At 36.7% G+C, this 129,205-nt stretch overlaps 2 protein-coding genes across 6 annotated transcripts; both read right to left on the bottom strand.

The window, feature by feature from the left end:
• Positions 1-9,320: 9,320 nt before the first annotated feature.
• LOC128089481 (uncharacterized) lies at positions 9,321-50,116 on the bottom strand. Its single transcript, XM_052700958.1, has 12 exons — positions 48,902-50,116; positions 45,399-47,867; positions 42,628-42,810; positions 37,535-37,702; positions 35,328-35,429; positions 32,384-32,494; positions 30,756-30,934; positions 17,023-17,180; positions 15,682-15,724; positions 12,441-12,627; positions 10,275-10,410; positions 9,321-9,543 (listed from the first exon to the last, which is right to left on the bottom strand). The coding sequence occupies exons 1-12, from the start codon at positions 48,957-48,959 to the stop codon at positions 9,444-9,446; spliced, it is 3,894 nt and encodes a 1,297-aa protein (XP_052556918.1). The 5' UTR covers positions 48,960-50,116; the 3' UTR covers positions 9,321-9,443.
• A 5,211-nt stretch (positions 50,117-55,327) lies between these two features.
• On the bottom strand, positions 55,328-69,233 carry NUDT12 (nudix hydrolase 12). 5 transcript variants are annotated; one of them, XM_052701020.1, is made up of 7 exons: positions 69,024-69,233; positions 68,238-68,473; positions 64,722-65,317; positions 63,637-63,804; positions 62,036-62,149; positions 59,895-60,094; positions 55,328-58,576 (listed from the first exon to the last, which is right to left on the bottom strand). In XM_052701020.1, exons 2-7 carry the CDS (start codon positions 68,441-68,443, stop codon positions 58,466-58,468), a joined length of 1,395 nt encoding a protein of 464 aa, XP_052556980.1. In that variant the 5' UTR covers positions 68,444-68,473; positions 69,024-69,233; the 3' UTR covers positions 55,328-58,465. The 5 variants fall into 5 exon arrangements, with proteins under 5 accessions (XP_052556980.1, XP_052556979.1, XP_052556981.1 ...); XM_052701019.1 differs by having other exon boundaries at positions 69,038-69,233; XM_052701021.1 differs by having other exon boundaries at positions 69,125-69,233.
• Positions 69,234-129,205: the final 59,972 nt, after the last annotated feature.

Genomic DNA, 129,205 nt, shown 5'->3' with positions numbered 1-129,205 from the left:
ATTTCTGGTGAGCCTTTGTTCTTCCCCCGACACAGCAATTAGATGGAGGCTGCAAAGGGGAAGGAGAAGAAAAGGTCTCCCTCTTTGATTCCCTCTATCAAGCTGCACATCCCTGAACTGAAATTTCTGGGTTCGTTGCTCTTGTAAGAATGCTAGTTTGGCACTCTAAGCTAACAAATGAGCAAATAAACGAAACCAAACAAATTCACACTTTCAATTAAATGAGGTCTGGTGTTCTGTTATTATATATTCTTATCCTCTCAGCAGAGATCTCGCAGCTGTTCCCTTGGGGGTTTCTTGGTAGAGAGTTTCCATTCTGTCTAAAGGCTGTTTCTGGGCAGCCACCTCCAGAGAAATTCATGTCTGAGCTACCAGACAGTAAACAACAGTACAGTCCCACAGGGTCTAGGCTGACCTGAATAAGGTTCAAGCTAAAGGTAGTGACAGCAGTACAATCCTTGCAGAATGTCTGTGCACACGTGCATGTGTAATTTAGGCCATGAATATTTTAAATAGCCTTGGTCAAACCTCAAGTGAAAAACCAGCAAGACAATGAAATGGAAGATATTTTTGCTAACAGTTTTTTTTTGTCTGCAGAAAATAATGTGTAGTTACAAGTGTATCACACTATGTTCTTATCACTCATTCTAAGCCTTTGTATCTTCTATTCTCTTCACCTTTTCTCTCATTGTATGCAGATTCTTGCATACACCATATTTTCAGCTAACCCATTTCTCTCAGAGGGAGGCAGAGTTGATCAGTTCTCTCCACAGTGTTGTTGTGATGAATGTGATGAGATAGCTTTATGTACCTGGTATTAAATTTTACATTGACTTACACTGTTTCCTGTTGCTCTTCATATCTCCTTCCTCCTGTGAGCCAAATGACACGAGAGTTTCGCCTGTACTGTATGAATTTACAGATCAAGCAACTTTCCTCTTGCTTTTTCCTGGAGTGGCCTTATGCTATTGCGTCTCTTGATTGCCTAACAATTCGTTTTTACTATCAAATTCTCATTTTACTGTCTGTCAGTTATATCTGTATCTCTCCATAATAGGCTTACTACCCCTGCTGTGTCCAATTTTTCTTTCAAAAGAATCTCATATATTTCATTTCCCAGTGCAGCCTCTCAGGTTTATTTTAAAGGGTACCACGTTATTTTTGTTAGCAGAAAACATTTTGCATCTGTTTATAGTGGGTTGTAATCTACTGCACATGGTAATTTCTTTTTTTTTTTGCAAATTTTCATTTTATATTAACACTTTTCTCCTAGCTTTCTCTCAGTCTTTCAATTTTCAGCTTCATGTCTCTTGTCTGAGTGTCAGAACATGTATTTAAAGGTCTCCAAGACAAGACCTTTATATTCACTGCTTCTGCTGATTAATCATCAACCGAACAAAACAGATCTTGCAGCATATTCCATCTTTTTTTTTCTTAAAGTGCAGATAATTTAGATTATCAAAAGTGTGAAATCTTTCTTCTCTCCATAAATGTCTTCAGGAACAAGCAATATTTACTCCTCATCATCTTCAGATCACTGGCAATAAGGCATTTTTGATCCTTGAAGAGTGTTGATACAGGAGTATTTTAGTTAATTAGCAGGATTTTTATTTTTATTTTTTAATTTTTTTTTTTTTAATTTTTTTGGCAACTTGTGGAGATACTCTCCATGATATTTTTTAGTATCTCTTTTCCTTTTTGTTATCTTATGTATTTATGTTATGGTAACATCATCTTTCATACTAGATTCTCAGTGTATGAATAATAAGTAGAATCAGTGCTCCAAATAGTAAAAAATACAAATGGATCAGGTGGACAAAATGCTTGAAAGATGGGTGAGAATACCTTTCTTCACTCTTTCTGAGAGATATTTTGGACTGACATGCTCTGTGTGCTGCTATTGCAGTCTTTCTAATACACATCCTAATGCATTCTCTGTGCATTCCATATGCATATTCTCAGTTGCTCTTTCATATTTTACTAGTAAATACTTTACCTTTCTTGCTGCAAGCAGGATTCAGTACCCCTCTGGGAAGCACAGTTGCCTTGAGATATATGCTTTTAATATGCCAGGAGAATTTCATGTTCGCTTTTTATGTAAACTGTTGCCTTTAATACAACTCTTCATTTCTTGGTGCTAAGAAATAAGTTTTACGGATTTTGACATTTAATTGTCACGTGGCTGACTGTGGATTTTTTCCTGCCTTGGCATCCTGTCGTTTTGGTAATTTGTTGGCTTGCCTTTCATAGTTTTTTAAACTGCACTTGTAAAACTCTATCTCATTTTGAACAATGGAGAATACATGAGATCCATGCACCCGCTACTATCTGTAATTATTCTCCCAAGTTCTCTATATGCAGTCTTTTTCACCGTGTTTCCCAATGGCTGCCTGTGCACTTTCTATTCAATGGTAAGCTGATTGTTTCTTTCAGAACTTAACTGGCAGCCTCCTCTTGGCCTGCACCTTGCCCTTGTATTCATCATGACTCTGCTGCCAAAGGCTGGATGCTCTGGCTGTGTCCTACTGCTTGGATTTGTCGTAACTGTGCTTCTAATAGCAGGCCTAACTTCTGTTCAGGCTTGCAAGGAGGTTAGGACATCAAGTTTCTTCACTTTTTCAAAGTGCTCTGCTGAAGCTCTTTCTTCATCTTGAAAGATAACTCTATCAAAGTTTTCAGTGGGAATAAACAGAACCTAGACAAGTGCTTGGTTATCCCCATACATTGCTGATATTCCTTCATAACTTGTTTTGACTATATATTTAGCTGCCTTCAGGATCTCACTGGAATCCCACAGAAGCCAATGTCTACTAAATGTAAGGAAGCCCACCCTTAGCTTTGCATAAAGTCTCTTCAGCAATTAAGGCTTGGCTTTACCATCTGACGTCTATTGCTTTTTAGTGCTTTTCCCAGTGGAGGATTGCATCAGGGAATCTTCAGGGGCTGTTGAGGCTCCAGCACCACTGCTGCTCCCTGACAGCACTTGTTTATCTAGATCAAAAGACTGGGGCCTTTCTCAAGAGAAACAAAGAATCATTTTCTCTCGTTTCAGTGTTAATCTTCAGTCATTTGCAGCACTTACTGTCACCTCGGCTCTGGGTTTTTGGATCAGCTTTTCCTCAGACTCTCACCATGAACAGGCTCCTCATCGCCCCAGCCAGGATTTGTGATAACCCACCCCTCAGAAACTTTCATGTACAATGACTTGCTTGGAGATCCAGCATTTATTTATTAATTATTGTGAGGAGGAGGTAAGAGTCTCTGTTACTGAGTCTTACTTCCTCTTTGTGACTATATCCTTGATCTGAATCCTTTTTTTCTGCTTGACAAAGGCGTCTGCTCCCTCTTCTCCACTTGGTGTGTTCTGTGGGATTACCTTGCTTGCACTGCTCTGCTGTGGGTGAAACTCCTACACTCGTTCACTCGTTCTCATCAGCTGAAAGCCTTAGTGTTTCCTTTCACTTCTCTATCTTATTTACAGCCTACATTTCTTCCCACAGATGGCCTCTAGAACGATTTTTTAAAAGCATCTGGTCATATTTCTCTGCTCTGTTATTGCTGATGCTGTTGGGATTATGCTGTACTCAGCTTTGCAGATCAGTTAAAATTGGTTGTTATCTAATCGAACAACTGCAAATAAGCAGCCTTTGCAGCAGTGAATGCATGGGAAACAGTGGCTGTTGCAAACACATGTAAACTTTTGTGTTGCTATCACAGGTATTTACAGCCATCAAGTGCAGCAGGCTGGAATTCAGTTTTGCAGGGATTGTGTGAATTTGTTCCAATTTCCAACCTCTGCAGAGGTTGGTCTTGTGTTTAGCAATATCTAAAGTTGGACTAGGGCAGATTTTCCTACCTCTGCTAAAGTCCTACCTCTGCTAAAGTCATACTGTGGGAATACTCCTTGTAGGATGTTTATATCTCCACCAACACTATGTGTACCATTGCTCTTTGTTTAGAAAATGGCGACTATCTGACATGTACTTTTTTCTTATACCTTTGCCCTATAGTTTTTAGCCAGGATATTTTTTTTCTTCCAGCTTTCATGCTGTCTGCTTGACACTGGATTCTTATGATTGCAGCTTCAGCTGGGGCTGCTTCTGGGTTTCGGACTGAGCCTGGTATCTCTGTCCTACAAAGAATCACAAAGTAGAAGCTGGCTTGTACTTGCTGCACTACTACTTCCTCTAGTGAGATCCTGCTAGTCTTCATGTCTGCTCCCTGTGCACTACAGACACTCAAGACTTCTCCTTCCAGACCACACACTTCCCTTCAGAGACATAACGCTTAATTTCCAATTAGTGGTTCCATTTCTGTTTCAAAACCATTTTTCAACAGCAATAGCAATTTTTTATTTAGGGAGAAAATTTCAGGATATTTATTTAGTCATTTTTTATCTGTTCTAAGAGCATTTTTTTCACTGCCTGGTTCACTGGACCAGCAGTAAAATTTCCCTATATCTTTTTGGACTGTGTCACAAGACAAACACAAGTATGATGCCAAATTTCTTTGCAGAAAAGTCTCATCTTCTGATTGCAGATCAGTGAGAAATGATAATACTTCCACCATAAAATGTTAGTTATATAGAGGTGACAAAGACCTGGTGTTTCTCTTGATATGGGACAACAAGTGAAGTGCCCAGAGCCTTGGTTATTGCTTCTTATTCCCATTGGAAAGATTTTTTTTTTTTGTCTGTCAGTGGAGAGACTAGGACAGGCTTACAGGACAAGAGAAAATGATTTTAAACTAGAAGAGGGGAGGTTTAGATTACATGTTAAGAGGAAATTCTTCACTCATAGAAAGGTGTGGCCCTGGCACAGCTGCCCAGAGAGGCTGTGGTGCCCCATCTATGGCGGTGTTCAAGGCCAGGTTAGATGAGGCCCTGGGCAGCTGAGCTGGTGGGTGGCAGTACTGTTCATGGCAGGGGATTGGAACTGCTTGGGCTTTAAGATCCCTTCCACACCAGACCATTCTTTGATTCTGTGATTCTATGAAGCATCTATTTTTCCTGTATCGCATTTTCCTCTCCTGCCCTTCTAGCCTAGTGATGCACCTGAGGGCAGAGAATCACAGAGCAGAGCATCTGTTGATCTTTCTGCAGCAGATCTCTGTGAATCATGTTCTGCTGACAGACAGGAGTGAGACCTGGGAAGTCACTGCCCATTAGATATTTAGTGGTTTCCCTGAAAAAAAGTCCTTCCCAATAGCTCACTTATTTCTCCTAGTGTGAAAAAGATTTTAATTACAAGAATGCTCCCAGAGCAAGTGAGAAATAGTAAGCTATCTGGTCCATATTTGGCCTGACTACAACTATTTCTCCTCATACTACTTTAGAAGACTTTAATCTGTGGTAACTGAAGAACAATGAGCCCGTGTTCTTCTCCTGTACAAGGAAATCTTTTTATTTATGAAACTCTGGACCAAAGTAGTGAAGTGAATTTATTGAATCCAAGTGGTACACCTGCTAAAGCATTGAAGGCAACAACAAATCCAGCAGCAATCATCTACCTGTGGAATTTCAGTAGTTCATCAGGTTTTGTACTTTATTGATTGAGGTTAGATCTTAAAGAATCCTTAGCTAAAACTTCATAGTGTTGCTTTAAACATTACACAGAACCACAGAATGGCCAGGGTTGCAAAGGATCATCAAACCCCCTGCCACATGCAGGGCCGCCAACCATTTAATACTAGACCAGGCTGCCCAGAGTCCCATCCAATCTGGCCTTGAACACCTCCGGGGATGGGGCATCCACAACCTCTCTGGGCAGCCTGTTCCAGCATCTCATCACTCTCACCACTCTCTCTGTGAAGAACTTCCCCCTGACATCCAGCCTAAATCTTCCCTCCCTCAACTTAAATCCATTTACACATCTTCCTGCTTCAGAACTTGGAGCAATGATACCATTTAGAAAAACAATCCTAGTATCCAATGCAACATTAAAAATAACAGTAATTGGTTATTTTTTAATTAATGTATTTTAGTATCTCCTCAAAATTCAGAAATTTACTTCTTATTACTCAAACTGCAAATTCTGTTTTTCATTCCCATTTATGAGAAGGGCAAGTATGTCCAAAATTTATTGCAGAACATCCTTCCTTAAGATGCTGGCTTTAGATATTTTTGTAAACTGTAGAAATGTAGAATAATTTTTAAAATGTTTAAGGAGTAGGCCTACTTTTTAATCAATGTATCTCTTTTTCTACATCAAGTTGTCAGTTACTTTTTCTAAATTACAGTGACTTCAATTTGTTGCAATGAAAATGAGTGATTTCAGCTGATGCAGAGTAACGGCTGTTCTCAGCAACATAAAATTAGGAAATTACTAGCATAAATTATAAAAATAGGTACAATGTTATCTGACATCAAATTAAATAATGCAAATGCTAAAAAATATAATTTCAAGACTTCCGGATGTTCTAAAGTGTGAAGAAATCACTTTTTTATTTTTCATTATTGGGAAATCTTCACATGGTAATGACACCTATAGGTTTTCTTTCCTTTTGCAACATTTCTTTTTGCAAAAACAAAACAAAACAACAAAACATTACTTCTGACACAATGAGACTTTTTGTTATGAAGTATCTGGCTTGGCTGGCATAAACTGCCCTTGAGAAGATCATCCTGAATAAGAGATGTCACATTCTACACACTGCAGCAATCCTTCCTCTGCACTCAGATCAAATTAGCATGTCATCTTGTGAACAGGCACAATGCCAACAACGAGGAAATGGGCATAAGTGTCCTCGCCAGTAAAGTCTGGGTGTTAGGCAGTCAGACTTACTCATAGGATGCTGCAGTGTTTCAGCCTTGGCTAATGTGTATTTCATCATTGCTGTTGAAGAGTGGATTAACTCTGGAAGATTCAGAAATATTTTCTACTAAAATGACTGTCAGTTTCTAGTAAATGAGATTTGAAAGTCTGACATAAAGAAAGGGAAAAAAACAAACTCACACACCTGTGTCCTTCAGAAACACATTACAAAAAGGAATTATGCACTTCGCAATGCTTTTGTGGCCCTGGAGTATTTCCTGCTAAATAACTCATTCCTTTGTGGAAAATGCATTTGTGACCTTCTGTGGCTTTCCTTCTGTAGAGCCTTGTACATATTTTCTGCTGAACAGGGCAGAAAACGAGCTCCATTTGGAGTGCAGCTAACCATCTGAATAAATCATGCTTCAAGTACATGACCCCATTTCTTCTCAGCAGAATATCATACTCTGCTAATGGAAGTGTTCTGGTTTCAATATAGCTATCTTTTTCCTGGCAGTGAAAGGAAAGCCTTGAATGTGGGTGTATCTAGCAATAAATATAGGTGTCTTGAATGCAAACAAATGACTCATGGTGAGATACTAGGTATACAGTGATTGCATAGCTGTGCAAATCCTTTGCTGATAGGAGACAGACCAGGTTACTCCAGCTTCACATTTTGTGTTTTCTTTTGGAGAAATTGCAAAAAAAAACCCAAACCAAAACAAAAAAATGAACAAACAAAAGGTAAAATGGGACCAAAACTTGGATGCTGAAGAGGAAGAAGTTAATTCAAAGATTTAAATTCTCCAACCTCTGGAGAAATCGAGATTTGAAGATGTCGCGGTTGGATACTATTTCTTTGGTAACTAAACAAAAGTCTTCTCATTGCAAAATCTGTACCTTTGTTATCTTAAAAAGCAAAAAACAAACAAACAAAAAAAACCAAAAAACTGAGTTGTCTAATTCCTGGAGACTTTCTTTTCATGAATCTTCAGGAATATTTCTGACTATTTTCTTGAATTTCTATTTGAAATGTTGTAAATTTAAATATAATTTAATTTAAATATAATTTAAATATAATAATAATTTATTGGCTTTACTGGAATAATTTGAAGACTGGAAAAAGTAGCACTTGACTAAACGTTCTTTAAAACTATGAATGTGATTCTTTTGTCCCACGGGAAGACAAAAAAAGACTGCATGTCTCAGGATAGAAGTAGAGTTTTCCCCACAGTCACACATATATTTTCCCCATGAAGATAAAAGTAAATCCATCAGTAGTTGCTTAAGCAATACCAAATGGTTTTGCATTAGAAAAAATGAGAAATTATCACGTAGCCTTTTCTCCTGGCTTATAAAATGTGACAGTTTATTCCTTAAGTGAGGTTGGCAACAGGCACCTGAGGGTAAAAATAGCTAAGCTGCCACTGCTTTTTTTTCCAGCTTTCATTGCAACTGGAAGCAGAATGCTCCATTAATAAGTTGAAAATTGAAATAGTAAATTATGACATTGCAATATTTCTGAGGGTATGTATTTAGACACATTTTTTATAGCAAGATAAACAATGATTCTTAATCATAGAATCAGAGACTGGCTTGCATTTGAAAGGACCTTAAAGATCATTTAGTTCCAACCCCCTGCCATAGGCAGGCTTGCTACCCACCAGATCAGGCTCCCAGGGCTCCATTCAACCTGGCCTTGAGTGCATCCAGGGATAGGGCACCACAGCTTCTCTGGGGAACTCGTTTAAGGTTGCCTTGTTATGGAGTCACTTATCAAACTTGTTCAGGTTTGTTTGGATGGCATCCCTTCCTTCTTTTCTATCAACTGCACCAGTCAGCTTGGTGTCATCAGCAAAGTTGCTGAGGGTGCATTTGATGCCACTGTCATTTATAAAGATGTTAAACAGCACTGGATTCCTGAGAGACTCAACTACTCACAAACCTCTGGCTGGACACAGAGCTATCAACTCTTCGACTGAATGACCTCAATGTTAGAGAATAATGTAGAACATTACTTATATGACCAGCTGCAAAGACCACAGATATCTGTGCATTTATAGTGCTGGTTTTTTTACTAATTTTGGAGGAAATCATGTATTTAAATATTGGTTTCTCTGAGTAAACATGCTGTGTTGCAATAGCAAATAATCAAATTAAGACTATTTTAAAATTAAAATTTATGTTGACATGGAATATACAAGAAACAAAGATATTTATCTATATCATTTAAAAAAATTATTCCATTCTTCCAGGCATACTCTGGTGGTATGCATGTGTCTCAGTTAACACTGAGCCTCACACTGCCTTGAAACTTGGAGGCAAATCCATACAAGAAGCTTTGGGATGGAAAAAGCAGGAGTATTTGCAAAGGGTGCTTTTTCAACCAAAATGTGATGCAAATATAAGATATCAGGTACTACCAAATAATTACAATATGGTATTTTCTCTTTTAGTAGCATTAGATAAATACTGTTATCTGTTTAGCACTTCATTGTCAAAGTAACTTCACACATGACTTAGTGATCCAGAAATTGAGTAGAAGCATAAAATAAAGATAGCCACAAAGAAGACAAAATTGCTTTAATTTTTATTTGTTAATGATTGAATACTAATATTAAAATTTACCTACTGCTAGAACATCTTTCTAGATGAACCAAAAGACACAGCATGAAAAAAAATTCTTTCTTCTCACATCCTTGTCTCCTCCAGTGGCCTGTTCATGAAATCTTGGATTGCCTGGTGTAGGGGTAACCATTTATTAATTGAAGCCTTCAGAGCTGTAATCCATCTAAAAGAAAGACCAACAACTATATATAGTTGGGTGTAATGAATGCACTTCAACACCCTTTAGAATATTCTGTGAATGGTGTTTGTTCGAATGTGCTACTGCATATACTGCATGGAGAAGGGTAGAATGGGGAGGAGTTGACTGTACAGCTATCTATCTTAAGTCCAGTTTCCATCATACCCAATAGCTTTGTCCTCTGTTCATTAAATTAGAATCCAAATCCTGCAATTAGAAGGTTTACACAATCAGAACTCTCACAGACAGTCATGGAATTTGACTGAATTGCTATGACAGGATTCACCTTCGGAACATGATTTCGTAGGTTAATTTTCATTTTTACTACTAATGATCATTGTTGGAAGTAAACCACCCTTGGGAATGTTGGGAATGAGGAAGATATACATTCTGCTAGCTTGGGCTCCTCTAATGAGAAAGTACCATAGGTTTTCTGTTCAGTGTAATAACGCTCTGTGAAAGGCACCATATCCTGATTCCCTTCTGAAACTCTGCAATCCATAATTGCTGCAGTTCCAGCACTGACAGTAACAGAATTGATGACTCACATGGTCCAACATGTTGTGCTACAGTGTGACTAAAGCTAGAATTGAAAGGAAGTCTAGAGAAACAAGTGAAAACAGAACGAAAAGCTGTCACCAGATCTTCCCCAAGCTATAGTGTTTCCAATTTTCTTAACTCTGGCAAATAAAATAGAAACAAGAATCTTGGTTTACCTTTTGTTTTCATTTACATTTTCGGCACATAAGTAGAAAGTTTTAAATTCTTCAGATGGAGGTTTGAGTTCAATTACTGATCTCTTGGATCCCAGAGACTGTTCACTCACAATATATCCCTGAAGGTAGAGGCCACCTTGATGGAAAAAAGTTAGTATGCATCATGTATATTGAATACACTACTTAGGAAATGATTTCTTGCTAGCTGCATAGTGAAATTTTTTGAAAAAACAATTTCCGTATGACTTGTGTTGAGCTTTTCCAGTTATGCAGAATTTTCATACAGAATATGAAAAATACAAAATATCAGTTTTCTTCTGAAAATTAATATGAACAGAGCTCCTTACTTGCTCTTTCTACAGGATTTCAGATTTCTTTTTCCTTTTCCTCTCAGCTAATTAGTGCAGAACTCAGTGGGAGTTCTACCAGGTCAGCTTTCATTGCTGCCTCTTCACTGCATCAGGAAAGAACTACACTTCTTTGGATGAAAAGCAGTGTACAGGAGGTAAACATTTTTATTGTTACAGATTGAATTTTTCCTCAGGCTCCCAGGTGTTTTGGCACAAATGTGTCTGTCCAGTTACTGGAACTTTCTACTCTATTGCATTATGAAAGGTCACTCCGACTTGACAGATAAAGGGAATACAAAGGCATAATAAGCTGTGAATAGTAAGTGTGAATATGATTACACAAAGTGTAAGATTAGTACAATGATAAAAAAACCTAATATGATGAATAGACATACTCAAAACTATACTAAAATTAAACTATATCAAAAGGTAGATCTGAAAAGAAGTATGGATTTGATATTTGAGAATAGATTTGTGCTGTGGTTAGTTTCTTATACTAAACTCTTGTCTTGAAAACTTTATGAACAATCAAGATTCAGGGATTCATTTTCAGTCAATTAATCCTGGTGGCTGCTTCAAGTTAAACTTGCAAATTTTGTTTTATCTGTCTGGTGTGTTTTTTTGTTTTTGTTTTTCCTTAAAAACTAATGGGATATGAATTTGAAAATTAAAAAAAAAAATAATGCTGGAACCAGCATTTGCTCTTCTTACTTGACATGCTACCTTCAGTAATTGGAACTCCATTGCAGGCCACACCAGTTAGCTCTAAAGAAAGGAATTACACAGCATTTGCTCTTCATAATATTTTAGTTTCATTCGCTCTTTTGTTTTTACAGGGTTGCTATAATGCCATAAATACAAAATACTGCATTTTTTTTTCCTTTCTGCTAATTCATTGCTTAACTTTGGGCAAGTCTTAGGTTCAGTTTACTGTGGAACTCACTGGCCATTTCACACAGACCTTTTACAAGGTGAAAAAAGTTTTCTCTCTCAATCTGAAAGCTGGCTAGTAAGCAACGGTATAACATTTCCTTTCTGATTCTTCTGGCTGCCAGTTTCCTTAGGATAAGGAATCAACCCTTATTCCTTAAGCTCCTCTTTTTTTTTTTTTTTTTTTTTTTTAAATACAAAGTCCCAGGAAGTTGTCCTGAGTGCATGAAATTCAGCTTCCCTACCTCAAAGTCATTTGTGATGGGTGCCTGGAAACGCCACCTTGCAGCCTTCATGAAGTGGCCACTTTCCTATTTTGTTACAAGGAGAACTGCTACACAGCATCATGGATTTTTTAGCTTAGATGAAAGCACCTGGCCAGACCCTGCAGAACTCACCTCTGCTGCACCAAGGGAGTTTGGCCTGCTGCTGTTCTGCCTTTGCCAAGGCTGTATGAAAGTGCAGTAATGGTGGAGAAAACCAACTAGAGTTTATGATGTCCCTCCCTTTTAGGCTATTTATCACAGAGTAGTCTGACAGCTTTCAACAGACTTTCAGCCACCAATGGCAAGGAATCAAGCCTCTAGGAAGTGCTTTAGGAAGGTGATGTCTCTTGCTGATATGTTCTTCTGAACATCTTTATCAGCTGTGTTCCAGAAACAAAAATGCAGACCACTGGACATTAAAAAATAATGATAATAATAATATGGGGAGAATGAGGAGTATATTTTATGAAAAGAAATTGAGTTTATTCTTCGTATGTTCACCTTCACAGAACACTGAGAATTTGCCAGTAAAAGAATTTCATTAGTGGTCAAAGTTCTATTTGGAAACTGCAATTAATTGTTTAATTAATAACTGTTTGCAATCCCTCAGCCAGCTCTACCTTGGGCAGGTGTGGAGCGGAGAGTGGCATAGAAGTACAAGCAGCCATCCTTCAGAATGCAATAGTGTTGAATCCAGGCATCTTTGCTTCTGTCCAGCTGGTGGAGGAGCCCCAGACACTCTGGGTTTTTGATGGCTAAGGGTGGCAATGCAGTATTATGCAGCGTGACATCTACCCACACGTGGTTCTGCAAGGTAAGCATGAAATGAGCAGTTATGTTACGAAATTAAAGATGGCCTGCTGGTATGAAATGACACTGTCTCTAGTCATGTGCAGACTTTGGTTGTGAAAACAGTTTGTGAGGTCAATTTGGAAACGCAATTGAAAAACTTGTATTTGATGTAAAAAAAAAAAGAAAAGGTCAACTTGCACAATTGTAACTTGCATTTTCTGCAACTCTTTTGTTTTCCAAAATAGATTTTTGTCAGTAGAAACAGATTGTGCGGTTTAAGCTGACAATTCGGCACCATGCCATTGTTCATTCACTCCTTCCCCTCACAGTGGGATGGGGGGCAGAATCAGTGGGTTGAGAAAAAACTATTTAATAAGAGAAAAGGAAGTGGAAAAAAAGACAGTAGTATTAGTAGTTAGTAGACATAGAAAACCATTTTTATTTATAAGTACATACAAAACAAGTGATGCACAAGCAATTACTTACCACTTACCAAAAATGCCCAGCCTGTTCCCGAGCAGCAACTGTCCACCTGGCCAACTCCCCACTGTTTTTCAAGCTTTCCCTTTAACCAGTGTGGGTCAGCTGTCCTAGTTCTATCCCTTCCCAACTCCTTGTGCCTATACAGTTCTCCTCACTGGCAGAACAGTATGAGAAGCTGAGAAACTGAAATGTCCTTGTGTCTGTACAGAACTGCTCAACAACTGTGTTGACAATCACTGTGTTGTCAACATTGTTTTTTCCCAAAAGCCAAAACATTGCATCATACTAGACACTATGAAGGAAAAATCAACTCTGTCCCAGCTCTCCTCTCCTCTCCTCTCCTCTCCTCTCCTCTCCTCTCCTCTCCTCTCCTCTCCTCTCCTCTCCTCTCCTCTCCTCTCCTCTCCTCTCCTCTCCTCTCCTCTCCTCTCCTCTCCTCTCCTCTCCTCTCCTCTCCTCTCCTCTCCTCTCCTCTCCTCTCCTCTCCTCTCCTCTCCTCTCCTCTCCTCTCCTCTCCTCTCCTCTCCTCTCCTCTCCTCTCCTCTCCTCTCCTCTCCTCTCCTCTCCTCCTCTCCTCTCCTCTCCCCTCCCCTCCCCTCCCTTTCTTCTTTCTCTCTCTTGTACTTTTTGGCAAGTTAATGAAGGAAATAAAGACCTAACAAAAAATAGATAACTGTGTTTTGTTATGAGCAGGAAATCTGCTGGTACTTATTGCAGCACAGTGTATAATATGGCTTCAGAAATACAAAGTGTATGCATAAAATAGTTACACCTGTAGATTCATTAGGAGGACTTTATATCATTGATGTTATGATTCTTATTACAATTCAGTGGATGTTCTAAAAAGTAATAAATAGTAGAAAAAAAAAAAAAAAAAAAAAAAAAAAAAAGCCTTAAAAAAACCTCTATTCAACTGAATGAAAGTCTATTTTGAGAGAAGGAACTAGTTGGATATATAGCATTCACTGAAGTAGAAATTAGGCCATGAAAGCAACATAGTAAATCAAATATTTCTTTCAGAAAGCAATGTTGTTTCCTGAAACACAAAACTGAAAAGATATACTGATGAAAAACACAGTAGCACAGAAAGGAGCCAACTGACTGTGTTATTCATGGGGGAATGCATGAATATTTTTATGAATATCAAGTTTGATTCTCTTTTTCTCACAAATTATTTTTACTTGTTACACTGAAGAATGACATTTGTTGCATTTTCTTTAGTATATGCTTACTCTTCTCCTCACTTTTGGGTGAAGCCATGTATTGTTTCTGTTGGGTTGGGTACATTGTGTTGTGAACATTTTAATGGCATGATTTATTTCTGCTGTTTAAATTCTTTAGATCCTTTGTATTCTTTTAAGAAGCACTACTGGGTAGAATATACTTAGACACAAATTTGTATCTCAACTAGAAAATGAAGTCAAAAGAAATGCATCTTTGATTGATTTTGTTTTAGAGACACAAGGATTAAAGATAAAGGCTTCCTTTCACTGTCTGGAAACCAACCACTATAATACACTGCTGAAAGGTCACGCCTATGCCTTAGGTTAAGAGGAAAAATGAAATAAACGTTTTAAAACACTTTCATTTCTGCACTGTGTTAAGGCAGTTTAGCATTTATAACGTCACTTAATTGTGTTGAAGACTTTATTTCATTAGGGAAAAAAAAAAAAAAAAAAAAAAAAAAAAAAGAGGCTTTGGTATTTATCCTGGTTTCAGCCTCAGTTTCTTTTTGCTAAAAACCCAAATTGGTTCAGTAGCTACACTCACTTAAAAGTGATTTTACAAATTAACAGCACATTTTTATAAAAAGGGTGGAATCAAGGAGCCAGGAAAGGAGAAGCTTTAACTCCTATGCTTTTAACACTGGAATTACCAGAACTGGCTTTGCAGCTCCCGATCTGGGGCCAGTCAGGGATTATTTGTACTAAATTATATCGGACAGCACAAGATTTCCCTTTTGCAGCTCAAGATCACTTATAGCTATGTTTCTCCCAGCCGCAGAAGCCAGCATTGAGCAGAGCTAAAGAGGTGGAGAGATAAATTCAAATCCATCAGCTATCTCATCTCTCTTCATCTCTTAAAATACAGAAAAATCAAAAACACAGCAACTCTCTATTTAATATTCTGTTGGAAGTGACAGTAGATAGTCTCAAAAAACTAGCAATCAAGGCAGGCTTACAGAGAATATTTAAGAAGATAAAGCCCTTCTCTCCTTTTATTCTAAATAGTATTACATTGGGCAGAACATGCCATAGTGAGAGTCTTCTCAACCGTGCTCATTCTTCTTCCTATCTTCCCACTAGTCTCATTTTACGTTATATTTCTGTATGAGCTTAAAACTGCTGATATCTGGAGAGGGAACATTTTGATTCATAGCACCATATGGTAGCAAAACGTATTTGCTGAAACAAAATAATGTGTGTATATGACTTTCAGACTGGAGCTGATTCACAACTCAGCTGCCTTGAACGAATGTTTGCAGCTTCCATGTTACCTGCACTGGGCCATGCACAAAGTATCTATGGTCTCTCAGTCTTCTGCACAATATACTATAATGTACTTCTCACATGAATAAAGCATTACCTGATGGACAGGATGCACTGCTTTTTCCATAGCCTCCAGCCACCTATAAAATGACCAATAATGAGAATATCTTAGTTTTGTAGAGCAGAATAAGTGTGCAACACTACCTCTTTTAATTCTTGCTGCTATAGGCAGCTTTCGAAGGGATGTGCAATTTTCAGGATGCATTCAGGGCTTCAGTATAGAACACTAGTCTAAATAAATACTTCTAACTTGCAGAAAGATAATTTTCAGCTTGCTGTCCAACACCATAATAAATTAGAGTAATACTTACTATAGGATGAAGCTAAACATTTTGTACATAATTCACCGTGTCAAGCTAAATGATCACTCTTCTGTCAGTTTATAAGGTAGATAATGAACTTGTAGAAAATGTAAAACAACCTGAAACTGGAGATTACCAAATAAAGCATGAAGTTTTTTTGCATTGTTATTCTTTTTGTGCCATGAATGGTATAAAATAGAAAGTGAAAAATACTGCAATATGACAGCAGTGGATATCTAAAATACTAAGATACTATAAAAACACGGTTGGAGAAGTCAACATTAGAAAATGCCATCCTACTTCATAGCTTTAGGTTTCAAATAATGCACACTAAAACAGAAAGGGGAAAAAAAATTAGGTTTCACTATATTTTCAAACTAAGGCCTAAAAGTAATTACTTTTTAGTCTTCTGAGTGATTTAGTCTCTTTGTCTGCTATAGTATTTGGGAAATGCAGAAACAACATTTTTTGGATTCTGAAAAAAGCCCAAACTCATTAACTCATTACATCTTGTCTCATCCAACATATTTTCATGGCATATTTAGAATTTAAAATGAAAATATAATGATGTGACAGAATGACAGAAAGGGAAATGGAAGAGGGGATTATGTTTGTGATTTGCACTGTCCTTGTTGGACAGAGGAGAGATCAGTGGTGAGAAATGAACAATAAGAAAGTTTACATCCACAGGAAGATTTAAGTTTCCATTTGCAATGGTGGAGAAGGTCTGAGAATATGTGTAACTTTTTTTTTTCTGGAGATAGCTCAAATCATGGGAATTCAGGGAGATCTTGAGGAGAACATGAATGTTAAAAACTTGTAGAAAAAACTACCTTCTCATAATAACAAAAAGGTAAATTCTGAAAATGAAAAGTATCTTTGAAAATTATGCAAATAAAAACCATAAAAGCAGAAACACCAATCTTCCTATAAATATCTTCTTTTTTTTTTCATTTTTTTTTTCCCTATTGATCAAGGAAAGTCTTGTAAACATTCTCCAAATTCTCCATTCTCCAGTTGTTCTCTCTTTAAATCAGAATAACAAAATTGACTCTGTAAAATGAAAGATGTCTTACCTCTTCATTTCTTGGTTAGAAGTCGCACAGAAGTAGAAAATCCTGTTTCCACTTTGAGGTATGCACTTAAAAACAAAGGGTTTACCCAGACTCGTGTCAACACCAATTTCTGCTCCTTCCAACTTTGTTACTTCCAAGGGTCTGCACTTCCCTTCATCCTGTAATCCAAGAGAAGAAAATGCTGTGCCAAAGTTCAAAGCAGAGACGGAATCAACTCAGGGAACATTCAAAGGTGTAGAAGTTTGTGACAGGCTTTTTTGCCTTTCAAGCTATCCCAATCATCATTTGCTTTAATAATCAGTAGCCTCTGTTTGTTTATTTATTTATTTATGCTTTATCAGTTCTCGTATCTGTACAGAAACCTCATTAGCTGTAAGTATTCCGACTTTTTAGCATGGATTTTTCAAATGTACTGAACCGTTTAGGAACATCGTAGAGTCATCGTTGTAGAATCCTAGAATGCCTTGGATTGGAAGTGACCTCACAGATCATCAGTTTCCAGTCACCCTCCACAGGCAGGATTGACAGCCTCTAGATCAAGTATTAGATCACATTGATCAGGGCCCTATGCAAGTTGGCCTTAAACACCTGGAAGGATAGTGAACCATGACCTCTCCGGGCAACCTGTTTCATCACCTCATCACTCAGTAAAAAACTTTCCCCAGCATCCAATCTAAATCTCCTCTCCTCTAGTTTAGGACCATTCCCTCTTGTATTATCACTATCTACTTGTGTGAAAAGTTGATTTCCCTCATGTTCATATACTCCCTTTAAAAATTGGAAGACATAATGATGTCTCCCCACAGCCTTCTCTTTTTCTGGCTGACCAAGTCCAGTTCCTTCAACCTCCTTCACAGGAGAGGTGTTCCAGTTCTTGGATCATCTTCATGGCCCTCCTCCAGACCCTCTCTAAAAGCTCCACCTTTATCTTGTGCTGGGGGCCCCAGGCTTGGATGCAGTACTCCAGATAGGCCTCATGAGGCCAGAATAGAGGGGGATAGTCAATCACCCCTCTCACCCTGTTGGGTCCCAGGATGCCATTGGCCTGGACTATTGAAAACCTGGAAAACATGAAGCTATTCACAAAAAAGTGCTACTTGCAGTTTGGGTTTATACTGAAAACCTCACTTATATATACAAAAGAAGGAACAAAGACTTACATTCAGAAAATGTTTTTTTAAAAGTCTGGATTTCAGTTCCTTTGTAAATTTGCCCTAAATATAGAACTACAGAATCATAGAACCACCAAGGTTGGAAAAGACCTCCAAGACCACCCAGTCCAGTTTTCCACCTATCACCATTATTTCCCACTAAACCATGTCCCTAAGTACAACATCTAAAAGTTTCTTGAACACCCCCAGGGACAGTGACTCTACTGCCTCCCTGGGCAGCCAGTTCCAGCATTTGAACCTCTCTCTTGGAGAAGACGTATTTCTTAATGTCCAATCTGAATCTCACCTGGCACAACTTGAGGCCATTCCTTCTAGTCCTATTGACAGCTACATCAAAGAAGAAGGTGAACCCCACATCAACGAAACCTCACTTTAGGTAGTTGTAGAGAGCTATAAGATCTCCCCTGAGCTTCCTCTTCTCCAGACTGAACAATCCCAGCCTCTCCTCATAAGACCTGTGCTTCAGACCCCTCACCAGCTTTACTGCCCTTCTCTGGACACACTCTAAGGCCTCAATGTCTTTCTTGTAGTGAGGGGCCAAAACTGAGCACAGTACTTGAGATGAGGCCTCAACAGTGCTCATTACACAGAGATGGCCACTTCCCTGCTCCTGGTGGCAACACTATTTCTCATGCAATCCAGAATGCCATTGGCCTTCTTGGCCTCCTGGGCTGTGGTGGTCTGTTTCCTCTACACAGTTCTTCCAGTCACTCTACCCCAAGTCTGCAGCGTTGCCTAGAGTTGCCGTGGCAAAGGTGCAGGACCAAGTACCTGGCCTTGCTGAACTTCATCCCACTGGCCTCAGCCTATCAATCCAGCCTGTCCAGATTGCTCTGAAGGGCCTTCCTACTGCAGCCAGATCCACACTTTCTCACTGGTTGCTGTCTGCAAACTCACTGAGGGTGCACTCAATACCCTTATGCAGGTGATCAATAAGGGTATTGCACAGGACAGGCCCAATACCATACCCTGGGGAGTACCACTCGTGACCAATCGACAGCTGGATTTTACTCCACTCACCACCACTCTCTGGACCTGTCCATACAGCCAGTTTCTTCTCCAGAAAACTGCTGGAAACAGTGTTGAAAACTTTGCTAAAGTCTAGGCAGACTATGTCAACAGCTTTTCCCTCATCCACCAGGTGGTCACTTGATCATAGAAGGAGATCAGGTTGGTCAAGCAGTACCTGTCTTTCATGAACACATACTAGCTGGGCCTGATCCCCTGGTTCTCCTGCCCATGCCATGTGATCTCCCTCGAGATCATCTGCTCTGTAACGTTACCTGGCACCAAAGTAAGTTTATATCAGTATATTCATAACCATTCATAACCATTTCAGACAACTTTCATTGGAAAACATTTCAAAATATTTTGTACAGTATTGTTGTGGATTGATTCAGAGCTCTTAGAGACCGAAGATTATTCCTAGTCCTTCTTGTGGTTAATTATAAGAAGCCCTTTAGCTCCTTAATGCAAGTGGGTAGGTAAAACAGTTTGTTCTCCCACTCTCCCAACACAACTCTCATCAAGTACATCATAACTAAAGGCAGAGGTGCACACATTTGGACAGTGAATTCTGGCTGTGTTTTAAACAATATTCTTAACCTGCTTGATTTCCACAGCCATGACTACTGCTCTTACAGTCACATTTAGTTACTAGTGTTAGGACATACGAAGACTAGAAGAGCTCTTTCTAGAAAACACAGATGGATTCTAAACCTATGCAAATCAACTGTTTATTTGGAATAAATTTAATGCTGTCCATAGGAGCTGAATAACAAATGCACCATCTAATCTTTTTTATTAGCTTCAAAATAAACATGCATATATTTCCAAAAAAGTCAGCCACCTATTAGATTTTTACATGCTTATTTGTATTTTCAATGGTAAATGTAATTATTCCTTTGTTCTTAAAATATTCTGTACGAACAACATAACCCCTAGTACTGAAAAACTGTAAATAAACTTTCATGGACATATTTCTTAGATTCTTCTGCTTTCTTCCTTTTTTTCTTTTTTAAAATGAAAAGCTAAAGTTAATACAATAGATGAAGATGATCCAGAAATTCATCAGTGCTGTGTGACCTATTTCTCTTACAATATCTTCACACACAAAATCACACTGCAAAGACAGCATAAGCAAAATACATACTCAGGCTCCAAATCTCACTTCTAGTGCAGAGAATAATACATGCTAGGGCAATGAAGCATTACTCATCAGGATCCTTTCCATCTTCTTTTTTCTGCTGACTGTCCTAGCTTGTGGCCAGAAGGCAAAGGTATTGTAGATGCTGAAAAGGCTGTGTAACTGCTGTAATTACACATTCCTAGAAACTACTTTTCTAAATACTTTCTACGCTGTCTAGAATTAATACAACTAGATCCTGTCATATCAAGAATGATTAATGCCCACTATTTTCCAAAGTAACCATCTGGAAAAAAATTAAGAAGGATCTGAAACATTCATTGCAAAGAGGACAAAATGTCAGTTGACTGAAAGGCAAACTCTCACCTCTAATTCGGAAATGCCAGAAGTAAAGGGCATTTCTTTTCACTACTGTGTCTTTCATGAACTATATGTTGTGCATTCCTATGGCAACACTCCCATTGTTACAAGAAATGCCAGAGCTATACAGCTGAAAAAACATCATAAAAGTTATTTGGTATTACTGTGACTGTAATGTAACCTACTAATGATACTACCTCTGGGGAACTTAATATAAGTACAAGAAGCTTTCAGAATTGCTGGTATTTGCTGTAAAGATTTGAAATGAACTAGCTCAAATTGTAGCTACTACAACACTGTTTTGCACTTAAGAAAACAGATTTTTTGTTCTCTCAAGGTTGCTATGAGCTATTTCATAGATACTTGGCAGTTCACAAGACCTGACATGGATGGAGTCATTTGGGTATGGGGCAGAAAGCAAATGCTATGTTGATAAATACTAGTCTAAGAGTAACAGAAACACCTGAACTAACTCTTCCCTTGCAGCTAGTATTTCTTCAGGAGGTCTGAGTTTTAGGGGTTTTTTTTCCTGAAAAAAAAAAAAAAAGATTAATATACATGAGGCTGAACTAAAGGAGACATAATATGAAAATAGACATCTCCTTACTTTAAAGTATGAAAAGGTCATAAAGGAGTATGTAGATTGAGATGTGTGGGAGGGTGGTCACAGATTTAGTGTAAATTCTTCCAGAAAGTAAATGACATTCATAGCATTTGCCAGATAATTCACTGCAATTGAAGGATTTTTTTTGAGCAGAGTCATATTTACTATTCTAGTTAAGCTGCTTTGTCTAATAGAAAGGGAAAACTGAAAAGATATGAAGACTTCGTGCTATTTGCAGTGAAATAAATAAAAACCAACAGGAATAACTAGAAAAAGAGATTAAAATTAAGCTTAATGGTACTGCAAGTGCTAGTAAAATAGAATAGAAATAATTGTACAGAAAACAAGAGCAAGTCCTAAAAATAATATAACAAATTTAAAATATAAACTTAAAATGAACGCTGTCAGAAAGCAGAAATGGAAGATTGGATAGCCCAGGAGATTGTCAGTGGAATATGCAAGGCAGTCACTCTCAGCTCACTGGCTCAAATTGGACAGTAATGACTTGAGAATTCTTTTAGTGTCTGAACATCTTTTCTTAAAGATGACATATCTGCCAATGAGATGGGAAAACGACCTATTCTCCTTTTGCTTATTTCCCATTTCCCCAACTTTCTTCATCAAAGCTGACATGGTTACAACCCTCCCTGGCACTCAGGCTTACAGTCTGAGGTGACTATTATTTCCTGTTTTTCCCTGCCCAGCCTCGTCTTTACTCACAGTGTTGCTTACTTAGTAGTGTCTCTAAAATCTTGCCCTCCCTATCTCTTTTTTCTAATCAGTATTCTTTAAGGTAGGCTTATTTTTCCAGATATTTGTTAAATTACTGCTAGAGTCTGTCTGCATTTCTTCTTTGAGCTGAGCACACCGGATAAACTAAAGTAGAGGAATAGGCCAGAACACATCAAGGAACAGAGATCTCTGGACTCCAGATCTGCATGTGTGGCTTTTTTTTTCTTAAATAGAGCTTAATTATCTTGTTTTTCATTTTGTTTTGCTTTAAGCCTTTCGTATCTACATTAGAGAGAGTAGCAGCATACTGAGAAGCAAGACAATAGAGGAAAAAATATGCAAATGTTCCTCTGATTTGAAGGACTTAATTATTGTACACCTAACTACACTGACTGTCAGATGGCAGTCGATGTGGAGAGCTTGTTATGTGATTAATCTTCAAATTTCTTTTGCCGAGTTCTAGTCATTTACTGCAATTCATTGCACAATAGGTAATTAAGAGTTTTCAGGACCAAGTCATAGGAAGAAAATAGGAAGACTGGGTTATAGTTTTGAATAATTTGAATCAAGTCAAATAATATATCTGATTATGACTCTTTGTCTGGGGTACAGTATGCAATCTGTTAGTACTCCAAAATTAACTTATGTCATCATATCAGCCAGAAATATTTAAAAGTTATCAATAGAAAGAATATTGCAGAAGTAGTGGAAACATCGGAGTCAGCATCTAAATTGAAAAATATATCCTGGAGCCATGGGAGTCATGGAAATGACAGAGAAGAAATCAGTTTGTACACCAGCTCTAAATAACGTGACAGCTCCCAGACTGTGATGATAAAGCTCCAAGCAAGACTAAAGAACAAACAGAAGTGGTATCTTTGTGAGCAATGGCTCAGGCCTAAATCTATTTATAGCTAAGCCTTTTATATAAAGAGCTTAGGCTTAGCGATGAGCCTGTACAGCAGAACTAAGGACTGAATGTTTATCATGGATTGAAACCGTGAAGGGTCCACACATGGCAGGCATAGATTTCTTTCTTGTTATACTGATCAGACCCTGTATCTGTCTCAGAAAGAAAGACAATTTAAAAGAATCTTTTCTTCTTTCTATTCATTTCTGCTGGGGAAAGTAGAATAGAGCACCTACAAGAAACCAGCAGCATGTACTGTAGATTCTGTGTTTCGTTTTTGTTCGTAAATACACTTTCTTTAAAGTTACCCCAGTCTGAGATACAGAAACACAATTGTGGAAAGAAAAGGGAACATTTAAGTCTGCATTTAAATTTTGACTTTGTATGTAGGAAGGGCTTTCACTTGTTCTGTAAGGCATGGGTCTAAAGTGATGTGTTTTTATGTGAAATAAGTCAAAACAGAGGACTGGAATCCAGTTGATTAAACTTGTTGTGTAAAAGTTGAATGTTATTAAAGGAATGGCAAACTGTAATACACCTTCAGGTGCTCTGAATAAGAAAGAGGATGAGAAGGTAACAATTTACAGACACAAACGTATTCTACTGGTAACAACTATGGAGCACAATTTCTTTTATTGAGTCTCTACTAGTTAAAGATTACTCAATGAGAAAAGCATTCTTCCAGTGAAAAAAAGTTTGCACTCCTTTGAATGAGAACAGCACTGTGTAATTATCTGAGCAGTATTTAATTGCCACTCTGCTATCTTTGCTAAATTGTGATAAACAGAGGAGGCTATGTTCTGCTGAGATACTAATGGAACTAGGATTGCATTCTCTCCATCCTTTCCTCACCTTTTGCTTAGTTACTCACAGTATGACTGAGGACTGAGGGCTTCCTAGAGGCATTAAATTTTAAAGACTAAGAAATGCAAATTAAAGTTCGTTCTTAAACTGACAGACATTATTAGATATTATCACCACAAAGTCCAACATACAGCACATCCCTCCACTTCATTGCTTCCACTGTGATCAAGGAGAGTCCTTCTCACTGATCATGTATTCTCACAAGAGTATATATTACATTTTTCTTGCAGAAAGAAAAACCGTGATGAACTGTAATGAAGGCCATTTATCTGAGGGTTGAACTAACTTAAAGATGAATTTGCTTCTTTTTTTTGTCTCACAGTTCAGTTTGTTGCTACATCTGAAGCTCTAAAACGAGCACTTTCTTACTTTCAAGACAGCAATTTTCAGCTTAACTACTTTCAAATTAACTGCTCCTACTTGTCCTTATGATATTTCTTCTTTTTATTTCCCTACTATTAGTTTGTTCAAAATGCTGGCAGCAAAACTATGGTCTCTATATATTTGTTTTTAATCACTTTTATTCTATATTATTCTTAGCTGAGGAAATTAAAGAGTGAAATGGACTAGTTGACAAATGTAACATAAGCACCCAATAGACAACTGGTATGAATAGAATACATTAGTGCAGGATTTCTGGAAAATATGTCTACAAGGGAGATACTTTAAAACCATATTCTACTGTTTGGAACCATTCATCTTTACAGCTTTTCTTAGACCATAACATCAGTAATATTTAATTCATATTTTCCTTTTCAGGTACTAGATTGGTCCTCAATCTCATTCTCCTGTTTCCCAGGGTTTATTTATGGCATAGAGAGAGGAAATATTTCCTTGGAACATAGTAAGTCATAAAACAGAGAGGAGTTGAGACATTGTTACAGACATGATTTTTTGCTGATTCTTCTAATTTTGTCAACACTTCTTTTTTTTAAAAAAACCTTTTCCACAGTGCCACTTAATTATTATTATTATTATTTTAATCAAGCTGTTACAGAAGTATTGAAACTAGGAAATTCTGTCTTTGGATGATAGTTTTAGTGGTTTTGTAAATCCCAGCACTTAATTAACTTCTTCCATGAATGATATTTACACTGAAAAATTTGGGAAATTTGTTATTGGCTATGATACTTTCTTTGTCCTTGTGCTTCCCTATTAAAGGTAGAACACTGTTATCTCTTCAGCAGGAGCATCTTCATGACAGAGGAATGTGTGTTCCATAACCTTTGAATTCCTTATTGACCCATTTGCTCCTAGATCCCAAGAATTCTCTTCTCTATTTTTAATGAGTTTGATGTCTGAAACTTTTTATCCTGAAGTCTGTAGCATGTTGCTAATTTTTCAAGTTAGCTGTCAGGTTCTAAAAGATTCTTGATGAGGCAGCTCAGGGCTCCATGTGGAACCTATTTAACTTGTTGAGCTGATGCTATACTGCTGTGGCTAGATTGCTTTTGTTATCTTTCTGGTCTAATGTAAAGCTAATTAATGTTTTTTCGTCCTACACAGCAGTATTCACTGAATCACAGAAGTACAGAATCATAGAATCAAGTGATGGTCCAGGTTGGAAAGGAACTTTTGGAGATCAGCTAGTCTAACCTTTACTCAAGCATGTCTTTCAGGATTGTGTCCAAATGGCTTCTGAGTATCTTCTGGAAACTCTGCAAAATTTCTGGGCAACCTGCACTAGTGCCCAATAGTATTCAGCACAGACATTTTCTGGTGACTTTGCAGTTACCTTATTGTACTGTGCATGAAATGCTAGGGTTAGAGCAGGAGACATCACTATCTTTAAAGAAAGCATTAATGTTTCTATACTGGTGTGCTTCCTGTCCTTGAAGAAACATATAAGTTTAAACTGAAGATAATGGCTTATCTTTGCCTCAGAGTAGGACCAGAGTGTACATTATTTTCTCTCTCCTCACCATGTTCAGATGTCTTTCCTGTAGGTGAAAACTTTGGCACAATGAGGGAAATTTCATGCTTGAGGAGAAATACACTATGAAGTATATAGTGGATCTCCACTGCTGGTCAGTGTAGGCAAAACTGCTATAAATTGTCACAGCTTCACTGACCACAGTAATTTAGAAAAATAAGTATCTAATCTTAATGTGGTCATGCTGTAAGGTGCTAAACAAAGCTGCATCTAGTGTGGTGACATAGCTGTGTTTTACTTGTTTAAATAAGCACTTCAAGAATCAAGGCCAGTGACAGCATCACTTGAGGGAAAACAAAATGACCTTGTAGGAAAAGTGATTGAATCTATTGCAATAGCTATCACTTCACCAGTGTGTGATTGAATAGAGATGAGGCTGAAACAGCAAAAATTACATAGGTGAATCAATATGTAAAGCGCTCCAGAAACATCAGTCACTTTTTTAAATGTATGTGGGAAAAGGAAAGTTCAGGCTGGAGAATTTCTACCTGTAAATAGCAATGATGAGGAAACATATCTCTTTGTGTTTGCTGGTATGAACTAAAACAGAAGATGGACTAACCTGTGCCTTCTCAATAATGTAGAAGTATATACAAATAGATAGTTCAGGCATAAATAAAAAGTCTGGTTGTGGTCTTACATAGATGTAAATCAGGCGTGATCTTCTTGGAATCCCTGGAATTACACCACTGTAAGCTGCTGTTCTTGTCATCAGTATGAAGCCCTAGTTATACCTCAAAACAGAGGAAACTGGTTAGCTTGCTTGATACTGATCTACTGATCAGATTATACTGAACTACTATTGCCACTCTGAGTTATTCTTGCCCTCAGTTTGCACTATTTTAAAGAACACTAAGTAGAAACATTTGATCTCCTGAGGTAAGGCCTAGACCACATTGTTTCTAATATAATTGCATAGCTGACATGTTACATAAATATGTTACACCAAGAACATTATTTGTAATTTTCTTAGAAAAGCCATGGAATGAGCAGCATCTGCACATGTTGCTCTTCTTATATCCAGACAGAAATCACACCAAAAGAAAGGAAAGATGCTAAAGAATCCATTTGAGCTTCCTTGACTCATGGAGCATTGAATCTCTCAGTAGTGAAGAAATGCATTTATACATAAGCACCTTTCTTTCTCTCTTACTAAAGGCCTTTTTGGAGTCCTTTGTGAGGAAAGAAAGTCCTCATGCTTTCAGGAGCTTATTTCAGTGTATTCTGTGGCATTTGAAGAGAGAGCGAGAGCAGCTGACTAAAACAATAGCATGAAAGAATTCAAAAGGTGTTTGAATGGCACTAGTCTTTCATAATGCAAGAAAATACATGGTAATTATGATGATATATTTATCTGGTGCTTTAAACTTATTTATCCTTTCTAAGCAAAAAGCTTTTTAGCGTGCTTTCAATGTTAAAAAGCCCACTATCAAAACATGACATTGGGATTATCTAGCTATTTTTCAATGCTATTATTTCGAAGTTCAAGACAAGGATTGCTGGGTTATAAAAAAAAAAAGAAAGAAAAGTAGGCTTAGAAAGAAATGTGTTAGTTGAAAGAAATAAAATGAAAATATAATTAAATACAAATGAATATAAGATTATGAGGTACCTTATAATCCTTAATCCAATTTATATTATGTTCACTGTCTTCGGAAGTAATTAATTGATTGAGAAGTGGTGATTATTTAAAAGGCATAACTAGATTCTTTTTTACATCTCAGGAATTTCCTCAAACAAGTGTTCCTAAATGTTTGTATCCTTTTCAGTGTACAATTTTTTGTTTGTTTGTTTGTTTGTTTAATACCAGAATAGTTAATGCTGAAGTAACAATGACTGAAAGCCAGACTATGTTGTAATATAGAGCGGTTCTGCAGCACAACCTGGGTTAGATAGCTACTACTCATATTACGGCATATGAAGAAAAAAAAAAACAAACACCCTACCAGACTCTGTGCTGAAAATGTCAAGTGGATAAAGAACAGCAGAAGAAAAATCTCTTTCTGTAATTTTTAATTGCTTTTCACAAAATGATTTTTATCCACAGAAGCGACTGGTTTTGATCAAGAAGCTTAAACGTCTGAAAGCCTGTATAATTTCAGTTTGGTTCTAAAGCTGCACAGCGTCACGTGAATCCTTTTCTTCATCTTAGTGGTACTGCCCATGAAAATCTATGCTTAGAATCACTAAGAGACCAGAATTCATTAGGGGAAAGAAGGGGGTGAGCAGAGATCCTGAATAAGAGAAGGATTTTTCTCATTAAGTCTTCAAAGCACAGGCCTTCGGAAGCGTTGCATCAGCATCTTTCAGGTAAAAAATAATTTTGTGCCTAGGTTTTTACTAAGAGGGAAAATATTTCCAGTTAGAATTTTATAGGATTGGCTCTGGTAAGCATATAAAATGGACTAAAAAGACTCATATATACACAGATATATAAGCAAAATGAAATACACAGGTGACTTAGAGAAGGATGATATATGAGAAAAAAAAAAATAATGTAAAGGTAGATTTATGATCAGGAGTGAAGCATGTTGTATTATCTTCCCCATTATTATCTACTTGTTGAAGTACCCCAAAACTGTCTTACTGTCTAGAACACATTCATTTTTATTGTAAATTCTCATTGGTATTTCTACACATGTATACCTGTATGTGTAAGTCCTTCATGCATTCTAATTGGCCAAGAGGTTCTGTGGTCACATGGAAGAGCTCCAAGCTATTTTCAAGGCAAGAACCTTGGGGCCCTTCTAAGGTTCTCATATGGTTTTTGATTAAGAGTGGACATTTCAGCACAGTGCAGATGTCAGCAAGGCATTTGATACTATCTCCCACAACATCCTTATGAAAAAGCTGAGGAAGTGTGGGATAGATGAGTGGACAGTGAGGTGGGTTGAGAACTGGCTGACTGGCAGAGCACAGAGGGTTGTTGTTGGTGGTGCAGAGTCTGGTTGGAGGCCTGTAAGCAGCGGTGTTCCTCAGGGGTCTGTGCTGGGTCCGGTCTTTTTCAACATCTTCATCAATGACCTTGATGAGGGGATAGTGGCCACCCTCAGCAAGTTTGCTGATGATACGAAGTTGGGAGGATTGGCTGACATGCCTGAAGGCTGTGTTGCCATTCAGCAAGACCTGGACAGGCTGGAGAGCTGGGCAGTAAGAAGATGAGGTTTAACAAAAGCAAGTGTAGAGTCTTGCATCTGGGGAGGAATAATTGCATGCACCAGTACAGGCTGGGGGATGAGCTGCTGGAGAGGAGCACTGCAGAGAGGGACCTGGGTGTCCTGGTAGATGACAGCTTGGCCATGAGCCAGCAGTGTGCCCTTGTGGCCAAAAAGGCCAATGGTATCCTGGGGTGCATTAAAAAGAGCGTGGCCAGCAGGTCAAGGGAGGTGATCTTCCCCCTCTATTCTGCCCTGCTAAGACCTCATCTGGAGTACTGCGTCCAGTTCTGGGCTCCCAGTACAAAAAAGACAGGGATCTCTTGGAAAGAGTCCAGCGGAGGGCCACAAAGATGGTGAAGGCCTGGAGCATCTCTACTATGAGGAAAGGCTGAGTGATCTGGGTCTGTTCAGCCTTGAAAAAAGAAGACTGAGAGGGGACCTGATCCAGGTCTATAAACATCTAAGGTGTGGGGGGCAGGGTGGTGAGGCCAGACGCTTTTCAGCAGTGTGTGGCGACAGGACAAGGGGAAACGGCCAGAAACTGCAGCATAGGAAGTTCTGCACAAATGTGTGCAAGAACTTCTTTACGGTGAGGTGACGGAGCACTGGAACAGGCTGCCCAGGGAGGTGGTGGAGTCTCCTTCTCTGGAGATGTTCAAGACCTGCCTGGATGCCTACCTGTGCGACCTGCTGTAGGGAACCTGCTTTGGCAGGGGGGTTGGACTCGATGATCTCTGGAGGACCCTTCCAGCCCCTATGATTGTGTGATTGTGTGATTCTGTGTTTCTGTGATTCTGTCAGTGTGCTTTACAGATCTTTTCAAATTGTTGGAGACAATTATGTTTCTAGCAGTTTCTAATCAGGAGATGTCCTTCCATTTCAGTAGGAGATTTTCTGGATGTTACTTGGGCTTCATCTGATAATAAATTCCTTACTAGAGCAGATTTTCTCAGCTTCACCAAATTTTCTCAAAACTAATTTAGAATTAATTCCCAATAATATAATAATCTCGAACCATTTTTACAAGCTCTAAAGGGCCTTACACATGAAATCCTAAATAGAACACCGGCTTTGAAACCAATTTATTTAGTTGTATCGATGTAACTTTCTCGATGAGTAACTTCACCACAAAGCAGCACAAGGGAATGGATTAGGAACTGGAACTGTACCTACACGTGGGCCTGCCAAGCCCCTCACGAACGGCAGTACGCACTGCCGAGCAGCGCCTGTGTGCGATCCGAGCCCCCCACCTGCTGGACGCCGGCTGCAAGCGATAGCTGCAGCCCTGGAGCTGTCCAGCCGCCGCTTGAAAGCCTGGCGAAGCCCCTAGTGGTAAACACTCCTAAGGGAAACAGCTTCTTTTTTGTTGTTGTTTTGTTTTGTTCTGTGTTCTTTTGATTATTTCGTTTTTCTCTCCTCCCCTCCCCTCCTCGCCCCTCCCCTTCCTTCTCCTTTCCTTTTTCCCTCACTGATGAAAAACTAGGTAGAATGTTCAAGTGTTTGTAGATGACATAATAGGAGAAAGTGATTTAGGGCATTAAGACTCACTGTATATCTGGAAGATAGCAAATTATGCCAAAACTCAATAGTAGATTTTGAGAATCGCAGCTGTGAGACTAAATATGAATCCACAAAATCCTAAGAGTTTGTGTGTATGTCTCTAAGCAGGGTAAGAGAAGACAGAACTAGTCAAACAACCTGCTCTCTAAGCCATATACAAAAACATTGCAACTGCTGATATTAAATATTGGTAAATATTACAAGTCAAGATAACTGGCTGTAAATCTGAGTACAATGCTGATGTGCTTTATAGTTCAGAGCACAGCTTCCTCTGTCACCAGCCCATCTCCTTACCTTCTTGTGTTTGTAATAGTGGAGATAACCATTATGCTTCAGCACAAACCACCTCTTCCTCCATCCCTTCAATATTGCTGATTGTGTTCTTTTGTGCAAATATCCTCGGCAGGTAGGCCTGGGAGTGTTAGGGTAACGGCTGATATCTGATCCCACCACCATAGTTAGGATATCAGGGCCTAAAATATTACATGAAAAATGTGAAAACAAAGGTAACAGTATGTTTGAATTTCCCTATAGGATATAGAGCAGAAAGGAGTATTCTACCTCTTGCCCTTCTTCTCCTGGTGTAGCTTTTAGAAGAAGCAAAGAGTAAAGCAAACTATGAAGGAAATTAAATCATTCCAACATTTCATTTTCCTTTTGTAGAAATCCAGGAATTTAACACATTTTGTCTAGAGGACTAGTAACAGAACCAGCTATTCACAGACACTTCCAGAAATGATTTTTTACAAGTCCAGTTTAGGCACTTGCGTATTTAATTAGTTTAGAGGATTGGCTGGATTTCATTACCCAAATGTGTGGGCATAATTTGAAGTTTATTAAAAAATTACTGATGATCTGAGAATTCTTGAGTATTCTTACTCTTCATTGCCCTAGAGTCCATTTCTGCTATCTGTGCACCACTGTAAGGAGGCTAGCTGTTGGAGATTAACTTGTGCTAATCTGTCCACTTATCAGCTGGAGAAGGTAAGTGCTCAAGAGAGATGACAGGTCCAACAAAGTTGTCTGAAAATGTGGTACTGTTATCAGCAGTGTGGTACCATTTTATCATATTAGCTGATACTATCAACACAGCTATAGCTTTTACCCTAGAGGCCTGAAATTCTGACTGTATCAGATACTACTTTACAGCATGCTGCAATGTATTAAAAAACTTTGAGAACTGTGACTATGACATATTTTCATTTGCCAAATATTTGCTGGACTTATCTTTTGGGGACATTTGACTTAGGAAATGCTGCATGTGTGCCAAGATTCAGGCCAGGGGGTTTCTCTTGAAGGAGTTAAAAATGCCATGTAATTAGAGATTTATCTATAGAAAGACTTAACAGGTTCTTCTTAAATCTAACAGCATGAATGGCACTTCTAGAATTAAAGAATTTGGTATGTGTCAAGATAAATTTGTCCCTGTCTTGTAAAAGCATTTTAATGTATTGAATTTCCCAAGAGCCTTGTCAACACCATATCTGAGATAAGTAAAAGAAGTACAGTGTACTGACTTTCAGCATTCAAATGTGACTATCTCTGGGCTTTGTCAACTGAGCTTGAAGAAGAATATACAAGTTCAATATCACTGAAACTTTGTTTCTTTGATGTTCCAAAACAAAAAAATGCCTCAATTAAATAACTCCTGATTGTCTACAGGTGTAAGTTACTGAAATACCACTGAACCAAGCTGTAAGTTCTCTCCCTGAGGGAGCATAAGGCATAAATAGAGTATCAGTATCTCTGCAGTCAGGACTTTCTCAGTCACCTTCTCTTAGGCAGGAGAACTGAAAACGTTACTGCCAAATGCATTCTTTGGGGAATATTTTGTCAGTATGCCCATCTTCTGTTTTATTCTTAGCAAGGTCTAGATAAATAAGAGTCTTAGATAATGTTATTTACAATGATCCCAAACTCACCTTTCCTTGCCAGATTGGCAGCTTCTGAATGTGGCATGCTAGTGACATCGGTTCCGTTGACTGCTATCAAAATATCCCCAACTTGGAGCCCTGCTTCTTCAGCTGCACTGTCTGGAGTCAAAAAAAGTATTTTATTTAGACTGAATATATGAAGCATGCAATCAGTCTTTTATAGCAAAACAGTATCTGTGAAACCAGTCAAGAATTATGCCTAGTGGCCCTCGTGATTCAATTTGGAGGTAAGTACGTTTTCCAGAGCAACATGCTGGTGGTCTGTAAATGAAACTTCAGGATTTAGGTATGAATTCAGAACTAAAAAATGACTGATAGAGATTTCCTTTAAAAATTCCATTAGGATACAGATGCTTTTAGAGGCAAAAGGGCATTTTAATATCGGAAGGATTTGCTCTAAACTGCAAACAAAGCATTGCTCTGTGAAATCATTGGAAAAACATCCCTTATTCAAGTCAGCTTTGGATTTAAGACCAAGAAATAACCCAAGATTTCTTTCTGTGCTGAAATTCCTAAAGATTCCTAAAGATACCTAATGTTTTATGAAGAAAAAAAAAAAAAAAAAAAAAAAAAAAAGCAAAACTTCTTTGGAAAACATTGCTTATCTATGTTAGTTAATTATTACTTTTTTAAAAAGTTTATGTACCCTGTTGTGCAGTAGATGTGATTGTTCAGTGTCTTTCTGAGGATGCTTAGAAGTTGTGGGGAACAACTAGCAAAAGCTCAATAAGGAACAGTAGGCACAAAGAAGCTGTGGTTCACTCTCATATGATACAAATTATTTGCAGATCAGACATTCTGGTTTCTGCTGGCCTTGAGGATCACATGCAAGACTTTATGGTCATGAATTATCTTTAAAATATTATAAAAATATTCTTACTTCAATATAAAAACAAAAAGGAATATAGATGAAAGTTTTATGACTGTTTTAATGAAATGTATAATATATTGAGAATACACAAATGTACTAAAATTTGTCTGTAAAAATGTTTTTATTTAAATGCAACCTCATGTGAAGACAAAACATGAAAATAAACTTAATAGGAATGATACGAAACATGATTACCTGTTTTGCTATGTCTAATTTTAATTAGTAGTTTATAGGGTTAAGTTGGTAGGTATTAGAACTGAAGAATTACTTTTTCAACTCCATGGTTAATCACCTTTCATTTTTCAAGATCATGTAGTTTTAAAAGCTATAAATTAAAATAATTCAAAAAATTATACCGGAATAAAATTAAGTACTTGTTTCAGGATGAAACATAATCACTATTTAATCTCAGTATGTCTTTTGCATAGCATTCTGTAGGCAGAGATTTTTTTTTTCAGATTTATGTTTTTTGCAGGACTTACTGGTAATGGAAACTAATGATTGCATTCATACAAATAAAAAAAGAATGGTCTCTAAGATATGTTGGCAAAATCCTATTCATTTTCATGTAGGTTGCAGTAAAAGATTAAGAGATTCCTATGCAAAAAATAGACATATACAAAAAACAACCATGTAGAAAGTAAGAGAACCACTTCCTGAATTTCCTTTTTCTTTTTTCTTTCTTTCTTTTCTTTTTCTTTTTCTTTTTCTTTTCCTTTTTTTTTTACTTTTAAATTTTAATTGATTTGTCCTTGATGAGTTCTCCTCTGGACTGAAGACTGAATTTTTAGTATTTAAAAGCGGAACAGTGAAAAAGTTGGAATGACTTTTAGAACTGAGCAGGAATATCCTGCACAATACATGGTTAGGGTATAAATATAAAAATGTTCAGATCTTAAGGGAGTGCATAGGTTTCTAACACATATCTTAAAAATTGTTAAGTGTTAGTAATATAGGGGCCTTTTCAAATGTTTTTTTTTTTTTCTCTCTCTCTACATGTAGTTCCCTTGCTTAGACTTTTGACTTCTCTGATTTTCTCTACTGAAATTTAATAGCTCAGGATTAAGTTTTTGCATGTTAAGCTAGTGTATTCGTAGGCCTCTGATGTTCTTCCATCATGGCCAGGAAGCTGGACAGCATGCAAAGTAGCAGAGCTGTTAGTAGGTATCTGACTTGCTAGAGGGCATTTTTGGTTGTAGAAATTCTCAGAATCTCCTATGCTTTCTGCTCCTTCTTCAACTCTACTTTATCCATCTTGAGGTGCAGAGAGCAGCAGAGCAAACAGTACTCCAGAGTGAATCAAGGGTATAGCAGCGATACGAGGCCTTGTCTTTTATTCTCACTGTTACAGATGGGAGCAACATTCAGTTTTCTTTCTGAACTGCATTTACACACAGAGCTGAAGATTTCAGAGATTTGACTTCCACGATCTCAATCTTGAGTGTAACTGCCAATGTTATGTTCTGCATAATTCCTATCTAGGGATATTTATCTTTGTTAAAACTCATTTGCCACTTTTTTGTTCATTCACAGTTTTCTGAGCTCTTTCTGGAGTTCCTTTCCATGACCTGACAACAGTACAGAGCTTTACATGCCACCTTGTCAAGGTTTGTAGATGACTTATTAGAAATCCATCCACGCATAACTGTCCCCAGCTAATAATACTTTTGAAAGTGTTAGGAGGGTTACTGTGATTTATTCTAAAGGGTCAGTTGTCATTAAAAGATGTGAGCCCCAAAATGTTGTAGATTGGTCTTGTGGGAGGTTAGGTGCAGACACTTGTATGAGGTATAAACTGGCACTGAATATCAAGAAATAGTGTAGCCCTATTTGCCTATAGACAAACTTAGTCTCTTAAGATAGTGTGTCATGTCTTGTTCGAGTATGTTGTATTAAACACTTTACATTCACCTATTATGGAAATAATTTACATACATATGTACAATGCACTGTTATACAACAAATGCTTTCATTTATGTATACTGTAATACTATAAATATTATATCCTTAAATATAGATGTATTTTTGTAGCAGAATTTAACTGGTATAAGCACAACTTACTTGTGTCAACTTCAGTCACAAGAATAGGCTTTGAGAACTGGATCCGGAATCCCCAAGGGTAATTTCCAGTTCCTTTAGCAATCTTCACTGTTCTTTCACGAACTGCAGAAATTGGAAAAAGAGATCCCTTTTTCTCTGCAAATCAAGTTCAATTTAAATACCAGCAGCCCATTTTAAAACCTTGGGCACTGAAAGATACTGATTCTGCAGGTGACCTGGATGACTTGGCATCACTCCTAGCTGTTTGGTACTGCTTCTCTGCCAGTCTATACTTCTTCACACCATGACAAATAGAATACAATACAACTTAAGGCAAAGACACACAGATAAAATCTGCTTTCATCTGAAAGTTGAAGTCATGTGGCTGGGCTTAGTACTTAAGATGAAGAGAAGCTGTCACATGTTCCACTCCACTGACCACAACTTGGGAGAGAAAAATACTCTTGCTCTTTGTTAAATGAATGTGTCAGACTTCTAATCCGCAAACAAAAAATACAATACAGATTTTCAAATCTATTTATTGTAGGATCACTCTTTTTCCATTTGAGAAGGTCAGTATCTTTTGGTTATAAGTTGTTTACTTTTCTTTCACCTACTCTTCTTCGTTTGTACTCTACTCTCACTGCACCTTAGTACTAATCTTAATTTTTTCACTCTACCATCAATGGCTGTACACATATGAAATGAGCAAAAACGAAGACAGAATCATCTTCAATGAAAAGGGAGATCAGGGTTTAATTTTCTGCTTAATGGTTCAACTTTTTCCTGTTGTCTACTATTAGTAGTACATCTTAAATTGTTTGACTTGTTAGTAAATGTCATAGTGATAAACGCTTCTATATAAATTTCAATTCTCTTTTGATCATCTGAATGCTTTAGCGGGTTTATTTAATGGAGGAGAATTTAATAATAAGTTATGATGGTTTTGATGGCTGTCATTGTTTTGTGTCTTTTTCAGAATTTCACATTATAACATCATGTAGTGCACAGGGAGTTAAAGTGTTAGTGCTCCAATTCCAGGTACCTATACAATATGGAAATCGTGGGATCTGGCCCTTCCAGGTGGGGCGGACTCTTACTGCCTTGCAGTGGGTGCTGGAGAGTGCTTTCATAGCCGTTCCAAGCTTTTCAGGTTTGACTTGGTCTCAGGAACTCTCTCTCCTATCTAATTTGATTTATTAGTCTCAATTTCAATTATATTATATTATATTGTTCTATCTTGCATTCCGACATCATAGTTAGTAAAATAAATTTTCCTCCATAGATTGTTGCAGCTGTTTCTTTTCCTTTGTTGAACCCAGCTCCCATCTCCCTATCCCTTTCCCCTTTCCCTTCCCATTTTGTGGGGCTGGGAGGGCCCAGGGGCCTACTACCCCCTGTCATGGGCATAGATTGATCTAGTTAACTCTGTGACAGATGTTTGTTTCATCTTCAACTTGTGTAATGTTTGTAAGATATAACTACTTTGAAGGTTAATTTACTAGCTGGCCAGTTGATCTTATGTATCTGATAGAACACAGATACTTCAACATATACTTTAAGTATTGTTTTGAACTTCTGGGCTCTCCATTGGGACTAAAGGCAATCAAAATATTCTCCAGTATATTCCTAAACAATCTATGGAAATTTTTTTCATATCTGGAGATTTATAGAAGGCATTTGTTTTCTCTCATGTTGAGGATGATTTATTATTTCCAACAAAGGATTATCTCATGAAAAGACGAGTGTTGATCTCTGGATTACACTACCTTTCAGTAGTTCAATATTTGAAAAGTGAAGGAAAATGCCCTAATGCCCCACAGAATTATTCACAATATCTATTTGCATGACTGGGTTTAAATTGCAAATAGAACAAGTATGGTCCTTCACATCTGTAAAAAACTCAATACATTTCTTTCTAGGCTGTTAGAAAATTTAACGACAAACAGATTTTATGACCATTACATACTTTTATACTTACCTTGTAGCAAGAGATGATGTTTAGTTTTGCTTACTACCAGTATCAATTTTGTCAAGTAATCCTGAAATGTTGCAAGACAGTATCTAAATAAGAGCTGTTATTTAGTTTTGTGTCCCCTTCTAGCTTCTTGTGTTCCTCTAGTTTCCATCTTCCTTATAAGCATCCAGCTGTTATCCTTACATTAACCTCAGAGTGCACAAATCACATAAATTTTTACATTTATTGCCTGTTGCTTTAGACAACTTACTTGCCACTGGTCTAGGTCTTTTGCTGAGACATCTAGGGCTATTATCTGGAGACACATCATCTCCTCTGAAAACCCATGCAGCAGAATGAAAGTTTTCTGTATAGAAACCGCTGTCATCATTTTCAGAATGTAGTCCCAGATCTACTGACCGAGCATCCTCTGAATTTACTGTCACGAGTATAAAACAAATAGAAGTAATGTTAGTAGTCAAAATGCATAAAGAATAAAATATTTCAGTCAAAAAGCAATCAAGAAATATGGTGGGATTCTGTATTTCTAATGTCTTTGGTTAGTTATACAATTTCTCTGCTGTTAAAGGAGCAGCAAGCAAAGGTATTAGAATATAAAAGTATTGGATATTATTGTATATTGAACTTGATTACCAAGGGCAAATGATAATAAACAGGAGCTGCAGCTGCATTTAGCCCACTTCCTAGGCTTTCTTATTTGTTCCATTTGATTGTGAAACTAAACAAGATTTTTTTTCTGGAATTTAATGTAAGTTCAGTGCACATGGGAAGACAAGAAGCTGAAAAGTAGTTGATTTGGGTAAGAATTACTTCATTTGTTGTTTTCTTAACCTTAACTCTTCCAGATGTATTTAGCTTTATTAAAAAGGAGGTGGGGAAAGATGAGTCTTTTTTTGAACATCAATCTTCTGTCTAGTCCTAGGCTGTTAAACATTTATCTGAAGTTATGCACACTGTCATGAGTATTTTCAGTTTAATAATTTGGAGAAAAGGACTGCACATTGATATAAGGACTTCCCAAGCAACCTGGGAATTTGAACTGGAAGACCAAAACCAGTCAGTCCTTTCAGTACAAATACCTGGTATAATGCATCTAGATTTAAATGTGGTCTCTGTTGGTTTTGTTTATTCTGTATTTTATATGACAATTAAGTGAGAGGACAAGGGGGAATGGTTTTAAACTAAAAGGGGAAATTTAGATTAGATTTTAGGAAGAAATTCTTTACTCAGAGGGTGGTAAGGCATGGGAACAGAGAAGCTGTGGATTCCCCACCCCATGAGATCTTCGTGGCCAGGCTTGATGTTGCTTTGGGCAACCTAATCTAGTAGATGGCTAGGCTTTAGGGAGTTGTATTATGATCTTTAAGGTACCTTCCAAACCAAGATATTCTATAACTTTAAGATTCTATGAATAACTTATGTGTGTCCAGTTTGCTCTAATGTTCTTTGACATGATCCTCTTCCACCAAAGTTGCATCTTCATTGCTCCAACCTTTTCCCTGGCCACTGGGATCTGCAGATTTTGAAGGCCAGTCTTGCTAGTAAATACTGAGTCAGCCCCCACCTCAGCATTTTCCATGTTCCATGTAACCTTGTCACTCATTTTTCTTCAGCAGTGGACCCTTATTTTTCCCTGGTCTTTGTATGTCACCTATGTAGTTATTGAAGCCCTTCTTGTTGTCTTTAGTGTCTCTGGCCATCGTAAATTCTTTTTGGGCTTTCACTTTCCTAACTTCATCCCTGGATGCTCGGTATTCATCTCAGGTCATTTGTTGTTACTTGCATCCTCTGTATGATTTTGTGTTTGAGTTTGGCAGAGAAGATCCTTGTTCATCCACGCAGGATTCCTGCCAATTTTGTCTGACTTCCATTGCAATGCTTATTTCCTGAGCGTGGAGGTTGTTCTTGAAAACCAAAAAAGTTTTGTTGGGCTCCTTTTTGCCCCTGGGAATTTATCCCTGAGAATTCTTCCAAGAAGTTCTCTGAAGCCAAAGTCTGCTCTCCTGAAGTCCAGGGTTGTGATCTTTTCAACCTACTTCCTGCCCTCAGGATCCTGAACCACCACCAACCTCAATGTCACTGCAAAGAAGGCTCCCTTTGACCTTCACATTCCCAGCAATCCCTTCATTGTGTGGGAGTATGAGGTTCAGCAGAGCACCTCTTCTCATTGTCTTTTCTATCACTTTGAGGAGTAAGATATCTGCACTCCAAGAACCTCCTGGATTGCTTTTGTCCTGCTGTATTGCTCCTCCAACAGATATTGGAATGGTTGAAGTTCCCCATGAGAACCAGGGTCTGCAAATGTTGGATTGCTTCTATCTGTCCATCAAGGGCCTCATTCACTTGTTCTACCTGTTGATGTAGCTTGTAGCAGACACCCAGCATTTTGCCAGCTTTACTTGCAACCTCTTTAATCCTAAACCTCAAATGCTCAGCTTGATCCTCATCAGTCTCAGGGCATGGCTCCATGCACACTAGCTGCTGTCTTAAACAAATGACAACTTATCACCCTCATCTTCTGAGCATGTTGTCCTTAAAAAGCCTGAATCATTCCATTGCAGCACTTCACTCATGGGAGCCAACACACTGCATTTCTATGACCCTCAAAATATCACGGTCTTACAGATGCATACAGGTCCTATCTCATCTTATTATACATAAGTGTACAGGCATTTAGGAGAGGCACTTCAGCAAACTGAATTCCCAGACAAACTTTGGGAGATTTCTTCATAGTAGTGTCCTGTGAAAACTGTCTGAATGGCTATATTCAGTGGTTAGTGATCAGTAGAGCACTGACTAGTTGAAGGTAACTAGTAGTGGGCCTTAGGGGCCAATATTGGGTCCTCTCCTGTTCAACATCTTCACTAAATGCTCTGGATGTTTGATCAGATGACACTAAACTGGGAGAAGCTGCTGATACATCAGAGACTCATGATGCCATTCAGAGGGGCTTGGACAGTCTAGAGAAATGGGCTGATAGGAATTCAATGAAGTTCCACAAGAAGAATTTCAAAGAAGCTTTTGCAGCAAAGAAAGCTGTTGTTATCCTGGCCTGCCATGGGCCAAGTCTTGTCTGCAGGTCAGTCCTCTCTGTTCAGTACATGAGATCACATTTGGAGTACTGTGTCTAGTTCTGGACTCTTCAGAACAATAGAGACCTACACATATTGTAGTAAGTCCAGAAAAGGACCACGAAAGTGGTTAAGGGATTGGAGCATCTCTTTTGTGTAGGGAGGCCGAGACAACCAGAACTGCTTTAGCATAGTGAAGTGAAGACTTAGGGGGATCTCGTCAATGTCTATGAATATCTGAAGAGAAGTTACAGTGTTTTACTTGCTGAACTGAGTGAGGAACTGAGTGAGGCTTTCTTCAGTGGTACCCACTGGCAGGAAAAAAAGCAATAGGCACAAACTGAACCACAGAAAGTTCCCTCTCAACATTAGGAAACACTTTTTTAATGTGACAGGAACAGCACTGTCATGAGTTGCCCATAGAGGGTGTGGAGTTTCATCTCTGGAGATCTTCAAAACCTATGAGGACCTGATCCTGGACAACCTGCTCTTGGTGAACCTGTTTGAATGGGGATCTTGACCAAATGTCTCCAGGAGTCCCTGCCAACCTCAATTGTTCTGTGATTTCCTTATTAAAAGTAAACTTTCTATCATTAAGAATTTCTAGTGGAAAGTGTATTTTTTTCCATCTGCAAAAAGCACTTCTTCAATTAGCTAAAAAAGAAAAAAAGGAGGCAAACACAATGTTATGAATCAGAATAAGTTTTCTTAGAATGTGCAATGCTTTCTTGGGGACTCTTTCCACATGCAAATAAATTAAGCAGTTTATCTTCAAAATTCCTTACCACATCATTTAAAATGCTGAATTTGGTATAAGTTCAAGCATAAAGTGTATTGAGATTTTTCTTAGTGAAACAGTTGTGGGACTGTTAGTGTCCCAGTTGGTTAGTACTGTTAGTACCCAGGTTGGATGTAAAGGGACAATCTAGGAAGCAAATTTGTAGATAAAAGATGGAGTGCGTGGGTATCATAGGAAGAAGGTCTCCCAGCTCACCATGGCTTTAACACATGCAAATTAGGCAACAGGATTTTGACTTGAGTGCACCCTCAGCAAGTTTGCTGACAACACCAAGCTGAGTGGTGCGGTTGATATGGTGGAAGGAAGGGATGCCATTCAGAGGGACCTCAACAGGCTGGAGGGCTGGGCTCGGGTGAACCTAATGAGGTTCAACATGGCAAAGTGCAAGGTTTTGCATTTGGGCCGGAAGAATCCCAGGCACCCGTACAGGCTGGGAGGAGTGGTCCTTGAGAGCAGCTCGGCAGAGAAGGACCTGGGGGTCCTGATGGACGAGAGACTGAACATGAGCCAGCAGTGCGCTCTGGCAGCTCGAAAGGCAAATGGGATCCTGGGCTCCATCAGGAGAGGGGTGGTCAGCAGGGAGAGGGAGGTGATTGTCCCTCTCTACTCGGCTCTTGTGAGGCCCCATCTGGAGTACTGTGTCCAGGTGTGGAGCCCTCTGTACAAGAAAGACATAGAGATCTTGGAAAGGGTCCAGAGGAGGGCGACTGAGATGATCAGGGGGCTGGAGCACCTCCCCTATGAGGACAGGCTGAGGGAGTTGGGCTTGTTCAGCCTGGAGAAGAGAAGGCTGCGGGGTGACCTCATTGCAGCCTATCAATACCTGAAGGGAACCTACACCCAGGAGGGGAGTAAACTCTTCAAAAGGGCTGACAACAGCAGGACTAGGGGAAATGGATCCAAGTTGAAGGGGGGAAGATTTAGGTTGGATGTTAGGGGGAAGTTCTTTACAAGGAGAGTGGTTAGGCCCTGGAACGGGCTGCCCAGGGAGGTTGTGGATGCTCCATCCTTGGACGTGTTCAAGGCCAGGTTGGACGGGGTCCTGGGCAACCTGATCTGAATGTGGATGTTTGGTGGCCCTGCTAGGCAGGGGGGTTGGAACTACATGATCCTTGAGGTCCCTTCCAACCCGGGTGATTCTGTGATTCTGTGACTTTAGTTGCATTCCATAAGCAATTACTTTTTCAAGTTTAGAGCTCATCCAGTGGTTTTTGCATATGGACAAGGGATCTACTTTTTTTTTTTTTTTTTCCCCTCTCCGCCCCCAGCCAGGTTGCCCATGAAATGAAAAGGAAGGTACTAACTCCCATGATGACAAAACTTCAGCTGGGTAAAACATACTTGCTTATGAAAATAACTAAGATAGAAACTCAAGGTGAATGAGTGGAAGATAGATTTCCTTGGCTGAAAGCCCTGACACAGCATCAATCACATGAAGGAAGAGGAATACAACTGTAAGACTAAAATACTTACTTGATCCTTCAGTGATAGTGCTGTTTATGGAGCTTCCTCCAGTTGAACTGCATTTTTTGCTGTCTTTGAACTGTTTCCGTCTCCTGGCCCACTGATCTATTGCTTCTTCCTGGGAGCTATCGCTAGCTCTGGTGTCTTTCAGCACAGGTAGCTTTCTGTTTTTATTCATTTCTGATTTCAAATCTGAATTATAAGCAGACATTGTTCATTTGGAATGTATTTGACAACTTTCAGAATATACTTAAGCAACTATATTGTAAATTTTTGTATTATAGATATAAGAATAACTTCTTTGCTAACACAGGAATTAAAATAACAAATAATGCTCAAAATACTACTAAACTGTTTTTTTCAAACTTACTGAGGTATCCATGCACAGAAAAAGTGCATGTGATTACCAGATGGTCATTGTACTTGCAGTTAAGTGCCTGCACAACTTGTGTGGCATTTTTATGGAAAAGCAGGTCAATTGTTCATGGATTTTAATTACAGGTTCATGATATCTTTGAAGGTACTTGCAAGACAAATGCATATTAAAGGAGAACTTGTATTTTTATTTCAGGTATCTTTCTAAGTAGGACACTAAAGTCTTACCCTATTATTATTTCAACTATAATAATAACTATTATTTGAACTAAAATTATTATTTCAACTAAAATAACAATTGAAAAGCATCTTTGTATGGGATTTCCTTCTGAAAATGCGCTTGTGTCCACTGATAAAGGTAGATAGGGTTGCACTGGAAAAAGAGGAAATTAGCTATTACGCTTAAAAAGGCTTCCTTGGAAATGAATTTGTGAGTTCTCCCCTTGGCTTTGCATTATTCTTGTCTTTTTCGTCTCTCTTTGGCCACAGTAAGATCCATCACAGATCTGCTTTTCCTAGACAGTTGACCATTGGTGACAGTCAGGAAACAGATTTCTTGTAATGCACTTAGAATGAATCTTTGTTCCTTTGATATTAAGTTCCTACAACACCACCACAGATCTAGATTGCTGAACTCCACTCTTCCATATGGTTAACAACATTTCCATCTGTTTCATATCTCTATTCTAAATGTCACACATGAAATCTGCATTTCCTTTCCAGTGTCACTGAATTACTTGTCATAGGAAGTCCCACACTGCCCTGTGTACCCAGTGTCTTGGCTGAGCAGATTTGTATTCCTGAATTACAAGTGGCCTCTGATTCACATTAATCAGTTTTAAAACTTTACAGGATTATACTTCTTGCTGGATATATATTTACTGTGTTCACTATTGGGCCCCTGACTACAAGAAAGACGTTGAGGCTCTGGAAAGTGTTCAGAGAAGGGTATCAAAACTGGAGGGATCTGGAGCACAGGTCCTGTGAGGAATGGCTGAGGGAGCTGGGATTGTTCAGTCTGGAAAAGAGGAGGCTCAGGGGAGACCTCACTGCACTCTACATCTTCCTGAAGGGAGGTTGTGACAAAGAGGGGTTTGGCCTCTTCTCCCAGACAACAAAGAGAACTCAAGGAAATGGCCACAAGTTGTACCAGAAGAGGTTTATATTAGACATAAGGAAAAACGTTTTCTCTCGGAAGGTGGTCAGGCACTGGAATGGCTGCCCAGGGAGGTGATGGAGTCGCCGTCCCTGGCAGTGTTCAAGAGGTGTCTGGATGAGGAGATACAAGATATGGTTTAGTAGCTTGTAGTAGCAATGGTAGTGGGTGGACAGCTAGACTAGATGATCTTCTAGGTCCTTTCCAATCTTGTGACTATGATTCTATGATTCTAAAATATATTTATTCTCTTAAGTTAGCAATTCCACATCAATGCTAAGAATAACATTCACGGAAAGTCAAAAATTGACCAGACTAAAAAGGGGATGAAATTACAGGTTCTAGGTGGCACAAAACAGATAAGGTGATAGCTTACAGAGAGGAAACACTTAGATAGCTCTTAGCAAGGGGCAAAAGAAAAGAGGCAAGAAGAAAATAAAAATGCAGCAAATAACTACACCTTGAGGCAAAATGTTTTACCACTGAGGTCTTTTGAGGATGCAAGCTTTTTCAGCATCTTTCTATACCTTGTATTAAAGATATTTCCTTTTACTAAATTCTATTTATTTTACTTTTTTCCTTTTTTTTTTTTTAAAAACTCTTGAAACAAGATTTTTCCAGTGATAAGGAAGTACAGTTAAAAACTCCTAATCTGATGGAAACAATCCCTTCTATAGAGGATTATGCACACTGTATTTGCATATAACTTGATTCAAATTAAAAAGAGAAAGAAAGATTAATGGGTTAAAATGATAGTTCAAACACACACAGGCAAAACTGCGTGTATATATATTCAAGGACTTAATGTAGTGTGCAGAGTACCTATATAGCTTTATATTTTTATTATTCATAACATTCCTTCTAAATGACCAGTTATAGATATAGATGGGTGGATTACAGAAGGAAAGATGAGTAATTTTGTAAAAGTTTAATATTTTTGAAAAAAATCTTATTTTATATGCAATTTTCCTTGCTGTATAAAGATAGAAAGGAAGATGAAATGACCTACTATAGTTTTTCTATGTCACAAAAAGGCTCAGTCAGAATTAGGACCAAGATCTACTTAAAATTCAATATTTGCTTCAGTGTGATAACTACGTAGTATAACCAAATGGGAATACCAGTATTATCTTTTTTGTAAAGTAATAATATACTTTCATTTTCCCAAAACGGACATCAGCAAAGCACTAAGATAACTACACAGAAGGTATGTAAAGGACATTAGCTATAAAAGTCTTAAAGCACCTACCTTTCTGACTAATCTGTTTTACTGATGATGGGGGAGAATCTTCTTTCATTTCAATCTTTTTCTCAACTTCATCAGAGCTGGATTTGACTAACTGAGGTAGATGATGCGCTTCAGTGTCTGTTTTTATGCTATCATCAGTTGACTGTTTGCTGCAAACATCCTCTGTTCTTTCCTTGATGTATGAGTGTTCTGTGAAATTTTCTTTATTTTCTGAATATGCTGAAGAGGTAGATAACATGGCAGTCTGGGCTGAATCATTATGGCAACTGGCTTCAACAGGGGTATCCCCAGATATGTCTTGTATTTCAGAAAAGCTTTCTAATTCGTTATCTATGTTGTGCTCCTTGAGATCCAATATCAAGTGTGAAAGCATAGATTTTTCTTGCACACTACAGGAAAGATTAGGCTCTTTTCTTACCACAGAGCCAAAGTGATCAGGTACCAATTTATTATCACCTTGGACAATGATTCGTCGTTCTAGTTCTCCAGTTATTACAGTCATTACTGATCCTCTTCTTTTCCTTATCCCTTCAATCTCTGCAGGGAGTGGCTGAACATTCTGCTGTATGGCTGAAAGTTGGTTTGGAATGCACTCTGTAGAAGCATAATCAGACCTTTCCTTGTCAATAAAAAATTCTCCTGAAGGAGTTCTGGAAGGTGGAAAGACCTGTATGAGCTGAGCTTTATTCTGCAAATCTAGATTCTTTTCTGGATGGTGCTCCGGTGTTTCTTCATCTAAAGCATCTTCAGTAGACTCACTATCTTCCTCCCATATGGCTAGATTTTTCAGAGGCTCGGCATATTCAGTTTCTTTCTTCTCGCTAATGGTTTCAAGGGAGTGAAGACTCTCCATTACTGTTTCTTCTATTTCCTCACCTTGCTCCACATAGTCTGCATAGTGATTCAGTAAACAAGTGTCATCTAGACTTTCATCAGGTTCAGATGGATAAATGGTAACATTATGATCAAATGAAGTGAAAGCATACTGATATGAAGACTTAAGAGCATTCAAACTTTTTAGTGATGAGGTCAAGTCAGGGCATTTAGAAAGTTCTGTACAGCTGGTATGAACAAGTGAGTTCTTGAAACAGATATCTGCTTTTGTCTCCTTAGGCAGTACTTTTAAGGATAAGGATGGCAATGAATAAAAGCCAGAATCCCTCCTAGGATGAACTGGTGATGTCACATCAAGGGTAGTATCTGGGAAAGACTTTCTTCTTGCTGGTTTTTGACCTGTGTCATTGCGCTTGTTAATGTTATTTCTTTCTTGACCTGCTGCACTATTCCTGTTGGTGTATTCCTTCCCAACATTTGAATTATTCAAGGTATTGCTAGCTACAAGACAGTTTGCATTATTCATTTTTGAGAAAAGTATTTTATCCTTTGAGAAATCTTCCTTTTCATTGTTGTGGCCTTCATATTTGTTTTTGTTATGTTTACTGAAATAATTTTCTCCCTCCCAAATTCTCAAGGCTGTGGAGAAGCTGTCAGATTCCTTTCTGTCATTAACAGGGTATGAAGAGACACCCTCTGTGACAGTATCTAGATGCATTTTGTCACAGTCAGCAAATTCTTTAGGTGGAGGGAGAAGTATGTATCCATCCTGGAATGCAGTGTCTTCTTTTTCATGAAAGCAAAAACATGTCTCACAATCTGTATTAAGAGGTGCCTTTTTCACAGAATAATCTGTTTCACTACAGTATGTATCTTCATGTTCTCTGTTGCAAGTTTTCCTTTGCACCTGTTCTCCAGGTTTGATGTTAACTTTTAGATTTTTCTTTCTGTTAGTATACTCCATTTTAATATTCTTTCCTTCAATGTCCATTTTCAGGAAGGAATTTTTGTTGACAGTAGTTTGAATTTTGTGTGCAAAGGATTCCTTATATTCCCCAATGTCTACTACTAGGTGGTCAGCTGGTGGACTCTGGTACTTTGGACAACTTGAACACTGGCTTTTCTGGTATTGTCTTTCATGACAATGTTTACTGTTCTTCGAACATTTCTTTTTCTCAGTCACAAGGTTTGTTCCAGAATCAAACAAAGAAATATTCTTAATTTCGACTTTCACCTTAAAGGAGCCATAACTTACTTCTGCATTAATTCTTCCAGTAACCACTCTAGCAGACTCTGCAGAGTCTGGTTTGCCCCACACTGTAATTTTTCCCATGGATGAATCCTCTGATTCGCCAAAAGTTACTGTAGCTACGATTTCATTTTGCTGAGGAGAGAACACTTGAGGAGTGCAGTTCTTTTCCTTCTTTCCTTCTTTTTTGGTATCTGAGGCGTTGTCAAGTTCTCTGTCTTCAGATGCATCTGGGCTACTCCGATTCTTGATTTCATGATCTTTCCCATTTTCTTCAGAACCCTTTACTTCCAGTGGCTCAGGAAAGTAAGCCAAAGACTCATCTGCTTTATTTTCAAGATTTTGTACATTTTGTTGGCATTTACAAGTGACTGACAACTGTTCATCTAATTTAAGATGAAAATAAGAAAAAACATTTTCCCATGATTCGATAAACAGTATTACAAATGTATGAGATAGTTTTCATAGAAAATGCTTCCTTTCTTCTTAAAGTGTAGTGTATTTTCCTCAACAGCATTTTTTAAATCCACTATTTGTTCCTTTTATCTTAGCTATCTGATCATTAATATGAAGTAAAATAAACATTATAGGCCATTTTATCTGACTCTAATTTAAATAAATTAATGTATGAATACTCTTTTTTTTCATCTTTCTCAGAAAGTTTCACACGGTATTATATTATACAGGCATTCTATTTGCATTTAGAAAAATCTACCCCTTTTGTATCCCTTATTCCTTTGAGTATTTACTTAATTTCCACGGACATGGTGGGACAATCAATATCCCATTGCATGCTTGCAGTCTGGGGTAAATTACATGGAACTTGACTTTTATAATCCTTTTACAGATGAGCAAACAAAGGGATTAATGAATCCTGTCACAGTCACATAGCACATTAGTAGTACACTCCCAGGAGGTCTGAGCCACAGAGCCCTGTCTGAAGCAGAAAATACTGTTTCCCGGCAGGAGGTGTACCAGGCAAGATTTCATAGCATTCATACAATTACATGAAATTCTGCCTTTTTTCTTTTTTTTTTTTTTTTAAAGAATAGGTCATGTTCATTATCATGTGTATTAGAGGATAATACTTCATAGTAACATCTGTTTGAGAGGGATTAAATCAAGTAATTAAACTTGAACACACTGAGAAATGTACAGCAACAATAATAAAAATTTTAGGCATTTTAACTTCAGCGTCTTTGGAAAGACTATCAGAAATACATAGGATTGCAGTTCTACCAAAATAAAGCACGTAGCCTCATCAAGACATTACCTACATGTACCCACGCTTGAATGTAAGTATTCCAAATCTGAGAACCATCCTTGGGCATCCTTGGATTTCTGCCTTTCTTCTGGCTGGAGAATAACCACCCACAATTCTGAAGTTTTTACTTCAAATCAAACATTTCTGTAAACTTACATTCTCTGGAATCAGAGCTCTTTCTGCCCTTGTAGCTTTTTCTTCTTTTTCTACTCATTCCTAAGACCTGAGGGCATCTGGGTTCCACTCTTCTGTGTGGGAGGGAAAATGATGTACTGTGAGAAAGTTTCTCCAAAATATTTTTGCTCTCTAACTTTCAGGCTCTCTGACTTGGCTTTTCTCCTGCATAAAAAATAAAGAAATGCTAAAACAGATACTAATGCAGCTATTTTTTACTCTTCCTTTGGACCAAATTTTCAAAGATTTCTAAGTAATATCTTAAAATGGCTGTTAGGCATCTTTGATGAAAAGATACCTAAGACACTACATCCCTTAATTAAAATACTGCTTAAAATTATTTTCAGATGAAGAGCAATGCTGCCTATCTTACATTAGTGTTTTTCTACAGTAGTTAGTTGTACAGCTGTATGCACTACATAGATTACTATTCTTTTTCTTTAAAAAAAATGAACATATGAATTTAAAAAACGCTGAATGCATCTTACAGGGCAGGGTAATGTGTATTAATGTCCTACAAGTATTGAAGGAATTTATTTTTGAGAAGAATAAAATGCATGACAATACCCAGCTGGGAGAAGATTTCAATTATAATGGCTTTGAGGATAAGATTAGTATGCCTGAAGATTTATGGAGAAGCCAAAACACTGAATAACACTGAAAAGAAGTGAGGAAACACTGCCTGAAAGATGCTGCAATTTCAAGAAGTTATACAGAGTTGTGGACCACTTCAAGTGAAACTGCCTTTCTTGTCATAGTTGCAATTGCATATTTTGTATGTTGTTGTAATGACAGAAAATCACACAACTTTGCAGAGTATATCCTGATCTGAGATAGTCACTGGTTCTGTTACTTTTCAAAAAGCTTTTAGTGGCATGGAATAATTTGAAGGTTTTCAAGATAGATAGTGCTGGTTCTCTGCATGTCAGAACTGTGGGAAATTGTTTGGTAACTTCTGAAACTTAACAACCTGCCCATGCATCAGGGAAATCATGCATCAGAAATGGTCAGTTGCAGGCCAAGGTTTCTCCTACTGACAGGACAGCAGATTATACTGAGAGGCCAAAGATATAAGATCAAGGTAAACAAGATGACTATGCTGTGTTTTTATTTTTATTTTTGTGCTTTATATTAAATAGGTGAGAATTATAATTTAAGGTTATTTTTGGCATTGTTCATAATGAAAACTATTATGTTCTTGGGTATTAACTTCTTTATTTATATATCACTAGATGGCTTGTGCAATGTGTTGAATTGTTAGCATCTTAATACATTTTTCAAGTAAACATTGGAAAAAACCTTTAAGATGCAAATAGTATTATTGGCTCTAACACATCTCCAAAAGTATGGCTTCTTGTTAAGATCTACTGCTTCAGAAAAGGGTGAGACACCAGCATTCTTTCCCACTCATGTCTTTTCTCAATGTTTCCATTGCACTGTCTTTGTCTATTCTTGCTTCTTTCATTCTACAGCTGAGATATGCTAACAGAATTAGGAAAGCACTCTCAATCCTAGTAGTCCCATTGACCTGAGAAAGGATAAGTTAAATTCAGCACGACCGCAGAGCACAAGGGACTAAATGATAAGAGGTGTTCAGAAGTTCACTGGATGGAAGCCAGTGTTCCCTGACATAGCATTCTACGCGACAGGTTATTCTTACTACACACCAATGCAGCTTGGGTTAGATTAGAATGTTAAACCTCTGCACTTAATGTTGAATGAAAGATCACTAGCTGCTATCACAACAGATAGACCCTGTCTAGAATTTCACTACGAACAGTGTTATTAATTGTAGTTCTTTTCAGGATAATGAAAGTGATTACGTGTTCTGCGGTAATAAAAGCAACCAAATATTTTTAACGTCCCTGTGAGATCATGCGACGTAGGAAAATCTATCTTTAGAATGTTGCTTCAAATTGGAAAATATAAGGATTATTTTCTTTTTATATTTTTATTATGGTGATTTTATGTGAAAACATCTGTTTTCTTAAGTTTTCTAAAGAATCACATTCAGTGAACCTCTATGATAAAGGTGATGCACTTGCAGACAAGACAAACTGAAAAAGGAAAAAAAAAGAAGGAAATAATTATGTTGAATAAGAGTGGTGTGGTGACACAATACATTGCAAAATGTTTTGTGTACTTCCAGGACAGTATTTATTGCCCTTTTGGGGTGATAAATATTTGTCCTGTAATTTCAGTGTCTCTTGTTGTAGGTGATGTGATTATAAATGTATTTAGCAGCAGCTCACTGAATTATCTCCGGAATAAACCCTATACCTCAAATATTTCACCTTTTGCAGACCGTACAAGAATGATGCCACAAAATACTCAAACAAGCACTTCTGAAACAAGAACTTCCACTGCCTTTTCATTCTGTATTTCAAACACATTAAAACTCTGACTACTCTCTTCCCTGTCCCTTCCCACAGAATTCCATTTTTTCATTTTCATTATCCTTGATATCCTTACCTAATACAGAATCTTGTACTTACTTCCATTTGTCTCTCACTTCTTGTATTTCTCAATATTCTTTTACTCCACACTAATCTTTGTTTTCATTCTTCTCCTTTTTCTTGTCTGTCGTATTAGCAGGTGTATTTGTCCTAGACTTTCAGTGCTATGAAATTGTTCTCAAAGCTATTTTGTGTGTGTGTGTGTGTGCATGTGTCTGTGTGTAAATTCTTCCTTTTACTCTCCCAGCTGCCTGTGGTTTGTATGGCATATTATCATGATATCTTTTGCACAGATGCCTCACGACGATGCTATTATGAATTCTGTGTGATACCTAATAGTTCCATAGGCATAGAGAAGGCAAAAAGTGCTCATCCATTTACCACTTATTTACGTAATTCAAGTACCTTTTATTCAAGTACTTTCAATCTTTACCTCGTCTTTACCTCTATAAAGATGTTCTGAATCCCTTTATCAAGTTACCATTATTGCATTATTTCAATGATTTCTCAACATTCATTTCTGGAGTACTTTTGCCAAACAATGTATTTTATGCCAGACATATGCATAAGAAACATTACAGGAAATACCTTGGTGTTGCTTCTTTTTCAGCTGCTATGAATCTTAGTTTCATTTCTTAATCATTTGCTGTATTTACTTTCCAAAAACAGATTGGTCTTTAACAGTCTCTTTGCAAAATGTTTAGAGCAAAGGAAATGTTTGTATATATGGCGCTGTAATAGGATCCTAAAGCATTTCAGAAAATTAATTTTTTAACAAATGAATTCCATAGCTGCAAAGAATTAGTTTCCATTCAAATAAAACCCAGTGGTTATCTGACAGTATCCAATTAGCTATGAGACTAGTACGTTCAAATGAAATGTTTAGAAAAGCCTGAGTAATCAGAATTATTCTGCAACTATTATGGGACAAGGACCTACCAATAAAACATTTTCTTCATGAAATGTGCTCTGAGACTTTTAACAAGCACAACTAATCAAAACCTTGCATTTTCAGACAATCAAAAAATAGCAAACATCAGTCAATAATGATTGTAGTTCTGATTCTCAAGAAAAATTACTACCAAAACGTATACTTGTAAGAACATCCCTTATGCACTCACATCATATAATGAAGAATTAGCATTATTTTGGACTCACATAAGCAATAAATGACATCACAAGAGTGTTGTTTTTTTTTTTAACCACCTTTTTTAAAAGCATAGTGAGTATACTATTCTGGCTTTTATGTTGGAAGTGATGTCCCAGCGGGCAGGGAACTCTTTACCTTAGTTTTCAAGAAGACTGGTAAAGTAGCAGTCAGTCTTTTCAAGATTATTTTAACATACAACTGAGAACACAATTCAACATGGATTCATGAAAGCCAGTGAATCCATATTCAGAACTTATAACTTAGCGTTCATGAGCTTATATGCACACAGATGTTTCTGCCTCCATAGGTCCAGTTTTCCACTCCCAAATTCAGCAAAACTATGTGTAAAATTCATTTTCTTATAAAGCTAAATAAAATCTTCTATTTAATTGACTAATCTTGCTTCCTGCCTGATTTGCCATTACAAGAATAATGTATTCATAAGGATAGGCATTTATTTAATGTTTTTGAAGGCGTTCCTTTTCTCAATTAATATTGCTTGCACCTATTCTTAGTTTTCCACTGCAGTAAAACAGAAGACCAGTAGGTGTCCTCTATACTGTAAATGGTCCATGCAGAGTTCACCTGAGACTTTAAGTATGCAACCTTGAACGCTTCAGCTTACTAATCAAGTTTTCTAGCAGTAACTGTCTGTTTAGTACAATGGATGCTCACATATTTGTTATGCATTGAGTGCATAATATTCCTTTTTCTCTATTATAATGGGTGAAGTTATTTATTCTTCAGCAAAATTTCTGAAAATATATTAAAATACCAAAATTTTCCATTTCTGTTCTTCTTGCTAATCCTGTCCTGCGTCCGAAGGAAAATCTGCCAGTTTGAACACCAACTGGATCAGCCCTTTTCCTGTCAGTGCCTCTCTTATACCCTTGTTTGATATGCTGCCTTGCATGTGGCAACTTTGGATTTTTTCTTGCTCTGGCACAAAATTCATGCTTTCTCAGAGAGGTAAGTGAAATACTTTTCAGATGTGATGTGGCAAATGGTCATGAAATTCATAGAAATCTCACTATGACACTGCCATTTCTACTACAAGGAAATACAATTTCTATAGTAAAAGACAATATTATAAACAAAGTACTAGAATCCTTTGCCAAATTATCATATTTTTCAAAATTGAGAATTGCTCATCCATCACAATACAGAAATTCAAAATCTTCAATTCCACTTGAAACTCAGCTCACCAGATGAAGACATGTTATATGTTATACATTATCACAACTACCTTGTTTTTAGATAGACTGCAATTAGAAAAATTCAGCTCATCATTATATGAGAAAAATAATTAATTGTAAAATCCATTCAGGGGAAAAATATATATATATCCTGGCTTCTAGGATTCAAACAGAATTGTCTACAACAGAAAAAATTTAGATACTCTATTTTCTGACTATGCTGTTTGCAAGGTCACCTTGTCCAGATGAATTTAAATTGCATAATTAGGAGGAATTTAGCTGCAGAATGCAACAAACAAACAAAACAAAACCAAAAAACCCACTGAAAGTTTAATATTTCATGGGCTTTAATTTTTGTAGGTTTTTTGAGAAAATATCTACATATTTCACCAAACTGTGAGTCAGTACTCTATTGTTCCCTCCTACGGTTCCCGTAAACGAGGTAGAAGAAAGTACCAAAGGTAATTTAGTATGCAGGATGAGGAAACGGTAGAAAAAAACTGCTACCAAATCATACTTAAGTACTGCAAACTGACTTCGTGTTTCTACTCAGTGGTATATAGCATTCCTTGATAAATATCCCCCTAGTATTACTGTAGCATTCATCACCCTCCACAACTGAAATACTACTTGCTCAAAACGACACACACACACACACACACAGAACAAAAAGTGAAGGTAGGCTTTCAGTTTTTGAAATTATATTTTACTGAACTTTAAGCTACTGTATGTTAAAATGACCCTTTTATTAGTTATCATTCTTATTTATTCACAAAACTAAACTATCTGCTCTAGTATAATACAAATTCTTTAAACTGCATCCACTGTGTGAAAACAATTTCAGAAATCTCACATTTTATGATGAGTTTCAGCAAATAACAATCTACAGAACACTATCTGAGAGGGGTGTTATTTAAAATAAAAAAGGTATTTATACTTACTGTCACTATGAGCCAGGATTCATTTTCCTCAGATGTTTGCTTGCTAATATGGACTCTCTGTGAACAGTTTGCTTTTCTAAGCTCATGAAGGATGTGCGGGTTGCCTTACTAAGGCTTAATAGGATAACAAGTTCAATGCTTTTTTTCTTTGGACTTATCCACTTCTGTACTGTCAACCTTAGTTGGCAATGATATGCTATATATACCTACTTTTCCGATCACGGAGGCAAAAAAAGGACTGCTGGTTATTTAACATTTAACAACTAACGCAAATAAAAACAAATAGTAACTGAGCTCATTAGGGCTTTACATTTCTCAGCTTTGTCTGAAAAGTTTTAGTCAATAAAATTACCCATACTAAAATTAAAGATAAAGGAGGGAACAATGCTGTTCTTGCTCCACTTCTTTTTCTATTTCTGTCCCTTAAGCTCAGAATCTGATTAGTATATTTAATTCCGTGAAGCATCATGACCCGTCTACCTTTAATCAGCCTGCTGACATCCAGTCCTTGCCCTTCACATGTTGTAGAACTCAAGATATTATCATTTACCTGTTTGGTAACGTTATGATACAAATTACAACGCACGCTGTTCATCCACAACACTGGAAAGATTTTTCATGTTTACATGTCCATTATTGAAAAAAAGAAAAAAAGATGAGCATGCTTAGGGGGACTAAAGCAGGTTTATTAAAACTCTCACATTGCAATTTGAGCTTACAGCATTGCTATTAGCATAAATTTTCTGTTTAGACTTCTTTATTTTTAATTTGTTATTATTTATTATTATATTTATTATTTACGTTTATTATTTGTTACTTTGCTTATTTAAAAAGACAAATATTACAAACTATATACTGAATTAAGTTAATTCTGAGTAGTGCTCTAGCAAGTTGGAAGAGAGAACATTTTCAGATTTTCTTCCTAATGAAACTGTGTGTATTATAAGCACTCTTTTTGCTTTGGGATCACAGTAGAAGCAAGAGAGAAGAAACTGAGGGATCATTATCACACATCACAAACAAATAACGTCTATTTTTAGTGGCTTAAGGGATTATATTTTCTTAATATACTGCTTTATCATAGTGACAAGCACAGCTACAGTCTAAGGATACAGGATAAGGCAAACAGCTCAAATGTTATGAAGGTACTACCCTGATCCAGTGAGGAACACTACACTTTGGTCCTTCCCTAAATTGTTCCAGTTGCTAATAACTACAGCATTTGGTTCTTCAATTAGACACTTCATATGTACTCTGCAAATCACCACGCCTTCAGAATATTTCTATGCATAGGTGTTCCCAAAATAAACCTCAATCTTATTATTTACAAACATGTCAAATCATGCTCATGAACAGCTAGGAAAGCTTTCACTTAAAATTAAGACATTGAAATGATCAAATTAGTTTCCTCAAATAAATGATTTTTATCAACTTTTCTGTGAATGGTTCTTACCTTATGATGAAGATAGAAAAGAAAAAAAAAGATCTCTAGTTTAGGAGGAAGTTTTTCACTCAGAAGGCGGTGACACACTGGAACAGGTTGCCCAAGGAGGTTGTGGATGCCCCATCCCTGGAGGCATTCAAGGCCAGGCTGGATGTGGCTCTGGGCAGCCTGGTCTGGTGGTTGGCGACCCTGCACATGGCAGGGCGGGTTGAAACTCAATCATCATTGTGGTCCTTTTCAACCCAGGCCATTCTACAATTCTATGATTTAGCTTTCAAGCGTGTTAAATACATTAAAATTATATTTTCCAGCCATTACAAGTAAGAGATTAAAATCTTATTCACGATCTCAGATAAAAACATTTTCTTTTTAAACCAATTTTTTTCTGCTCTTTTCATTCTGTAAAGTATCATTTTTAAAGTTATTTATGAGCATTTTTAATAACAGACTTTATTATAGATTCTTAATTACAAAAACTGAATCTCAACATTGGTTATGGGCACCTTCTGAGTTTCACACTTACAAACTCATTGCTATAGCAACCCACCCATACATATAATTTCCTACATGAAAAACTAATATTAGAATGGAACCTTTACATATATTTTTAGTTATCTTAGTGTGATAAATGGTTTATCTTTATATAATCTATATTTGCTCTTTGCATTATTCTGCTTCTTCTACTGCTCCTCATTCCCTTCTTTTTCATCTTTCTTAACATTTTTCTCCATTACTGTCCCATGCTCTCCACTCTACCTGTACGAAGAAGCTGCAACCAGACTTCCTTGTGTTTGATACTGATTTTTCAAAGATTAATTCTGCTGACCACTTGCAGTCATGCTAGTATTGATAGTCCATGAAAACTTCTCATATTACCTCTCCTCTGTAAAAGAGATCTTAAAGCAAAGCAGTGCATTGTTTTCTTCTCAATTTCACATGGCTCAAGTGATACCCTTATTTTCTTAATTTGTAGGTATGGGTGAAACAAGGATGAGAATAAAGCAATGTATGATTCATCACCTGTTCTAACTGTCAGAAGAGTTTCTTCCTTAAAAGCTTGATGCGTACTGCCATAAAAAAAAAAAAATTGCTGCTATAATAGGAATGTTGAATAGAAAGAAGTATTAGGATCTGTAGAACATTTTTAATGATTCCAGACCTACAAAGAATTTTCAAACAAATTTTACATTGATTAAAAAAATATTCATATTATTCTGAACAAACAAAGCACTATTTAATAGTAAGCTAATTCTTATGACCCCCACTGCCTCCTGGCCATTTGTATTTCTTTTTATATGCTGCACCATTACAGAGTACTGATTCATAAAATAATGACATTAATAACTGTATACTTTTATAACCTTCCATTTCCATTTCATATAAGCTTATATTCCTTCAATAACAATAAATTAAGGCACAAATCTGAACTACAGCATTGAAAACACTTAAGTAAGTAATTAGTATATTGCCTTCTCAATCATACAGCTGGGGTTGATTATAACTCTATCAACTGTAAATTCTTAATAGCAGTAACAACCTACCATCCCAATTTCTATAGAACAGCTTTGTATATATTTTCACGTCTTTTAAATAATCTACTTTTCTCCTCCATTACTCCGCAATTCCATTTCTGTCAGTCACTAAGTACATTATCTTATATAAAGACACTTAGGATTTTTGGAAAGATTTTCCAGTGCATTTTTCATAAACAGAGTGCTGTGTTAGAAATTTAAATTCAAGTTCACACAACTGATTAAATGCTGGCCAAATCAGACTGGGGGATCTGCAGGAATAAATGTTCTGCTTAGAATGTTCTTCATGTAAGAGATAAAAGGTACTCCACTTAATGGTGCTATTAGCTCAAAAATAACTGTTACTGACAGGAGTTTCAACACTGAACATTTGTGTTTTCTGTGCCATGTAGAAATTAAAAAGAGGAGATAGGAAAAAATGAGAATACTAGTATGAGAAAACTGGAGGATATAAATGCAGAGTTCAGACTAAAGTAAAGGTTAGGCCTTCCTGTAATGCAGTAACTCCTTCCAGGGAGGGACAGAATCAACATCAAGAGCATAACAATGACAGACACAGTAATTTGATAAAAAAATCACACATGCAAAAAAAGTAGCTGGGCACAATAAAATATTCATTTTGTCTATATGTTGTCTGCTTCCTTGGGATATTCACTGAGTTTCCCTCAGTTTTCACTCAGATCTGAAAAAATATGTAAAGATTTGCGTAGTCTATCTCAGAAACCTAACGAAAGACTCAAAAATTCACGTGGTTGCAGAAACAATAGATAAGCAGTTCTTTTAAATTCACTCCTAATTTTAGAATTCATTAGAAGAAAGAATTTAATTCAAAGATTAGCATTCATTCCAATCCAATGTTTTATCAACTGGTGTGCAATAGCTTGACTCGGTGGTACAAAGAACAAACGCTGATTTCCTTTAACGAGAACATCCACAACCTGCAATAAGAATACATATTTTTTTCCTTAGAAAAATTATAAGCCATACAGAATCTAATGTTGAATTAGCATATGGAAAATGATGCAACAATTATCTATCAGTCTATTGTTACTGTAGCCATCAAAAGGTTACTACCAGAGTCTCCGAGAAAAATGCAAAAAAAAAAATGCAGAAAAAACGCAGAAAATGTTGGATTCTGACATTTTTGAGCACAAATGTCCCCCAAGGGATACTTTCTTATTCATGCAACTGTGGAGATACACTGCTAATATAATATTTAAGGTTTTTGTGAAGTTTCTGCATAGTGAAACCACCAGATGGTGCTATACACTGTTCATGAAATATTTTCTTTTTCATTTTAACATATGGTATAGGAGAAAGTATGTTTTGTTTATTTTCTGAAGCAAGAGTGAACAGCATGGGTGTATGATTTTAGATTAGCACATTTCTGAAGTGCACTTATGCCCAATTCTAGACCAATCTGCATATGATTTGCTGCATTAGAACTGATAGTCATTTAAAATAATGTTTTTAGCATTGTTAGAAATACACTGAGATTGTAGGTGGCTAATTTTGTCTTCAAGTCGATTTGCAGAGTCACAACACTTGCAACTGCTAAGCAGTTGTATAACGTTATTAGAAATTTAGCTTATAAGTAGTTTGTGGCAAAATCCAGTAAGACTATGCTGTATAAGCAATCTTCACATTTTCTACTCATGAACTCTTTCTGCCAAAGATCTTTGTTTTTTTTTTTTCTTTCTTCCTCTGTTTCACTTGATCACAGCTTAAATAATCAGGAAATCTACATACAGAATTTTACATTAATGCAAAATAAATTACACTCAGTACCAGATTATTAAAAAACTCCCTAATGAAAAAGATTTAAAATAATGACTTCAAAGAATTTTTATCTAAATCTCACCTCCAGCCCCACCAAACTTGGTAGCATACTTGTTTGCAGTAATTCAGGTGAAAAATACTACTTCTGCCAAAACACAACACTTTTTCTTTACGAAGAAAACTAGGCTACAATAACTCCTAATTTGGATGTGTCCCAAAAGAAAAAGGTGAACAGTTAAGAGACAATAATGACATAAAACGGACTTGCCTGTGACCCAGTAATTACTGTGCTCCTTATGAGTACCTGCCTTTTACTGTTCATGTAATCTACAAATACAATGTAATGCAGCTACAGTATGATAAAATGGAGAGATTACTATCTCATTCAACTTGCTGAAAAAAGCAAGTATCTATTCTGCCAGAAGTGATACGACCACAGACTAATCAATACGAGAAGGAAATTAAATTGAACTTTACTTGTTCTCTAGTGAACCAGCGGGCATCCTCTATTTCATTCTTGTCAACTCTAATTTCTGTAGACACTGCAACAGCTAAGCAGCCAATCATTAGGGAGGAGGGCATTGGCCATGGCTGACAAGAGACATACTGAACATGGCCAACTTTGACTCCAGTTTCCTCTTCTACTTCTCTTCGAACAGCATCTTCTATTGTTTCTCCTGATCAAAAAGGGCAAAGAACAAAGAGCTGATGAAAATACTCCAAGCAAGGATTACATCCTGTGCTTTGAACTGACTCAAAGGATTTTAAACTGCAATAGACAATTACGCATAGACATCTAGTTCACGGATCAGGATATAGATCTTCAGCTCAGGGCACAGAAGACCAATAAGGCTATCCACCACAGCAAAATGGAACTCTGAAAATGAAAAACTGTAATTTTTCCACTGCACCAACTATTTCCTGAATTGATAATTCATCATACATGCAACCTACCATTACCTGACACCTTAAAAATTCGGTAGGAAATACACTGTTCCTTAAATGAATTTTGAAATGCAGATCTGTTCATTTAAAAACAGCATTGCGTTAACTTTTAAGTTTTCAGCAAGAATGTAACAGCAGGTAGTCTAACTACTTAAAATGACAAAAATAGAGACTTAAGTAGACTTGTACAAAATTCTGTACAGTGTTATTCATTTTCTCTGACTCATTCTTCATTATCTTGATACATGTAGACAACTCTTCAAACTTAAACTGCAATGAAAAAAATCTTTATGTCCACATTCATGGAAGATTTACAACGCAAAGATTCTTTACTGAGACAATGGTTAGGCAACGGAACAGACTCCCAAGAAAACAGTCACAGCACCAGACCTGCCAGAGTTCAAGTGCCTGATAGCACCCCCAGAAACACGGCTTCATTTCTGATTGGTGCTGTGCAGGGGCAGCAGCTGAACTCAGTGATCCTTGCAGTTACTGATGTGAGATATTCTATGACTTCTGGATGTGTATGTGGAGTGGAAGTGGTGTTAAGCTTACATACACGCATATATAAGCATATACATGCTTTGCAGTATATGTCCACTGAAGTGGACAATCCATGCATCAGTAAGTGTTTTATTTGAAGATAAGAAACTTTTTAGATAGTTCAAACTAGTTCTGCAAGAACCAAACGTTTTTACTACAGATCACAATATACACTGATCTTCCTACATGTTCTGCTTTGTCCCGTAAGATAACTAACCACTAATAATGCAATCTTTTCAGTCTTTTAAGTCTTCTCATCCAATTAAGAATTAATTTCTGAATAAATTTCAAGATCTGTGGTTATATTCTTCATTTTCTTTACTTTACCAAGTATTATTTCAACTAGCAAGTGAATTCCTAAGAGATAAAAGTTCTAGAGGAATTAAGTTAAACTGATCAGAAACTGCTAGGATCAGTGATCTTAAATTTCAGTATATACATTTGAATCAGTATCAGAAAGTACCAAAACTGGGGGAATTAAGAAAGGAGTAAAGAAATAAACCACCTAGCTTTTTTTCAAATGACATCAGCTTATTCACGCTCTTCCCATATTTCATTTGCACGCAGCTACTGAATATAGTTCACCATATAGTTATTTACTATAAATTACACTATAGCTAGTGAGTAAGATGTATTCACAATAGAAGAATGTTTCATAAATTATTCTTCAACTACCAATAATTTTAACTAATTCTAAATATTACTGCTGAACACAGCTAGCAAAATCTCTTTGCTTTTCCTTGAATATTATGAGATCTCTGCTTATCTTCCATATAATCAATCACTTAAGCATAAAGCGGAACTCTTATTTCTCCTATATTAAAACCCCTTTGTAAAAATCACCAAAGAATCACTCTTACATGTATTTTAAAATGTTTTTTATCACTTAATACATGATTTAGAAGTGTATGATGAGAGAATGATTTGAAACCTTTATTTACTCAGTTGCTTTTTTTTTTTTTTTTTTAAAGCAGCTGTTGCAGAACACACCATTGGTATGTTTATTATTACAACTTATCTAGCATGAAACAAGAATATTTATTTGATATAACACAGAACAAATTTCTGAATTATTTACAATGTATAAAACTGGTATGTGGGAAACCATCTGATAAGGGAAAATTACTCACCAGGTTCTACAAATCCAGCAAGACAGGTAAACATTCCAGGGGGAAACCTCTTCTGTCTACCTAAAAGGCAGTGATTCCCATCCGGGTGAATGACTTGCATTATCACAACAGGATCTGTAATGGACATTAAAGGAACATATTTCAACTTTTGGAGGACTTAAAAGCAGCAAGAAAATTCAGCCTGTATTGAAGTATATACACAAATGTGTATACAAATCAGAAAATTTTAAGTGCCTTAAATCAGAATGGTGTAAATGCCCAGAGCAAACAGTTATTTTATTTTGCTTTGACTGGTCGTTTTTTGTTTGGCAACACAAATACTTTGTGTAAGCACTTTACTAGCCAAGGTTATGGCATAAATTACCTGCAACCCCAGCATAAAATCTGTTAAGAGTCCAAAGGTACTAACTTAGGTATGCATCCAGCAGATAGAAACAATTTCAGTAACAAGTACAATTTACTATCACCTCCTCTAAAAGCACAGGCCTGTAGGGTGTAGTTTCCACTTAAATACACAACACAGAGCCAGGTACTCTGAATGCAATACTGACTAACCTTTCCCCTTTCACTTGTTTGCTGTCAATTCCTTATCTGAAGCTGCATCTTTTCAGTCCTGATAATTTTATGCACCTTTTTCTTTTTTGCTAAATATTTTCTATCGATATCATTATTTTTGTCATATGTTTCTGCATATTGTTAATCTACCTTCTTCCCTTTTTATTCTCAATTATTCCAATGTTTTGTTTTAAAATGTTTCTGCCTCAGGTTAACATTTTCCTCTTGCTATTGTTTTCCAGAACTTCTCTTTTTTCTTGTCCAAACTGCTTGTATTTTCTCTGTATAAAAATGTTTACTTCAGTAATTATCATAGTCAGAGGTTTCAAAATCTGTTGTCCTACTTGGAGGTACATGCCACTGGCACAAAGAAGAATATGCAGTACTGCTGTCTGCTTATTTGCTTTTTTCAGAGAAAGGCATAAGTACACTACACCGATTTGGCAGTCTTTTCTATATTCTCTCATTCCTTCTTTAAGTCTGTTGTACCAGAACTACAAATGCAAAAGAGAAGCATAGGTAGTGGAAGGAAAGTTGATACCGTATCATGCAGGAAAAAAAGGGTTATTTTCATTCCTTATTGTCTTTGCATCAATACCATAGCAAGTATAATAATCTCCTTTGCAACATGTAAACAAAACAAGCCGCAGAATAAGCTTATTTTCCGAATAAAAGTAAACCTGGCAGTTTGCAACTGAGAATGAAAAGTCAAACCAGAGCAGATGGTTAATGGTGTCACCAACAGAAAAATATAAAATTAAATCCTCTGGATTGTTAATATAATTATATCATTTATATTGTTGGAATTTCTAACTACATTGCATTGCAGTAAATGCTGTTATTGTCACCGTCATTTTTTGTCACGCAATAAAGTTAAAGAGAGAAATCTGAATTTTGTAATCCTAAATACAGCTGAAACATGCACAGTCTGGGAAGAGACAAATACATAAGAACTGAACAGAAATTGAAATAATTTAAAAAAACACAACACCTGAGTAACATGCACTTCATAACATTTGAACAAGCTTATCTTACAATATCCTCACCAACTCTTGGATATGACGTGTTATGAACACCTTGGAGGCTGGGACAATCTTCTTTTACACAAGTTTTCTTGTAGCCACCTTCTTCAATCTTGGTTGCGCTCCCACAAGTTGGGCAGAAACGGTAGCGGCTGTGCCATGCTAGAATAGATCTAGCCTGGGCTACTACTCCTTTCAAAAAATAGATTAAGAATGCATAAAATCACTAATTCATTTAAGCTCTTCAAATTAGAGGGAAAAAAAAGAGAAGTATTAAAGCCTAACGTAAAAATTGAAGTAGGCTACAGCTTAAACTGTCATCAACTGCATCAGAAGTTGCATAATGTAAGCTTTTTACATATTTTTATTTGCAGTATAGCATATGGAGTACAATGCAGTATGATGTAGATACAGATCAATTTAGTTAAGATATTTGTCCAGATCAACATAACCTTTTCTTCATTGAAATTTCTTTGCCTGCATGAAGTGCCAGAATTGCATACCACACTTTATCTAAGGTGAAAAAGGCATTTACTACAGGTATCTTGGTATAACAAAGTATTGACTGTCTCATTTAAATTTGAGGTGCAAGTTGAGTTTGCCCTTTATCCTTCTCTAAAAGTGACCTTATTGCAACAGAGCTGTTGCAACATGTCTGTGGCATTCATTTGAACTTGGGATCCCAACCTTGCAACACTTGCTCTCAGTTTTCTCCTCTGGCAAATATTTAGCACACCGTTACAAAGGACTTGTTACTCATCTTCATTACAAAAAACTTTACAACGGATTTTTTTTTTTCTTCTTCTTCTTTTTACAGCATTAATGCACATGCATTGATATTAAAACAGTGTTATCTGTAAAATCATGATAATTAATACACTTAACAGTTTACTACTCACAGTTGCAGATGTTAGCACTTTGCAACTGCAAATTTTTACACATAGAATTCTTCATAAAACCACTAACAAGACTGTGAAAATTTTATTTTTTCTACTGTCATTGAAAATACCTGATTACTTTGTAGTAATTTGCCCTTGCAGCATACCTCAGCGAATAAAGCATATCTTTCTGCTACACATTTGATTACTGTTGCATTTTATGCATCTTACCAGCTTCGTTTTCAGGTAGCTGCAGTAGTGCTGGCATTGGTGGATGAAGAAAGTAACAGTCCTCATGCTTCTGTTTAAATCTCTCAGCAGAAGTAGGATTTATGCTAAGAGCAAACCAAGCAATGAGCCCATCATCATCACCTTCTTGTAGGACCTCCCCATTATGAGCAGTCAAAAGACTTGTGTGCAACTGCAGATCAACTCCAAGAAAAATCAAGGTGACTTCATCAGACTGGCTCATGCAGTCTTCCACATCTTTGTGGTGCAGTCTGCAAAGCCTGACTTCTGGCTGCTCCAACTTCTCTGCTCCCCCACTCAGAGTAACCAATGGACTTAGGTCTGAAAAAAGTATGTATACTGTAGCTGGATGGCTTTGTTTTTTGCTTAGCCACTTGGAATCTATTCTTTTATCACTTCTTCGGTCCAGAAGCGTTGTGCCAAAATAATTTGAATATCCTTTCATTTCAGTTGGCAGAAAATCAGGCTTCTGTCCTCCTTTTGCATTAGCCAACAAATTAGCAATGTGCTTGTACCCCCAAAATTTAGCAATGTCCAGAGCTGTCTGCCTTGATTTATTAACGAGGGACTTATCACACCTACAGAAACAGAAAAGAACAACAATTAACGGAGTGAACTTTTGCAGGAAGAGTTCCAATGTTGTACCATTGTTACAGCACATAGATCTGATACCATTGAGCTGCACCAACTTTTCAAAACTCAGAATCAAGGGCATTCTTCAGGCTATATGTTGATGGTATTAAAAAATGATTGTAGTTTTTATTTTGCTATGGTCAAATACCTCATTTATGGTGCATTTTTGACATCACTTAGCACGGTTCATGTAGTACTACAAGAGTAACCAATTAATTAAAATCCCAAACACTGCAACATGCTGTCCTGCCCTGCTAGAAGAAACAAACAAACAAAAAAAACAACAAAAAACCCATTGGCTCAAGACTTTTTACAGGGGAAGTTTTGAAAGGCAAGGAAAGAGCACTTTTCTGGCTTACCAGCAACACAAAATTGACTAGTTTAGCTAGCACAACTTTCCAGAAGCTACCAAAAAAGTAACCAAAACACTTAAAAACCAAGTTTACCATTAAGAAAGAATGAAGAATATGGCCTGTTTTTAGCGAGTAAAGCAGCACTCTGTTAAGCCTGGGACATCAGCTGGCATGTGCAGATCTCTTTGTTCCCAAAACAAAGCAGAATGAAACATCTGGTAAACCAGTGTCTCATTGTAAATATTTCAATAAATTTAAAAAACATATCTGAAATACATTGAGGCGAACTGGGGGGTGACTCAAACAAGAATAAACTACTGTTTTTATTTTTATTTTTTATCAATTTTAAACTAAGTGGCTAAGTAAAACAAAACTGTAATCTTCAAATTATACAAGAGATGCTGTGTCAGACTTACCAGTTTTTAAAACCAGAAGACACCAGTGCATTCATGCTGCTGATACACTGGTAACTTTATCACAGGCAGGAGTGCTTTTACTTGAGACTTCAATTAAACTAAATCCTGTCTGAGAGAGTTCGAACATGTTGTGGGAAAGTATTCAAAGACTAACATAAAGGCTCTTGGTGCTAAGCGAATTGATATTGCTCGTTTATCTTCAATTTTTTTTTTTCTTCTTAGGTTAAAATCTTGCCGTGTTTTCCACTTATTTTCTTATCACTGAATTTCATTCCTATTTTGTCTTCCACTTTCTGCCTGCTCACGTCCATGCAGACTGTGATGAAACTGTTATCCAGTATCTTCTGCAGTGGCCCAAAATTTTCAGACCACCAAGATCTTTCTTCCAGTCTAAATGTCTCTTATAGCTTTCCTCATGCATGGATGAATTGAAAAAAGTAACTCAGGCTTAGTTTGTGGAATGTTATACTAACGGTACCTTGCTAGTTGTACTTGACATTCATGTTCACACATCCAGCAATTGCGTTTTTCCACATGACTGCTATGGCTAAACATTACTGGTATGAAACCATTGAGGCTGCAGTAACACATCAGTAAATATGGCCTAAGAGAACGGCCATGAAAGGGGCATTTACAAGCAGAAAATTCCTTTTTTTTTTTTTTTTTTTTTTTTAAATATTAAGTAGAACTTCTGTCAATCTGACAACTTCTCCAAAATCTCAGAGGGCTCCTCAAAAACACAGAGGATTTCAATCTACAATATATGGCACAGCAACACTGCTCTACTTGCTAGAATACACTAATTATGGTACAAAAGAGCACTCCACAGTGAGCCCTAGCAGAAGAATGTACAGTACCTTAGTAGGTCTTAAAAATAAGGGTGAGAAGATCTGGGAGGACATAGACAATCATTTATAACCACAGAATGAAGCAGTCTAGTTTGGCAGTGTAATTAGGGGATATAGAAAGGAACTGGCTGGTCTTCATAGAATCACTGAGACATCTGGGTTGGAAAGGACCTTAAAGATCAAATAATTCCAAGCCTTTCTGCCTTGGGCAGAAATAACTCCCAGTAGATGAGGCTGCCCAGGGTCCCATACAGCTTGGTCTTAAATGCCTCCAAGCACTGTGCCACTCAGATTGCCATCACCCATGAACTTGCTGATGGTGCATTCAATCTACTGTATCTGTCATTGATAAAGATGTTAAAGAACACTGATATCAATACTAAAATTAGGACTAAAACTGAGGGACACTGCAGAGGTCAACTGAGCTCTTGCTCTCACTTTGGAATGTTACTCATTAGAAACATCCTAGCTTTATATGGGCTTTACAGGAACCCTGAGGCTTCAAGACCTCTGAAACATTTTCTGCTTTACTCAGTGTCTTTCAACACCAGAACTATAGGATTTGACTTGAGGACAGATAGCAAAAATTAAAGTAAATCCTTAACAAGCAAAAACATATCTCGTTTCACATTGACCAAAGGGGGTTTAAAAAAAAAAAAAAAAAAAAAAAAAAAAAGACACCTTAAAAATAAAGAAGTGTCTGAAAAATAATAAATAAATGAAATTTAGCAATCACTGACTTTGGTAAAGGCATGTCTATTATGTCCAAGATAGTGGTCAATATGCTTGCAGATATTCTGCAATATTACTGGTTCAAATGTATTACAATTAAACATGGGTTGGACTCGATGATCTCTGGAGGTCCCTTCCAACCCCTACAATTCTGTGATTCTGAGACAAAAAGTTTAATTGGAACAATTAAACGTATCAAGTTTGTACTCAGAACAGTACTTGTAATGGGATTGTATCACCATACTTTATTGTACTGTATTGGTTTTTGGGAGGAGTGACCCTGCCTTTGAAGATCAAAGCAATAACTTTAGAAATCCTCACATAGTTGAAACTGCTGTTAGCAAGTATGGAAATCATGACACAGTAGCACAATCCAGTTATAAACTGACAAAAATTTTTGAATTTTAAGCCTGAAAACTCTTCTGCTATCTACCAAGTAAATGTACTTATCTGATACTGCATTTAAATGGAAAGAAAGGGACTGAGCTCCTCAGCGGGACCTACTGAACAGCTTACCCTCCTTCCAGAAGAATCCGCACAACATCAAAGTGTCCATTTCTTGCAGCGTACATCAAGGCTGTCCAGCCGTTACCTGCAGTCGCATTGAGCAGTGATGGAGAACGGCTGAGCAATGCTTTCAGCCTGGCTGTGTCTCCAACCGCAGCAAAATTATGCAGCTGGGAAACCATTTCCTGATGGAAGTTCTTTTCAAAGTTGGTCATTGTCTCAACTGAGTTAGAAAGCAAGAACACCTAAAAATATGCTTACTATTAGCAAAATATTTTAAATAAATGAAGCAAATTGTTAACATCACACAGATAACCCTAACTCCTGTCACTAAATTATGGTAATGGCCCAATTTGTGTAATTAGAACATACTTGTTGCCCTTGAGCAAATTTTTCGCCTCTCCTATCTGCAAGCACGATAAAATTTCACCTAAACAAATCAAAGTTACTTTCAAGGAGGCTTAAGGAGAGAAGAACTTTGCTGCAAAAATGAAATTTCTTTGAATACAAATACTCCAGTTTCCGAGCAAACAAACTGCAAACCCAGACTTCTGAAAAGCACCAAACCCGAGAAACAAACCCCAGGTGCCTGGGGAACAACGGAAGACACACATAAGATGGGTCCCTTTCCAGAAGGCCAGACCACTCTCCTCTGGGGCGATCTTTCCTAAGCTCTGCTGCGCAGCCTGGTCCATTTAACTGCACCTACGGCCCCACGGCCGCTGGGTGGCCCACACGGTCAGTCCGCCCGCTCCCTGCACGGCCCAGCTCCGCGCACGCGCAGCCCACGCTTACAGCTGCGGACGCACCCGCCCCGCTTGCTGCAGCGTCACCAGGGCGCTTCGAGAACCGACACGGTGGCAGCAGTTGCGACCCCAAAGGTCGTGGCTGCGGACCAGCCGCAGGCGGGAGAGAGTCGTGCTTGAGCCGCTGTTTATCTCCCGGGCCCGCACCCGCTGCAGGGCCGAGCCGCCGGGCGCCCCGTTACCGTCAGTCGGGCTGCGTACGCACTTCCGCTGCGGAAGGGGCGCGTCTCAGGCCGTCCCGCCCCGCCCCCGGGGTCGAAAGGGCGCGCAGGGGGAAGGTTGCTCAGTACCGAGTGCTGCAGGTGACGGTTCGCGTGTTGTGTCTGGTTACTCTTTGCCAGATAAGTTATTTAGCTACAGAAAGCAGACTTTTTTTTTTTTTTTTTTTTTTTTTTTTTTTTTAGGTTGTCTTTTGCAAGGTAATAAACCGCATTAACAGTAGAATGTGCAGTAATTGCAAGAGATGTGGAACAAATGAGGTACAGCAGGGGACAGCAGTTGAAAGGGGAGCTGGAATGCTGGCTGTCCCCCCTCTGCCTTGCCCTCGTGTGGCCCCACCTGAAATACAGCATCCTGGGGCCCAGAGCGTGAGAAGGACTGCATCTGTTGGAGTGGGTCCAGAGCAGCCCGGGAGTTGGACTGTGCATCTCCTAAGAAGGAAGGTTAAGGGAGCTGGGCTTCTTCAGCATGAAAAAAGCTCCAGGGAGACCTAGTTGTGGCTTTCCAGTACTTGAGTGGAGCTTATGAACAGGAAGATAACTGACTTTATAGTCATACAGTGATAGGGTATTGTGATTTATTTATTTATTTATTTTTTTCCTGAGTATGGCACTGGAACAGGTTGGTCAAGAAGGATGCCCCATGTGGATGCCCCATCCCTGAAGGCATTTAAGGCCAGGCTGGATGTGGCTCTGGGCAGTCTGGTCTAGTGGTTGGTGATCCTGCACATAGCGGGTGGGTTGAAAGTAGGTGATCATTATGATCCTTTTCAACCCGGGCAGCTTTATTAGCAGGGTGGCAGTGCTGCTCACAGCACAGGATTGGAACTAGACGATCATTAAGGTTCCTTTCAACCTGAGCTGTTTTATGATAAAAGCCAGAAGATAGTTTCAAAAGTGTGTGCTGTTAATGTATGAAAAGCTTGGTGAAATTGTGACTATGCCAGTCCTAGGAAAATGCATGTATTTAACAAGCACTGCTTCCTAGCAGCATCAAAACATGAAAATTATTACTGAGCAAGAGTGAAGAGTGCATGCAGCCTGTGATTAGTGAGAGAAAGGGCACTCAGAACTGCTGAACATGAGCTGACTGTAAGCATCTTCGTTGCCTAACATCTGCAAAAGGGAACATCTGGGGGAACAGAGACTTACGGTAAATACTTAAATACATGTACAAAAACTCCAAAGTAAATTGTGTTTGGGAGCTCAAGAAGAATGTGCTTGTTATTTTCAGTCAGTTTTAACCCACGTGAATGAAGCAAAAATAACACTGTGCACTGCAAACCATATATCAGGGGCTGGGCCAGACTCACCAGCTGTTACACAAGCTGTTTTGTTGCTGACACACTGGTAATACTGATGGGACTGCTGCAGTTTGTCTGCCTGCAGTGAGTAGTTACCAAGCTTTGTACTTGGCTTAAAAAAATTGTGGATAAATGTTAGTCCAGCACCAGGTATTTTGAAGTCGTGATGCCAGTCTTAAGCTTTCAAAGAATAAAGGAAAAAATATTTACTTAAATCTGTTTGTTCAAAGATATTTTGGTTTCTTTTTACATGCCTTTGGAGTTATTGAGTCTGGTGGATTCATATTTTCAGGTTTCGTGAATATATTAAAACTTTAAACCCATAAGGACCAGACTGCTTTTGCTTGTGGTGCTCTAAGGAAACATGAGACGTACTCTCAACAGTGCACACTTGTAGCACTGAGTGAAAAGAATGAGAGAAATTGTGACTCGGTTCTGTCAATCCCAGTAGTGGCACAACTGCTTGTTGTGTCTTATATAGTATTGCATAGAAAAAATACAGCTTGGACTCAATTTTTAAAGCTCATAATGTTAGGTTATTAATTTTTGCAGTATGTGCAGTTCTGTAATTAGTCACTGCTAAATGATCAGCTGAAAGTACTAAATTGTTTGGATTTCACATATCTATTATATGTTTTTTATACTCTACAAGTGAGCTTGAAAATCTGTGCTGTGTGTTGTTTTGTAGTCTTGTAAAAGCTATACTCAGCAGAGGGTCAGCTCTGTGAAATTATGTGTAGAAATAATGATGGCACAAAGCAGTGAATGCACATAAGGAACTGATAAGAGCTTTCTTCCAGATAGGAACAAATGAAAAGGTAAGGAATGTGATTTTAATTTTATTTAATCAGCTGGAAACTGTCTAGCCATACCCAATACGATGTGGGTCATGTACCCATAAATAATTGTTTCCACCTGGTGAAGAGCTGCCACCAGCCCCTCAATAGCTGAGTCCCACAGGCATTCTTTCTTCCTGTGATGATTAATGGCTGAAGAAGGAAATAGCTTTTCACATTGTAATAGGCATTCAAAGGCACAAATTACTTCTTAGTAGTGTTTTAAATCTGCCATTTATGAAATTATAACAATGCAGACTTGTGTCGTGATCTGTGTAATAAAGTTACTGATCTCTTAGGTGGGCTGAAGCATTCTTTGTTCAGGCAACCAAAGCTTTTCTTGGAGCACAGCATAGAAATTTATTTATTTGAATGACTTATCTTACTCTTTTGAAGACTTAGAAATTTGCTTTGCTTGTTTTTACAAGGAAACAACTCAAAAATGAGAAAGTATTCTAAATCCAAGACAGAAGATGAGAGAGGAGATGGAGACTGGGTGTGTTGGGATTGTGAAAGAAGTGTATTGCTCAAAGTTCTATGAGATGAAATATATGCAGTCTCTTTAATGTTCGCATTCAAGTTAATGTGATATATTTAAGTTGATTATATATAATCTGTGTACACTCACATACTTACACATGGAAATCTTACTGTAACACTGGTACAAGCTATGTATGCAGCAAATGCTATAGACAGAAATATCAGATACCTTTCAAGGAGACTTCCATTATCTTCAGTGCTACTTCTGGCAGTCCTTTTATCTATGGCAGATACAATATGAAACAGTTTTAGAGGACCATTTGACTAGATTGTTTTCATATTTCAGTTTTCAATGAATTTATTAGGCTCTTTCTCCTTTTTCAGTATTCTTGTGTTTTTCAGAGATTAAAAAAAAAAAATGTGGTACAGTTCTGTGTTGCCAGAACTTTTTTTCTACCTTAGAATTCTTTTTATGTATACTTGGGTGTCTCTTTTAACATGAAGCAGCAAGATACATGAAAGATTCTTTCCTTTAAGCTCCTAGATAGAAATACATAGATCATGTATTATATCTGTGAGGCAGATTTTTTTTAGTGACATCTGAATGCTTCTGCTTCCACTTTTTTTTTTCTCCATTCAAGAATTTTCCTTCAGAAATTATGACCATAGCAGCCATGCACGTGTTAGATCTTATAAAAACTAGCTCTGTCTCCATAAATAATCACTTTGAAGGAGTTCTCCTGGGAATTTCCTTCTACGTTTCTTCCCCCAAAATTCTACAGACATGAAAGTCTTCTATTAATTTTAATACCGTTGAAGACTTCGTCAGTTTGCAAAATGGGAAGCATGGCTTTATTCTTGAACAATAAATTATTTAGATACAAGTTTTTGTTCCAAGAATCTTGTTCCTGTTCCTGAAATGCAGTGTAGTGCAGTTCTTCCACTTTGGAAGAAAAAGCTTGAAATAGGGCAAGGGTCATGTTCTTCGTAATGTAATGAGTTGCATGGGTTGTTTTTTGCTTCTTCCTTGTGCTGTTTTTCCTACGTAGAATAAGTAGTTGTTGAGGGGTCAGAATACAATGCTGATGATAATGCTACATAAAACCGTTAAACTGATTCTTGTTGCTCCAGCTGAGGCATGCAGATTAAACTGTATACAGTTCTTCCACATGTGTTCCATTTCCAGATTCCTCATTTCATGTATTAAACAATAATATGAGTTTGTATGGATCTATATTTTAGATTCATTTAAATTGTTTTAAATAATGTTTTAATTTTTTTTTTTTTTTTTTTCTTTCACATCTGGATCTCAGATAGAAGATTTAACGTGCCCACTCATAAAATTTTCATTCTATAAACATAACTTTAATGAGAGATGTATATTGCTTTTAATGCTAGTTAGAACTGTGGGTAGAAAGGCCCTCTTTTCTCCATCCGTGATTGAAATCATATGGAAGCAATTTGTGATTCTGATGTTCCTGAGCCATAAATCCTCAGAGCCAAACTATGTCTTACCCAGTTCTCTGTGTACTGATTTTTTTTATTTTTTTCACTGTTACTATTTCCTCGGAAATAGTTTTTCAGTATTAAATGTATGTAATATAGTCATTTAAAATTTGATTTGCTTATAATTTCTGTATAGTTTACTCATCTGAATATCCACAGTATTGTTTCTGACCGGAGCAACATCATCTGTGTGATGTACTAATATGGGCAGACTCTTCCTGGAAGCCCTCCAAAAGTGTATGTTATGCACAACACATACTTTAGGGCCTGGTAGCAAAGAATTCTGTTTGTTTTGTGTACTTTCTGCTCCCCAGCACCCACCATATGCCTTTTACAAATTAGTATACTTTACACTTTGTATTTAATGTATCAGGGATTTGTTGTGTTGTTCCTGTGCTGATCTGCTGTAGGCAGTGGTGTTTTTGAATCATGAGGATTATTGCAGAAACTTGGGAATATGTGGTTAGAAATAAAGAGTTTAATTTTTCTTGTTGATGGAAGGGTACAGTCTAGGTGTCTTAACATGCTGTCAGTATTACCCAGCTCTTGTGACTGTAAGTAGCTCAAGAGAAAGTTGGGGCATCTCTGAAGATATGATTATAAAAGTAATGTAATGCCATTTGTTTTCAGTATCAGTGACTATTATAAAGATCTGAATGAGAATTTAAATTGATAAAAACATGCTTACACAGGAGTTTCTATACGTTTTAGTTCTGCTAGGAGATTCAGTTATCATGCTGGATAAAATATTATGACTTCCGGTGATTATGTGGAAAGCAATTTAATGATTCTTTGAAAAAATATGCAGAGGTAACTGTCACTTTAAAAAGTTGATTCCTTTGATAGTTTTAGCATCCAATTAGAGCTAAGTTGAGCTATTCCCTGAGTGTAGGGAATAACATCTGGAAGTTGTGATGCCCTATTCCTTTTGCACTGCAGCCTGGGGGGGGGGGGGAAACAAACAAACAAACAAACAAACAAAAAAAGCCCATGCTGTAAAGAATGTAACAAATTGGCACTGGGAGCACTGCACTGCTTGGGCAAAATAGAATTGAAGCATCTGCAAGAAGCCAGACCATGCTGCTCCTGCTAGCCTGAAAGATGGCAAAGTGATAGTACAAATGGGAGTGAAAGACTCTGAAGAGAACTGCTGGTTCTCAGTTACTTCATAACCTTTTATTAGAGAAACAAGTTCTTAATGTTACTATGGAGAAAATGCAGAAGAGGCCCCTCTGAAGCAGAAACTAGCATAAGTTTAGATTGTACCAGAGCATGTAATGGTTCAGTAATTCCCCATCCTCAATGTCTAAAATAAACCCTGAAATGGGGGAACTTGAAGAATACTTTGAAATTCCTCTGTCTGAGGTGGATGGGGTACATTTAAAGAAAATAACATCAATGAGCATATATATAACTTGTGACCCTCCCTAACTGCTTCTGTTTCGAGAGCTGTGATGGGAGAGAGGGCATGGGTGAAATTATTTCATGTACTTTGTGGCTGAAACTGTAGATAATTTAGCTCTCACCAAGTTATTTCACTACTTAGTACTACTTAGTAGTTTTTTCACTACTCTGATTTGGTTTTGGAACTGGTATTTAACAGACTGTGTATGTGGAAGTTACATTTCCTGAGTATTAGGGCATTTTAATTTCTGGAGAAACTCCAGAAATTAAGCCAGGTAGTGGCTAAATCAGTGTTTCTTTTTGTTTGTTTATGTTTTGTATTATTATTATTTTTTTTGATGATGAGATATGAGATAATGATGTTAAAAATGAGTAATTCTAATTGTTTGTGTCTGGCTTAAAGGTGCTTTCTCAATGTTAGCGAAATCATTTTTGCAGCAATCTTGAGTTGCAAGAACTCTTTATTTTCTCCATTCTGTAGACTGGTAGCCAAGGCCCAGGGATAGAAATATCTTTCTCTTTTTTTAAAAATGAATTAACTGATACCTGCTGGTTTTTATTTATTCATTTATTCATGATGGTTACTGCCATAGAGTTTGTTTGAATTTATAGCATGTCTGCTCCTAAGTTAATGGGGAGTTTGAACAACAAAACTAGTTTGAGATAAAACTAATTTTTGTGGGGACAATAGATTTTCCAGGAAATGGTGGAAATAAAACAAGGATAAATATTGACTTCCTAAAGCAGCCTTCATTGATCTTCACTTGTTCTGCTTTAATTTTCTGCCTTGATCTTCTACGCTTTCTATTTCCAAAATATTAGAGGAAGCATGTAATATTTTTTTCAAAAATGCCACTTATTTAATTCTCAGAGCAAACAAAATATGTAACAAGGATTCCACCACAAAAACAACACATGACTGTGTAGTGGGTGTTCTACTGTTATTGAATATAATGAATTAAAGTGGTGTGAAGTATGCCATTTTCTAATCTTAATGTTTTAATCTACAGTCTTCATAAACTTATTAGAGGTTTCTTGTGTCTCTTGTTTGAGGTTCTTGTATCTGTATGTGCAACTCAACAGGTTCAGCTTATTCTTTCTTTAGGGTAGTATATAATTAAAATCTGTATTTTCTGGTAGAGTTGGAACGTTAAGTTCTATTATAGAGATTTCTGCTGGTGCAACTAATGACACAGGTGGAGATAATCATCACATGGACCAACATCTGAAGAAACACAGTTTTGTCACTGTGTGCTCCCTGTAAAAAAATGAAATAGTTTAACTCAGTTTTCAGAAAGCACTCTGGTGTAGCCATGAGGTAACTTCATTTTCTATCTGCCAGCTTGATGCATTTCCCCGTCTTTTGAATCTTCTTATGTTTGCAGTCTTGATTTCAGCTGCATTTTTCATGTTCGTTATACTCCTTTTCACTTTCTCTCTATTTTTCAACTTACTCCAGCTTCTTTGCACAGTTCTACAGACAGGTAACAGCATTGAAGAGTTAAGCGTGGTTTTGCAAATTGCTACTCCCTGCTAGCTGATCTTGTTACAATTGCTTGTTCTCAGTACCTTTCCCAGATAGTTCGGCTGTTTTGTTTCAGTCTGGTACGTGCACGTTTTGTCTAGTGTAAGGTGTCTGTGACTTCTCTGGCAGTGGTTAATAGCATATTTCATGATGTCAAAGAATGTAAGAACCCAGACCTGCTTCCAGTCCTTTGCAGAATATCTTTTTGCAGATATTCAAAAATATTTAATTTTTCAAAAAGGGTTGTTTAATTTTTATTTTTCATTCTAGCACCCACATTATTCTCCAGCAAGGAAACTTGCAGCTTACCTCCATGTTTGTGCAGGATTTATTCAGTTCTGTTTTTGCTTTGGGCGCACCACCTACTACTATCTTTAGATTTTTTCTTTAGATTGGAAGAAAAAGAGCAATCATTTCTCATTTATGTTTTTTATGTGGTGCACAGTACAACTATCATTTTCCCTGTCTTTTTTACAAAAGAAATATCTGAACTTCATTGTCACCATGCTATTTGTGCTACTCTTAAACATCATTTATGTTTCCGTAGTGTCTTCACAGTGTCAATTTCCTTAATCTGTCAGTCTGGTCCCCTTTGCTGTCTTTGTACAATTCTTGGTCTGTGTAGGGAATGTAGTAGGGAACTGGGAGAGAATGTACCTAAAGTACATGTTACCTGTAAAGGTAACCATAATGATTTTAAGAAAGAAGTTTGTATGTGTATGTGGGGGAGGGGGGAGCAGAGAGGAGGAGAGAGTAGAAACACATTCTCAATATGATTCCTCATGTCTACCCAAGAATCATTTTAGCAACATTAGTAATATATTAGTACTAGTACTAATTAGTACTAGTATTAGTACTAATATTAGTAATATTAGTAATATTAGTAATGAACTCAATAGAATTATTCAGCCTTAAAACAGGCACTGGAAAATGAAGATTTCTCTTCCCAGCCAAATATCCTGAGGGGCAATATAGGCGATCTGAGGGATGGAATAGCTCAGCTACTACCTCCTAAAATTTAGTAATCTGAAATTTAGTGTCTGGTCACCCATCCACTTACAAGCATTAAGTGGCACTTTAGGACCACAATATGCGTTTAAATACGTTTTTACATATATGATAAGCTAAATGTGTAAAAAAAAATTGTAAAAATAAACTCCTCTGTTGTGTTTGCCAGAACATACAATGCAAACTTGAAAACAAAAATCATCAGCGTATGTGAGTGAACTGTGAGGTGAAACTCACTTGTACAAATTAAGGGTTAAAAAACTGTACTGTTTATAGAAGTGGATTTAAAACTGCTAGAAGCACATGGTTGCAGAATAGTAATATGTGGAAAATAATTATAGTATTCTTTCATGAATGTTCTGAGTGCTTGCTTGTTCCTCATAAACAGTTGAAATTGTCTTATTACTGCTTTTAGTGTTTTTTAGTGTGCCTTTCCTGGAAAAAAAAAAAAAAAAAAAAAAAAATTGATTTATTTCTGTACTTACTTTGAAAAGAAAGCTATTTGCTGGCCTTTTGTTCCTGATCGTTAGCTTATTTGATTTCATGCTGTGGCATGATTGTCTGAAGTGTTCCTTTGCTACTGGTATTCAAATGCTCCCACTCTACACAAGTTCCTGAAATTGTTCTATGAGTAATGTTCTTAGGATGTCTTGACCTTTGGGAAGAGCATGACTGTTGTTATTGCATTCTAGTATCTCAGTTGGTTTGACTCTAACCCCACTGCAAGGATATTTCCTATGAGGATTCTAAGAGGTGAGTTGTGTAAGAGAGCAGCTTCTACCCCTGGGTAACACAGCTGATGAAAGAATTGAAGATCCTGCTCTGTAAATTTTCCTCTAGGCTAATCAGTAAAAAGCTTTAGAGTTAGTACAGTAAATGGAGTTGAGGGTGTTGCTGTTCAATTTTATTACAAAACTGTAAAAAAATGCAGATCTTGTATAGTAATACTTGAAAAACCCCTAGACTGTACATAGGGAAATTTCTTTTTAAAATGGATCTGATGGCTCTGTTGTAATTTATGTATTTTAAATTGTACTTAGGATACTATCCTTTTAGATTTTTAAGGGGAGAAGTAAGCACTCTTTTTTAACATCTGCTTTATTTCACAATCAGAGCTGTGTAGTCTGAAGACATAGACATTATTATGTTATTAGTTATTATGAGCAGACAATACTTATATAAAACAGAGGAATGTATGTGTGACAAGTTTAAATTTCAGAAATAAAATTGTTCTTTCATTGCTTGCATTTTTGTTGATACAGGAAATTGGGATAGTTCCAAAGACTATTGAGAGGGAAACTTGTAACAGTCTTCTTTTTGCTGGATAATGGCCCTCCCAGATGAAATTCTCAGCAGTCTACTGATACTATAAAGCTGAAGGCCTAGGTTAAAAAAAATAATCAAATACCATAGCACATTTTGTAGTTCTCCTTTCTGCACAATAGAAAAAGAATTACTCAATGCTCTATTTCTTTAATTTGGTTTACACTTTCATTTTTATTGTTGAAATCTATTAAGAAATGCATAAAAGTTCATAAGACACCCCCTACTAAGTAGACAGAATCTTCCCCGTGATTATTCTGTACACTTAAAAAATCGTGAGAAGGTAAATTATGCATCTGCTGCCAACAGAAGTAGTAGCAAGGAGTGGTGTTTAAAATGTTCTAAAAAAAATCAGTGTTGATGATGTGTCTTTCTTACAGACTAAGTGTAGTAAGCTGAACAAAGTTGGTGTTTCAAAACTACTGAGCAGGAAACAAAATTAGGTTCATCAGCAGGTGGCAGTGCTAGCAAGATCAGGATTTTTGAAGTGTGCAATCATCCAATGTTTATACAGTCAGCTCTTCTGCAAAAAGTTAAATGTCACAGAATAACCAGTCTTGTGACTTTTTTTTTTTTTTTTTATAATAATAAAGAGATTTTGGTCACAGCATTGTTTCAAGTGGTTTCTCCTACTGAAAATGTGGAATAGGCTTTAAGAGCTTATTTTCCTGCATAAAGTTCTATTTTGTTATATAGGATAGCAAGCTTATTTTCTGCTTGCTTTGAGATGGAATTGTGAATGATTATACATGGTTTATAGAAGAACAGACAGGAGAAAGTAAATGAAATTAAAAGAAAAAAGTGTGCAATAAATATGGCTTTAAAATGTCAGAAACTCAAATACCACAACAGCTCGTTGTAATTTTGATGCCATTATTTCAGATTTGTCATATCTCTGCTAATGCAATGGTTATTGTCAAAGCCCAAGAAGCAATTGAAATTTTAATAAGTATTTAAAAATATAACTGAAACAGTTTGTCTTAAAGAAAATGTTTTGACTTCCCCTCATTTTGTTGTACTAAATTGCCTTTATACATTTAATTAAAGGACTAATTGCTAAGCTTGTTTATTTGTTTTTGACTTTAATTGTCCTCTGCTGCAATTTACAGCTATTTATGGCCACTTTAACTTCTACCCACTGTTAGTATCTCTGGAGGAGCTGCAGAGTTTTAGATGATACTGCTGAGGTTCTGTGTTAAGTTTCTTGTGGTCGTGGCTCACCTAAAAATCATTCCTGTAAAAAATGGCAGGATCCTATGTACAGGGAACATCAGACCTCTTGATGTTCTAGTTTTATCTGGGACAGAGTTAGTTTTCTCTCTACGATGGTATGTTTTATAGTTGGGATGAGAACAGTGTTTATAATACACCAACACTTTAGTGGTTGCTGAGCAGTGTCTGGATAGAGCCAAGGACTTCTTTGCTTCTCGTGGAACACAGATGCAAAGTAGATACATGTTAATGGATTTTTAAAGTATAATCTTATGGTTAGAAGTGGATGAAGTCCTGCTACCACTTTGTTTCTGTTGTGTTTAATTATCTAACTTCTCACTGTGAACTACCATCAGGTCTGCCTTGATCCTGCTTTGTTTTGTATGGGAGAAAGGTAAAAGAAACAGAGAAAACATGATATAAAAATTTCGCATCTAAGTTGCAATCTATCAAGGTTTCTGTAAAGTTCCAGCAGATCTTTAATACTCCACTTTGAATTCAAATCATTACCAGTTTTTAGTAGACGGTAGATTAACATCATTAGCAGTAAGTAGAATTTAAGAGACTTGTAGAGGTTGCATCTTTTAGAGAAACAAAAATATTAAGTAGGTCAGTGTCTTACAGATGATTTGTCTTTCAGCAAAACTTACTGTACCTTGAAAAACAGGACTTTATCAACTCTGGTGTTTGGTAATCTATGTTTTAAATTAAAGCACAACTCTTTTCAAATCAATATAATGAATTGATTTGTACACAGTTCAAGGAGGACTGCTTTCTTTGGATTTTTCGTATTGAATTTGCAATGCAGTTAAGGCATCTTTTCTGTATAATTAAATCTATATCTGTTGGCTTCTTCACTGAGTTTAAAAGGCAGCAATGTAAGCTAAAATAAAAAAAATGCAAATTTATTGCTTTTTAAGAAATAAGATACTGAGATACACTTCACATGAAATATAAAAAATGAGAAAGCAGGGTATGCTGTGTTTTGATTTAAGCTATTTCAATTGTTTTGACTGAATAGCTTGAAAAAGTTGGTCCTGCTTTTAAAGTTTTAAAGTTTTCATAGAACTAGTTAATTTTAATCAGCACCTCTTAGTTTTTACATATTTTGTTAGTGGTATTTCAGAGAAGGCAAATTGTGTACTGCCTTCTAGGTAACTTCTAGGTATACCTCCACTTTCAAAGTATCTATGTCTATGCTATTAAATTCTTAACTGCAACAGCAAAACCCACCTAAAAGCAAGGTTAAACTGCCTTTAACCAGCCCTAAGTATGTCTCCAGTTACTACCTGAATGAGCTGATGTGAAGCTAGTAGTGTAACCTGATGCTAGTCTGATGGTATGCATGTTGCATTATGCAAAAGAGTCATCCTTGGATATTAGTGCCAATTTGCAGTAAAGAAATCACAGCAACATGTAGTCTACATAAAACAGTGGAAAAATTAATGGTTTAATTAAAAATTAGGGCAGTTTCACAGAATTGCACAGAATCATAGAATGGCCTGGGTTGGAAGGGACATCAAGGATCATGAATCTCCAACCCCCCCTGCCACAAGCAGAGCCACCAACCTCTCCATTTAATACTAGACCAGGATGTCCAAGGCTCCATCCAATCTGGCCTTGAACACATCCAGGGATGGGGCACCCACAACACTCATTTTTGTCTGAGTGTGGAAAAGTTAGAGGAGGTGTTATGAGCATGGAGAATTGTTACGTATGGGAAACTACCAGCAAAGTCTGAGAGCCCTGGTCAGGAGAGGTCATTCTTTATGTATCTTTATATATATATTTCTAGATGATAGAACCAATGGAGGAACCAGTCCAGTTTTTCAAAATTTTAAAAATCACTTCCCGGATAAAAGAATTTGATGTGTAAGCAAATAGAGTTTTGACATTATGTGTGCGATACTTCAGTTTTAAAATAACATAAAAGCTAGAGGATCTGTTTTTACCTTACATTATGTAAGGTAGTAAGAAGAACACGGGTATGATGCACAATATAGAGCATATACTGCTTTTCTGTCCTAGCAAAGCAAGTAAAATAGAGTATGCATTTACTAAAGTGGATATGGATATGGATACGAGTTCTGAATTTTTCATTTGCAATTTAAAGTTGGTATCTTAAACATGTACAGAATTTGTATACTGCTTTAGCTTGCATATAAATTAATTTGTTCCGTGAAAGCTAAATTATGTGCTTTTAAAATGTCAGTTCAGGTGTTTAATTGAAAACTGATAGAAAACAGAATTTGCCAAGCTCTTAGTGTTATGGAGGCAACATTCACAAAAGGCAGAGTGGAAAAGCATCAAGACAAAACCAAATTAAATACTCTGCGGTAGTATGTAAGTAGAATATTTGGTTAATCTCTAGGTATGTTCAAAAGCATAAAGAAATTTAATGTAGGTAATTGCATTGATTACTAGGAGTCTTTGGAATATGTTTTTACAAAGGTAAAAAAAAAACAAAAACAAAAACAAAAACCAGCCCAACAGTAATTACTAAATTTTCACAGAAAAAGCGTTTATCATAGAGAATTCACCTCCAATATGTGAATACAACTAGAGAGCTTGGTATGAAAATTTCAGAATTTTGCCCATGAGCCTGAGTTGGATTTAAACACAGGACATGCATGAGGGGAGAGACAGCAGCTTTCTTTAAGGACTATGATTTATACAGGTAAGGCTCATTTTTTTCAGGTATTTAAAATCAGTTGTAATACCAAGAGAATACCTTTAATACTACTAATGCCCATGGCATTTGCTAGAATGTTTTTTTCGACCATGTTGTAACAAACCAGTTAATCTTTTCCTAGTTACCAATATTTTGCTTTATTCTTTTTTAACACTTTTCAGTGTAGCATCTTTTACCTGTAAGTTGAAATGGACTTCTGGGAAGATTTTTATTTGCAGCATCCTAGGATAAGGCCACTTTCTTTAAGTTCCATATAAACTCTTCAGTTGGTGTGCATTGGTTTAAACGGTAACCTATTTTAACAAAGAGAGTATTGTAATCAACTGTTATGGAAACACAGATTCATTCATTCATTAAAAAAAAAAAATAAAGAAAGAAAGAATGGGGGTTGATTCTCTTTTGAAACAATTCATATGCAGCATGTTTCTGGATAAAATACATTTATGAAAACAACTGCAAATAATTCATGGCATGGATTTACCTGAGAAACTGATAATAACATGAGAAGACACTCTCATTTCACCCTCAGTCAGCAAAATCTTTTATTTACTAGGGAGGTGTCAAGTGTGCTGATGTCTGTCAGCTTTTAATTTTCAGTATACATCAATTCTACAACTAGGCCTTCCTGTCCTGTTAATATAAATCAACAGCACAGCACAGCTGCTTAAAATCTTTAGCAGAAGTTCATCAGATGAAATCTTCTCTTTGTTTTGGTGTAAAGCATTATAGCAATTTCTGGAATTCTACCATCTTGCAGTGCATCTATCTGACACAGGCTCATTACAGATCAGACTTTTCTATGTACATCCTGTGAAGGAATGGCTTAAATCTCTTTCACCAATGCCTCTGGCATAGGGCAGGGATGCATTTACTCTGCTTAGATTCATGTTCTTTAGAGGAGTAATTTCAATTGTGCTTTCATTAGTTGATTCATTTTTATCCAGCACCCTGAACTTGCTTACAATTAGTTTTTAAGGTGTACATGGCTTTAGAATTAATAATTGCCTGGTAAGCATACATCGCTTTTTTGGTGAATTTCTCTGAATTTTAAAAATCATTTTGTATTCTAGTTTCATCAGTTCATCACTACATTAAAATTATCCTAAACTGAGAGATATGGCAGCATATCCTCACTAAGTGGTTTTGACTGAGATTGTAGTTGATTATGGATAAATAAATATCATGTTAATGTGGAGGTGAGGAGAGCAACCTTTATTACATCAGAAATAAGTAAGAAAAGAGGTAAAAATGTATTGAATAAAAGTGCTGGCTTCTTGTGGATTTTCCATTTACTGTGGAGCCAAAAAAGGTTTTGAATGTTTAAAAATATTGCCACTAGAGGGTACACAATGAACAGGAATAGAAAAAAGGAAAAAAACTGCTTTGCTACATGCATGCTTTGCAACAGCAGAAAGAAAAAAAGCTGAGAAACCCTATAGGTTCAAGGAGCATTCAGAGGTTCCCAAACCATTCCTCTAAGCATCTGACTCTTCAGCTGACTGTACTCAGGTTGGATTTAAGTGTTAGCTTTCTTTACCTGAATTCTATGAAAAACAACTTGTCATTCACTGTTGCAAATCTAAAATATGCTTGAAACTATTAATAGAGTACTGGAATCAAATGAGAGTTTAATTTATTATGCTAGTTTGGTATTATTCCCTTTTGTGCTCTGAACTTTGTAGGCTGTCTGCATTAAATATGACTAATCAATGAATGTTCAAAGCTTGTCTACAAAGCTTCCATAAGGATCTTGCTTTCCCTGGCCATTGGAAGGTAGGTGCTGCATACCAGCAGGGCGCATTTGGTAGAATTAAAAATCGAAATGTAATAGAAGGTGATACATAGGTTGTGGACAATAAAATACTTTACATTTTTAAGATTACCCAGTAATTTTCTTTATTGAGTATTTTATCAGATCTGTTGCTTTCATCCTCATTCTTGCTCTGATGTTCAAGAACAAGGGAAGTGGTTTTGTCCTCCGTATGCTTTTTTGAATTAAGTTTTGGGTTCTGTAAACACATTTAAGAGGATCTTAGGAGTTAAGTCATCTGAAATATTTACAGCTTTTGTGGGTCCACTAAGCAGTGTTTAATATTGTATTTTCTGTATCTTTCAACTAGTTAAACAGTCTCTGGTGGAAGCAAGATACATACGAGAATGAGTTGCAGGCTGTGTGAAATGTATGGTTACCAGCAGTGCTTGTTTTCTTATGCTATTCCTCAGAGCCTAATATCCTAGCTCTGGGGACATCAGCTGTAAAGGTCATAAGATTTAAGTGCTTGTAGCAATATCCAGCCTGATACTGAAATAATGTGCACTCTCTTCTGTGACATTGTCAGCAAGGATAATTGCCGGGGACCTCTGGGAAGATGGGTCAGGCATGGATAAGTTGTGTTGGTGTCTTCCCATTTGCTGGCTCTGTCCAGCAGTAGGTCTATTGCTCCCTGTGTCTTGGCATTTTTGTTTTGCTAAAGCCAGCTTCCACAGCTGCCTTCTGGCAGTGTATTTTGCAAATACAGGAAGGAAATTGTTCTTTTTTTTTTTTTCTTTTTTCTTTTTTTTCTTTTTTTTAGTAATATTTTGACTAAGTGGTATATTATGTAATTATTGTATGTTATTATTATGGAGTTTGATTATTTTGACAAAGGTTATTCTTTTCCCTTCCACACCATTCTCTAGACAATACGTAGATTATCTGGTACTACGGATAACCGTGCTGTTAAAGTTAACAGAGATGTCTAAGCATCAAAGATGAGTTGAACAATTGTGGAATTGGTTTGCATCCCCACCATACTGCATATGGTCTGTCAGTATCTACCATGTCTGTATATGTGTGTAAATTCTGAGCTAAACTCGTCTTCCAGTGCTAAAAGAACATTTCATTTTGTGGGACATTGGTTCCGCAGCCATTCTTTGGAAACTGTCAACTCTGGTTAACCACTGCCACACAGTGAGTTTCTTGAAATGGAGTAGATCTCTGAGTACAACACTTTTTTTTTTTTTTTTTTGCAGAAAACCTTAGAACATAATTACTTATGGCTTTCATCACTATCATGTTACGATGCATGTTTATTTGTCTTACAGAGTTAAAAGGGTCTTTGTGTCCTTACTAATAATCTTGAGTCATTCAGACCACTTGTTCTGGGTTGTTTGAAATACTTTGTAAGCAGCTGCAGGTACAAACTACAGGGCTAAAAAGAAAAGAAAAAATCAAAACAATAGTGAGTCCATTAAAGTCTGTTAATGATATTCAACATTTTTTCATGAGAACAAAGCAAACATTGCGAAGGAGTAGAGACAGGGAAGATGAAAGCAAGAGGCACATTTTCAGCATGTTAGAAAAATGATTGAAGAAGATGCAAGAGATTTCTTTGCTGCTCTGCTTTGCTCCCTGTTACGAGGGTAGAAGGAAAAAATATTTCTTTATCTCTTCTGAAAAGAGTCAGAAGTTGTCCTTTTTGCAGATTTTCTGTATTTTTTTAATGTTGTGATTTGCATTAGTGTTCTAGGAGACACAAAGTAACAGGAAAGAGAAAATAGCTGTCAGAAAAAAATCATTTAGGAAAAAGGAAAGGGAGAAGCAAATGCATTAATATGCCTTTCACCTGTATCCTTGCACACTTTTTTAAAAAAATTCTTCTGCCTTTGTTATTTTCACACCTGTATCACATTGTCCTTCCCATAGTTCTGCTGTGATGATATATGTTCACCTTATACACAGTCTTTCAGGATTTTAGTGACAGTAAGTGTCTCACACACAAATAATTCTTTAGAATCTGTCCCAAAAGCTAAGTCAAACCTGTGAAATACAGAGGTCACTTTTCTGATCTTTTTGTTATGTGGCTGTTGGAGCTGAAAGGGGGCAAGGGAGAATTCTTTCAGAGAATGAAGTGCCATGTGCTTATGGAACTGATTAAGCTTTAGTGACCTCTCCACTTTCTTGCTCGGGAGACATTGTCTGGCATTACTAAACAGTATGAGATCTAGACAGCATACAATTCTTCAAATCTGAAAAATCACAGTAACTACAGTATGTAAATTAAATATAGTAGGTTACATGAATATATAATCTATTGTATGCAATTTCTCTGAACAATTCCAGATCAGAAAGTTGAAAGGAAGAGACTGAAGAGAAAATGAAAGGACGGTCTGTGTGACTTTGTAACATTGTGCAGTCCATCAACACCATAGATAGGCTTTTTTATACCAGAGCAATTCAAAATTGCTGAACAAAAATGTCAGAACCTGTTTGCCATGTTCTGTACCCTTCAGAAATCATAGCATATAGTTTAGCACAAAGGACTGATATTTTTCCAAATAAAGAATATGCACTTTTTTTTTTTTCTTTTTCTAAGAACAGAATAAAAATTTTGTGATTTTTGTGCCAAATTTAGGCATGGGACATAAGTGAAGGTAGTTATAAACTATACCAGAGGCCTGCAGGAGAGCTTGCCATTCAGTGTGAATAGTGACTGCTTTGTGGCTCCATTGATACTGCAGAGTCTGAGGATTATTAAGAGTTATAACCTGTCCTTATATTAGAACAGATTTTTTTTTTATATCTTGGGAATAGTTTTGCAGACAGCTCTTTCCCCAAGCTCAATTATTCTTTTACAGGAGCAGAATGGCTTGTTGGCCACGTAACTTCAGACTTGTTTGAGTTTTACCCAGTGCAAATCAGGATGATTCAAAAAAGTAGTCAGTAGCACTCGTATTTTATGTACCAAATTAATTAGATGTGCCATCTTGTATGCACGATGAACACTTTTTTCAAGCACTTGCCAGAAGCGTGTGACTTATATCTTTTGAAAATCTACAGATACTGCCATGTGTTTGCTAATAAAGCTAACATTTGTAAATTGATGGTGAGACAGTTAAACTGCTAGTGTGATAATTGCACTATAGTGTCCTAGAATGTAAAAGTACCTTACATATTGCAAGTCTTTTTGCTAATGTGAAAAGGACATTTGGCTGAATGTGGGCAGTCTATATTAACTCCAGATTTTCACTTTTTTTTTTTTTTTTTTAACTGCGATTTTTTTTTAGAAATCCACATGTGTTTCTTGATCTCATAATCGTAAATGTATGTGTTCTCTGAAGACATTTCACGTCTAACTTTGTAAGGTCTGGAACAGCCTACAAGTGGATGATAGAGACAGCTGGGTGCTTAATAGAAAAGGACCCCAAAGACTGTTCTGCTCAGAGTTTTCAGTTAGCTATTGCACTGCACATCAAAGGATAATGAATTTTGCTGTTAGATGAAATGATACTTAAAAAGCTTTTGCCAAATTATGAGAATGTTTCTTGAGTTAATTAGCTGATGATTTAAGCCTTCTTAGATCCTTAGGTAAGATATTGCAGAATTTATGATTTTAAAATTCTTGGCTATAGTAAATGAATAAAAAAACTATGGTGAATTGTAGAAATTCCATAAAATCATGATTGATGTTGAAGAATTATGACTATTTTCCCTTTAAAATTATTAATAATGTAAGATTATAAAGACTGGTATCAAGATGGAATTATTCTGTCCTTGAAAAGTTTACACATGAAAAAGAAAAGTGACCTTTTATAGTGAAAACATCCGGCTTACTTGGAAAGTATATATATATATATATATATATATATATATATATATATATATATTACAATACTTATTAAAAGAATTGAATATTTTCCCTGATTGCTAATATTGTTTTTATTAGAAATGAATATAGTCAGAGCATCTAAATTGTGTTATGATTAATGAGGAGAGGCAGACGAATATCTCTGACCTGTAGTTTCCTGTACTAAACCTACTTTTGTATTAAAATACCTATTGCAAATTTAATGAACAATTTAATGTTGTTAAATGAGCTCTGTGTTAGAAGTGGAACCTGGAACACAACAAATTTTTCCTCATTCCTAGTAAGTCATGCTTTTTAAGAGGGAGCCTGCGTTTTCTAGGCATAGTCTTCACAGCCTCACTGAAAATATTAGTTGTGGTTTCCTCTCTAGTGTGAGATTAGAGTTAGACATATGAGAACAGACTTTATTGTTCAGACTTGCCTCCCGAAAGGAAACATACTCATAACCATTCATCTTTTCTCCTTCCAGAAGTAAAAATTGTAAAGTTCCCATGCTGTGACTGTGAGGCTTACTATTTTACACCTCACCTCCTAATTCTCTGACACAGAGATTGACTGTAACACATTCCCAGCACAGCTCCACAATTTCTCTCTGACTTGAGACCATTTCTGAAGAGAAAGGTGCCCTATTATTGCACTGCAGCCAAGCCTGGATTCTTATAAGGATATCCAAGCTCCAAAAAAGTTGACTGAGGGTGTGTTTCCAAAGCATCATAGTGGCAGTGTTTTTGCTGTCTGTCCATTTGTGGGTACAGAATGCCACATGCCTTTCTTGAAGTTTTTTCACCTGACCAAATGCTCGGATTTCTGTACATCTGTGTTCAGGGAAGTTGGATGAGCTTAACAAGGAGGAAATAAAATAGGACTTAAAGAGAATAAGCTAAACTGTCTCTTGAAAAGAGCTTTGAAACATAGTTTGAAGGCTGCTTTGCTCTTCAGAATCAAAAATTTGCTGAATTGTCTGCAAGCGTAAAAGCATATAACTTGTGAGTACAAAGAGATGCAAGCAAATTTGTGGACTTGCTGTGGTAGAGTAAGACAAGCAATAATTTCAGTTAGATTTTAGTGAAAATAAAATAAGTTTCTGTCTCATTCCCTAACTGTATAGGCAAATTCATGAATCAGAGCAAGATAGATAGATCCTTTATGTTTCCTACACGTAGGGAAAAGAAACTGACTGATAAATTAACTTACTCGTTATTAAACCAGAATGTGGAGATGGGTTTTTTGTGCACAGAACAGTCTGAATTTCCTCTCACAAAAGCAGGATTGTGGCCCAAACACACCTGGCTCCTTCTCAGTTCTGATGTTTGTGGAGACTTACTTTTTTTTATTCATGTACAAACAGAATATTTTTGGTTTTAGATTTACTATGCATATTTCTGATTTTAGAGGCCTTCTTCATGTCCAAAAGTGAAGCATGCTTCTGTACGCACACTTTTTGCAGGGTAGGTGATATAGCAGAATCATGAGGAGAAAGCCAGGATTCATCTCTATGAGAATTTTTACATTATAAAATGTATTTGGCCTGATAATGTAGTTTATTTATTTAATAGATTGGCAGAATTTTATATCATAACCTTTGTGTATTCCCTTTCTGAAGAGAATTGTAGAAGAAAGACTGGTAAATGTAAAGGAAATGCTCCATATTCATATGGCCTTTAATAACCACTGCATCCACTTTTTAAAATGTAGTAATCTTTTATATTGATCAAATATTAAAACATGTCTTTAGTACAAACCCATTCTAAAGCTGGTACAAAGCCACCCTAAACTCAGTAACCTCTGATACTTGGGAAAGCTGGTTTTTGACCTATTACTAGAATTAGTAATTCTAGTATCTAACTAGAATTACTAATTCTAGTAATGGTAGGAGAATTTTCTGGTGTGACCTGGTCTGTTTGAGAAAATTTGCTTTTGCCTTGATCTGAAGTCACTAACAGACAACAGATAGTGGAGAGGCTAATACCGTCAAAATACAGTTACACAGCCAATCATTCTGAATTAGATTTTTTTTTTTAGATTTATTTATTTTCTGTCGTACTTGCAGGTAACTTGCAAACATACTGTCCTTTTTGTAATGAGTTTTAATCCATACTTTGTCAAATTATAACTACTCATATCTGAGTAATCCCGATTGCTTCTTGCATTGATATATGTCTGCGGGACATAAGAAATATGACTGAAAAGAATTCTCTGTGTCGTCAAGTACATACCTTTGATATTACATCTGTGTTCATCATATTATCAGCTTTTCAAACTGATTTTAAAAACAGGCTTATTTATCCTCATTTGTCTTTTGGATAGCTGTTCTGGAATGCTGTTCTCTTCTGAAGGTCAGAGAGTGTGAACCAGAGATTTTGGTATGTGATGTGAAATCATTATTACACAGGAAATTATTTTTAGAATCTATATGTTTCTACCTAGTACTTGCTTATTTTTTATTTTATTGAATAAATTTAAAAAAAATAATGATTTTCAGAACTTCTGAGAATTCTTTATCTGACACTTTTTTAAACATGGAACTAATAGTTTCTTGGTTTTTTTTGTTGTTTTTTTTTTTCCCCTCTGCTGACCTCTCTGGTTCACTGTTACACCTTCCCTCATAGCAATTTAAAGCACTGCCAACAAAAGATGCTTTGCCATGTGTTGAATCTGTCAAGTTTTAACTAGTTTCTCCTCAGGTGTCCATTGAAGATGAAGCAGGTTTGAACAAATGTGTCTCGGGGACTGTTTGTTAGCTAATTTTTCATTTGAGTTTCCAGCTGCACCAGCAACCTGACTAAGGGAAAAAAGAAGGTGATTTTCAAGACAAATCCTCTCTGAAATAGAATAAGCAATGCAGTGTTTGCTATTGTCTTTTGAGATAAATTACTTTAACCAATTACCTTCATCTGTTGCTTTGTTATCTCTGATGTTTGTTCAAGTCGGCAGCAGTACAAAATTTGACTACAAATGCAGCCACAGCTCTTTAAAACACTTTTTTTTTTTTTTTCCCCTCTATTATTTCCTAGAAACGAATGCCAAGACTGCTATTTCTATCTAGGGATTTTTTAATTTTGAAAAACTCTTGGGACAAAGATCATCCATAACAAAATTGACAGTGTCTGGTAAACTCACAAGTAGTTATGTTTCATTATGAGATAATAAAGCTAATCAAATAATCTGTGTTTCAAATGAGTGCATAAGATGGTAAAATGGGTAAGGTCACATTCAGATTTTCCCAGCTAATACCTCCAAATCTTGTTCCTGCTGTGTTTCTAAATCAATATTTTCTTACACTGTTGCTAGACTGGCTAAATAATCTCTGCAAATCACCTACATAGGAGTAAAGTCTATTTGCCATTCTGCTTGGCTTCAGGCACTGCTTGCAGTCTCCTGTCAATGACTTTTCTTACATAGATCTTGCGGCATGTGAGTTTTCTGTTTTACACTGGAAGATGGAGGTCTTGAAACGGAGATATGTTGTTTTGCTGTTTACTGTGAGCATCATTGAACTGAATATTCATTTAGCCTCGTAGTTCATTCACTTCAGAATTCGATGAGTTCAACTGGCTTTATCAAAAGTGATTTATTTTCTTTTTTGCTTAAACATTTGAGTATTACATAGCAGATTGAGCCCTGTGAGCATTTAAAGTAAGCTCTCCGACAGCTAGCTAGTAAGCAGCAGAACTACTGATCTGTCATCTGAGCTTTGACATACCCTTTTCTTAGTCTTTCTCTCATAAATTCTTGCTGTAGACAATTCTAAATCAGTACCCACTGTTTGTTTAAATTTACATCTATGTTACAATTGTATTCTTTAGTAACCATCCCACATCTTGAACTCCTAATCGTCTGTATTCTGTGATATTATTCAACATTTTGTTTTCCTCATATAATTTCATGAAAATCCAGACTCTCAAAATGTCAAGCTCTCCATTTTCCTAGAACAGATTTTAGTCATGCAGGACATTTTTCATGGCTGTTTCTCAAGCTGAACTTACTCTGCACTGTTTGTCTGGATGATTCATCTCCTGGGTTTCCTACAGCACAGTTTACAAAGCCTAAATTCAAAGAAAACACTTATTTACTTACTTTTCAGAGGTGCTAGCAGATAACTTCTCTTAATGTTTTGACTTCAATAAACCCTATACTTATTCTCATGAGTTTTTCTTTCTTTTTCAGTCAAAACGCAAGTGGGATTTCATTATGTATGAGAGATCCCTCTGCACATTTGAAACTAAATTACAAAAGGAGAGAAAAAGCCAGTTACAGGGCTGCTGTATCACAAAGCTGTTAAGAAATCTTTTTTCACTAGAGATCTGTGATTGTGAGCCAACTACTCTGCCTTTTGAGGTCAAGCAGTTCAAAATCAGAGCTTACATGAACCTAGACTTTTAATAATTGGGATGTGGCTGCTACTCAATTGAATTGAATTATTGTGTACACACATGTGCACAAACACACACAAAAATAAATAAATAAATAAAGCACACCCCATTCTAGATAAATGATGAAAATTAGTGAAAGGAAGTAAAAATCAGAGATATAATTTTGAAGTAAGTATTTAAAACTAAATATATGATAACAGCTTCTGCTAGACAGGGAAATACATTCTTTTGCTAGACATCTAACCAATGACTTTCTAATTTTCACAGCCTTCTGAATGTCTGACTATGATTCAGATCATCCTAAATTAATAGTAAAAGGCATGTCTTACAGGACAATTGTTTAATGTAATGTTTGCAGTGTACTGTTTCTTCCTTTAAGGTATACAGCATAGAAATTCGGAATTGAGTTTATAAAGGTCCTCTATCACCTAAAGGGTAATAATGCATTATAATTAATGCAGTAGGATAATGTTTGTCATAACTTGTGTGGCAAACAATAACAAAATAAGGTGAATTCTCTAGTATGGAAAATTTGTACTTTCTATTTTTCTTGAGTTAACAGATGTCAGGAATAAAATTCTTTTACATGTGAGTGCTAAATTGTGTATTTGTATTATAGATTTCACGGCTGTAGTGCTCTTTACTGTTTTATTCTTCAGTCTTTCATAGCTTTGATGGAAATGATGCTCTTTACTGTTCTTACCGCGTTTGACAGTCTTCCTAAATAGAATTCAGAGAAACTGCTAGTTTGCAGTTGCAATCCACTTTGCTATTTGTTAAGAATTCAAGCTGATATGAATGTACTTCTTAAGACAGGAACTGTCACCTTGAGGCTATTGTAACTGATGCAGTAAGTGTGGGTAACTGTTACACACAGAGCAGCTTCTCCTTATGCAACAAGTGTTTCCTGAATATTAGAGGCTTTCATTTTTACAATTTAATGAATAATGCACATAATTCTTTTGCCCTGCAACTTTTAGCATCCGTGTTATTCACTTTAAAAAGATGAGATTTTGAAAGGTGAAACTGTGGAGACAAATTGGTGCTTCTACTATATGGATTGCAGAGATACAGAGGAAGATATAAAAGGATTAAAGTTAAAATGGAGTAAATACCTGAAAACAAAGAAAGCTGGGAAAAATGAAGAAAACTTTCAAGGTTAATCTAAGAGGTAATCCCAAAAGCTAAGCAGGCTTAAATTCTCTTTTTCTTTACTACACATAAAGAATGTTGCTGTATGAGTACCCAGAGCGAAGGAGGAATAACTTGTTAATTTTTTTGTTTTGTTATTTGAAGTGAAGTTATAGGAAATTTTATTTTCTTAAGCTTTTTGACTTCTGCACTGAGTGCAGGTGGTTTTGATTTTGGTAATTGCTGAGGGTAATTGTTGGAGCTAACGGTTCCCTCTGTGTTGAGGCTGGGAGTGCCCCATGATGGACACAACCTCATCCATTGTGCTCCAGTGGCCACGCTGCAGGGCATGGCCAGGTCCAGCAGCTGAGGTGGTGGAGGCACAGAGAGAGTTTTAAGAAAATGCTGTGTCTGAGAGAGGAAAGGAAAAAAGGTGTGAGAAACAGCCATACAGACAACATCAGAGAAGCAGAGTAGAAAGCACTCCATGGTGGAGAAGGAATTTCTCTACAGCCTGTACTACATGCTGTAGTGCATGGGAATATCCCATGTTTTGGCAGGTGGATGTGTTGTCATGGAAATGCTGCCCATGGAGCACCCACACTGTAAAAGGAAGGAGATCAGTGTGAGCCGGAAGGAGCAATAGAATGGGACTGTTGTGGACTGACCCCAACACTCCTACTCCTAAAAAAATTGGGAATGAAAGGGTGTTGGAGTTATCATATTGTCATGTTATTGATAGGACACAATGAGAGTTTCAGTAATTCTGAAAACATCATGTTTGCCATTATTAGTAGTGAAGTAATAAGTTAGAAGCACAGCCATGGGGAAGAAGGTGTTTGTGCTGGGGGAGGTGATTTTGTTTGTTTTTGTTTCTCACAATCCAACTCTGTTTTAAATGGCAATAAAATAAATGAATAAATGTATTTTCTCCAGCATGTACTTTTTTTTTTTTTTTTTTTTTTTTTTTTTTTTTTTTTTTTTTTTTTTTTTTTTGTGATGGTAACTGGTAGAAGATCTCCCTGCCTTCATCTCAACCCACAAGGCCATTGATCTACTTTCTCCTCACATCTTGCTGAGGAAGGAGAACGAGAGTGGACAGATGGGTTGATGACAACCATAACTTCCTGTATGGGCTTTTACAGTATGATTTGTTTTAAATGCTGGGATGACAACTTTTGTCTTTCTACAAACTGACGGATACCATAATTAGGAAGGATGGTACTTCTAATTTCAGAATTTCTTATTAAGCATTTAAATGTTCTTATGCTTTTCTTGTAATAAATATTGTTACCAAAATGGAGTAAGACCGCTACAAGACTGTCTGAACTTGTCTGGGCCTCAGACTGGTGCAGGGGTAGGGGTTAGTCTGAGAGAATGGTGTCAGTATAGAAGCACATTTAAGTTCTATATTTAAAGTGATCTGGGGTCACATTTGTTCAAATTACATGAAAACAAACAAACAAAAAAACAAACAAACAAAACCTGACTGTGGTACCAAATATGTAATGTCATAATCACTGTCATTATTCAGAGAAATCTTTGTATCACAAGTTTTACTCAGTGGAGGTTTGGGGGTTGTTGTGGTTTTGTTTTGTTTTGCTTTGTTTTGTAATAATCAAGCTCAAAGAGGATACAAGCCTTCCTAGAACAAGTTCTCTCTACCAAGAAGAAGAGAAATAAATTGGGATTGTGACAGGAAATATTATTGTTCCATATTTACTTCCTCAGAGGCCAGGTGCACAAAGAGATGGGCCACTTCTTCAGCAGTAGTCATCCTGCCAATCTTCTGTCTGGCTAGGAAATCTTTCAATGCCTAGATATATGAAAGCATTTGGTATACTGAAAGTATAAAAGAATTATTTTAATCCAATTAGTGTGTGATGTGTACAAAGCAATACTGGAAGCAAGCCGTATGTTATAATTTTTTAGCTTACTGGATAGGAAGTGTATGTTAGGAAAAGAAGTAGAATGCTTGCTGCTGTACAGACTTCGTGTTGAAAATCATTCAACAGGACCTAAACTTCTGGCTGCAGAATAAAGCCACTGAAGCCCTTCTTCTTTGGTGGATGATATTCCCAGGCCTTTCAAATGAGTCCTGTTGATGAGTTAGTACAATTAAAGATCCCAATTAATTTTTAAACACATAGGTCAGAATGCTTTTTCTTTTTTTTGCAGTGCAATTCTATGATTCTGTCCATGTAATTTACCATAATTTGTAAGAGGCATATCACATGATAAATGCTAAAGTTTTGAAGATATACTGTCCATTTATCTGTTTCTACATGTTTTCTGTGCTCTCTCTGATGAATTCTGTAGGCTCATAGTCCATGGAGAAGAAATGATTGGCTCACTTCATACTAGCACTTCTTACTGTCCTTTTTTAGTAATGTTTTGTCATTAAACTTCCTTTATGTATAGTTCATAGCACTTCCAACATTTATTTTTACTGACACAAGGAAATAATCTCTTAAACTGATTTTGTAATTCAGACTTTGAGCAAACCAGCACTGGTACACCTGTGACTTTCTGGAATGGATGCACCTGTGGGTGCAGGCTGAAAGTCCCCATTGAGATTTTTGTATGGAGAAATTAAAAATCCCACACAGCTGTAGAAAAGAATATCACTTTTATATGCCTAAATTGCAAATGCCTTTGCTTTTGGGTTAGGTTTTGGTGGTGGTGGCAGGCTTTTTTTTTTTTTTTTTTTTGTGTGTGTGTGTGTGTGTGTGCTAATAAACTTTAGGTTATTTGTTTTTACCATTTAAATACTCTGTCCAGATGCTGAAAAACAATTTCATATTTAGTGACTCATGACAATACCTATTAACTTTTTATCTGATCATAAAACTGGCTTAGCAAACAAGTGAAAATGAGTTTTGGAGTGGCTGTTTATTCCTTAGTGGCTCTCTGTCCAAATCACAGAGCCACAGTGCCAGATAACTTCTGTCAGTCCCTGCTCAGGAGAGGTCCAGATCGAGAATAGCTGGGGTGTGATAGGTCAGGACTGAAATGGCAGTGGTAGAGCTCTGCAGGGAAGCTCATGTAGCATCTGCTAGTACTATGTATAGCATTCTTAACTGCTCCTATCAATTCCTTACTTGAACAAGTACTCTAGAAATTCACCCCAATCCTCAGAAAAAAAATCTCTATCTATCTGCCAAAAAGAAGGTGATCTTGAGTCCAACAATAAAGTTAAAGATATGGATTTCAGTTAAGCAGAGAAGCTTGCGGAGAGGAGGAAAAAAGCCTATGGGTTGGCCACTTTATTACTGGTGCAGCTGTAGTTTTTTTCTGTCATTGATGCATTTGAAAGGAGAGATCAGGAGCTGTAAAAATGCAGTGTCGTAAAAATGCAGATTTTGCATCTTCACTGATATTTACAAGAATAACACTTGCAAATGGTTGCTGAGATGTTTTGCCTTGTATGTCGTGTGTACTTGGGCTCTTTTTTCAAAAGTAGTCCTTTTTTAAAATTAATTGAAAGATGAGTAGCATGAAAGGATTTGATCCAGTATTATGTACTCTTATAAAATGTTTGAAAATTAGATTATGATCATAGACGAGAAAAACTGCAGTCTTCTTTCAGCACAATATGTCTTAGTTGCTAAAACTATTCCATGTTAGATACTTAGAATCCCTAAGTGTAGTCTAAGATGGAAGCACAGGTCCTCTGTTTATGAATGTTAAGAATAGGTAATAAGTAAGAATAAGTAGGTTAAGAATTTTATGCAATTTAAAGAAAAAAGATTTTTTTGTGGACTCTGTGGTACACAGGTTAAACTGGAAGATGGTCTGAAAGTGAAAGTAGAATTTCATGAAATAGCAATTAAAGGCAAACAAAATTAAAAATTGCTGGGGTATGAAGCTACATTTAGAACTTTACCTGGTTTGGCATGTAGTGTGAAAGTGTTACAGAAATGTGGGAAAAATTCAAAGGGCCAAATATTAATATGAGAACCTGAGGAACTATTTGTGTGTGTATATGCAGAAGTTTTTATGCATATATACATACATTTTATATATATATTTTAAAAGTAAGCATGCTTAACAAAGATACCTTCAGGTGGTGTACAGGATATGGATTCTGAAATTCTAATAAATTGTTTTTCCAAAGACTTGGAAAAAGGCCATGCAAACTTAAATTGGGAATTAAAGGCAAATTAGGCAATTAAAAAATTGAAATCCTTTGTTCCTTCTTTGTGTTTCATAGAACAAACAGCCAAGAGCTATATTATGAACAGCTAGTACCAAAAAAACTACCGATACAGGATCGCAACTTATTTAAGCAAAGTAATATAACTTTCTTAACTTTGCTGGAAGTTTGTGATCCACTCTGATAATATGCAGAATGATTAAATTTTTGGAAGCAGCTGATGCTAATTGCAAAGCTAAACTTTGACAAAAACAATCATATAGATTAACATTCTCTTGTAGCTTACATATGTTCTATTATAAAAAATGTAAGCTCAGTCATTTTTATAGGTATTTTAGACATCTTACATAACTCAGAATTCTTTCATTGTTCAGCAAACTTGTGTGCTTTTCTAGAAAGAAATAAGAATAATTAATGTTTTCATTTGAATGAATTTGCTTAAATATGCCTTTTTGACAAAGTTTCTTATCAGAATGCTCAGGACACTTACAAATATCAAAAGTAGATTATATTATGCACAGAACAGACAATCATTTTAAAGGACACACTTATCCATATACACATCCATAGGATGTAAACCATAGCCCTGGTATTTGGTTGTTGAAAAGAACATACCTCTAATGCAAGGGAAGCTTATATCATGTGTCAGCATTTGTAGCTAATAAAAGCTGTTTGCAGGCATCTCTTCCCTCTTCCTTCCTTATGTTAGAATGGCACACACGCAATGGAAGACAAGAAATGAATAGATCATGCTTGTTTGCATCTTTTCCACATAAAAAGATAAAGTACACGCAGATCAATCTACCTTACAATTATTGGGTTTATTTTATGTTTAAAACTAAATTTCTGCTTTATTTATTTATTTGTGAATTTATGAATTGATGGTAGTAATGCATACAAACTTTTATTGATTGCACTGATTTGATTTTATCCCTTCTTCCTTTGGGAAGACTTTACTGTACAGAAAATGAGCAGAATGATTCCAGCATGTAATAATAATGGTAAAATATAGGAGCTTCATGCTCAGAGCTGCCAAAAGCCTTGCTGCCCTCCTTTGCTATCAACTCAAATGTGTTTGAATAGAATGGAAGAGCCTTTGCCTCTATCCCTTTTTACAGTTCTCTGAAGTCTAGGAGGTTCAGTCCTTGAAAACTAGAGAAACTCTGATGTATGTGTTAGATGTTTCTTTCCTCTGGATACTAAAGGAAAAGATATAGAAAGAAATATTTTGCCTTCTCTGCCGCTCTTTCAATTCTGTGATTTAGTCCCCCAGTCCAAAGTTTAAAGAGCGGAGAACAGCTTTTTATATCACTTCTGGTTTAGAATTTAGTCTCTTTTTTTGTGTATTGATTATTTATGGATCTGTAACATCCTCCTGGTCTTTCTTTAGTTAGTTGGATAGTTCCACAAAAGATAGATCTACAAAAAGAGGGATGGAGGGCTTTTTTTCTTATCTGATAAGTTAAAACTGTGAAATCGGGAGGCTAGTAGAACTTAGTAGGTTTCAGTTCATGCATTATCAGTCATAAGGTCTCAATTAAAGTTATTTTCCTGAAGCATGAGAATGAAAGTTCTGAGTAGCTCAAAAAGCCTGGAGGAATTATTTATCTCTATTTAATTTATTGCATGCTAATTCTGTAGTTATTTTTCTCCCACGTATGTTGCATACTTCGACCTTACAGAGATGAGGAGGAAAAAAAAAAAAGAAGAAAAGATTAAACAGAACATAAACATTTCGTTCTTACCTTGCACTTCTGTATAAAAACTTGAAAACAAAACAAAGCACCTCCTACAAATAATGGACTATTTTATTTTTGCATTGCATACTGTAGGCATTATTTCTTAATTCTAGGTTTTCTTTCATTTGAAGAGGATTGGAAAAACAGAGCATACTTTTTAGGAAAAAATGAGTATATGTGATATTTACTTGAAGATTTTTTTGTCAACCAGATTAATAATGATTTAGGATGGCTTTCTTTTTTTTTTTTTAAATATGTATTTATATATTAATGAGTTTGGAAAAAAACTCTTGATGTTTTATCATTATACATATATATGTATTTTAGGTGCTTTTAAAAGTGACTGAAATGGTTCTTGTAGAGTAATAAAAAGATCTCAGATCTCATGAGTACATACAAAAGCAAAGATTGGAACATATTCAAATGGCAGTAAAACATTATTTTCTGCCACTTGGAATAAGACCTTTAGTATTTTAATCTACCATTGATTTATTCACAGTCACTAATCTCAAAAGTCTGGCTGTTATTTACAATTTAGAGCTATGCCACTGTTCACTTTGAACTTTTTGGTAACCTCTGTGTTGCTACATGAATCTAGAATATTAATTTACTTTAACACAGCAGCACTAAGTTTTTCAGTGTTCAATAATATCACTAAGCTATAATTTATTTAAATTAATTGCAGATACTAAACTGAGTTGTTCTGGCTTCAAGTATCATTAATGGGAATGGGGGTGAAATCCTTTCCTTGACTAAACAGTCTTTGTAACCTTGCTTACTTGAGTGATGTACAAGTCAACATGCAAACAGATTGTGCAGACTCCTTTAGAGCTTTCTCATTAGGAAAAGATATGAAGAGGTACAAATTTTGTGTAATTATAGACCTTGGAATTGCTCATGTAAGAACACGTTGTATAAAGTGGCCATGAATTAACCTTGCAAAATGATTTTTAATGATATCAGATAGAATTGACCAGGAAGTTGCTTAAAGAATGTGGAAACAATGGAAAATCAGAAGGTGACTGGGAACAGCCAGTATGGTGCCAACATGGGGGAACTGTGCCTAACAAAACTGGTGGTCTTCTAATGATGAGTTTACAGTGTTGATGGATAAGGGACTGATGTCATCAGTTTTGGATTGTGGTATTTTATACTATCTTGCATGTCATCCTTATCTCTAAACTAGAGAGATGGGGGGTTTGACAAACTGACAGCTCAGTGGATAAGGAACTGGCGGAATCATCATACCCTGAGAGTTGTGGTAAATGTCTTAATATCCAAGTGACGATTGACATTACTCAAGGATCTTTATTAGGACTGGCACTGTTTAATGTCTTTGTCAGTGACACGGATAGTGGAATTGAATGTACCCTCAACAAATTTGCCAACAATACCAAGCTGTGCGGTGCAGTCTACATGCTGGAGGGAAGAGATGTCATCCAACCTCTACAGGCCATAGAAGTGGGCTCTTGTGAACTTCACTGAATTCAACGAGTCCAAGGTCCTGCACTTGAGTTAGGATATTCCCAAGCACAAATACCGGCTGTACAGTAAATGATTTGAGAGCAGCCCTGAGAGGAGGGACTTGAAGACATTGATGGGTGGGAAACTCAACATGTGCTTGCAGCCCAGAGAACCAACCATATCCTGAGCCGCATCAGATGTGTGGCCCACAGTTTTGAGGGAGGTGATTTTTCCCTGCTGGCGTAGTCCCTCTCACCTGAGACTCCACCTGGAGTACTGCATTCAGTTCAGTGTCTCCCAGCAAAAGAAAGATGGAGAACTGTTGGAAAAGATCCAGAGGAGAGCCATGAGAATGATCAGAGGAGCACCTCTTCATTGAAAACAGGCTGAGAGCTGAGCATATTCAGCCTGGACAAGAGAAGGTTTATTAATTACATATCATGCTGTGCTTTGTAATTGATAAGCACTAAGTTTGATGAGTTCAAATTTTGTATTACAGCAACAAAGTGCAGGCCATTGCTTTGTGAAGATAATCAATTACTTTCCATCTTCACCTTTGACTTCTCTTAAAAACAAAAAGAAAAAAAGAAAAAAAAATACAGAAATACATATTTGTATCTTGAATTTTCCAAAAAACATTCTTACATTGAGAGGAAAAATATCACTGTTAACTCCTAAATTGAAATGTATCATTAATGAGGAAGAGGCTTACAAACTAACAGCTTCTACTGGCAGAAGTCAAGTACAAAAGTCATGACCATTCAAGTAGTGTAATTAGATAAACATAATTGTAAGATCTCTGGAATTTTTATAAGAAATAACCAAAGAAATATGAGTGTGAAGAGGAAATCTGATACATAAGGGTTTTGAGATTACATAAGAAAATCGGAAAAGACACACGGATGTGGGCCTAAATTATTTATATATTACTTATGCATATATACAAATTACTGAGCATGCCAACAATGTTCTCTGGAACTGGCACACATTAATCTGTGATATTAAACAATCAGAATGCTTCCTGGTATAAATTTACTTGGTGCCAACCAAAAATCTCCCCAATGCTGTGGTATGATTTGGCAGTTAAAAGTCTCTCAGTCATTACAGCAGCTAAGGCTGTTCTGCTTTGGCATACTGCTTCTGGCACAGATCTTTAGTATCATCCCATGAGGCTTTGTGCCATGCCCTAGGCTGTACCAGATGTACCTTTGGCATCTTGCTAACCTATCATTGGAAGTGCTGTGAAGTAATCTGCTGATTTTTCACAGTTGGACAGGAAAAAACACTCCTGGTACTATGGAGGCCAGGTCATAACCATCCTCTTTGTAATCTGTAACAAACTGGTTGCAAAATGAAGAGGGTTCAGATATGGCCAGAAAACTCTTCTTCATCCCTCACCATCCATGCCAAGAGTGACTGTTATCTCTGCCAAAACAGATGATCGAGCCCTCTCTTGCAGTAAACAGGGGCAGGGTACACAGTGCTGATATATGATTAAAAAAGTAAAAATCTCAGCCATGACTTTTATCTTTGAGCAGCTAACATGTGCTTGCCCTTTCTGATGTGGTATCTTCAGGTGGGATACCTTCCCTGACCCTGTATGGCATGATTTTAAGATGCACCTCCTCTCTGAAGATCTTGTCATTCAAGAGACCATGTCAGCTCTGGCTATGGAGTCTAATACAGGCCTGAATGCAGGTTTCTCCTAATTTCTGCTTTTGTCATTAATATTACCCCAGTGGCATAATTTGGCCTGGAAGTCTCAACTGATAAGTGAAAAGTAAGTTAGTTATTCATAATATAAGGAGTTGTGTTTTGAAATTTGAGTAAAGGAGACACAATGATAGTGTCTGGGATAGCCAATGCTATTGAGTGTCACTGATTGAAAGGAAAGGCTGTTAAGAGATCATCAAATCAGTCTCCCTTGTCCAGTTTTGCATAGCTGCCAGAATTAGCTGGGTGGAATTTCTGCTAGAAATCATACATATCACACAGCATGTTGTCATTTCTGGACTATGTTGCAAGTTTTTTTCCTGATAAGGAGAGCAACGAAGGAGGCTTGAGAATACAAGGAATCTACCTAAAAAGTGAAAGAGCCAACAAAGTCTTGACAAAGTTAAATTTCTGTTGTGTAGCAACATTAGCTGGCAGGCAACAATTTGTGCTGTGCACCCAACACAATCTTAACAGGGCTTAGCAATAAATACATTAAAAAATGGGTGAAGGGTATACTGTTGTGTAGCTTTTTGTGAGAAAATGAGGAGAGATCTGTGGTTGAGTACAAAGACTATGGTGTGTCTATTCTAAGTCATATTCCAACTAGGTTATTTGCTTTGATAGAAACAGAGTTCCCTGGAGTATATACAGTCCTTTCCACATTAGTTGTTCTTGGGATCAGTGATCATTCTTTGATACCTGTAGTTGTAAATTAGGGGGTCTTCTGTTATAGAAGCCAGGCTTATGTACAAGGCTTATATCCAGGCTGTTATTCATTGGTTGTGCAGGATGCAGCAGACTATGTTTTAACATTGTGGCAAAGGTATGCAAGTGTTATGCAGGTCTCTTGATATTTACCACTTGAAGATCTTTTGTGGGACTTTGTTGCAAAAATTTGCCTTCTCCTTTATGGGACATAGATGGCAGGGAGACAGGAACTGAGGCCTAAGTTTTCCCAGTAATGCTACAAGGAAGAATGTGTTGCTGTGAGCTGGGAGTGAAAACTAAAAACTTTTCTAAACGTGATTTACTTCACAGAATTTGTTGTAGGGGATTACAGAGGTATGTGTATGACAGCAAAGTCAGAAGCAGGTTGTATGCTGAAGGGCATGTGGTGGTAAGGTATGGAGAATTATAGCTAACTATTGTACTTTGGGAAAGTCCTGTTGAAAAGAATCATAGAATCCTAGAATGGCCAAGCTTGAAAGGACCACAACAATCATCTAGTTTCAACCTCCCTGCTACGTGCAGGGTTGACAACCAGCAGACCAGGCTGCCCAGAGCCACATCCAGCCTGGCCTTGAATGCCTGCAGGGATGGGGCATCCACAGCCCCCTTGGGCAACCGGTTCTAGTGCATCACCACCCTATGAGTGAAAAAATTCCTCCTAATATCTAACCTGAATCTCCACTGTCTCAGTTTAAAACCATTCCCCTTGGTCCTATCACTATCCAGCCTTGTAAACAGCTGTTCCACTTTCTGTTTATATGCTCCCTTCAAGTACTTGGAGACCACAGTGAGGTCTCCCCAGAACCTTCTCTTCTCTAAGCTGAACAAGCCCAGTTCCCTTAACCTTTCCTTATAGGATAGGTGCTCCAGGCCTCTGATCATCTTAGTGGCCCTCCTCTGGAACTGCTCCAAGAGCTCCGTGTCCTTTTTTTCCTGGGGGCCCCAGGCATGCATGCAGTGCTGCAGATGGGGCCTCACAAGAGCTGAGTAGAGGCAATCACCTCCCTCTCCCTACTGGACACTCCTTTTTTAATGCAGCCCAGAACACAGTTGGCCTTCTGGGTTGTAAGTGCACACTGCTGGTTCATGTCCAGCTTCTCATCTACCAGGACCCTCAAGTCCTTCCCTGCAGGGCTGCTCTAGAGGAGATCTTCTCCCAGTTTGTATAAATACCTGGGATTTCTCTGGCCCAAGTGCAGCACCCTGCACTTGCATCAGACCTTAATGAACCTTACCAGTTTCACATGGACCCACTTCTTCAAACAGTCCAGGCCCCTCTGGATGGCTTCCCTTCCTTCCAATGTATCGACTGCACCGCTTGCAAGCTTGCTGAAGGTGTGGATACAATACAAATGTGCTCAGAGACATTGCTTCCGTGAAAAACAACAGTGTTTCCATCATGTATGTGTTGTTTGTGGCATGGATTTGGAACATGGGAGAATCATACCCTCAGTATTTTTCAATTCTTCAGTAAAATAGAGCAAATAACCAAGATGTTGTTGTTTTTTAAGTACACACTCTACTCCTTTAACTTCTTAAAAAGCAAAGAAGTTTTTATGAGATGCAATCAATAACACTGCATTTTTCTTGCTTAGTCCTAACTGTAATGATGCTTGCGTATAAAGGATATGAATGTTTTTCAGAAATTGTACTTATTAGTTCTTTACAGAAATTGCCTAAAGTAATGTCAAAATGTAATGTTTGATGATTAAAAGTTAACATACTTTTGTATTTTCATAGAATCACAGTGTTTGGAAAGGACCTCTGGAGATCATCCAGTCTAACCTGCTGCTAAATTAGGCTCCCTTAGAGTAGATTGCACAGGAGAATGTCTAGGTGAGTTCTGAATACCTCCACAGAAGGATACTCCACAACCTCTCTGGGCAGCCTGTTCCAGTACTCTGTCATCTTCACAGTAAGGAAGCTATTCACCTCTACTAGCTCGCCCCTTAATTTTTTACCCATAAGCCCTCCATCAATTTATAATTCATCCCTAGACAGGTTGCCTATTGTTTTTTGATTTGAATGCATTTAAAGATTTATCTTCATTTTTCTTGAAGGCCTTAATTTCAAAGATCTTTATCACTAAATAAGTGGTTGAAAATTAACTATTAACTTTTAAAATATATGCACAGTGAGGGTAGATTGTGCTATACATTTATCTGTGAAATTAATTTTTTTACTTGGTAAAGTTTATTAATTTATAAAACTTTTTAAATGACTGTACTGCTTATTGGAAGTAGCCCTGGTGATTAAGAAAGCAGCGAACTTTGCCATAAAAAATGTAAATTTTAAAGATCTATAAATCAGTGATTTTTTTTATCTTGTGACCACATTTAGACTAAGAGTTATGTGAATAAGATTATTCAAGTATTACTTGTCTTTTAGTACTACTGCTCATACTAGTAAGTAGGTAAGTAATTAGTTTAAAGAATAAAGAAAAGGCAATGTTTAACATGAGAAAACAATAAGAAGGTTAGGGTGTTCAAGTTTTTGACACCTCTGATATATTATAAATCAGCAAATTGAAAGGGTTCTTTTACTATTGCATATATATGTTAATTTGTATTTTTCCTGAGAAAGTAATTCAGTGACTCTTACGTATTCATATGTGTTTATAAATCTAGCAAATTATTTTCTGGTAACAACTGTTTTTTGCTTAGCCTATATCCATACTCATTCCAAGTAAAATTACATTTTCTAGAGGACTAGTTATTCCCACTTAGCTGTCTCTCATACAAATCTCTTTTTTTTTTTTTTTTTCTTTTTTCCTCATCACTCTATCCCAAATTTTGTTCTGAAAGAACATGCAACAAAATGGATTTATTCAAATGAATTCCAATTTGGAAGCTAGAAGCTAGATCTTCAGAAGATAATGAGATGAAGAAGAGGTGCCTAATGAGTTTCAAGATTCATTAATTTAGAATCACAGAATGGTTTGGTTTGGAAGTGACCTTTAAGATCATTAATTCCTAGCTCCTGCTATAGAAGGACACCTTCCTCTAGATCAGGTTGCTCAAAGCCCCATCCAGCCTGGCCTTGAGTACTTCCAGGAACGTGGTAGCCATAACCTCACTGGGCAGCATGTTCCAGTGTCCCACCATAATGACAGTGAAGGATTTCTTCCTAATATCTAGACTAAATCTACCCTCTTCCAGCTTAAAACTGTTACATGTTCTTCTAAAAAGTACCTTCCCAGCTTTCCTGTAGGCCCTTTTCAGGATCTGGAAGGAGTAGGAGAGCCTCCTGAGTGATGAGTGAGGGTGCAATATTTCTCCTCCTCCAAGCAGGAAAACAGGGTGGAATTCAAAGCCATTATGAAATATTTTAGGAATGGATCTTCCCTCCAGAGGTGTAGAAGCCTGGCATGTTAGGAAAGGTTGAAAAGTGTAGTAGTGTTTAGCGTAGTGGTGTGTAAACTGGGGGATGTGTTATGGCAGTCTTTAAATACTTCAGAGGCTCCCAGCAAAGAGTTAATAATGTTTTTCGTTTCTACTGACTAAAGAACTTTTTTTTTTTTTTTTTTTTTCTCTAACAATAATAAAGAATTATTTGAGTAGAGTTTAGATACGATGAGATTGTAATGTTGAACTGATAAGATACCTGAATTGGAGCATTCTGATTGTCTGTGACTGTGTGTAGAATATTCTCTGATGCAAATGGAGATGATTTATCTTCCATTATATGAGAAGAACAAACAGTCAGTAGTGAAATCCTGTCCTACTTTCATTCTCCATACCTCTTATGGAAGCTTATCTGTCAGCCATATTCCTGTTTCTCTTAGTGTTCTTATGTGCACTGCAGTAAGAAGTATTGCTTTAGCTGATATCATCAATTACTTTTGTATAGTTAAAAGCATGCCCAGAAACATAATGGTCTCATTCTGTACACAGAAATGAATTTCTGTATAATCTTCAGAATTATTTGTCACCTCCTTGTTTTTGTTAGCATAGCTTTTACTTATCCAAAGAAGCCAAGAATACAAAAGCATATGCTGTGTTATTTGTATCGGATGAATGTTGTAAGTCAATTGGATTTTTTGTTCATATTGTTACCAACCTCATTCAAAACTGTGTTTACTCCTAAAACAATTTTACAGAACAGAGTAGAGCTCACCATTTTAGAACTTAACTCTTCTTGAAGTAGGAAGTTAACACAGTCTTTCAGATAGTTGTCTGGTTTGATTGTCTTGCTGTGAAGCACCCATGTATTTAGATTTCCTGTCGACTTTTGTTTATTGACAGTTCTGTGGGATGGTTGCCCGAGGATAAAATACCAGGTGTGCTGAATTTCTGCTACTTGCAAGTTGCCATCATGAAAATGGATATCCTTTTGTTCGGTGTGTGCATGTTGTCACCTCAACTTGACATGTGTTCTTTTTTACTGTAGTCATTTTGTTACGTGTCACAAGCAAGATTTTTCCCACTTTCAGGCTCTTCAACATCCATTGTATATATCATGGGGAAGGGATGGCATTCTCTTGCATATTCACCAGACTATTCCCTCTGAAATTCTCAGACTTCTTGGGGACCATCCAATGTAAGAGATGATCCCTGAGAATTATGAAAAGAAAAGTCTGGAACAGCAATGAACAATTAACAGCTTCCTTACATTAATTTGCACTGAGTTATCAGTGTACTTGAAGTGAGAGAGATGTAAATAATTTCTAACAAGGTAGTGCAGTCTTCTAGCTGTAGGGTATTTTAGAAAGCATGTAAAAGATACCAGCTACTGTTAGTAGAGGGAAACCATTTCAGCAAGAAATTAATTCAAATAACGCTTCTCTTGGGTGTGTCAGAAGATTTTTCTCCACAGTATGTTCACTTTCAATATTAGAATGAAATGATCTCTCAGTACTTCTCCACCAGTGTGGGACCGCTCCCTTCTTCCCTTAACATTGTCAACAGGTTCCCATTATTATAACCTTGAATTTTAATAGTGTGCATAAGGTAAAATGCAAGAGCGTGCCTGGCAGAAAAGTCTTTTCAATATGTGTTCTAATAAAGGGAGTCTACTCTAGTGCACTGCTAATGAATTTAGGGAAGAAAGACACATAAAGAAAAAAAGGCAAAGCCATTATATAGACATACACTGTAATTGAACAAAAAGAGGCTAGGTGCTAATGTTGTCACAATCCATAATAAAAGATATACCTAGCAATTATCAGGATTACCAGCAGTGAGAAAAGAAGATGTTTCTCTCTCAAGGTTAGCCTAAAATATGAGCTGTAAAGCCTGAAGTCTTACAGCTAAGTCCTTGTTTGCCCTTACTCTGAGTCCCAGCCAGATAAGGGAGGCCCTGCTCCCTGCTCCAGCCTCAGAGTACAAAGCTGGCAAGCCCTACTTGGGCACAGCCTGGGACTGGGAGAGAAACTGGGCTGAGAAGTATCGTGGGTCATGATGTGGACTGAGAAATGTCTTAATATTTCTGTCACAAGCAAAATAGACTCCACTTGGATGAAATTAATATAAGTTATTGACAATTCAAATGGATTTAGGCAACGAGGACCAAAGAAATGCTAATTCATTTCCTTCCTCTTTCCCCATCTGAACTTGAATCCTACACTCTGGATACCACTGCTCATTGCCAGAAGTTGTGCAAGATTACTTCTTCTAAATCCTCTCTATGGCATGCGGTGTTTTTTTATTCTTCCCTAAATCTTTTTCCCTGATGTGTTGCCATCTTCAGTGCTGGGCCTGGCTGTGCTCTATGGCAGAACCTTGGAGCTGTCTGCGTCTATTATGGGGCAGCTCCAGCCTCTTCACAGTGGAGCCCGGCAGCCCTTCATGCTGCTAGCATCTTTCTGCTGACACCCAGTGCTGACCATTTAGACAGCTCATGTGATTTGCTGTTTTTTTCTGGAAGTGACCTCACCAAGTGTTGCAGATGTGGACTTATCAGGCAAACAAGAACTGCAGATACAATTGCATACGCTGGTACTAAAGGGCTGCTTTTCTTGTGTATCTGTGTAGCTGTACAGATGTACAATCTTGTTTTTAACCAGATCCTGCAAAGGTTTTATAATGGAAACTGATTTTTTTTTTTTTTTTTTTTTTAAGCATTAAAGGCTCTGCTTCTAGTATTGATTTAAATATTTAGTGTGGAATATAATTAGGATTTTAGGGTAAGAAACATACCATACTAAAGTGGATCTTTTTGTTCCTGTTGTGCTTGTTCTTGTATGTTCAGCTGGCCAAGCACAACCTGTTCATGCGAGTTCCCCAAGTGTTGTCTGGTCTACCAGTCAGAAACTACCCTCACAGCAAGACCTGATGGTTTCTCAGGCAGTGCAGACAGTGCATCCATGCATGTGCTGAAAGTATCCAAGCTATTGATGGAAATAGCATATTGCTTACCTAACCACCCACTGGCAGAGCATTCTAAATGCTCCTTCCAGTTTTTCTGCCCTCCCAAACAAGGAGTCTTACAAGTCTCTATGACTACTATAAAAGTTAAAAGAAAAAAATTACTTCTGAGTAGCACCTACCTGCACATTACCTATTTTGAACTATCACCTCTATGCAGATTGCACAGACCTCTATGTCAGCTTGAAAAAAGGAGGTCTTTATAATTTAACTCTCCAGACTTCATTTTATTTTGGTATGCAGACTAGCTAAGGACGTACAGATGGTTATCCAAGCATCCTCTGTGCACTAACATCCTATTTTCTAAGAGAAAATATATAGATAGAAGGTAGTAAGAGAACAAATTCATTGCAGAATTTGTCCTTCTGGAATGCTGAAGCTGTTTTGTGGACATTAGTCCTTCTGATGTCACTGATGATAAAATTGCTCTGGTTTTGGAGCTGCATCATCAACTTTTTCTATCTGTACCTGGTTGAGCAGCAAGATGTTTATCTGTACTGAAGTGCTGACAGGTACTGCTGCTGCATTATGTCTCAGATTCTCTCTGTGACAAGAGCCTCTCTCAGTGGCATACGGCTGCAGCAAATGTGCCAGTAGTCCAGGTTAGTGGAGCTCTGCATGTCCATATGTTAACTGAATGTTGTTGCCCTTGAGTGGTGTGACACAACTGAATCTCAACATACTGTAAACAGCATACTGCATCAATCTATGTCAGGTCATTCTCTGGCCAGCTGATGAAAGCTGTCAAAGACTCAGATGTGATTTTGTTTTTTATGTATTCCATTCTTGCTGGAAAATGGTTACAGCATCCAGGAGTCGTATGATCTACTGAGTCTTATCCCACTTTTTTTTTTTTTTTTTAATCTTTATGAAAGAAAACAGAAAGCTTTATTTCTACTAGTAGGTTGCAAGTAGTCCTGTAAATTACATTCCTGTAATGGCACCCTGGAAACATACTGTCAAAGAAAGGGTATGAAATACTTCTGTTATTGCAGACTTTGTGCCTGAAGTGCCATAAGCCAACAAGTTTCTAGATTACATCCCTTTTAAAAATTGTTTTTTGTCGTCTTTTTTTTTTTTTTTTTTCTCTTCTCTTCTCTTCTCTTCTCTTCTCTTCTCTTCTCTTCTCTTCTCTTCTCTTCTCTTCTCTTCTCTTCTCTTCTCTTCTCTTCTCTTCTCTTCTCTTCTCTTCTCTTCTCTTCTCTTCTCTTCTCTTCTCTTCTCTTCTCTTCTCTTCTCTTCTCTTCTCTTCTCTTCTCTTTTTCTTTTCTTTCCCCTTGTATTTAGAGGCATTACAGTACAGCACATAGATGTGAACTGTGTGGAAGCTGTGCAGGTTTTTACCTAAACTGATGTAGATCTGCTATCATATTTTGCGGACAGCATACATAGTGGATTGTTTTGCTGTCAGGAATGAATGCTAAGAAGGTGATGAAAATTAAAAAGAACACCTGATATGATAATCACCAGTAAAACCTTAGTTTCAAAGAAGTTGTACAGTTGCGAGGAGAAGTCTTGATTCAGTCTTTCCTTTTTTCATCTGTTACAACAGTCTGTTCACTCTTCTTTCCAGAATGGGATTAACATTCTTTTCCAAGAGGGTGGCAAAGTTCTGTGTCTTGCTTCAATTTATAGGAGGGAGAGGAGGTTCTTTTAATATCTGCATACCTGGTGTGAGATTAAGAAACAACGGTTCAAATCTTGGTCTGGCCAGTTTATTACAGATCTTAATTAGGGTAATGGGGAAGATGAGGACGGACACTATTATGAATTAGGGTAATGGGGAAGGGAAGGAGGGCAGTAGGAAAGATAGGAAAGAAGAAGCAAGGAGTCTTTATAGGAAGCAAGAGGAAAACAATACTGGAGCAGTTATATTTAACCACCATTTTCCAAACTGATCATAATATGGAAGAAGAAAGGAGAGGAGAGGGAAGGGGGAAAGGGGGAAAGGGGAGGGGCAGGGAGGGCAGGAATTGTAAGGGACCTACAGAAATAATCAAGTCCAGCTGACTCACTACATTAGAACTAACCAAAAGTTAAAGCATAGGGGCAGGCATGGGGCATCAATGACCTCTGTTCCAGTGTTTGACCATCCCATAGTAAATAGTCTTTTCTAATGTGCAGTCTGAACCTCCCTGCTAAAGTTTTATGCTATTCCAAACAACCAAATGTTACCCAAGTGGTGCTGATAAGGACAAGAAATTATTGATGTACATTGAAGAGTCCCTAAGCGAACTAATGACAATGTTTTTATGATGTCATTACTGGTGAATGTTTTTCTAATTGAGCTAATCAATGAAAACTAGAGCAACTGCAAAAGGACTGAATCTGGAAGATGAAGTTATCGCTGAAGCACAATTTGTAGTCTTTGAAAAATCTTGCTTCCTAAAATGTTGACTAAATATTACAGTACTATTCTAGAATATTGGCATGCTGGGCACAAAATCAAGAGACTAATCCGTAGTACTGTAGGAACATTGTAAAGTAAACAGTAAAGAGATTCTGATTCTTTTCTGATAAATCACTATAAGAAAGCAATAGGAGAATTTACCTTCTAAAACCCCTGTATGAATAAGTAGCTGTATCGTGAAAAATATGGAACATCAACAGAGGCATCCAGTCTGTCCTAGCTCAGTTTGATGTGTAAAAGGTCAGCCTTCTTTCTCCAGAGATGATGAGACTTCTCCAGCTCTTATGCAACAACTAATCCTACTGTAATCCCCATGGTTAATGACAGTGGTTTTTTAGCCATTACAGAATCTTTGCAGTGTTTTTACTGTGTCTTTACTGAGCTTCTGATGCCATCAAATATGTTCAGGGATTCACTGCTAAAGCATTAATTTACTGTGCTGCAGAAATGAAACCACTTATAGCTATTCTACTTCTCAAGTTTTCCAAAAAGCGTTTCTTGATTGTATGCTCATTCATAAAAATATCCAGAATGGTTAGATTAAAACAGTGAAGGGGCAAAAACAAACAAACAAACCAAAAAAAAAGGACAAATGAGGCTCATCCTCTTAGTTTTTAGTGTCCTCTTCCACTGAGGTCTTACCAGCTTCCACCTTATCCAGGCTGCTTAGCTTTAAGCTAGGAGGTTGTTTACCAAGGAAACCATGACATGTATTTTATTATGAAATACTACATGTTGTTTAGCCAGACACTGTATATCCTATGCCAGGAAAAATGCTTAAAAATCACTGGAGCTCTACCAAAGCTTTACCAGGTTCTCAAGTACAATGGGAATCATAAAGGATAAACTGATAAGCCATTGGAACAAGTCATTAAATACATAACAAATTCCTCACTGTTAGGGTAGGTAAACTTATCTATTTCACATTTACATGTGCTTTCTTTAGTTGTTTTGCAAAACACGTGAAACCAAACATTTTATGTAGAAGACAGTAAGTATTTTTTTGATAGAGCTTTACATCAAAGTGTTTTAAAGTACTGAAAACACAAGAGTGACCCCAAGAGGTATTAGAGTGTAATGTATTAAGAATTTTGGGAAATCTTGTTTCTTTTCTTTATGGCTATGCCAAGAGGCTATCAAAAGTCACTGCAAGAATCTGGAGGATTTGTCTAAAAACACTAGCATGTTTTTCAGTGTGTTTGATTGTGGAGTTGTGGCCATTTATTAATAGGAAGCTACAGAAGCTCTGTGACTTCTGTGTCCTTAATTCCACTTAAGTTAGAAATTTTTACATAAAAAAATGTAACAGTTGTAAAATTTTTAATTGTAAAATCTGTTCCAAAATGTTTAAAATATAATAGAAAGGCAGAAAAAAAATAGATGTATCTCCAAATACAATGCATAGAGACACTGGGACAGAAGGTGAAGATGAAACCTTATAGATTAGTTGGAGAAGCAGTATTCATCCACTTTTATGCACATGAAATGTAAGATCAGCCTTATAATAGCCTAGAGCTTAATTCTGATAATAAGGTAGCTTGGTTGATGGCTTACAGAAAATGGCACTAAAAACAGAAAACAGTAGTGACTGAAGGTAAAAGCATTTATTTGAAAATACAGAAAGAGCAGACTAGTGTTTATGTATTAAATGCATAACAGTGGGTAGGATTTAGTGATATGGCAAAGATCATGAATGTTAGAAATTACAGAATGAAGTTAATGATTTTACTATTATTCTAAGCCTTAAGTCCCTTTGTTTAAAAATATACATCTTACAGATGGCAATGTGGATTCTACCAGGACTTTCAGGTTAACAAAACTTTCAGGTTTTCAGTTCTTTACAACTTCATGAATGCACAAATGGTTTTGTACTCTTGTCTTTTAATCCATGAAACTAGCAATGTAAAAGTAAGGAGTGATATTTGACAGCTGTGCTGGATTCTAAAAAAGTAGTTTGTAGTTAAGTGTTAGACATATGCTGCAGTTTGCAAAAAAGTAATGTTTTTTGTGTGGTTATGGTGAACTTCTTGCTTTTCCTCTGCTAGAAAATGTAATTTCCACATTGCAAATCTCATCTCATATAGGAGCAGATACATGCAGAAGCACTATTTAAGTGAAAAAGCTCTGAAAACAAGGTTGTTTTTAATATACAAATTTGGAGAATTCCTGTTTGACAAAATATGGAAGTGCTTATGGAATGCAATTCCACTGGCTGTTAACATTCTAGCAAGGCAATTTTAATGCGATGTTCTGTGCTTGAGTTCTTTGCAGAACAATTAGAAGAAGTGGCTTATTAAGGAAGATATTTCCACCGCAAATGATGTAAAAAGAAAAAAAGATCGTTTTCATAGATTTCAAAATTTCCCAAATATTTATAACCTGAGAATGTTTTATAAACGGTAGCTGCAGTGCTGAGTATGTGTGATTCTTTTAATGTTGAAAATATAAAGTACATTTTCAGGTACCAATGTTGGCAGCTAATAAATACATGCAGTGTTTTACTGCTTGACAAGAACAAAATGAAGATGTGACCAAAATAGCAAACAAATCCATTTATGAATGTTTCTTTACACGTGTAGTGGTGAGAAAATATTATCAGTGTCATTTACAGCAAATATGATTTTATTGAAGACATATGTAGAAGTACTATCAGGATTTTTACCCTTCCTCAGAGCCTCATTTATAGCCCAACAACCTGCATATAGATTTTAATAGTTATAAAGAGTATCTGGAAACTATGACATTGCAATGAATGTCTAGCCTTTAAAAATGGCATGGGATTAATTATGCTCTATCATATGAACATATGTAGAACATGTGGACTGTGGACATGTGTTTATGTAGACTTTCATTGGTGCTTACTGAGTGCTGGATAAGAAAGCTTGAAATACTGGCTTGAGGAGATTTAGATCATTCTCCTGCAAAAAGCCAAAATTCTGCATATTTGAATTTGCTGCTAATGGTGTTAACAGTACAGATTAAGACTTGAGTTACTCTTTTATGGTCACTGTTGCTGCACTCCTTTTATTAAGTAGGGACCAGAGGGTACAGACTAATATGCAACTAGAGTATGCGTATGTGGTGCTGTATCTGTTTCTCTGTTAAAGGCATTTGAAAGGAAATACATTTTCTGGAATGAATGATACTTTTTTTTTTTTTTTTTTTTTTTTCCTCTGGTTATACATTTTGGCTCTCTAAGAAAGTTGTTTAAAATCTGAACACAGTATCTTGAAATCACCTTACTGCAGTCAAAACACAACTGTAGCTTTAGTAGCATGTATTTAAATGCCAGCTTCTTCTAATTCATCTCTTTGATCCGTTCTCCATTCACTAGTTTTAGAATAATTTTTGGTGGCCTCCATAGTTGCTTTCAAGGCTCTAAGAGCCAGCTATGGAGATAGTTATTGCTGTGACATTATTGTGGTTTGTTTTTTTTTTTCAATTTTCAATCAACAATGTCTTTGATATTGATTTCAAATATATAGACTGATAGAGTTTAATATGCCGAATTTATAGAACTCATCACATCTTTAGGCTTTTAGGGTTACAATAAAACATATTTATTTGTAATCAAGTTTGATATCTGGTACTGTCTAGTTGCATCAATAAACTTCCAAGACTTTCCTTTATGCTGAAGTTTGCTGCCTTCACATGTATTCCTCATGAATGTTTGATTTACATTCGATTGTACCAACCAGGTCCAGTCATGTGGACCTGGTCCGGGAGAGAGACCAGAAGAAATCTTGGACTATAATATGCATTGCAACTCCTATGTACTCTGCTACATAGATTGAGTAAATGAGCTGGAAGAAGTGAATTTCTCCTTCTTCCCACTGCAGTCGTAATTTTTTAGAAAAATGTTCTGAAATGTATCTGAGCCTAGACACAGCACAATTAGGAATGCTCTTATTCCCTCAGGAGTCACAAACACTTGCAGCCTTTGGAAAGCAATGATGACAACTTACGTACATTTGTTTGTTTGTTTATTTGTTTGATTTTCTATTTTTTTATTTTTTATTTTATTTTGAAGAGACTTTTGAAATAAAATTCTTTGAAGATAAATAGACATTTGATGCATGTTCAGCAGTGGTGATGCAGCTGGTGTTCACTATGATCTTCTTTGTTTTCACCATTTTAAACAGAAGCAATCCTAGCAATTTAGTTTTCCATATAATGGGCAGACAGTGAAAAACACAAATCTGGGATTCTATATTGTGCTGGAAATGCTTAGTGTCACCAGAGATATTGACTTTCCCCTACCTGACTTGCAGGCATTTCAAGAGGAATAACATATGTACCTTACAGTCAGATTTGGGCTTAATAAACACACAGGCATAATGCTACACAAAACATAACAATAGACATGATGACAAGCTACTTAAAAACATGTTACAGTGTTTTGTTATTAACCGATTTGCCTTTGGCAGTGCTATGGGGAAGAATGCAGACATTTAATTTCCAGTCCAGAAATGAATAGAAAACATTTCTCATGTACAGTTGTGTTTATTTTAAACAGCCATGTCAATAATTTTAATTACAGAAAGTGTGGTTGTTTTTTATTTATTTTTTTCTTTTGCTGAATTTCACTAAATTCAGTGTTCTTGATTTGACTTTTAACTTTTTTATTATTTTCTGAAGACTTTAACTGAAGCATTTCCTTTATATCTCAACTGTGCAGCTATTGAAGAAATGTTTTGTGCAGAAGAAGAAAAAATGAAAGAAAAAAAAAGAGTAATAATAATATAAAACCCTTCATTAAAGCACAAATGAAATTAGTAAAGGACCTTGCATAACCTTGAAGTGCTGTGGAATTAAGCCTTATCCCACACAGTCTTAAGAACATGGAGAACATAGTGAGTGATCCAAAGTACTGCAGGTTTGTTTGTCACTGGAAATGCCGCGGGGAATAAAACACATGTATTCTGCTTTTGCTGATGAAGCTTAAAAGTGGTATAACGGTGTTCTTGACAGGTTTCTGGCACACTAGGCAGAAGAATAACTTTTCCTTAATTTGATTTCTCGCTTGTTTTAGTACATGGGAAAAGGTGTGTTGCTTAAACAGTAATGTAAAATAACACTTTAAGTAGTCACTTTTTTTCCCCCTTGATTGCAATTTTGTACTGACTTAAATGAGTAGTATTAGCAACACTCTTTTCAGCAGGAATGTTTCAAAATGTTATCAGAAACATCCTACCATGCCCTTTCTTGAAGCTCCTCAGAGAAAACTTGTGTTCACATTTTGTCAGGGGACTATCCATTCTGAAGATTCTTGCAAGTAGGCATTGTACGTGAGCTATAATAAACAGCCTGATGCATGCCGATTTGCAGCCTCTGACATTTCTTTTGTTAGCTAAACTGATTATGTAATGGCACACTAGCACATGCCCATTGAGGCACAGTTCACTCTTTGCTGCTGAAGTGGATGTGATATGAAATGATATACAGAAGTTGGGGGAGAGGGCCAATGTCTGTCTGATCTGGATGTGGAGAGCTTGCGGCTACTCCAGAATTCGTAGAAGTAGTCACATTTCTTCCTCAAGGCTAATTCCTGCTTCTTTGCCTGAGTGTGACTGGGCGAAATTGCTTCCTTACTTCACCTTCTCTCATGTGTTGTTTCCTTACCAAAAAAGAGCAAGGTTAAAAGAATTTATGTTTTTCTTGTTAATCTTGTTACCCATGGGAAGCACTATGGTACTTTCTAAGGATATTCAGGTCAGTAGAAATATTTTCAGATGTTACCACTGTCTTTGCTTCAGGACTGTGTTGTACAGAAGCATAAGGTCCATGCAGAATTAGGTTGGCATGGTAATTTGAAAAATTACACGAATCCACAGTTCTATATTGTGATCTGCTGAGAGTGCTCAATAGCAGGTGAACAGCTCTTCTCACGAAATACAACAATTCTTAATTCTGAGCATATTTTTTCATGTATTATTCAAACATATTTTTAATAACAGAAGTAGAACACAGCATACATCTCCCATATAAAAAAAATAATAATAATTAAAAAATCATACTAAAAAAAATCATTGTATTCATAAATTAAATTGACATTCTGAAAGGTTAGCGCAAAGAGCTGCTTTGCTGTCTGTAATTAAAAAAATAAAAAATAAAAAATAAAGAGAGAGTTTTAAAGTAATTAAACTCTCAATTGTAGACATTTTTGTTTGGTGCCTGCCAGGAAAAACAAAACGGAGTAGCCATAGAAAGGAGAAAATATAGATTAAAAAAGGTTTTATTATCTACAGTAGGAATTACTGATGTGTAACTCTATCTTGGATCAGTCTGTAAATGAATTAAGAACATAGGAAGCACCACTGTGAATCTGTGTGTTGGTGCAGGAGGAGAATAAAACAAGGCATAAAGCAATTTCCATATGAACAATATATGAAAAATAATGATACTAGTTGTTGTGCATATGGACAAGTTTATAGATGTAGTTGTTTGAAAAAAAGATTTTAAATTTGCATTGTTTCTTCTTATGTATACTCATAAAGCTAGGTGAAATCTCACTTTCTTCTTAAATTTGAGGATTCATTCTAGAATGGAAGAAAAAAATTGTATTTGAACACAGACCCTAGTTCTTTCATGCGTTTTCAGTCAAGTGATAAGTCTCTTATAGACACTGTTGATACTGAGAAATGGTAGTAAATGTATTACTATTCATAACCACAATAGGTTGGTAAACAGGCTTCAGATCGTTCTCTAAAAAATATATTTAATAGCAATAGTGGGAGGAATAAGCCATTTAAGGAGATTAAATGGTATCACTGATAAAGCTTTAAGAGCAAAGAAAGTTGTTGACTCAAGATTCTGTGTTTGATCATTTTTGTAATTTTTGTGTTGCTTTTGTTTCCAGATTAGATGTTTACAAATATGAAAAAGAGGAGGGGAGGACTCATTTAAATTCTTTCAGAGTCAAAAGTGAAGTAATTCTTGGAGTTATGTGCTGGGAATGGCAATGTTGGCAAGCAGTAAATCTTCAAGTTTCCCAAAGTATTTGATTCAGTTCTTTACTGCTTAAGACATTGCTTATTGAAAAATGAGGCCACTGTAGCATGCTAGACTAAAGACAGATATCAAATATTTTAATCTAATTTATTCACTCTAAGCAATGATACATTTTTCTTTTCTTGCATATTCTAGCTGAAAGGAATATAGCTGGAATTATGTGTATTTGTGTATTTTAATTGCTTTTTATGTACCAGGCTTTTTGCGTACCAGACCAAATAAGTCTGACTTGGTATTTTTGTACAAACACTACGGTCTGTGATGATTAGCAGCATAGTTTACATAGTAGGGAGATTTTTACACTGGAAAGCAGAGAGATATGAGTGATTCCTCAGAAATCACTAAGGAAGCTATGGGTAGGATAGGGAAGAAAAGGCCTTGAGTGATGAGAACAGAAGGAAAACAGCAGTCAGCCATACTGAAGTGGAGCTTCTTTGACTGCAGGTATGTAAAGAAGGAAGTCCCTCAAGAACAGTCTGCTCTGGGGAATGAGCTCTCTTGAGTTTCTATCTGAAATATCTATCTAAACTAATTTACACTGCATAGGGAACAAAGGAGGAGTTAGAAGTCTGTGGGTAGTGGCGAGGCTGCAACCTCTTGAGGATCCAGGAGGTGTTGTAAAACAGCTTATATGCCTGGAGTGCTGTGATGGATGGATACATCCTCCTTAGGAAGAACAGACCAGGAAGACAAGGAGAAAGAATTACCTTTCATATGAGAAAACAGATTGTACTGAATCTGCTCAGGAACAGATCAAGAGTCTATCAAAACTAGGTATGAAGATTAAGAGACAAAAAAAAAAAAAAAAAAAAAAAGGCTGTTGCCATAGTGTGTATCTGTTTATTGACCTTCTAATTGGGAAGATGTAGATGAGGGCTTCTTCAGACTCCTGGAAGAAGCATCACACTCACAAGAACACTTAGGAAAAACTTTATGTGGCCTAATGATCTGTTGGAGGGTCAGCAGAGCTCAAGCAGTCCTGAAGAATTTTAGTGTACGTCATTGACAGTCCAGAATGTTGTGCTGCTGTCCAGGGGAACTTTGACAGTGAGGAGAATTGGGCTGTGGGAACCTTCATGAAGTTCAGCAAGGGGAAGTGAAAATTTCTGCACCTGAGAAGGAATAAACCTAATGCACCAGAATACGTTGAAGCAGACTAGCTGGAAAGTAGTTTTGCAGGGAAGTACATTGTTGTTTTGGCAGACCAAAAATTGAAACAATCTGAAAATACATCCCTGTGGCAAAGGCAGCTGAGGCCATTCTATGTTGATTGGAGAACAGTATCATCATCAAGTGGGTGGAGACAATCTTTCTAGTTAGTACTGGTGAGGTCACAGCTGGAGCAATGTGACCAGTTCTGGGTTCCTCAGTAAAGTTAGATACAGCCTGAATGACATATATCAGACAAGAGAAGAGAGAAGTTGGAAGGTATCTTTTTTAATGTGTATAAATACTTGATAGAAGAGAATGAAGATGAGGAAACCAATCTCTTCTGTGCAGTGAACGGTGACAGGTTAAGAGTCAGTAGGCACTGACTGAAACACATGAAATTCCATTCAAATATAAGAAAGCGTTTTCCTTGTTTTCCTTTTTTTTTTTTTTTTTAATTTTTTATTTTTTATTTTTTTACTGTGAGAGTGATTGAGCACTGGCAGTGATTTCCCAGAGGCGCTGTAGGGTATTCAAACCTTGACTGTAGACAGTCCTATGGTTGGATGGATGATATCAAGAAGTCCTTTCCAAACTAGCCATTCTGTAGTGTAGCTTCTATTGGCGACTGGAACCACTGCTCTGATCATTGTTAAAAAAATGTAATTTGAATTATAGAAAATATAAGATTATAGAAATATATAATTACATATAATATAATATATATATTAACATATGATATATACAAACAATAAAATATAATAAATACAATATAAAATCAGTGAAAAGAAGAGAAAAGAAAAAAAGAGAAAAGGGAAGGGAAGGGAAAGGGAAGGGAAGAGAAGGGAAGGGAAGGGAAGGGAAGGGAAGGGAAGGGAAGGGAAGGGAAGGGAAGGGAAGGGAAGGGAAGGGAAGGGAAGGGAAGGGAAGGGAAGGGAAGGGAAGGGAAGGGGAAAGGGAAAGGGAAAGGGAAAGGGAAAGGGAAAGGGAAAGGGAAAGGAAAAGGAAAAGGAAAAGGAAAAGGAAAAGGAAAAGGAAAAGGAAAAGGAAAAGGAAAAGGAAAAGGAAAAGGAAAAGGAAAAGGAAAATAATTGTTCATTACTTTTTATAACAGAAAACTCAGGCAGTAGGTAGAAAAACAATAGAATATTATTTTCCTGACAGTTCTTAATTAACTTAGGGAAATAATTTGCAACATTATACTGTGGAATTTAGAAATATAAATGGGTCCAAAAAGGGCATAAACAGACCTCAGGAAGTTAGTTTCATCAGTGGATATTAAATACATGAATTTATATTCAGCCCATCCACTTGCTGTCTCAAATGAGAAAGATATTCTGCAGAAAGGATAATTTCATTCTTGTCTTGCTGTTTGTAATATGTTTGTAAGCTTTCGTAATGGAGCACTGTTGGAAGCTGGATACTGGCCCGGCCAATTTTTTTGGTAGTTGTTGTTTATTTTGCAATTGCAAAATTTATATCCACAGTAAATAGCAAATTGAAGTGGATTTCAATGTGAAGGAAAAAAAACAAAGTGAACGAAGCAACAAGTATTACCTTTTCAAATAAATCCCAAACTCAGGTTAATACTAGTGTCAGGCACTGTATTGTGAAATGTCTATATAGACTACTTTCATACAGTGGTATAAATTTAGTTAATTAAGAAATATTTAGTGAATGTTTTTCCATGGTCAAAATCTGCTGACAGGTGCCAGAAGTGCCTTTTTACAGTACAGACCTCTCATAGTGTTAGTCTATGGTATTGATAGAAATAAATTCTGTATGTTATTTACACTAAATAATTGCATTTTGCTATAGTCGAGGAAAAACCTGTGCTTGCCTGACTTGATGAATGTGCCTCTGGTCAGCTTGTACTGAATTGATAGTAAAGGAAAGGGAGAAACACAGTATAATGAAGGACCTCTAAAGAGCACAATTAGCAAGATTATCTATTTATTTATTTATTTATTTTTGTTAGGGTCATGGAGGCAATGGTCTAACCCATTTTTTATTTTTAATTTAACAGTATGGAACCCTTTGCAGAATATTCTAGAGGAGATAATAATGCTGCTGATTATAGCCTGAAGTGACCCTGTTTATCACTTTTGCCACCTCCAGAGCATTGCAGCCATTTGCCCATAGGTCAAGGGTAAAATTCTTTGCCAGTGCCCTCAGTATCAAACTGTAAAGTATTCTGCATGATTATGAATGCCCTTATTTTTATTTTTTCTTTATTCTTTTCCATTATATACATATGTTCATCTTGAAAAGCCATCCTTGAACTACTCTTTTTCTCTTGTCTCCTTTCTGTTTCCTCTGCATTTTTGACAGCCAACATATTTTTGTTCCCGTCTGAAGACTAGAACATCTCTACATTTTTCATGGGAGGGAAACACACTGTATTAGTAAGATTCAAATTAAACTAAACTATGCAATACTTGAGGAATGGTTCTAACTCTGTGGTGACAAGTACATCTAAATCTCTCTTACTTTTCTGGTAGCAGAAGTAAGAATGACAGTAGGTGAGGTGAATCATTAAATCATAGAATGGTTTGGGGTGGATGGGGCCTTTAAGGTGACCTAGTTCTAACTCCTCTGCTATAGGCAGGGACACCTCCCTCTAGACCAGGTTGCTCAAAGCCCCATCTATCCTGGCCTTGAATCCTTCCTGGAGGGGGCATTCTCAGCCTCACTGGGCAACCTGTTCCAATGTCTCACCCCCCTCATAGTGAAGAATTTTTTCCTAATATCTAGTCTAAATCTACCCTCTTCCAGATAAAGCCATTTCCCCTCATCTTGCAACACTGTTTATGATACATGATATTTACTGTTATTTGTCTACAGACGATCAAAATAGAGATTTTGACTGCTGGCTATGATCTTTTCACCACTGTCTCAGCGGGTGCTGCATAGATATGTTAAAATAAGGAAGAAGGGCAAAAAATAGTGCCTATGATTCGTTCTTGAACTCTTGACTTTCAGCAGCTGCATTTTAAAACTACTGTTCCATTTTGCTCATATGTATGTGAGGCTTCTCCATTATGTGTGCAAACACAATCCGATTAGTATTTTTTATAAGCTAGTCTTGTCTGCTTTTATTACAGACATCACCTTCAGACGTGGGGCCACCACAGCCATTAAATCAAGAATATTTAGCTATTATTTGTAATAAATGTCAGCAGGGCTGAATTGAAGCCAGCAGGAAATGTTCAGGGCAGAAAACACACTGACATTCATTCATGCAAATTTGTACCACTAGTAGAATTAATCATAAAGAGGGAGGGTAGAACATACATTGCATTTATATTACTGGTTTGGCCAATTGTGATTCATCATGAAAATGAGGGCTACAATGGGTAAGCAGCAGCCTACCAATAACAACAACAAAAAAAGCCACATGCAAAGTATGATTAGGTGAGTGTAACTTCCAATGCAAGGCATTTAAAGATTGTTTTGAAGTTACAATGGGTCAGCACACAGGCAGATGAGAACAATAGCTAATCATGTTTTAACTGGTGATTTTAAGAACAATTTTAAACCTTTTTTTTTTTTATTTTTTTATTTTTTTACCCTTTCAAGAAATTTTTTCCTTTCTGTTCCCCCTCACAGCATTGGAAGATCTCAGCACTATATTACCAGGAAAAAATTGCACTAGGAAGTTTTTGAAGACAAAATTTATGCTTTTCACTTCAAAAACATATATAGCAGGAAACTTTCTAAGTGGATCCTATGAAGAATATGGGATAAGAATTCATATATTTTAACAGGAGCAGTCTTCTCTGACAGGTATTACTATGATATGGGAACATTTTGTCAGCTTCTGGCTGGAAATAACCAGCAGAAGATTTTTGTTGGTGAAAAAACTGGAGTATGCTTAGCATCAGGAAAGTAAGAGATCCAGAAATTAATGGGAAGTCAGACCATCTTTTGCTGATTTTGAATGCTGTATGCAAAGCTGAGATGAAAAAAATAATTCAAGATCCCAGCTATTTACTGCTACTGGTCTGATGCATACCAGAAAATGAATTTTGGTGAACTTGTGAATTTAGCACTTAATAATGGAGTTCTGCCTGTGAAACATACAAACAAAGTACTCTCTTCCACAGTACTTTGTAAAATTGAAAGAGAAAAAAAAGTAATTGCAGTTTTGTTAAATAATTACTACTTGAAAAAGATGAGAATATTTACGTTTTATTAAATGTATTCCTTCACATTCACTTCTATAAAAATGAAAGGATGACACTAGTGTAAATTTATTTATTATTAAGTCATAACCTGAAAGACAACCTGTTAGGAAATGACTACCTGATAGAAGTAAAAATACATTTTAAATCCACTTAAATATATCATAGTCCAATATTTAGTGAAACCTGCACATCTGAATAATCTGTAGGAAAACTTTAAGTGCTATCTTTTTGTGGATCATGCATTCCTTCACAGCAAGCCCCAAAGAAGATAATAACATGAATCTGCAAATTATAAATCTCAGAAAAAAATGATATTGAATTTTATTATTCCTGAAACATGGAAAACCAGAGGATGAAAACACATATATATGTATTATCTCTTTCTATTATCTTGATGCAAAAATAAATGTCTTAAACCCATGTCTAAAAATATTAAAAAATAAACTAGCTGAATGGAGCAGACATAATGTTAGAAGAATTTAGAGACAATAACCTCACATTTCTGCAGTTCTAGATTTAAACAATGAGCTAGAGAGAGCACGAAGCTGAAAGATGATTCATAAAATTAAAATACAAAGAAAAAACCCATTTCACATGGTATTCTCTTAGCCAAATACAGTTTTTGGAGCAGTTGTCAGTTTTCTGAAATGACAAGGAACTAAATGCAAAACAAGTATTCTGAAACAATTTCCCATTCACATTGTTTATAATCATTACACAAGGTGTTATCCTGGAGACTGGGAGGAGACAAAACAAAAACACCTTTCAAAGTGCTGAAAGCAGTCAGTGTAAATTGTTTCCTTAGAATTTTATTTTTAATTGCTGATAAGGAGGAAAGGACCTAATTTAGCCAAGGAGAAACAAATACTTTTTTGTTGTTGTTGTTCCATTATTCATGAACTCACACAGCTATTTGGCACGTACTGTTAAATTATCATAGCATATAATAGTCAATGAGAGAAATCATAATGAGAAGTCATTCTTCATTTTTTTTCAGGGCAAAGTTTTTTTCTCTCTTCTATTGACATAAGTCTTAATCATTCTTAAATGCTTTTAAAACCTGACTACAGTGTCCTCTGGGGGAAAATAATTTCATGGAAAGAATACAGGACACACTATAAACTTCAGGCTGCGTTTAAGTGGTTTCTGTGTTGTTTTTTTTTTGTTTGTTTGTTCTGGTTTTTTTTTTTGTCTTTTTTTTTTAATTTGAAAAATCTAGTTTGAAGGGATGTTGTACCTGCTGCTGTTGGAGTATTTTTAGCAATTCTGATTTCTTCACCACAAGAAGAAAATAGCGGAGCTAGAGACTAAGTGCAGACAAAGGCGCATAAATTTATCAGAGTGATAGAGAAGCTGCTTCATGCACAGTGGCTACAAATACTAAGACAGCATTCAGGAGAATGCTGAGAAAGTATATGATTACAAAGCCATCAAGCTGTTGCACGGAGCACTTGCATATACTGCAGTTTACCAGATTACAGATCCTTGTAAGTAAGGACATGCACTGAAACTCAGAAGAAAGTGTCCAGAGAGACAAGAGGGTTTTTTTTTTTTTTTACAGAGTATGGTTTAGTCTGAAAAATTGGCACAGTGAGTCGAGGAGGCAGGAAATGTCAGTTAGGTCAAAAAGGAGCAAATAATGTAAAAAGATAACTTCATGGACAATAGGTCCATAAATAGATTCTGAAAGAAAAAGCTGGTCGAGGTTCTCTAACACCCATAAAATAGTGAACAGAAATGCCATGGGAGTAATAGGAGAATGGACCACAGATGACAGCCAGGTGATTGTGCTCTTTTAAAATGGCATTTTATCCTGCTGATGTTGGAATCAGAATCTTAGGCTTCTGCCCATTTGTATGACTCCATAAAGCATTACTGATGCTCTTGAACATTCTGTTTTGAGGATATTTCAAGGTATCAGTTATGAAATATATATATATATATTTTATATATATTTTATTTTATTTTTATATATATATATATTTTATATATATTTCATATATATATATATATATATTTTTTTTTTCCCCCTCCATGATGTAATTGAGGCATAAAGGGCAACAAAACAGAAATAAAGTAGCAAAGAATTACCAATTTGCTAAACATAGACAGTACAGTTGACAAAATTAAGCACTGGCAGTAACTGACAGTCAATCTCTGAATCAACTTAAAGCAAGTTAAAAACATGTCTGATTGTATAAGATTTTCTATAGATTGAATTTTCAAAAACTTTTTTTGTGTTCAGTGCCTTCAGAAATGTTATGTACAAATACTCATTTCAAATATTACAAAAAATTTTGAGTTGAGTTGTATGACCAAAACAATCGTATTTAAAAATTGTGAGCTTAAAAAAATAATGTCTTTTTTCTTATAAAATTTCTCATTTATGTTTATATTTAGTAGATTTATCTGATACTTTGAGAAATAGAAACAAATCCAATTTAAAAATGAATAGATCAAAGATAAGGTTGTTGCATAGAACAGTTCTATTAGATACCTGTGAATTCTCCAGTGTGCCAGTACATAATTTCATTAATGTAATTGGTTCATATCTGTTTAATAATGTGTTGATATTAGCTTTCTTGCAGTTAGAGAATATTCTTCTTTTTATTTCTGTCTTATTTCCCTGGGATGTCATTTTCTGTCTAGCACTATGGGAGTGAAATAAATGTACAACAGCAGTCTCATGGCTCTTTGCACTGTGTTAAGAAGATTGCATTCCTTACCATATATCTGTGGCTTCCTGCATCTTTTAAGAAGTTCCTTGTGAAGGACAGGTGAGAGTTCAGTCTTCCCCTATGGATTCCTCATTTATAACAGTGAAAAACATGGTAAAGCTACTTACTTCAGAGTGTACAAAGACAATGCAAATAGAATCAGACGATATCTCGAGTTGGAAGAGACCTACAGGGATCATCGAATCCAACTCCTGGCTCCATGTGAAACCACACACAACTCAAACCTTATGTCTGAGAGCACTGTCCAAACGCTCCTTGAACTCTATTAGCTTGGTGTCATGCCCACAGCCAATTCCATGCCCACCGCCCTGTGCTGCAGACCCTTTCCCTGACCCCCAGCTGCCCTCCCCTGGCACAACTCCATGCCGTTCCCTCGGGCCTGTTGCTGTCACACAGAGCGGAGCTCAGCGCTGCCCTCCACTCCCTGTGAGGAGCTGCAGCCGCCATCAGGCCTCCCCTCAGCCTGCTTTGCTCTATGCTGAACAAAAGGATCTGCCCTCACACATCTTGCCACCTAGGCCCTTCACTCATTTCTGTGTACTGTGGACTTCATGCAATAAGATGAAGTAAATACATGTGATACTGCACAGAGTGATGGAATAACTGAGTTAGATTCTGCCTTGATAAGAAATTAGTTAACTTTACCAGGTTGATTAATGCTACTAACCTCAGCAGAAGTAAGAAAGATGCAATCAAATAAGAAATTGATGAATAATGGGGCTTGCATACAACCCTGTTTATCACCTTCAACTCAACTGCTGACCCATTCCCAAAGTGTCTTGTCATAATGTGGGAGTGACTGAAAATTTTCCAGCCAGTATTGTATGCCAACCAATACGTTTACATTTCAAACATGGATAACTTCTATGCTGAGTAGTTATGATTTCGATTCAAAACTTCTTTGTTATTGCTTTTAAAAACTGAAATTGGCACTGAAATCCTGGATTAACTGCAAATAGCTAATACAAGGAACAATCTCTTCTGAGATGGCTTGCGGTCTGATGTTGATGACAAATTGCTCTCCTGAGTACATTATGAAGCTGTGAGTCATGAAAACTTTAAAGAGTGGGAAAGAGCTAACGGAGTCAATATACAGCCTTTATTTTAATGATAGTGGTGCTGTTACTCTTCAAAATCAGTGAACTACATATTGTAATTATGTGCCCAAATTGTATTTACTTTGCACATTTGTTTAAAAATATATCATTCTACCTTCAGTATCAGTAAATGGAGAGATTTAAATAAAAATGCTTGTGATTATTTTGTCTATAGTTTTTCTTTGAGATCCTGGTATTTTCTAATAGGGATAAATAACAACTAATAATCCCTAATTTTCAAATATTAATTAAAATAATGTTCTTTCTATTTAACTGAATATGAAGGAAATGGTCCTGTTACTGAATAGATTTGGCAAATATATACATATATATATATATATATATATATAGTTTTTCCCGGGGACTTAAGTTAAAGACACAGACTTTGAAGGATTTGCAGGAAATACAAGATCAAATACAGAGATTTAGTCTATCCTCTTAAAATCTTGTTAATTTATGGAGCGTCTTTTTCTAACTTCTTTAGATAGACAATCCTGAAAATGGCAGGGTTTTGTGGGCACAACTGTGGCCAAGAGATCAGATACTAATTTTGGCTTTGAGTGTGGAACTGACACTTTTCTTTCAGAGCAGAATAGAAGCTGCAGTTGAGCAGTCATTTCACAAATGTGGAAGAATAGTGTCTGAATAGTTGGCTACTTCCTCTCATCTACATACAAATAAAAATGTTCTTACCTAATTTATTTTATTTTATTTTATTTTATTTTATTTTATTTTATTTTTTGAAGAAAATAGTTTCTCCATGGAGTTTGC

The sequence above is a fragment of the Tympanuchus pallidicinctus genome, unplaced genomic scaffold (genome assembly GCF_026119805.1).
Source record: "Tympanuchus pallidicinctus isolate F22 unplaced genomic scaffold, pur_lepc_1.0 scaffold4, whole genome shotgun sequence".
Taxonomy (NCBI): Eukaryota; Metazoa; Chordata; class Aves; order Galliformes; family Phasianidae; genus Tympanuchus; species Tympanuchus pallidicinctus.
The sequence above is the reverse complement of the archived record's forward strand: the minus strand, read 5'-3'. Positions and strand labels throughout refer to the sequence as shown.

What these genes read in the sequence shown, in the direction of transcription:
- LOC128089481 (XM_052700958.1), bottom strand. Translation starts at nt 48,959, where the DNA reads ATGAGTAGAAAAAGAAGAAAAAGCTACAAGGGCAGAAAGAGCTCTGAT. An exon ending in TGCCAATCTGGCAAGGAAAG is followed by an intron (nt 30,935 to 32,383) that starts GTGAGTTTGGGA and finishes GTAATATTTTAG; the next exon opens with GCCCTGATATCCTAACTATG. An exon ending in CCGCTCCACACCTGCCCAAG is followed by an intron (nt 10,411 to 12,440) that starts GTAGAGCTGGCT and finishes TTTTCCATCAAG; the next exon opens with GTGGCCTCTACCTTCAGGGA.
- NUDT12 (XM_052701020.1), bottom strand. Translation starts at nt 68,443, where the DNA reads ATGACCAACTTTGAAAAGAACTTCCATCAGGAAATGGTTTCCCAGCTG. An exon ending in CACGTCATATCCAAGAGTTG is followed by an intron (nt 62,150 to 63,636) that starts GTGAGGATATTG and finishes TGTCCATTACAG; the next exon opens with ATCCTGTTGTGATAATGCAA. An exon ending in TGCTGGATTTGTAGAACCTG is followed by an intron (nt 60,095 to 62,035) that starts GTGAGTAATTTT and finishes CTTTTTGATCAG; the next exon opens with GAGAAACAATAGAAGATGCT.